The following is a 136,984-nucleotide window of genomic DNA, read 5'->3' on the forward strand; positions in this document are numbered from 1 at the left end:
TTGTCAGATTCAGCACAACCTCACCTTTCCATCGAACCCTTGTTTTGTGTTTCTATGACAATCCACCATGGAGCTAACGTAAAGTAAAGGGATAACATTCATGATATACACAAAAAAAATGTCCACTGTTTTTGGTGTCTAAAGGTCTATACTTCCAAAATGCATCAATATATTTACATTCTGTTTATTTATGTTTGTGTAGGTGAGACATCTGACTACTTGTATACCAGCTTTTAGAAACATCATAAATAATTATATATAATTATAAATCTACATACATTTATGTGCTACAACACCCCAGGCTTTATTCTGTACTTTTTTAGTTTATGGGGTCTGTCACAATATCTGCCAATTTAACCGCTTTTGCAGTAAAATATTTGTATACAACCATCAATTTCATACATGGGAGACCTTAGACAACAGAAAACATGGTTGTGTTTTGTTTGACCTTGGGTACAGGTATCTGAAAAACGAAAGCCCATTTTGAGTCCACTAGCCTATATGGTTACCTAAGTTTGTTCCCCAACACATCAACAACCAGGCTGTAATGGCAACTTTTGACCTTTTGATTGACAGGCTGCGTCATGTGACCTTGTTTCCACTGTGTGTGCCAGCAGACTGGGAATCAATTAATATTTTTCAAATATCACTGGGTTGCTGCAAGCTTTCCTGTAGCTCAGTCGATGAGTCAAGTCAGTCTTTTTTATTATGTTGCACTGACTCATTTGCAAGTCCTTAGGTGGTAAAAAGTGATGCCAGTTTTTCCTGATTTTCAAAGGAAGACAACAATAGTTTATTATTAGCCTGTCACCCACAAACAGCATTAGTGCGATCAGTAACATCTCAGTAACATCTCAGAAAAACATTTTGAATTGGAGTGAGCTCTTCCTAACTCTACAAGTAGAAAAGCAGTTTTGGGTTGTGCAGGGGTGGGCTTCTTCCAGGGTGCAAGATTAAATCCTCAGTATGAATGTTAATGTAACACCAGCTGTAGTTGGAAAGCGTACTGATCGTTGTGATAGATATGGTATGGGAACTGATTTGAATAATATGAAAGTTCAAAGTTTTTCTCTGTTGCGTTAGCTGCGTGTGTGACACGAGTGACACTGCGTGCCTGTATCATGTCTCACTAAACTTTTCAAGAACTCTACTGGGGGTCAGACCTCTAAGCACAGGCACAGCGGACACCTCGGTCAGTTCGGTTGACAGACCTCTTTCTCAGAAACCGTATACTCAAACGTCACAGTCTCCGTAGACTTAATGTGAGTAAAGGACCCTGTGCTATAGTTACTGGGTGACGAGCAGGATTAACACTTGCAGTACAGACGTTGAAAGCTCAAAATAAACCTTATGAGAATGTCATTCCTTCCAGGTATTATTTTTTCCTTTCTTTTGAACTTCACTGTGCTATGTTGAAGGTCCGGCTGTCTGCATTGGCAATGCCCTTAGCTAAGTGCCCAATCCCAAACAAAGCCTGCGGTTTTGTTTATGGTATGTTGAGGGTTTGTTATTAGAAACCAGACTACAGGGAACCTGCAGAGTGGACCCATTGTTTGTACTTTGTGCTGTATATGATGGAGAACAAATGATTCTTGTAGTTATAGTGTGGGGAGCACAGTCTTCTAAAGGGAGTTTTAGGGATATCTATTGATAGGATTTGACCAATTCCGATGCCATTATCAATGTTGTGTGTGTGTGTGGGGGGGGGGAGAGACCGGTTTTCACCAGCAATGTTTCAAATAATAGTCCAGTGACTCTCACAGAAACAATGTATAAATCATACAATAAATTCAGGGAATCCATGTTTTTTTTTATTTTTTTATTTTTTTTTATCAGTTTTTATTTATTCGTAGTCATTCATTTACAACGATCGCCATGACTTGCTACAAGGCTGCGTATGGCGTATCTGGGGTAGGTGATGATGACGATGGGCCAGCTGCACTGGTATCGGGAGGCATGTGCAGCTTTATGCAACACTTCGTCGACAAATGTTTCAACATGTTGCTCGTGTTGCCTCCCTTACATGAAAATGCCCTTTTGCACAAGTGCCATTTTGCTGTTTCACAATCCACCTTTGTGAAATTAATTCACACTTGCGAGAACGCTCTGTTCTCTCAGCCGTGATGATGTAAATAAAAGGCAACAAAGAAGTGGCTGCACCATTTGGGATAGTCCAACTCCACACAGCTGCACAGTTAGGAGTGATGATGACGGCAAATAAAAATACTTACTTTTTATTCTATAGCTTATATAGGTTCATGTTGACTACATTATAGTACTTACAACTCCAACAACTGTAGATAGTAATATGTAATGCTTCAGCAGCTGTAGGAGCGGATATTGAAATGAATGAGACGCTCCAGCATCGGTAGCAGAAAGTGATAGCCTTGGAGCTTATCAGTTCTTCTGATCTGACCAATATAGAACTGGTCCCGAATCAGACCTGGTTCTCGGTACCCATCCCTCAGAATGATGCTTGATCACTCTAAAACCAAGTCTTTTTACACAGGCAGTCTGATTATAACATGGTCGGCCTATTGTTATTGTCATTGTCAGTGCGGTATGGTAAAGTATGAAGACATAGATCAGACAAACTGGCACAAAACTTCCGAGAAAACTTTATTTCTCGGAAGGTTGTAGACTAATTCTGCCCCCAGGCAGCTTCTTGTAACTGTTGCGGATGCCTACTCTCCCCTCCCCTTACTGTACTGTTCAGACGCACATTGAAAGGTCAAAGAGCGATCGACACCAGGCCTGGCTGTGTTATTGCCGCAAACACAATCTTAATCCGCTTGTTTGACTGCTGTTTTTGTCGCATGCTCTGCCGGCATCATTTGGAATGAACCCAAACAAGCTGGGAGACTGGTGTGAGAAACAGACAGTCTCACCAAACCAGTTTAGCAGAGCTGCAGCTGCAGCAGCAGGTGAACATCTTTGGCCTTGGTCTCATCTTGCATTTGATTCCTTTTCATGCATGAATGCCCACCTTTCGCCTACAGTCGACTGTCACACCCTTTTTTATGACTTGCTGATAATGTTCTGCACGTGTTCAGGCACTTTCTTTTCTGTCCTGTCGCCATTTTGCACTGGGTGACTCAACGGTCTCTGTGCCGCTTTTATAGAGTTCTATAACCAGAACTGTTTTTAATTTAATCATAATATATTATTATATCCCATGTTTTAAATTTAATAATAATATATTATTATATCCCATGTTTTTAGGGTGGCAATTCTCCCTATTCTCAGTTTCAGCAGGTCAGCTGCTGTGGTTAACAATAATAGTTAACAACCCATTGGGCCAACAGTGCTCCGTTGATTGTGGGATATGTGTCAGGGGTACAAAACAAATCGAATCCTCCTATCATACGTCTCTTTTACTTGTAAAGAGAATTGACCCTTCCGCTTTAGAGGTTGCCGTCTATTTTTATGTAGGCCTAAGTGAGAGGCTAGGTATGTTTCTTGGATGTTCAATAGCTGAATAACCAGGCCTGTATAAAGTTCAGAGCTCAACGTAACCCAGGATATGTAAGCTCAGATGGAGGAGTGACGAGGTGCTGTGCATGGTAGTGAAGGCTGCACTGACCAGGGCTGTCTCAAATGGTGAGACTGAACCTCTTCCCCTGGCAACAGGTCCTAACACCGCACAAATGATAATGGAGAACATTTACATTCTTCATCTTCCTCTGTGGTTAATTTATTCGTGCACTGTTTCCGTTTATGGAGGATTTACTTAACGTCTGCAGTGAGTTTTCTTTTTGAGATGGAGCAGTATCCATTCTGTAATTTAGAATTGCTGCTCAAGTGCAGCCAAACCACTAGTGAGAACAGGTGTAGTCAGGTTTGTTGTCACAAGACTGTTTCAGTGCACCACTGTTGAAAAATAAAATCAAGATCAATTGTACCTGTCAGATTTGACGCCCCAGTGTGATGCTGAAGTCTGTGTTTCTGTGGTCTGAAAAAGCGCTCCTTGGTACTCATTACCCGAGTGCAGCCTTGCTCATACCCGAGTGCCGTCTCACTCAAACTTCAAAGAGACATCCTTTCACGTTGGCATATTTGTCATGGCACTGTCCCTCAAGGCCTCCTATTTCAGTTTAATAAGAATCCAGTTTGGCCAGTAGCATCAAAGGCATCCACCTACATCTGTTGTTCTCATTTCATGTGAACTTTTGCTTTGCCGCCCTGAAACTGTCCTGACTCCTTATTGTTGCCAGTGGCAACTGTCACTCTCAATTTGATTTTGTGCCCTGCTCACCCGTAAGTGGATGTTCGGGTATTTGTCTTGCAGGTGTTTTTTTGCCTCTCAATCAGCAGACAATGGAATAGGCATAAACTACCCATCACAAAACGAGCCTAGCATGATGGACTCACCACCTGACCCAAAGTCATGTAATAGTCTGATAGCCATACTCAATGTGTGGGTTTATGCTGCTTTGTGTGTGTTTGTACAGTACTGCTTTGTACTGAGCTGTTAGTGTGTGTGTTTTGTGTGTGTATGTGCCATTTCTGACTATTTGTACTCTGTGTGTGTGTGCGCATGCCTCTTTTAGTGAGTGGGCATGTCCAAGGTCACAGCAGGAGTTCAGTATTAAATAACAGCCCTGTGGTTTTTCCATCCGCTGGCTTTCTACCCCAAGGGGGAAGCCCATTGATACTTTCACTGTGGAGCAAAGCAAACCAACTGGAGCTGCGAGATGAGTCCAGAGAAACAGGGAGCAGCTGCATGGGTGAACTTTCCCCACTGCCTCCCTTCACAGAGGATGACAGAGGTCAACTTGCCTGCATGTCCATTTTGTGCTTGTTTTGGTCTCTTTCTGGATGGTTACTGTTCCAGGTAATGTTGACGGGTACTGTAAGGGCATTCATTGGGAACACTTACACATGTGTGGTCTAGTGTATAATTCAAATATGTGATGTTTGTTTGTACCTTCTGGAGAGGAACTGAAGAGATGTGGAGGTGAAGACTTGTTTGTCTTCACCGTGATGTAGGCTAGGCCTAGGTGTGTATCATGGGGCTCATAGAATTCCATTCTGGTGGAATTAGGATGTCATACTTGTACATGCTTATCCTTTTCATTGCCTCTCATTATGCATGGCATTATAAGCTCTGACTAGGCTAACTGCTTTAACCAGTTCTTTTTTTAAAGGTAAGTGGAATTACACTTACGAACCCATTAATTAAAAGTGTGATCATCAAATGAAGGTGTCTTGCTCTAATCCTGTGTTAGAATAGGCCTTTATCTTGGCGCAGAGTAGGCCTAATAGATTTAGTGCACAGAGGATTAGAGCAACACATTGAAAAAGACCATTGAAAACCCTGAACTATCCCTTTATTAAGCTAATTATAAAGAAAATACCTTATGTAAAATTTTTGCTGAATTCCACTCCCTTTTTGTGTTTGTTTTTACATTTATCGACACTGTAGGAATGAGAGAGGGAGACAGACAGAGGGATCATAGCACAAAGGAGTTAGACCTGTGATTAGTCAGCCTCTGCACTTAACCAGTTCTTCTGGAAGAAAACAAATGGAAAGAATAACAGTTCAGTTTTAGACTGGAAATTAGAGATGAGGCCAGTCATCACATTCTTTTGAGGGGATGGGCAATTTTTGGGCACATTATGATGTCACAATTCCACTTGTAAACTCTGGTTCGTTTCATAAAACAAGTGGCGTCTGCTCAGCAAAGTCCAGTGACGTGATTATCCTCTATGAAAAACATATTTTAGTTTGTTTTTGTATCTTTCTTAGCTAAACATTGCATTTCTGCAGGCCAGTTCCATCTCGCATGGCTGCTGCATGCTGCTGAGGCAGAAATCAGCCGAAAGCGGCCCGTCCAACTCGCCACACATCAGCCACTGGTGCACACAATTCACAAGCCACTAAAATGAAAAGAAGTTGCATAATCCCAGTCGTCCCTTCACAAGAATGCTGACTCCAGCACTACCATCCTCGCCCCATCGACGCTGACATATTCCGTTCCTCATCGATTTTGAGCCTGATCAGGGATATTACAATACTACAATGTCCAAAGAAACTGCTTTCATTCGATTCAGCTTTCAGGATACTCTGTCTGCACTGGGTCCTCCAGGGTTTTGCTCCACCCAGGGGAGGCCAGCAATTCTTTCCTAATGACTGAGCTGCTCCTCCTCCATGGAAAGCTGGGTATCTTTAAGCGAAAGCAAATAGTGCAGTAAAAATGTGTCATAAACCTTTCAGCAGCTCCTTGGATAACCATGTACAGTATATTTTGTGACAAACTTAAAATAGCTCTTACGCTGTGTACCCGTCAAGGCCAATGCGATATCTGGTTGCTTAGTGACAACAATCTACAATCGGAGGCCTGTGTCTCTAAATGCCGAGCAGGTTTTCTGCAATGAGTTGCTCTAGTATCAAGGTTTTTCAATAGGTCTGTCAGCAGAAAGGCATCAGTCCCTGTATACAGTGCTGCTTGAAAGTATGTGAACTTGTGCAATTATAGATTTTCTTTTTAGTTTTTACCATGAAATCTTTATTTAATCAGAACCAGTCTTTTTTTTATTTGACATAACAGGTTTATATTTACCAATTCCATATGTTGGTTTAGAGGAAATCATGCGTGTAATAGAAAAACTAAATTATAGAGAAATGAGTGAGGGTGCAAAAATAAGTGAACCCCAAGTTGCATTGGTTAAATCAAGTAGATAAGTAGAATCAGGTGGGTAAATAATTGGGTACCAAATGAACCAGTCAAAGGAGAGATCTTTAGTAAAGAGTTTGGGTGGGACTCTGATAAATAGAGAGAAGAAACCTGGTCAGTTTTTTGTTACCCATACAGGTGAATGCAAAACACACCATGCCGAGAGGGAAAGAGATGTCAGAGGACATCAGGAAGAGGGTAGTGAGAGCACATCAGTCTAGGGAAGGCTATAAAATCATCTCAGCAAGATTTGAGCTCCATCAGTCCACTGTGAGGCAAATAATTTACAAATGGAGGGCATTTAACATGACAGCATCTAGGCCTAGAAGTGGACGCCCTTCCAAAATATCCCCAAGAGCCACAAGAAAAATAATAAATCAGGTAAAAGCCAACCCAAACATAACATCTAGAGATTTGCAGACCTCCCTTGCTGCATCTCAGGTAACTGTGCATGCTTCAATAAGAAGAAGAACACTGAATCGAAATGACATTCATGGGAGGGTTGCTAGGAAGAAGCCTCTGCTGTCAAAAAAAGAACCAAACTGCCCATCTTAACTTAAAGCCTGAAGGTTTCTGGAAGTCCGTTCTCTGGACAGATGAGGTCAAAATTGACTTTTTTGGTCACAATCAAAACCACTATGTTTGGTCAAAACCCAACACTGCCTACCACCAAAAGAACCTTATCCCAACAGTCAAGCATGGTGGTGGGAATGTCAAGATCTGGGGCTGCTTTTCCTCCTCTCAACCTGGACGACTCCATATCATTAAGGGAACCATGAATTCTGAGGTATATCAGGAGATTCTTCAACAGAACGACAAGCCATCAGTCAAGGAGCTAAAGCTGGGCTGAAAATCGGTCTTCCAACAAGACAACGACCCAAAGCATTCAAGGAAATCAACCAAAGAATGGCTCAGGAGAAAAAATATTTGTGTCTTGGAAGTCAAAGTTCTGACCTAAATCCAATCGAGATGCTGTGGCAGGACCTGAAGTGGGCAGTTCATGCCAGACACCCCTCAAACCTCACTTAATTGGCTGAGTTCTGTAAGAGAGAGCAAAAATCCATCAAAACAGATGTCAGATACTGATTAGTGGCTATACAAGACGTTTACTCCAAGTTATCGCTGCTAATGGAGGTGGCACAAGCTATTGACTAGATTTTTGCACACATCATATTTTTTCGTTTGTGTCCTTTATTTGGAATGTCTTTGGGGTTTAGATAAAGATTTTATCAGTTCATTTTTGTTCAATTGTATCCAGATAAAAAAGGGTACATTTCATAAACTGCAATGGGAGAGGTGGTGCTGAGGGCTCAGTTAGCCCAGGTCATGTTGCCATTACTGAGATGCTAAAGAGCTTAAAGCCTGTCATCGCGGGCTCCTCCAGCTCATGTGCAGGGTGTCTCCCTTCACTGAAAACACTGTTTAACAAATGGCAAACATGCACTCTCACATAAGATCCTGAACTCTGACACTAAGGCCTATAGCTTATAGGATGTATCCCCATCTCTTTATGGCCTTTCTCTCCGCTACAGTATCTCTTTCCTTCCCCATCTCTGTCTCTCCCACTCCCCCTTTTTATCTCTCTCACAGCCTTTGTCTCAGATTACAGTGTGTGGTTGTGAAACGACACTCACATGTTAACACTTTGAGTGAGATCGATTTGCCGTCAACGATGCGCAGGTCTGTTACGAAACGAAAGCTTTTTGCATGTTCACCAATCAATTAAGCAGCAGGGGAACTACTGTAATTAGAGTAAGCCTGTTGATCTGCAGTGCCTGTGTTGTCAATATAATTAGTAAAAAGAGCATTTCTCTTCTGAATATACTGCATGCTAACTCTCATATAAAGGATGACGGTAAATGTTATTAGGTTGCGATTGCTCAGTCATTGCTAATCTGATACCAAGATGAGAGTATCATTACACCTTCTGGGGGGCGATTTCACTTTCCCTGCTAGTGATTAAGGTTTTCCTCTGAGGAAAACTCCATGTGGTCCACTGTGTGAGTCTGATAACAGCGCTTTATCTAAATCTCCCAAACTCTGTCTTGTCCTTGCTGTGCTCATCCCAGACCTTGTCGGAGATAGGGTTGGTGAAAATATTTTCTTTCTTCCCAAAGCCCTCCTAGGAATGTGCAACAAAGCAGTGTGTTTTTTCTTTTTTTCCAGAGGGCAAAAATAGCTGTGGATGTTGAGAAGAATCTCCATGTCAGGCTGTATCTCGCAGGCCCAGGCAGCGCTGCTCCCAAAAGGTTTTAGAAGACTCCCGTGAACAGGCAGATTTCTATTTAGAGGCAATCTGGGTCTCCTTCAGACAGCTTACAGAGAATATGTACTGTGCCTGTATTGCGCTGAACACAGTTTAAGAGTGTTTCTTTGCTAGTTTCCAAAAGTGGTATAAGTTGGGTCCCAGACCAGGCTAGTTCTGTTTTACTGTGTCAGACACAGTTGTAGTTACTCCAAATTGTGTTGTCTGGGAACATCTGCATGCTCTTTGTCAAGGTCAGGTATAAAATCAGAGGAAGAGAACATGCCTTAAGATATACAAAGCGATGGGACCTTTTCCGTCCTCTTAAGTGCAGTCAACACATCACCTGAAACACTCTATACTAGAGGTGCCCAGGGGCACCAGTCTGATGGTGAAGAAGTGGCCAGGGAGTGCAGTTACCTTGCCCGGGTCTAAATCAGACGCTGTTTGCAAGGTAAAGAATGAAGCCGGCAGTTACTGCACCCCATTAAGATTGGAATCCAGCACCCCCGCCCCGCCCCAGAAAAGCCTATGACCTGCAGATTTCTTGCTCGCAGAGGAGGGTGTGCATGCAGTACAGGATAAGGGTGCTTGCTACTCAGGAAAAGGGAGGGTAAAAATGTATGCTAACCCCAACACTTTCACTACGCTGCTCTGTGTTTGGAATGTAGGCATTAAGGCAAACAGTACATGAGCTGCACTACAATGTTGAGTCCCAGGGGCAACTCTGCAAGGCACACCACCACTCTCAGGTCAGGTATGTAGTAGGTGTGTCTTTCCTAAGGTGTGTCTGCAAGGCAACAACCAATATTCTATAAGGGATTTGTTGCGTCACACCCTAGTCTTCCACGCCACTGGCACATTTTCATTAGGTGTGAAACTCTGAGGGAATTCCTGTGGAACGCTTGGCGCTGCCTGTGCATTCTCTTCATTTCCCTGCTCTGTTGTAGGCTATGTCTGTTTGGTTGTGTAATTTTAGAAATGTGTCACCTCTCAACGAGAAACTCAATGGTCAAAACCCCACCTCCCATTGTCTGTGCCATCATGGTTAACCTGTCCTCATCCCACCCCCACCCCTCTCTGGCTGATACAGGGTCTGCTGCAGGGTCCGAGTGGGTGTTTGTTTAGGAGAGATGTGTATATGTACTTGAGCATGTGTAAGTTAATGTTTCAGTCACATGCTTGTGTTTAGAACTATGAAGTGTTTTGCCACGTTTGCTGTGTACAGTGTAGCGGGAGAGGAAACAACCACAGTGGTCACTCTGTGGTCATAAGAGGCAGGCGTCAGAGAACAGCTTGTCCTTTGTGATGTACATGCCAATGTATTGAAAGCCGTTACACTAAATGCATGCTGTTAGAGGACCAGAACATGAAGACCAAAAATTGACGTGGGATTATGGAGAATGACTGTTTTCAGACCGTAATGCTTGTACAGTTTGGAAGAAAATAGTGCACTTCTCCATTTTTGTCTTGTCTTAAATTAAATTATATATATTTTTTATTACTTAATGTCTTAATCATTTTGTTCTGTGATTGAAGAGCAAGCTATGTAATAGAAAGCGTCAGGATTAATAATTTCCGCTGTGGACAGGATTAAGGATTTCTTCTGTGTGAGCTGTGTACAGCATCAGAGTAAAAGAAAAAAGGGCTCTGTTGATGAATATTGTGCATCACTGCTGCCAGCATAGTTAATGTTTAATGAGCCGTTTTGTGAAGTGTTGTTGGCAAGGGTTTCACAGGCCCTTATGTACCTTTTAGTTTTCAGGAATTGCACTGAGAAACATGTGAAATGTCTAAATGAAATAAATACAGAGCAACAGACACCCACATTTTCACTTGGTTGAGCTAATCCCTATTATTTTCTCTTCATTCTTGAGTGTACTTTGTTTACTTGTGTGATGGGGAATTATAGGCCATGGCCATGCATTATCTAGTGATAGAATTTCAGGAAATTAATATAGGAAACTATCAAATTATTTATTTTTTTTCCTCGCTTCATTTGATACGGTAACACCTTTCAATATTTAACTTTAAAACTCTGGTATTACATGGTGATATGTTCATGGCTGTCTGAAAGAAAGAAATGGTGACTTGCCTGATGGGTGGGAAAAGGAAAGACCTTCCAGATGAAGCTGCATATTTCGTTATGACAGGCGTATCCTGTTTAACAGTGTGCACAGGCTCTCTCTATTCTTTCTCTCTCTCTCCCTCCCTCTCTCTCTCTGGTCATTGTGCTTCCATCCAACCAGTCATTCATAACTAAGACAGAGTGCTCTGACATTACGGCACGCTATGTGGTTCAGTTAGTCACGACCAGCTTCTTCTGAATGAGTTGAACATGCTCTTCACACGGCACTGTCACTATTCATTGCTGTACTGTAGCTTTGCCTTGGAACCACAGAATGGATTGAGTTGGAAATAGAATATCCGCACACACACTTCTGTGAGGGTCAAAACATGTCCACGAGAGAGCCCTGATTAGACTGTTTTGACAGACCACACTAGAAGGGTACGGTGGGTGCACAATCTGTCAGGTGGTGGGGCAACTCCCATCATTCACACGCTTCCTAAAGCTAATAAACTTGACTGAGCCGACATGGAATTTCCATGGAGGGTCTGCGTTTGCAGAATCTCGAGGTGTTTGGTTTTCGAGTGGCCGTAAATCAGACCGGCAGTGTTTTTTTAAAGGCTGCATCCTTCTTGTATCAGTGGCTAGACATAGGCTAACCCTGCTACTTGGCTAGCCTTGGTGCCAGGCTAGACATGCGCTATACTATACTATACTATACTATGCTGTGCTGTGCTGTGCACTGTCATGACACTTTTGGGTGGCTGCCAAATTCTGTTTATAGCCTGGCCGGGGTCAAGTTTGACAGCTCTAATAACTCTGCACACACTCACTGTCTAATCCATAAATGGCTTTATGATAAAAGCCTAGAGTGACTGGACTCCCTTTGTGTTGCACAGCCAAAGTATATCTGTTATAAACCTGTCTATTGGAACAACTATGACCTCCATGATTTAAATTGTATAATTATGATTTCAGAGGGTTATGGTTAGGGTTAACTCATTGAGGTCTTTTGCCCTTTTTGTTTATTATAAGTAGCCTTGTCTTAATGTTTATTCCTCTCACTTTCAAGGCTTTATTTGGCTGCATAAACGTGGTTATGAGCCAACATTGTATGCAGTGTTTACTCATGCTCACTAAAAGCTTTTATTCAGCTTTTGTGCTCCATCTGAACTGTTAGCTGCTATTGTTGTAATTAGGCCTATATGGTATCATTCCAAACTATAGACTACTCTTCAATACAGGCCAATATGCAGTGTGAACTTGAGAAAGGCCTTAAATGTCTGAACATTTTCTCATTCAGAAATTCCTGTTTATCCAGCACTGAGAATGCTAGGCTAATTTAGACCTCTGTTTGGCTCCATTTCAATCAGCATTGACGCAGCATTACAATAAGCTTTGAGTTTCAGCCTTATTTTATGTTATCATGGTACTTATCTCATGAAGTCTTCAGATGGTCGTCTTTGGGTATAGTTGAGCTTTTGTGGGGATGTAGAGCTATTTTTTTGTTTTTCCGGTAAACATAGTTGGTGTCCATTCACTGAGAGTTTCCTCTTTTATTTTTTTCGCAAGCTACATGACTAAATGTGAAGTTCATTACATTTCCTCTCTGGTTCCAGATGCGCCCTCCACAGAGCAGCAGGAGCTGTTCACCCAGAAGCTCCAGCAGTGCTGCATGCTGTTTGACTTCATGGACTCGGTCACTGACCTGAAGAGCAAGGAGATCAAACGTGCCGTGCTCAACGAGCTGGTGGACTATGTCTCCACCAACAGGGGCGTGCTGGTGGAGTCTGCCTACCCGGAGATCTCCAACATGGTGAGTTAACTCCCCTCACCACATAAACACCCCAGTCCTTCTTGACTGAACCTATTCAGAAGGCTGACATATGACTTTGATGAAGTGAGATTTTCAGTATTTTTTTTTTTTTTTTTTTTATGTTTGAGGATAATATTTTTTGATTATTTCTGATTCTGGAGAGAAGGTCTTAGTTGAGAACATTAGCTTTTATTGTAAAAATGAAAAGGGCCTCATCAGGGAAAGAAAGCCGTTCCAAAGCCTCACACACCTTCAGCTGCAGTCAGACACAAAGCTTACCCAGGCATCTTAATCACACTCATCTCTTTGACCTTGCCGGAACCCTCACTGCTAAGCCAGTGCTGGCGCCAGACCAAACAGAGAAGGACAACCCACACGCCCACAGTCACCAGCACTCTAGCCACAGCCATTGGTTACGATCAGGAAGACACAAGGCCACCATTGGTCCTCGGCACCTTCTTCAAAATACTGGCTAGCATCTGCTTTCTCTCCAGACGCACAACTCATTTCTGTAGTAATTTGTTTGAGTTTGTCCATTGATCTTGATGTATCACTGATGAGCGGTGTAATTGTTTGATGTCGGCGCCAGGTGTTGGGTCTTATTATGGATTTTTTGGTCTGAGATTGCTGTCTATAAAGATTAGCTCTGCATTCCTTGACATTACCCAACTGCACTGTAGCTCCGGGCAGCATACATACAGCATACATAACAGAATTGTCTAGTCTCAGGTTACAGAGAAGAGACTGCACTTACTATGGAAAGGGCAATGAAATGGTTGTGATGCTTGAAAATGATGAGAAATAAACCCAACGAGAGGTGTGGTATGAACCAAACATGGTCAATTAAACAACAAATGTTATAAATGGATGTTTCGACCCAGCGCTGGAACTGTCTTTTTGTTTGGAGGCGAGACACATCTCCACTGCCAGTTAGACTCATCAGCATATGAATTAGAGGGATTTGTGTTGCTCTAACCCGCACGCCAAGTATGGCCAGATTTTTCCTATCCTCTCATTGTTCTCCCCCTCACTTTGGTGTTTACCACCAATTCAAAATGGCTTCTCTCTCTCTCTCTATCTCTAAAAACAAGCCAGGAACTGTCTCTCTTTCAGTTCATTATGGAGTAGACCTGATGGAGCAAGCACATGGAAGCCTCGACATGCTGTGACATGTGTTGTGTGCTGTAAGTGGGCTGAACCCACCTGTTTCCCGGGTGATGTGGCCTTGTAATGGGAAGCAGAGTGCCTGCTGCTACAGGAAGACAGGAGCCCAGCCGCTCCCTCTCTCCTATAGCCCCAGTGACTCACAGCCTTTACAACACTTGTGCCACGGTTACTGTTGCCGTGAATCACTCCAAGGCACTGCCAGAGGAACCGCTGATTACAGACAGGGATAGGTAATCATCCGCACAGTCTTAGATGAGCCAAGGGGACCTCCAGGATACTCATGGGGTATAGGTAGTCATCTAAGCATCCTTAGTGCTTCTTAGGGACCTTTTAGATTTTACATGGCAATTGAAAATCATCTATACTGTACATCCTCAGGCGTGCAGATGGGACTGCTGGTTGATATCCAGGGGTAGGTTGTTGTCTGTCTGCCCTGTGTGATGATCAAAGAGGAACGTGTTGGGAGGACAGGGCCTGTTCCAGAGAGGGGACAGGTGTGCTCAGCCAGGGGTACTGGGCTCAGAGCCTCTGAATGGGGTTGGAGTGGTGAGGGATGGAAGGAAGGACAGATTGGTAATAATGGTTGTCCTCTGGATTCTCCACACTCTGCAGCCCATGATAATGAAGTGGTGCATGTTTAAGTGCAGTCCATTATGCTTGAGCAATGAGGACAGCTTTGATCATTGAGCCAGTGGAGAGTACAAACAGGTAATTCATAAATATAACCATGGCTCTCCTTGAAATAGGGTTTCAGTCTCTCTGGCCCACTCTTAATCGTCTCATTAGCCTTGTATTATGAAAGACAAGCATCACACCTGTCTATGATACTGTATGTTTTTCCCAGCTGAAGAATTTTTTGATTTGAAGAAATGTTCTCTTCATTTGCAGGGATGAGGATGAGATATGCTTATAATAGTTCATGTAATTTTGGAATTATATCTTTGTTTTTATAGGGTTTCTGATTTGCATAGGGATTGTGTGGATTAGGTTGTCATTACAAACTGAGCAAATGGAGAGGAATAAAACTGCTCAGGAATGCGACCATGAGGCCTGGGGAGACTTACAAAAATCTACAAAGTTGAATGGTGGAGAGGAAAAAGCACAGCCGATGGGACAACATCATCTCAGTCACTCTACAAAATTGGTCTATAACTAAGTGGCCTAAAAGAATCCCTTAATGGAAAATAATCTCTCACATATCCATATTGTGTTTGCAACTAACCCTAACCCTACAGCAAAGAACGTGGCTGGAAATGTGTTTATTTGGTTTTACTACAAAGCATTACGTTTGGTGCAAATCCAGGACATGCAATGCAGTTTCTGCATCATCTCTCGTGTGAAGAATAGTGGTAGCTGCATCAAGTTATGGGTATGTTTGTCACCAGCAGGGACTGGGGAGTTTGTCAGGATCAAGAGAAAATTATGAAATTTGCTGAGTTGGTAGTGACATCCTAATCTACACAGTGTAATTGATTCCTATGCAAATCAGAAATCCTATAAAAACAAAGAGAGAGAGAGGGAGGGAGAGAGAATGGTGACAGGTCAAGTGGACTCTGGCAAATGGTATATTTAGATACACCTTGCTAGTACTGGGTTGGACCCCCATTTGTAGCCCATCTGCCCATTGTGTGTGGATTGATGGCAAATTCTTTTAATTTAATCAATTTTAAATTGAGTCTACAACACAACAAAATGTGGAAAAAGTGAAGGGGTCTGAATACTTTCCGAAGGCACTGTATGTTGACATGGATGAGCATACTTCAGATTGTCATTTTATTCCCTGAACTTTTATAGCCTAACAGTAGATTCATCCACCCCTCATATCTGTATCTATCTATCTCTCCTTCCCTTTTACTCAGTTTAATACAATTATTTGTAATTGTATCGGCATGACAAGACATAATACATTGCCATTATCTCTTTCTCTTTCTCTCTCCCCTCTCTCTGACCCCTCTCTGTCTGTCTCTTTCACTCACACACACACACACACACACAGCAGATGAATCATAACCTAAGCCTGGTCCCACACAGATAACACTGAGTCAGGCTTGGCTATGTCACTTGCACACTGTCCCCATGACCCCACACAGAGCTGAAGCCTCCTGGTTGCTATCAGTCTATTGATTTCACTTACATATTTATTTCACCTGCAGCATATCGACCCAAGCCAGTACAGATACACCGCCTTTTTCTATCTGCTTCTCTCTTTCCCTTTCTTTCGATACCGCAGTTTATGGTGTTCCCTTACACTCCTTACTCTCTCTCTCTCTCTCTCTCTCTCTCTCTCTCTCTCTCCCTTTCTCTTTATCTGTCACCACCCTCCCCCTCTCCCACTGTGCGGTGTTGACTGTTGGTGAATTGTCTGGGTGTGTGTGTCCAGTGAATTAGTTACCCAGTGTCTCAGACAGATGGAGCGTATCTCACACACAGTACTGTACATTCAATCATTGTTGCATGTCAGCACTGACGGATACAAGAGCCTTTTTTTAAGAGAGATCAATATTCACTGTACACTGAACATGACGAAAAGCTTTTTGTTTTGCTAGAGGATGTACGACTGCTCTGCAAAGGTACAGTCCACTTTACTAATGTATTGCAGTTGCACAGCTCCTGTAGTACAACACTGCAGTTGTGTATGTCGTGGTGGTTGTTATCAGCCCTGGGCAGTTGTCTTGAGTGTGAGGCATTTGGCGTCGGGGCACTCCAGGGGCAGAATGGGCATCACACTGATGCTTGATGTCCCGCCTGGCAAGCCTCCCTGGGTTTGAGGTCACATGACTCCACCGTGGCCAATAAGCTGCCTCATATCAGGAAAAGCAATATGCTCTGGAGAGGAGTGAGCTCTGGAACAGCACTGTTTTTATTCACTGCCCTTAACAATTTGTTCAGGATTAGCTCTGCATGAGCAGCGGAGAGTGATGAGAAGCAATGATATGGAGTGATGTTAACCACTCATAAATGTCACTGTATCGACCATCGTCAGAAGTCAGGAAAAGAGTTTATTTTTATTTATTTTATTTATGCTCAGTTTCATATTGGTCGTTCTAATGGAGGATGTCAGGTTACGGTCTCTCCTCTCCTGTCCTGTCCATGAACATCTGAGAAGAGAGCATTGTGTTAGAGCATTGTGGCTACAGATAAAAGACTTTGTTGCAGGCAGAAGCCATCGTCAGGCCTTTTATCCCGTATCCATGGCAAGAAGGCCGAGACCTAATGAGACTAGACGAGATTAAACCTTGAGTGAGAAAGGATGAGAGAGAGAGAGAGAAACTGGCTGGGCGAGGCTATATGCTGCACCTGCAGATATCACAGGGTCCCAGAGATGTGAGCAGTGCCTTCAGGGTAGAGAAGGTTACTTGCAGAGAGAGGAGCTGGGAGAGTCCGTTCTGTCTAAAAAAGATGGATCCCTCGTAGGCACTACAGCAGCATGAGCTAGAAATAACTTCAAATTCGGTCAAGCAAACATAACCCACATGCTGCTGTATCAACGGGCCGTTTGTATGTTTTTGAACTGTGAACTAACGTAGCCAGTATTGTGTTTTTATTAAACCTTTGACGTTCTTTAAAACTAACTCGTGAGTCATAAAGATTCAGTTCGAAGTCTTTCTGTGTATGCACCAACTTCCAGATCTGTTTTGACCAAGTGGTTTGTGAGAGGGCTGACCTGAGTGTCAGTAAAATCCCAGTGCCTCTCCCAGTGCCTCTCCCCCATGCTATTGCTCATCACTACCAGTGTGTGAGTGGGAGAGATGTGTGTGTGTGTGGCAGACTTCATACAACAGCAGGGAGTGGAACTGTGATGTCTCTAGCATAAATATCCACCTAGCCTATAGCTCTTCTCTAGGTTTTATCTTTCTCCTCCTCTTGTAGACTAAACTCTCCATTTCCCCTGATACATCCCCTCCTATATGTTCTCTCTTTCCACCTCTCCTTCCACCTCTCTTTCCATCTCTCTTTCCATCTCTCCTTCCATCTCCTCTCTCTCTCTGTGTTTTTTCACACACATCCACCCACCTACTCCACCAAGGCAGCAGTGCAGCACACAATGTGTCCAGCACTCATTCGGCTAGCCAAAACGCTATTCCACTCGGGAGATCTAAAGAAACGCAAACTGTTATTTGTCTATAATAAAATGCGCATCTTTCTAGTGTTCTCTTTGGGAACCTGTCCCAGAAGTGGGCTCTGCCTCTAATGAAGTAGTATTACATTGCACCTTGTGTGTTTAGTAATACTTTTTCTTCATTGGCAATGCTGCCCCCAAATAAGGTTATTTCATTCAGTGTGAGTCTGAGTGTAGGCTACACCATCTAATCACGTCAGTCAAAGGCTGTTTTTGTGAACCGAAGGAAATGGGCTAGTCTCGCAAAGTTGCACTTATATAGCTTTTCATCATGTCAAACGTTAGGTAACTGTCAGCTTCAGAATTTCATTGCCACTTTCCTTGCCAATTAGTATCGTTTGGATTTTCCGACAGACAAGAGGTAATAGGATGTTGTCTGTCTCTCCTCACTCCTCCACACACTCACATACAGTACAGAGCAGTAGCTCTTTTTACAGCTTCTACCGTGTGTCACTCTTTAATTTCCCCCAGCCAAAAATAACAGGCTGTGATTGTCATGGTGTTGATCTGCCTACAAGGCTGTGATTGTCATGATATTGACCAGCCTACAAGGCTGTGATTGTCATGATATTGACCAGCCTACAAGGCTGTGATTGTCATGATGTTGACCAGCCTACAAGTCTGTGATTGTCATGATATTGATCTGCCTACAAGGCTGTGATTGTCGTGATGTTGACCTGCCTACAAGGCTGTGATTGTCGTGGTGTTGACCTGCCTACAAGGCTGTGATAGTCGTGGTGTTGACCTGCCTACAAGGCTGTGATTGTCGTGGTGTTGACCTGCCTACAAGGCTGTGATTGTCGTGGTGTTGACCTGCCTACAAGGCTGTGATTGTTGTGGTGTTGACCTGCCTACAAGGCTGTGATTGTCGTGGTGTTGACCAGCCTACAAGGCTGTGATTGTCGTGGTGTTGACCAGCCTACAAGGCTGTGATTGTCGTGGTGTTGACCTGCCTACAAGTCTTGTCTCCAGCATGGAATTTTAATAGGCAGATGTGACTGATTCAGAATCTGTAATATCTTCATCTCGCCCTTCTATGTTTTGGTTTGTTTATTCTCAATCCATTTTAGGGTTTTAGGGCTTTATTAAAACATGCTTGGCCATAATCAAGTGAAAAAGAAAATATACTCCCCTCTCGGTAAATGAATGCCAATTGTGATTGCAAATATGATTTGCTCTCCGCAAGATGTGCCTTGCATACCTAATAGGTGCCTTGTCAGAATGAACAATGAGTTTTCTACCCAGTAACACATTTCAATATAAACGGCCTACAGCCCACACACACACACACACACACATAACATACACTGTTTACACAGATTGGGCTGCCACTACAGGCGTTGAGCCAATGCACTAATAGGATGTTCTTTAGGTCATGGTATATACTTAGTTTTCATCAGTGATCTTGTAAAGTATCTTCCAGTATTAATTATCTAACAATCAATACAGCATTTATTTTCATTCTCTATTTTATGATAGGAGTAGAAAAGTGGCTCCTGCACACTCTCGGCTTGCAAGTGGAATACGTTTTTTTAACAGGTGCAACGTTTCGGTCAGAGATCTTCGTCAAGCATAACTTTACAATACAAAGTTTGTCAGAGAGAAACTCATCCGACAATCCCAGGTTTTGAGGAGACTTGGTGTATGTTAGATTGAAATAGAAAGTAATCTGTGGTCTTAGGTGACCTGTTGTGAAAGCCGGCAGGCTCAGTGCAGTACCTGAGAGTCCCCACAGGTTGCTGCCTCCCGACAGGTTTCAGCTGCTAAAAATAGATGGAGCTGAAATTGGGCAGAAAGCAGTGAGAAGCGGCACCGTTAACCAACACGAGTGCTTGCGTGTAGAGAGAGAGAGAGTGAGTGAGAGAGACAGACAGACAGACAGACAGAGATGTCCTGTCCTCTACTCCTGCGCCCGTCTGTCTGTGGCAGTGATCGATTTGCCTTATTTATCCGCTCAAGGAAGCAGCATCCTGGCAATTTCCTGTGAAAGGCCAGAGAGCCGTGGCTCATCTTTGGCTTGTTGTCGTGACTGGAGTGCTCTTAGCTGAGCCCAGCCTCGCCTGCCAGTGAAGCTACCACTGGTGTGTCTCATTTAGCTGTAATCACTCGTCATTTTAGTGTCTTCCTTCCTCCATGATTGATTGGAAGAATGTAGGCTAACTATATCAACTGCTGCTGCTGTATTGTTTCCCTCTTCCACACTCTCTTTCTCTTGATCACTTGCTGTTTGTTTGGATAGTGTTGTGTACTCCTGGTGAAATACCCATGTTCTTTTGCCATGCCCGGTCGGGTATAATAATGCTATTTTGACTGAATTTCTTAACGCGTAAAGGTGCAATATGTAATATTCAAGCTGTCTTATGGTTTTAAATCATTTATGCTGATGATGTTTAATCAGTAGCGATCAGGGAATTAGATCCCTTGAAATATATATATATTTCAAAAACGATGTTTTGGTCCCGAAAAGCGCTTTCTTTCGAATGTGACACTTGGTTTGGGGTGTTCTAGGGGAGTGGACTCACTGATTTTTGCCTATCTGTCTCTAGTGGCTGCCTCTTCAAATTGTGCATGCATGCTGAAACACAACAGCTAATGTCCAACACTGCAAGTCTATTTCCATATATTATTATTATTATTATTGGGGAGGATGGTGGTGTTTGGAACTTCAAACTGAATTTTACCAGAGGTGGCAGATTTCCAACAGACTTACGCCCTTAAAAGACTTCCATCATTGGGAATGTCATCTTGTCAGCCAGCGTCAGGGCATTCCCATTCAGATGTTCTGGGAATCACAGAGATTTTAAAGCACCGACTGTTTCTGGGTCACAAGCTCTTGATTCAAATATAATTACCCTGTGGCACCATTACAAATAGAACTTTCTCACTAGAATAAATTGACCCACAATGTGTGAGAAAGCTGCTCTAGCCTACATCTTAATCTCATTGGCTAAAAATAGGATATTTTAAAAAATCTAATTCAGTCAAATTACTAGAAACTACTTTTTAACAAGACTTGGAAAAAGGTGATATTCTCCTTAGAAAATCTTAGCCTTTTCTTCTCTTTTTAAGTTACTACCTTCAGCAGTTCTAGTGTACTCATAAGTTATTATTTTTTTTTTTTTCACAGATCTGCACCAATATCTTCCGGACTCTTCCGCCAAGTGACAACCCCGATTTTGACCCAGAGGAGGATGAACCCACTCTCGAGGCCTCATGGCCACACATACAGGTAAATACATGTTACATAAATGTTGCTTCTCATTTACTCTTTGTTTCTTGTCTTTGTGTATCTATGTCTCATGAGCCTTTTAATGGACTTTTTCCAGCTTGTCTACGAATTTCTCCTGCGATTTTTGGAGAACCCAGACTTTCAGCCCAGCATTGCCAAGCGCTACATCGATCAGAAGTTTGTGCTACAGGTAAGTGTGTCTGCTATGGTGGCCTTCCCCCCGTCACTCAAATGGCCACATAACAGCACATTGAACATGTTTGACTGTATAGTTCAGAGCTATTGTTGTTATGATCCCATTCTGTCAAAATGACTTTCCTCATAGTATTTTTTGCATTGATTCATAAAACAGTTAATTTACTATTATTAACTGATGTTAACTTTCGCTTCTTTTTGGAAAATAAAGAGTCCAAACTAATTTAAGCTAGATGGATTTGGCAGCCTTTAACAAGCTTCAGTTTGATGACAAAATATCTCTTCATTAAAAGCAGTTAGTACAATACATCAAACACAAACCACGTTTGAATAAGCAGCTATTTGATTTTGCTTTGAACCAAGCCGCTCAAATTCGTTTTTCTTTTTAGCTTGAAAGCCTCAGGGTCAGGCTCTGACCAAATAGACAATGAACATGTTTGATTGATCTTTCCTCACCATTCCTTTTAACTACACATCCTCCAAACTTCACATGAGGACAGGCAGAGCACATACTGTCACTTTGGACCATGTCATTTCAACAGGTGGTACTTTCCTATAAGAAGTAATATCAGTGCTGATATCCGTAGAGCCTTGTATCAGTGCAGCCTAGGTTCTCATGGGCATGACTGCTCTAATTCCAGAGTCTGTCTCTCAGCTTGGTATTGCACGGCAGCCCACCCAGGGGAAAGAGTGAGTCTAACCCTGGCAGAGGCGCTTCAGTTCAGTTGTCCTGTCCCTACGTCAACCACTGGGCCTGTCTGTGCGTATCGAGCAGTTCTCCCCAGAGCGAGGTAACGAATGGGGGACATTCTGGCCTGCAATGTTGGTGGAGCTGCATCCGAGGTGCTCGGGCTGAGTTTCCATGATGTGAGCGTGTCGTGGGGGAGCTTTAAATAGCTCCCTGTTTACTTTTCAGGAAGGGAAAAGGGGACTGTGGTCAGAGCTAGGGGAAGAGGCAGGGGGTGGGTGGGGGGGGGGGGAGGGATTGAGGGAGGGAGGGAGGAGGGGAGACAGGGCAGGGAGGGCCGGACGGGATAGCCATAGTTTATAGTGTCAGTGCTCTTGACATGGGAGAAGACCTGTATGAGGGACTCACAGCGGAGCTGCGGCCTAGAAGTCTCATTCCATCTTGGCAAGCAGTCAGGGTGCATTAGGCATCCTTACTAGGGGAAAAGTATCCTTTGTGAGTGTCTGGTGAAATGCTGTTGATCGTCTTCGATAGAGGATGGATGGATGTGTAGGCCTATGTGTATGCATGCAGAAGGGAAGGAAGTTAGGCCTGTTATCACCAGTATTATTGAGGTGCTGTGACCACAGAATAGTTTCCTCTTGCTATGCTGACGCTAGACAAAATTAATCATTAAATTGCATCAGCTGAAAGCCTGTCATAATGTCATATTTCATTTGGGGAAAAAATCCTTGTTGAAATTAGGTGTTTTCTGGAATTGTTTTATATCATTTATTTATTTTCAGGCAAGGTTGGTGAGGCTTCTAGTTACTGTTTGCCTTGTGGGGACGATTTATTATTCTTACTTATTTATTCATGATTTTATTGTGTAACTGCTTAGAAACCTAGTGACTTGAGCTTGGCATGTGACATTGCAGTCATCAATAGTCCTGGGGTATGTTCTGGTTTCAGTCAGGCGGTGTTGTGATGACATCCCTGTCATTGATTGTCGTCATGCAGAGCTGGTTCTGTGTGTGACTGTGCTAATGGTTGCTGCTGCGGTATGAGCAGAAGCCCCATGCTGCCTGTCAGCTCTCTGCTTGTCAGGGCAGGGTGACGAGGATGTGTCCTGCCGGGACACTGGCATGGCGGGGGAATCACTCTGCACATTCTGTTCTGCATTGTGTGTGGCTGGCTGGCTGGCTGGCTGGCTGGCTGATGATGGCAGGGAGGATTTATCACCAGCCACGCCTGCATCCTACAACTGAACAAGCCCTTTGTTGCCGAGCAACTCTACCTATTGTCGCTCAAGATGCATGCTGACCTACTGTGCCATGTCATGCAAAGTATCATTTTCTCCCTTTTTCCCTTGTTTCCCTTTGTTGTTGTGTTATTGTTGTGTTGCTAGATGTTAACAAGTGATTGTATTTGCGTGGTTAACTTTGGCAAGGATCAGGGTACTGTTAGAGGTCATTTGTCTCTGCATTTATATCTTAAAGATGCGAGTCATGTTCATTTACATGCAGTGAACCCATTTTCCCATTCTCCTAAAAAGCATAACAAACACCTGCAGTAGCTGTCTCTGGGCCTTTTTACATGTTCTGTCTGTGTTGTCTCTCCAAATGGGCAGTTAGGTTAGCCAGGCAGAACTCTGCACAGGGATTGGTCTGTCTGTCTCTCTCTCTCTCTCTCTGATTGAACTGTTCCCATGCAGGGGGGTTATTATTAAACGGCGCCATCACGTCATTGGCTTGTGGTGAAAGGAAAAAGAGCAACAGGGGCTGTTTGCACCTTGGAGGACAGAGCGCACTGTCGAGAGGAAGTGCCAGAGGTCACGACCTCCCTGTGGATACACTCCACTTGTTGATGTAGCTGCACTAGACAGACTTCCTCCCTTGGCCTTCTCAATCAGCGCACAGGGCTGGGTATTGGGAAGGCCCTCACCAATACATGAGTCACAATACATTGTGATACCTTACATATATTTAGTGATAATGTAACCTACTGCGTTGTGTGAACCACCTTGGTAGTCTACAGTATGTATGTTGATACAAGTGAGGGAACAAATCGCCTGAAAGCTGTATAGATTTTATTGCACAGCCCTATAACAGTCGCACACACTCTCTCACATTCATTAACGCGTGTGCGCGCGCACACACACACACACACACATTGGATTTCTAAGCATTTTTGTCACCGTGTTAAAAGTGTCTGATGTCTGAAATGCATTGACATTGAGATTCACTCAAAGAGGGTTATGGTGCTGCACATAAACAGAAGATTATCCCCTTCGTGTATGCACCATTGTGCACCGTCTCAGTGGGAGACTGGGCTTTAAGAACAGAAACCTGTTGTTTGCCTTCATGTTTATCTCGAGCTGCAGGTAAAACAGCCTGAGAGATAGTAACATATTCGCTTCTTCAGTTCACTGATCTTTATTTATGACGAGGCCGGGGGGCTACATGGAGGGAATAGGATCTCTAAAATACGAAAATGTACGACCCTCCCTCAAGCAAAATGCCTGAAAGAAATATGTTGACCCTCCCCCTACAAACAATAATGATTCAAACATTAAGTAGATGGCAGAGCACCTAGGAGGAGGCGACCTATTATAGTTGCACGTCTAGTCTCCTGCGAATCAACAATACGCACCCAGAGACAGATCAGCACCAACCCAACTCCAGCGGCATTAAAGAGGCTATCTAGCCATCGATCTATTCAAAAAGCAAAATGTTTTTGGCACCAATTTAAGTCTTCACTTAGGTCAAGATTAGCTCTAATCTTCCTTCTGGAAATCAGACTTTTTAAAACTCGACTAGGGAAAGTCTTAAACCATGTTTGAGAAATGCAATTTGTTAGTCCGGTTTAAAAGTGCATTTTAGTCTAGGATTAAACTGTGTCTGAGAAACCCCATTTAATAAATTGCAAATGGCATGACCTTCCCCATGACTGTTTAAAAAAAAACACATAACCCTCTCCCCGACTGAAATTGAAAACGCATGACCCTCCCTCAAATCCCTCCATGTACCCTCCATCATCAATCTTGATCAGTCCTTTGGTATGTTATCGCAGAACACATTTGGCGTAGGCCATTTAACAAAGTGTGTGTGTGTGTGTGTGTGTGTGTGAGAGGGCAGATGTTATTTGCATTCATTAACTCATTTCAAAGCAGCCGTACTGTTATCAAACACATGTTTAAAAGGCAACCAAGAGCAACATCTGTACCACTCGTAGTTTGTACATTATAAACAACAGAGGACATGGAAGACAGCCTTTTAGATATATGTGCAGAGTAGCCTAGTTCTGATTTATGTTGGCTCTCATTGACAGGGAAGATGGCACCTACTTGTTAGACTGTGTTTACTTAGTATTTTAGCACCTATGCTGTAACAGTCCTCTACTCTCAAGATGTTTTCATATGGTGAAATTATATTGATCGACTGATTGTTGATAATAACATATCCTCCTGGGCATTTTGTCTCAGATGAGTCCTGAATGATTGTGTGTCAATGTCTGCTCTGTAATACAACAGACAGGTCAATTTCAGGACACAATGCATTGGCATTGGCTCAAACCCCACTGGTTGGTTCTTGATCACTATGGTGATTGAGTATTGACCCAGGCTCCAGGCCCCCAGCCCCCCTGCATGGCTAACTGATACGTCCCAATACTGTCAAGTGGCCTCCTTTCCTAGGTCCTAGTTTCCTTTTTCTCACTGATTTGAAAGGCCCCAAAGGATGAAAGCAGCATGGCAGAAGTAAAGCAGAAGCATGCTTCTATGCCAGCCAGCAGTCCTGTCAGATCAGTGAGGACGCAGGTTTAAAGCATATTCCCACTGGCATAACAACAAGGAACACTTTGGTTCCCTGTCACACGTCAGCAGGTGGAATTGGGCAAAATGCATCCTGTGTCAGAGTAAAGGGGAGGCAGTAGAATCTTCAAATAGGCCATTATAGTATGTCGGAAAGGAGTCAGTTGAGGGTATTGGAACATAGCATCTGTGTGTCTGCAGTTGCAGGGATGGCTCGGGTGGTATAGGGCTGGAGAAGGAGGGTGGGACTATAGGGGCCAGCTGGAATGGCAACCCTGTCATTGTGGTGCTGGCAACCCAGAGGAAGATGAGGTCCACATTTTAGAACTGCCCAAGATGTGAGCTCAGTGGCGTGTTCCTAAAACGTTCCACTGCTTCAAACAAGTACAGAACTAATGACTCATCATACACTGCTGAAAATAGATTTTTTAAATTATTTTTTTATGCTAGGGGTTTATATCTATATACAATACAGAGCCTTCAGGGTTACATGTGTATGTTATATAAGATGCCGGTAGCTGGAATAAGATATGATTTGATTATGTCCACTGTTTGCCCAGATAACTTTGAGGTTAGACGAGGCTTATTCAGAAACAAAAGTATTGGTTTGTTTAATTCTGTTGAAATGGTCATGTGACTGTTTTTCCTTCTTTGTCCTTGCAGCTCCTGGAGCTCTTTGACAGCGAGGACCCGAGAGAGAGGGACTTCCTGAAGACGGTCCTGCATCGGATCTACGGGAAGTTCCTGGGGTTGCGGGCTTTCATCAGGAAGCAGATCAACAACATTTTCTTACGGTGAGTGAAGCACACATTTGGGAACAAACAGCGGGGTCTCCTCCAAATACACACTGCCTTTGAACCCGTTGGTAGTTCAGTCATACGAAATCACATGTGTTTTTCTCATTTGCTTCTTTTACAATGCCAGCCCTAAACTAACCCCCCACCCACCCACCCCGATCACCCTTGTGCCCCGGAGATTCCACACCTGTCTGCATCCCCTCTTTTTCCTGTCAGTGTAAAGCTAAAAGAGGAACTGTGCTAGCCTGTGAGCGTTTCCTAGGCAGGCGTCTCCAGGCAGCAGCTTGCCGCTAACTGGTAGATAGACATGATCAGGCACACAGCTGGCCCCTCTGTACATCTGACGTCAGTGCAGTTGAAATGTCTTAAGGTCAGGGGGTCAAGAGTCACACAGGGGCAATTCTCATAGTCTCCGGTGCAGACGTTGTAGAGCGCACGCACACACACACACACACAGATAATAATCACAATGGATTGCACAATATCTCTAAGCACATTGTATGCATTGTATGCAGTTATGTAATCCTCTACACTAGATCATAAGCACTTTGTCAGTAAGTAATTTACCTCATCCACCACCATTGTTCAATGTTCATCTATCAATATGTCCTTGTGATTGTTTGTGTCCTTGAGATTGCCGTGCTTTGCGTAGTCAATGCATCTCTCATCATGGCCACTACCACTACACGACAGAACCCTACACTATCTCAGTCCTACTGGCACAGGACTTGTATGAGCACAGTACAACAATGAGCACAGCAGCACAGTACCCAGGAAGTGTGGGTTACTGTATCGCGGTTGCTGGGAAAAAAACGGTGGGCTCTGGCGATTGAGGCTGGGGGGGCACTCAACATCATCACCGACGGGCAACGTAGAGTTGACGACAATGGATGTGCCGACTTTCACCATCTGCTGCTGGGGTTAAAAATAGCGTCTGAGTGTCCAACTGTTCCTACAGAACCGTGCCACAGTCGTCTGGCTGGGCAGCGCCATCGGTACCCAGTTAGTCCAAAATAGGTCACCACAAAAAAAGCTTTGTTTGGGTGCGAGTGCTGTTTGAACTGTTCGCTCTGCAGTCCGGAAGCGGTGGGGAGTTAGGAGCACTACAGTGGCTTACCACATTTCTCAGGTTGTACACATTTATTATTCAACTCAATGAGCGTCCCGTGTCACAGAGGAGGGTTATTTCTGCCGTCCTAATGCACTTCATGCTCCATTGTGTTCAGGGCCTCACGCTCTGCTTTTTTTGAGTGTATCCATATGTGTTGAGTGATTGTGTGTGTGTTTTGTTTTTTGTTTGTGTCGTCTGCGTCCTGCAGGTTCATCTACGAGACTGATCACTTCAATGGAGTGGCTGAGCTCCTCGAGATCCTGGGAAGGTGAGTGGTGACAGTCTGTCATCATGAATTCAAGCTTGCAGCGACATGACGATGTTCAGTCGAACAGAAAGACGCCACGTTATCGAGGCCCTTTGGCTCTTAACTGCATGTCGCACAGAAATGCTGTGTCACGGCGAGCAAGAGCAGCGTTCAGAGTATCTGAGCTACAGCCGTACCTCCAGTCACTGCACTACGGCTTCCCATCAGCGTCTCTACAGGCTGCTGTAGCGCAGGATCAGGGGAAGCCCAATCACACCGCTGACCTCGGAACTCTCTCCAACGGTCGCCTTCCTGTCCGTCCCCCTTTTTCTGAAAGCCTCATGCTTTCTCTCCGGTTAAAGTGATGAATACTCATCGCTGCCTCTCAGACGTCCTACCCTGCTCTTTATTTCCACTGCTGTTCTGGACAGTGTGTGTGTGTGTGGGGGGGGGGGGGGAACGACACGTCTGTGCAGTATATACTCAGGTGTTTGGTGTGGTTCACCCCAGACCTCTGTTTCATGCCGCAGCTGTGTATGGAGGATCTGGGGAAGGCTGAAGTGTAGTCTTCTGTGTGGTCTACCTTCTTACCGTTGGCTCAGGAGTGTTTATTTGTCTCTTTCTGCAGCATTATCAATGGGTTTGCGCTGCCGTTGAAGGCGGAACACAAGCAATTCCTGATGAAGGTGCTCATCCCCATGCACACAGCTAAAGGACTGGCCCTGTTCCATGCACAGGTACTGTAAAAAACACCTTGTAGGACCTCCAGTTACTATATAATTCGTCTTCTCTCTGAAGAGCGTGATGTTAGTCTCATATAAGACTGAGGTCATTTGTTTAAGAAGATGCTTAAACAAAATCTCTTTTGACCATCATGCTACATTTTCGCACTTGAATCTTGAAAGATTAGACTGTAGCTCTTGGAAAGACACAAGTCTCATTCAGTACAATGTAAGAATATAGTACTGTAGCTTCACATAGGCAAGTCTGTTGTTATGGAAAGCAGGTGTTGAGCCCTGAGAAAACAAACTCATCAGCACTTTTGAGCAGAAATGACCAGGTTCTTGAAGGAAGCCTTGGATGACACTACCATCTAGTGGCTATAGTATGAACTTGACATCTCAGATTAGTATTTTATAGCACATTTATAGCACATGCTGTAGACTTGTTTTTTGATCGTGACACATATTAGCTCACTTGTCTGTTGTGTGTCCTGCAGCTGGCCTACTGTGTTGTCCAGTTCTTGGAGAAGGACCCCACCCTCACTGAGCCGGTAAACTAACATACATTCTTCACATTCTATGAGGACATAAGCTGGCTGTAGTAATGTTGTCATGTTATACAGATGTCTAATATACTTCTACAGAGGAGGAAACGCCACTAGCTTTCTCAAACACAGACCTGAAGTCATTGAAAACCATAAATGGCTCATATTGCAGACAAGCATGTAAATACAGTTGTATCATATGTAATACTGCAATACTAGTATTTCATAAAAAGGGTCTGCATATGAGCTGTTTATACTGTTACATTTTTTACTAAATGGCTCTCTGTTGCATCCCAAGGTTATTCGAGGGCTGTTGAAGTTTTGGCCCAAAACCTGTAGCCAGAAGGAGGTATGTCTCTTTGTGATGCCCCCTAAGACCAGTTTTTCTGCTGCTGCTGCTGCTGACTGTCTCAAATATCTGAATCCTAAAATGTGCCTGGTTGTGTCTTGTGTTTCCATCTGCCAAGGTGATGTACCTGGGTGAAATTGAGGAGATTCTGGATGTTATTGAGCCCACACAGTTCAAGAAGATCCAGGAACCCCTGTTCAAGCAGATCTCCAAGTGTGTGGCCAACCCACACTTTCAGGTACACACACACGGCACAGATCCCTCATTTTTCAAATGACTATTTAGCCCACATCCTTTGTTAGACTGCAGCCCAACTCATTTCCTGTGTCTGTCCTTGCAGGTAGCAGAGCGAGCGCTGTACTTCTGGAACAACGAGTACATTCTCAGCCTGATTGAAGAGAACATTGACAAGGTTCTGCCTATCATGTTCGGTAGTCTGTACAGAATCTCCAAAGAACACTGGAACCCGTACGTATTTCACTCTCAACCTGCACCCATTGTCCTCTGGGTAAAGCAGTCATACTTACCATAGATTTCAGGCATGGAGGTGAAGATGTAGTCAGTAGTGACCTTACTAATTGCATGATACGATAACAAGGGGCCATGTCACTTTATCAACTTGGTACAAAATAAGATTTGAATAAAAGTCTGTGCCTTGCACCCTGGAAGAACTGTTAATATTATCTAGTCTTTGTGTGTTTCTAATGCCAGTGTTGCTCCTATTGTTCCAGGACGATTGTAGCGCTGGTCTACAATGTTCTGAAGACCCTGATGGAGATGAACAGCACGCTATTTGATGAGCTGACAGCTTCATACAAATCAGACAGGCAGAGGTGAGTTGGCTCCTCAACAGTGACGCTATATGGTTCTCTAACCTGTGTTACATGGGAAGCAAAGCTGTCTGCTTGTTACCTGTGTCTAACATTTTAAACTTTATATTACAGTATTCTAAAATAACAGATTTTTACAGAAAAATGACCTGAAGCCCAATATCATTGACAGTCAGTAAGTAGTACTGTACCCCTGCTCAAACAGCCACTTGTGAACAATATGTGTGCACGCGTGCATTCCTGTTGTCCTGTGTGTGTATCCTTCCTTACGTGTGTGTGTGTGCGCGTGCGTGTGTGCGATCTGTCTCCGCAGGGAAAAGAAGAAGGAGCAGGAGAGGGAGGAGCTGTGGAAGAAGCTGGATGAGCTGAAGCTCAGTGAGAGCGCTCTGGTACAGAACAACAGCCACAGGCTCCAGAACGCCCAGAACAACAACAACAGTAACAACAACAATCACCACGACAACCAGGACAAGAGCACCACTGTCGCCACTGCTGCGGACCCTGACGTCACCATGGCTACCGCAGAGAGCGCCACATGTGCCAAATGACACAGGACTCTGTTTTCTACTCCGTAACGGTTTGAGACCGTCTGAGAACTGTCAGGGAGGGGCTGGAGGGTGATGGGGAGGGGTCTGAGAAAATAGATAAAACTGAAAAAAAAAAAGATAAACCTCATCAGTATGTTCAATCTATATAAAACTACTTCAAATGCCAGCAGCTCTCCTTTGGCAGAAAACGTATATTTCAACTTAAAACTATTTTTGGATGTTACAGTGTGGCCACAGTATATTGGTAAACTTTTTTGTCTGATCAAAGATTTATCCTTTCACATTTAGTTTCTTAACTGAGAAATGATTTTTTTTTTTTTTTTTGGTGATATTCATTGTATGAAAGAAATTGGAGGGGGGAGAAAATAATGACTTGAAAATAACGTTTCTGATTGTGCTGCACTTAGAGAAGCTAAATGGCTATTTTAAGATTTTGTCTATTTTATATGTGCTTTCCTCACTGCTGCCAACAACAAGGGTGCAAACTTTAGGGGTGGGTGGGCAAGCTTTTGGGGCGGGGTAGTGGGGGTCAGGGGGGACTATGGAGGCAGGGGTGGACTCATAGTCTCTATAGGAGACCTGAGTGAATGTCACTATCATGAGGTCTTGTGTTTCGGGTGTTTGATATTTTTATCTGAATACATGAAGCTTAATGTTATAGCTGTTATAACACATCCAAGACCTGCAGCCATAAAACTATTTACAGTGAGTATTGAAATAAGCTTAGAGTTTAGCGAAACGAACGATGAAATGGGCACAGATTTAAGTACGTATAACATATTTTTCCAGTCTAAATAGAGAATTGATTAATGAAAACAGATGTAGAAAAAAATGAAATGAGCCATATATTTTTTTTCCAGAGTATTGTTAAGGTAAAGATGTTGATTTTGAAACCAGATGGTGACAGACCGTCTGGCTTTGCATATAAAACATGGCTGGATGCAGTGTGTGTATGGGGGTTGGGGAGTCTGCTTAAATGTGAGTGTTTGTTCTCTATTGTAGGTCCAGTCTTTCTGATGCCTTTCTGTCAGAGTGTACCATTCCAATCTCTGTGACATACAACTGTGTGGGGAACCTGTTTTGTAATGACAGACCTTATATAGGTTTTGAACACCATCAAATAAAGTCTACCTTATGTTTCTACTCAACTCTGGTCATTGTTCTCTTTTCTTTTGTATGTAGTCACAGTACATTGTGTCATTCACCAGATGGCACAAGAGGCTGAAATCTATTTTTGAACGGGCCACTGCATGCTTGTTGATATGGAACCCTATCCACACCTAAACATAAATGGCGGTTTCCTGGACAGAGTTTGATTTAAATAGAGTAAAAAAATATATATTTCTCATACAGCGCTTAACTTCTGATTACTTAATTATTGACTATTTTTGAGTCCCTGGCTAAAGTAAGTAGGGCTTAATCAGATGCTATGGGACGCGATTTTGGCAGCCGAACCTAATTTGGTATGACACCACCAATGTTTTTTTTTAATGCCTAGTTTAGTTCTAATGTTTTCATTCGACAATGTGGTAATATAGATAATGTGCAAAGAAATACTGACAGCACACTATTGCGAAATGCACGCATGTGCAGTAGCCTGCCTCGAACTCTCAGTGGTGGAGCAAAATCATGCGTAATTCACCTGATGATTTTAGGGCTGTCAAGTAGTCTGCTAATTCATGAGACCCTAACTCTGATTCGATGACGCGTTTACTACTGGAAGCTATTAAGGCGGTGTGTCAGAACTGTTCACCTTACAGTCCTAACAGGTGATGTAGGCTACTGCACCCAACTTTTTTCTCCTTGATGTTTTCCTATGTTTTATCCAACATGCCCGTGAACTCTTCGGCAGAGGGAGACTTGGATGGGAACCGGACCTTCTCCATCTACACCTCCAAACTCGCGCCTGGTGCTGATATATGTGTCGGGTTCACTATCTTGTCGGTCGGTGAGTGACTTTGGTATTGTCACTTAGTTTTCTACCAAAATCTACCATTAAATGATTGGCTATAGCAGTAGGCTAATAGACTTAAGCGAGTGTCATAATTAACAGCATATTGATATATCGAGAAACAGCCTAGGCTGCAATTGCTATTCGTCAGATGGGCTAGAATTTAGGTTCTAACTTCTAGGAATAGCTCGTGCAACATACACATGAAATAAAATGCACATTTTATAAACAATAATCAAAGCTTTTTTTTTGGTTTATTCACATGGTTCGGTTTTTTAAAGATCGCAGTCTCATTCATATGGCGAAAGGTGCATTTCAAGTTGCAGCATCCCTGACCTGAAGTTTATTGTGCTCCTTGGTAAAGTCAACACAGTATCGATGCATTCAGTTTCATGCGTCTTCCCAGAGCAGTTTATATAGCCATTTATTTCTGAAATTATAGTTTTTTGGGGGGTGGGACTATTTATGGGGCTAGTTAGCTAGTTAACAGACTGATGTAAACATTAGTTTATTTATAGAAAATAACAGTAAGTATTTAATATTTGTGCTCCCTCTATTTTGGTTGCCTAAGGAGTCTTCAAACAGAAAATACATAACTTGTCTCTTCTTTGAGGGCACAGTCATCTTCATTTGGAATCAGTTTTAGTGATGCTATTCCAGTTCATGAGTCTGTACGACCTCACCTGCCTCTGAGAGTGTCACAAAGAGTCAGACAAGGTTATTATTTTGAGGAAATGAGGAATTAATTCGCCTGACTGCACAGCGTGGTTCTATTTCAGGAAGCCCATCACTGTTGAGCTCTGGCTCAAGGAGCTCCTTGGTGGGGGTTTTTCTCTCCCCCGTAGAGGTATTTTGTAAAAGCTAATGTGTGTTTGCATATTGACTTGACACTGCAGGGGGCAGCTGTGAGTACAAGCAAACACCCATTAACATCAGGTCACCTTATGTTTTTCTCACACAGGTCAGGTATTATGTAATGTTTGATTATGATATGTAATCCCCTCACACAAAGGACATTGTATTTGCAGAGATATGAATTATTGCTGAGAGAAAATGTGGATCAAAGGAAATGTGGATCAAAGAACTACCAAGACAATTATTTCCGGAATGGTTGTCTCTACAGGGAGGAAAAGACAGAGGATCTTGCTATTTTCTTGCATCCCTTTGATACTCTCTTCTTTCTCCCACTGTGCAGTGCTGCTGTCTGTTCTGGGTAATGGCCTGGTGCTAGTGATCTCCTACCGGAGGAGGAAGAGGATAGCGGGCTCCGAGCTGCTCTGTGTCAATCTGGCCATGGTGGATTTCCTGTGCTGCATTTTCTTCTACCCCCTGTCCATCATGTCCTCTTTTAACCACGCCTGGCTGGGCCACAAGGTCACCTGCATCTACTATGGCTTGGGCTGCTTCATCTTCGGCCTGTGTGGCATGTTCACCATCGCTGCCATCAGTGTCATCCGCTACCTGAAGACCTGCTACAGCCTGATCTATGGTGAGGGGGGTTGGTAGCTGGTGGGGGCCAGGTGTGTTGTGCTGATTAGGATGTTTGATGTGCGGTTCTGTGTGAAGGGTGATGTTAATGGAGTAGGGGTCTAGAACTGGAGGGCTAGGGATGTCATTGGGAGGTGATGAAGTGGATAGGTGGGTGTAGAGATAAAGAGAGAGTGGAGGAATAAATTGCACGAGGGGGCAGTTGGAGGAGTTGGGGGCTTGTCATAGAAACACAAGATCCTTTACCACATACTGTACCTGACACATTTTCCTGTCCCCCTAGACTAGAGATGTTTAAGATAAAAAAAAACAATAAGAATCCATTGCACAAATCACTCACAGGAGCTCAGGCACAGTGCATATAAACAAATACACTCTTTACTTGTATTTACTCTATATAAATACTATGTATTTACTCTGTACAAATGGAGGCTGGTGGAGGTAGAAATTGGAGAAAGAACTCATTGTAATGCATTGAATGAAATGAGGATGATTTCTACCTCCACCAGCCACCCCTGCTCTTTACGTTGTAAATAACTACTAGTCTGCAGAAAGCGTTACATTTACAACACAACCATAAATCTTTAACCTAAAGCACCAATTTATATATTTTTCAGAGACACTATCATATAGGAGTATTTCCCCAGGCTAAATAATCTCCCCATGCTCCAGGCCGATGGCTCATATGACAGTTACATGCTAAACCATGAAGTCATGAAAGAAAGATCAAACTGTGGGTTCTCTGTACGATACGTGCTGTATGTTCATCATCCTGCTTGTTTCTGATGTCGGTTGGGGTCTGACTTGTCAGGTCTCCAAGGGATCAACTGCAGCATCGACCATGACATCAAAGAAATAGGAGGATGACCTGATTTCACAAGCTCCTAATGGATATGAATAGAATCATGTTTAGATTCCTGTCATTCACACTCAAATGCCTTTGATTGCAATTAGTGCGTCAACCAGTGTGTCACTGCCACGCATCGCACACTCAAATTAATGGACACATGCAGCACCGTTCGTCAGTTGGTGCTTGAGGCAAGAAGCTTTCAGCAGGGGTAGGTGCTATGGTGTTTGAAGCTTTTTGCAGCGGATGCTGTTCAGCTTCTCACATACGAAAGAGTCAGGGCAAGGTGACTATGCAAGAATAGCCTTGATGATGCCTTTCATCATAGCTTTAGTGAACCTATTCTCAAAGGTTGCTATGCACGCTTTAATCTGTGCGGATATTCATCTCTGAGAAAGGTGATCAAAGGTGGGGATTGGGATAGAGAAGTACAGAGTAGTAAATGAGTCCTGACAGAACACTGTGGGCGTTGCAGAAAGTCGCTACAAAGAGGTGGAAACCCATTTGAAATGAGGCCTCGCAACACGTCAAACCAATCATCCCTTGCTTGGGAATTCAGTTTTTCCTTCAGGTGTACAGTACTTTCATTGTCTTCAATTTTGCAAGCTAGCATAGGCAACAACTATAGTCCTAGTCCTACCCAGTAGGAAAAAATGACGCACATAACAGCAACGGGCTTGTGGGGGGAGGGTTCTTGGAATGTAACATACAATGAAATTGCGAGCACATTCTCCCTTCGCTCCATCCAGTTCAATCCAAGCCAGAGTAGCTATTCTAAAATTCTCTACACCTCTAAAGGAGGCGTAAGAACAACATGATTTGGAGGTATGGCTACGCGAGACTACAGTATCTATAACACAATTTTACATCTGACGTAGCCTAATATCGACTTTTCTGTCATAAGCAAATAAGTTACTGAATCTACAGTACTGTAGCAGTTGTTTCCCACAAATTGTTTCCTTTGCCCAGGGACAAGTTCAGTTATATGCATTCAGTCAAGATTGGTGATGTCCAACTGCAAACTCCTCTGTATTTTGGACAGGGACAAAGAAAAACAATACAACTTGTAGATATGTCTGTAAGAATAAAAAATAATAGATGTTTCTTTCCTTACAGAAGTGTGGCTTGAGGGTAATAACATCTGGCTGGTGTGCTGTTCTACGTGGGTCATTGCAACGGTGTGGTCCTGCTTCCCTCTGTTTGGCTGGGGTGAGTACGTTCCTGAGCCCTATGGCCTATCTTGCACCATTGCGTGGAGGGGCTACCACACCTCTTTCAAGGACGCCTTCTACGTCATCTGCACCTTTGCCTGCTTCACCCTGGTCCCCGTCCTGCTCATCATGGTGTCCCAGTGCCAGATCCTCTACAAGGTGTACCGCTTCTCCTACTCCCTGTCTGCACAGGGCATCCACAACAACCTGCGCCACGCTGAGAAACGCATCACCATGGTGAGGGACAGTTCTGGGTTACATTTTAGGGTCTGTGGCTTTTGGTCTGTGGATAACGTACCTAAGATGAAGGGGATACATTTGTGTATGTATCCCCTCTATTTGGTTTTCCATTTTATTCCAACTCTATTTGGAATGCTAAGGATGAAGTCTACAGTAGTTGCTCCATATGCACGCATTTTAAGTCTAGAATCATTACTTAAGGGATAGTGATGCATCAGAACCTTTTGATGCGCAGGATAAGCATAATTGATTTACAGTATTTAGGCCAGATTAAGCTGTTTGATGTGAAAGGGAAAGAGTTGATTTTATGGTCGGTTACATAGTCAGTGTTTCACTGCACACTTTTAGTCAGGCCATTGAGCACTATAATGGTCATACTTCTTGCATACATTTATACATGGATGTCCTTTTTGGACTTGATTGGTTCATAGACACTTATGCACCTTATATCAAAAGGCCAAAAACCTGGTCACCAACCAGAGGGGTGTTTTAAAAACCAGGGCGTTCAGGGTATTTCATTCATAAGAAGTGCTTGAATGGAAAAGAACACTTTGTTAAAAATATTAGTGGTCTTTCCTCCAACGTGGTGTTATTAGCCAAATTGTTCATGATTTTTGATGATCCCCTGTTTTTTCTCTGCCTAGATGTTTTTTTGCATCAGCCTGGGCTTTGTCGTCGCCTGGGCCCCCTACACGGTGGTCTCCTTCCTCTTCATCTTCCAGAAGGACAACAAGAACATGGCGCCTGAGGGCTTTGTGTTCCCTGCACTCTTCGCCAAGAGCTCCCACATCTACAACCCCTTAATTTACTTCTACTTCAACAAAGCCTTCAGGCAGGAGCTGCGCTGCCTACTGCACTCCCTCTGCCCTGGGATAATAGGGAACCGTGTAGAGGTCCGCCCCACCGCAGAGCACCAGGCCCCCCACCCCATCCAGATCCAGCTCCAGGAGCAGATACGCGGGAGCCAAAGGGGCAGCTTCGACCACGCCCAGAGCAAGGTCAAGAGCAGCAGCAAGCACACAGGGAGCAACTCCCTCCACAGCAGGGTGGTTAACCCCTGTTGGGTGTCCACAATGAGGGTCACTCCCTCTGCTGTGGAACATAAACCAGTAAAAGAGTTCCTGCCTATCTCCACATAGGCACTGATAGCATATTGAAGGGGATGATGAGTTATCTCTCTGTCACAGTTGTTAGATGCTTTTCAAAGTGAATCAGGTGGCAGGTAGCTACCATACAAGGATACCTCACTCAAAATGAAAACAAAAATTTATTAGTAGCCGTTCTCTTCACATATCCTGAGATTATACTTGTATAATGAAAAGCGTTTATATTACAAGAAAATATTTACATAGCGTAAATATTACAAGAAAATCATATACTGTTTTTTTTCACGTTGATACCTGACATGCCATAACTTTGCCAACTTTTACCAGTGTACAATAAGTGCCTTTGTTTACAGTTTCCTTTCCTGTCTGCCTCATACAGTATACGTTATACTATACGTTATATATAAGTTACACAGACAGCAAAAAACTAATGGAGATATTTATGATCCTGTGCTAAGCTTTCATTACAGACAATATCTCAATAGCTGTGTATTACAGTAAGTGTCTTGGCTTCATCTTCATACACCCATTGATGTTTGACAGGAGGACTCTTTGAAGGCAGTGTTAAATGAAAAAGAAACAGTTAGGATGGCTTTAGTGAGTTTGTAGAGAGCAGTTTCTCAGCGCATTCTCCTATTAACTGAATTGCCCCAGTACTGAGAAAAGGCACAATGTTTTTTATAATGTTTTTTTTTTTAATTTATTTATTTTATTTTATTAAAATCCAAGGCACTCTCAAAGAAAAATCTTGCATAAAAATGTTGCATATTATAGCAATGGATAAAAACGCACCAACTTCATTTGGTCGCTATAAGAATACCCCGTTGTCTGATGAGCCCCTCTCTCTATGTTCAGACTTGATGCCAAAGCAGCGCTCCCTCTCCGCTCACACACAGGACATGGTACGACAACGAATACAGATTACAGAATACAACAACGTGCAGAAAACAAGAGGCTGACATTCTAGGGCGTCATAATGCCAAAATGCTGCTGGGGGAAGTTAGGGGCCCAGTGAGAAGTTTATTATGGCAGATGCTTGCCTGTGAATGGCACCTTCTTCTTATGGACTGCTTGGTGCCTCTACTGCATTTGCAGTCAGGCTGTGCTGAAATGTGGCCATTCTTTTACTATGTGCAATGTTACGTAACCCACTGACAATAGGCTGCATTGATAGACTTCAATTGAAAGCAAAGCAGCATTTTCCCCACCATCAATTTCAGCCCCTTCTTTGACAGCTAGTCTGTGTTGTTCTTTGTAGGATTTTTTTTCTCCATGTAAGCCTGTACAGTAGGCTAGGCAGACACTTTCTGTGTTCTTAGGTAGGCTTGGAGACATGTGTGGACAGAGTTTGGGGTGAGATTGAGGTATTACCTGACGCTCATTAACCCCTTTGATGTGCGCTCTTGATTTATTTAGGCAAGATTATGCTGTTTGATGTGAAAGGGACACACACACACACACACACACGCACACACACACACACACACACACACACACACACACGCACACACACACGCACACACACGCACACACACACACACACACACACACACACACACACACACACATGCACATACACTCACACACACTTACACTCACACTCACACACACTTACACTCATTACCGTCACTGCTGCTATTTATTACTGTATTGTATTGCTCAAGTTATCTTACACTTATTGCCTTATTTACACTTATTTCCTATTGTGTTATTATTATATTTGTATTGTATTTGTATTATTACGTCCTGATATTTGCACTGTTGAAAATAACTTGCAAAGTGAGCATTTAATTGTAAAATTTACAACCTGTAACCTGTAATATGTGTATATGTCCAATAAACTTTGACTTGACAACACTGTATCTAATGTACATGACCTCACAGAGGGGACATTCAGAGCATAAGATGTCCCTAAGTGTTTTCTACTCTAACTATGTTAGATCCCTGACAGATGTCTTCTTGTTCATTCTCATGTCTGCCTGTAGAGAGGGTTTCCACTTAGAAAAGGTAGTTGAGGTAGAATTGAGGCGTTTTTGCTAACATCCTCCATGTGTTCATGTTGGAGTAGCTAGTTCTCCTGTCATGTACCTGTCATGTACCTGTCATGTACCTGTCATGTACCTGTCATGTGCCTCACACCCTGACACCCTGAAGAAGGCTAATGAGATGAAATCTTGGTGGTGAATAAATGTCACAGCAATGAGAGAACAGTGTGGGACTTTCATTCTCATTTAGTTATGTGCTAGTTAAGAACATGCCTGATATGGTCAATTATCCATGTGGAATCTAATAGTCATTAACAATCCGTCCAGTAACTGTACAGTATGTCCTGCCTTCATGGATCTTTAGACAATGTTTAGACGCACAAGAGCCCAGGACGTTCTGGACAAGAGATGCTTATAAACAATGGAGGCACTCGCGTGATTGGATAACAACTAAGACCCTACAACCCCATAGTCTTTTGAATGACTACTGTGACTAAATAATATATCACTCATCTTCTGGTTAAATAGGGTCTGTATGTTCCTCTATCTGAGCCAATGAGTGGATGCAGTTGTTGGGCATTGTAACAATTTGGAAGAGTACCAATTGCATCATTAAGTTACATAACTAATGAAGCCTATCACCGACACTCTCCCAAGGCAGACATGCTGTGCTTTTGTGCAGCCTAGGGGATGCATTGACATCATAGTTTGGCACCGGTGGCCATTCGCTCATTGGCCAAAGTAGGGCCGAGTCTGTTGTTGACACATACCATACACAATAACTTTTACAGTCCATGGTTTTAATTCTGAGTCTGGTTTATGTCTTGAATCTGTAATAAGTGCATTGTACACTACCTTCATTTAACTTTTTCATGCATGTCTTCAGTAGCAAATTAATCCAATAAAAGTAAAGTGTGACATTTCATGGGGCTCTCCAAAATGGCTGCCAGGATTCCTGCCCCCTCACACTACATTCCCCAGAATCCTCCCTTCCCAGAGCCACGGCTGAGGATGATTCCGTAATCAAGGGCTGAAAAGGTGCTCCATGTTAGGAGATGGCAGGGCTGCTAAAAATGAAAAAGATAATTCTGTGCCAGAGATGCCACACTGGAGAGGACACACATATTACAATTGTGAATGCTGTTAGTTTTGCTCCCTAAGTTAATGTTTTGATTTATTTCAATTTCAATGATTTGATTTATTTTGTTTCTTGAAAAGCAAATTTTCTTTTGTTGAGAAAAGTGAACAGAGGGCCACCAGAGTTCCTGCCTCCCATGTGTCTGCTTGTTAAGATTCAGTCCTGCTTCCCTGCTGACAGTGTTGATGGAATTCTGTGTCAAATTCACATGGGGTTACTTTTCTCTGAAACCTTGATTGCTTTGCTACGATATGATTGGTGATGAATTGGGGGAGGTAGATATCAGCTTGGTTGAATATCATGTCCTTATTATGTGGATTTAAATCTTCAGCACGTCCATTCTTATACATGCATTAAGGATATGAGTTTAAAGGGGTCCTCTGTGGTGATTAGGTGTTAGACCCCGGTCCATCGTCTGAATACATCTGCATGATGCTGCATCCGAATATACTTCGTTGTGTGTGTTAATATGCTGCGTGCTGCTGGGCAATCTGATGGATCTTATCAGGAGTATATTAGCATGAGTCATGGCACCATTATGGGAGGATAATCCATGTAAATATGTAATTCAAAGCCAATCTTAAAGGTTCCGTATCAAAATGTTAGCTTTAAAATAGTGCTAAATGGCCATGATAAATTGGTAGCCATCGAGGTATAAGATCACACGATGATGAACGTTCAGTGAAGAGTGCCGTATTAGTCCAAACAAAGCCTTTTCTAAAATCTGGTGTTGTGGTACGACAGTGGCCTTTACGTGCCTATTTGTTTGGTTTGTTCACAAGGATATGTGCATGTTTGCCTCTATTAGAAAGCATATGCACGTTTCAACTTTTCATTGTGGCCAGTGGGGGCAGCAGCATGCAAACCTACATACTGGACCTTTAAAAATGATATCTGTGAAATTGACGTACCAATACTGTAGGCCTGAATAATTAAATTTCACAACCAAAGAATAATTTCTGTGAAATCAGCGTCATCTGTGTGAAAAATACTTTTCTAACCCCTTGCCATACATCCAATTAGACATGCATATCATTTGCTGAAGAGGGAACTTCAATGCTCTGCCACAAGCCTGGTAGAGCATCACCAGAGAATTTACCTAGTGTCGCAGACTTCAGGTAGTTAACGCAAGGATTGTCGACCAAATACTAAACATGAGCGCTTTATTTGGACATTATATGATTTTTAAAAAATATTCCTTTCCAAATGGTGAAACCAATCTGAAAGGAACAAAACACTGAATTAAAGCTGAGAATCACTTTGACCCCACAGTAATTGTTTGATTTCAATACCAAACTGTTATATAGTATAGAGCTAAAAGAAGACAAAATGCTTCCTCTTTCCAATACTTATGGAGGGCACTGTAGACACTCCAACAACATTCTAACCACTACACAGTGTGGGACATGATACAAGGCTTGGGGATGGGGTTAGACTGCAGGATGGAGTATATCATGCTCACTTTTCTCTGAGTCACACTCCTCAAAGTACATCCAGTCCCAGTGTGTATGACTGGGCCTGCAGGGAGCCTGAGAGGAGAGAGTTTGGTGAGCCCCGTTATACCAGAGGTATAGTTTGCCAGCCTGGTCGTCACGGCCGCTAGCCTGGAAACGGGGACGAGCACTTGGTGGGATGCCTGGCGATCTCATTATAACAGGAAGCTGTCCAAGCAGAGTTGGGGCAGGGGTAGGATGGAGGGAGGGAGGGAGGGAGGGGAGGGCTGTCGGAGCTCAGAGCGGAGCGGGATTGTGAGGCCAGCGGGCCCAGGTCAAGCAGAACCCCCTTTCCTCTTTTGTCCCTCCAGGCCTCTATTGTTCTAAACCCTCATTAGCGCCAGCTGAAGAAGCCGGTCAGGAGCGCTGGGCACCTCATTCTGCCGCTGCTCTCTGATCGTGTGGTGCAGAGCCTCGGTGGTACTCAGACCACTGCTCTGCTCCTCTGTGCTCCTCAGCACGCACAGCCAGCTACAAGGACATAGACAGGCAGGGATACAGAGACACAGGGACACAGAACACACCAGGAACACGGACAAGCATGGAACATGGAATGGCAGCAATGAGGAGGGGAAGCTATGACGACGGTGCTGCTCTACGCCCTGTGAGTACTGATGGAACTTGATTGAACTTGAACTTGATTAAGGCTTATCCATAGTTCCCTTTTCAGGTGAGAATGTGCTACTCTGGGCTCTTGTACATAAAGTAGATTGTTAAAGGTTGAATGAAAAACTAATGTGGACCTTTGCAGCTTTCGAGGTTTCATTTTTAGTGTGTGAGTACAGACTGATTGTGTTGCCATGGAAATGGTTAGTCCGAGTGGACCTCATAACTTTGATGATGTGGCTCCCCTATGTTGGCCACTTCGGGGATTCACTCCTGATTCATGATTGCCTCACTGTGAACCTAAAGACCTCTAATCGCACAAAATATACTCTAATTGATTGATTGTATAGAACCGTCATGACTTTTGATCTACAAGATCAAGATAAGCAGCACTGTACCTGTATAGCTGTTACACTAATTGGCCATTTTGGTAAAACTGTAACACAAACAGGTTTTATCAAGAGTAAAAAAAAAGAGAAAAACAGTACCTTGGTACAATAACTGACAGCAAACTGAACTTAGAGCCAACAGGCATGTGCTGTCTAAATACCAGTCCAGGCTATTTTTCCTTCAGAAACTCAGAAGGCTAAAGGTGAATCAAACAGATCTTCAGTCCTTCTACAGAAGCTTCATCATGTAAACTGTATCTGTATTTGTAATGTAAAGGCTTTAGTTTAGGGCTGTAAAGTTGAAAAGATTAATCAAACAGATTAATCAACTAATGCTTTAGTTCGGATTAATCAGATTTCTATATATCAGACCAAAGACCAGAAGTTAAAGCAAGAGTGAGTGATGAGTGATGAGGCTTGGTTTCAGCAATTAGCATCCATAGTGAATTAGCATCCGTAATGAATTAGCATCCGTAACTACTCCCACATTCATTGTTTAGGCAACACTTCAGGCTTCTCGCGAGCCCCATTTGTGACTAGTGTAACCAAGTTGAGATGGTAGACTCACTCCTCAAGTTCAAATACCCCCACTAGCTTTTGGATGAGACACGTGTCACGTGTGTTGGCCAGTCAGATGTTGCAAGATCGAGACTTCTTAAAGCAACTCGAATTGCGGGGCTAACCCTAACCCTAACCCTAACCCTAACCCTAACCCTAACCCTGTTTGCAACAACTTGACATCTGTTTCATTGTTGCCGTGACCTGCACACACACACACACACACACACACACACACACACACACACACACACACACACACACATACACACACACACACACACACACACACACTCGCTGTACCACGGCTCAGTCAGGATGAAGTGAGTGCACCTCAGCTGAGCCTCAGGCAGGGACAGCTAGAATCAACCACAACCAGAACTATAAAGACAATCAAGAGACGATAAAAAAATCATAATTTAGAATATTTAGAACTTCAAGGTACGGTTCAAAGGAGTCTGAGAAGAACATATTTGTTGAGAGCTTCCTCCCTACTCTCATTAACTTTAATGAAGTTCAACCTTACAGCACTGTATGTGTCCCATTGCAATTACTGTAACAAGACCAGGGTTTTTACAAATGACTGCTGGGAATCAAAGTTAGCGTGCTCGCCGGTATGGTCAGAAGAGAACATGAGATATTGATCAAAAAGTCATTAAGAAACAGAAAACACATTGTTAGAGGATTTGAGGATTTGAACCAATCAAGAAATGACTTACTAGCCAGGTGGTCCAAGGCCCTCTCACAGTTTTACTGAGAATTTTAAAAAAGGCTTTGAAGACCTACATCACATGACATGGCCCCATTGAGGGTGCAGCGAGCCACATTACAGAGGAAGGAGTCACATAACAAGCCACATCACACAGACTAAAGTCTAACAATGTAGGGTGTAGTCAGCCATGTCAGAGATCCTCAGGGCCCTTCACAAGGTAATACAGTGATGTCATATAGATGAAGAAAGTACATATCAGTTTGCCACTTAATGGAGTCTAGTCTGCAGCAGAGACCATAATGATGGCCCTGTGACTGACTTACACCTCATCAATAGACAGAGGATCCAGTGAATCACACACAAGTGCGTTTTAGGTTTGCATGTGGCCCTGGTGGCTGAGGAAAGTGGATCACACGAGAACCATTGTGGGCCTATGCTGACCTGCCAGCAGGCACATGTGCCAGCCAGTCTACTGCTCTGACATGGCCCTGCTGGAAGGGTCACCGCTCTAGAGAGAGAGAGAGGGCAAGGTGCCAGTGGAAAGAGGAGAGAGGGGTGCTTTGTTAACTCTCCTTCTCTTTGGGGGGGCTGAAGTTTACTTCCAGCCCGTGGCACTTGCTCATCATGGAAAGTGCCATAGAGGCAATTTCGTTGTCCTGAGCACGTAACCCAGTTTCTGTGAGGCCTGTCTCGGAGCGTAGCAATCAGAGCACGGCAGAAGGTCAACAACAACACGGATGCCAAAGATGAAACATCCTTTTATTAATCAGTGAAAAAGATTTTGTTCCTGTGTGATTGCACGTGTGTCCTTCGTGGGTCAACAATAATGTTTGTTTTGTTGTATCCCCACTGATTGTCACAAACCTTTGTGTTCATGTTTTACTCACCGTTCAATGTTTAGTAATGCATTTGAGCTATTGTTGATAGTGGCAACACATCCATGATGGTTAGGGGAGGCAACTGTCCGTTGTTGCAGGGTTGGCCTTTTGGATGAAAATAAAGACAGCCCCAGGTAGCAAGGTCATAGTGACCAATCCTTTGAGGGGATGAGATCTTTTTTTTTTTTTTTTTTTTTTTTTTTTCGTTCTTCAACAACTGGGGTGAGGAGGGAAGAGAGGAATTTAAAAATAATGATTACATAAAATGAAATGGCACACAAACCTGTTGTGAAATCATTTCACATTGTAAATATAACACTCATTAGCCCCATAGAGAGGGGAGATTAGGGCTGTGAATTATGGGGGCTGGCTTTTTGTTTTTGCTTTCCCATGCCTGAACAAGCCATCATTGTTTTGGCCAGAGTACATTTGCTCCAGAATGCTCTGAGCCTGTTGACGGGCTGCAGCATGGGTTCCTCAATGATGGATTTTCAAATTCACGCAGCATCAAGCACATGTTTAGCATACTCTGAAAATGGCTCATTGAAAAGACACTGTGTGTGTGTGTGTGTGTGTGTGTGTGTGTGTGTGTGTGTGTGTGTGTGTGTGTGCGCGTGTATGCGTGCGTGTGTGCGTGCGTGCGTGCATGCATGAGTTATAATCCATCATCCATAATCCATTTTAATCCATATTGCATGCTACAATTCATATATATGCTAAAGTCAGGCTCTGACCCTCTGTTTCCCCACAGCACCTCCGCAGCTTGGCTCAGAGACGCCGTTCGGCCCCATCTCTGGCCTTAGGGAAGGCATTGGGCATGCCTTGGTCTGCCATAAGGTGGGTCTGCTCTTCTCTGCTCATACTGCAGTATCTCCACCAGCCCAGGGGTGGCAGTACAGATCCCCTCAGCTATCACACTGAGCTATTAGTTTGAGCAGTGTTTCAATTGTTTCAGTGGACAACAAAAAAGAAATTGAACCTTTGATCAAACAAATCAAATAATGTTATAATATACACCCCTAATGCTCCTGCTGCATATTCTATGACCTGGTAAATTGTTCCGCTTCAAAAATTCAACAACAACAAATTGTCTTTGTCTTGACAAACTCCTAAGTCAAAACAGACAAGCAGAAAGTATTCAAAGGGTTGTACTATTGCAGTTTCTATAAGTGCACTTGATTTTGTTGTTATCAATATACAGTCACCGAACACTTTATTAGGAACGCTATACTAATACTGGAGAGGGCCTCCCTTTGCTCTCAAAACAGCCTCAATTCTCCGTGGCATTGATTCCACAAGATGTTGGAAACATTCCTTTGAGATTCTGTTCCATGATGACATGATTGCATCATGCAATTCCTGCAGATTTTTAAAAAACATTCCTCACACCATTACACCACCTCCACCATCAGAAGGTGTACAGGTGTTACTAATAAAGTGTTCAGTGTACACAACAGGTCATTTGCGGTTCAGATATTCAGTTCATCGCTCCCTCCCCCTGTCTACAGAATAACCACATGTTGATGTTCACTGATGTCATTCTGAGTCAGACGCTACCTCCAATAGCTATAGGGGGGCTGCATTGCCCACTCTATGGTAGCTGAGGACACAGGTGTCATCACAGGGGATTTTCCTCCATCTCTGACTACAGCTGTCTGAACCCACTCAAATCCCCCTCATCACTCCCCTGCTCAACCGAACAGGCTGAATCTGAGGACTCGTGGGTTAGGGAGAGTGTGTATAATACACTTAATATTTACTTTGATATTGATCATCTGTCTTTCAATCAATTGCAGAAAAGCTGACTAAATACTTCATAAATATCAGACGGAGAACACAGGGTAAAAATCCAATAGAAAAAACTATGACTAACTGTCCATCAGTTCAATGTATATTCATGCTCAGTCCTCTGCCTTAATTGTGTTTCAAGAGCCCTGGACTTTAATCCAGACATCTACTTAGTGAGAGGCAATTTGCAATACTCATACTGTGGAGCGGGTCTGAGTTTCCAGAGGTTCCTCTGTCTCTACTGGTCTGAGACATCCATATGGTTTATTCTGATGTGACATGTATGAATACTTTATTCATCATTCCATTGTCATCAATATGTTGTTATTTATACTGAAAGATATTGTTTATTGTGATATATTTCCAATGAAGGTTTTCAATGCTTTTAGCATGTTGACACATTTTTATTTCTTTTTGAGTGAATGATGTGTTTTTTTTTTTTAAGGTTATTTTTTTTAGTGGGCCCACTTTTATATTTAGCATTTTATTGAATAGAGATAGTGAAGAAAGACAGGAAAGTAAGGAGGAGAGGGTATGTCAGCAGGCCATGGGCCGGATTCGAACCCCTGCCGACATGGGCATATGTGTGCACCCCAGGTTGCCATTAACCATTCCAGTAATTGATGTTGCCCCCAGGTCACCAGACAGAGTAGTGGGAGAGACCAACTAGACCACCTCACTACCGTCAGAGATGAACATGACACTCTTACTCTCACCTACTCAACACACAACCTTCAATGAGGGGGAAGGAATGTGCTAGTTTCACTGCAGTGGGCGGGACAATTGTTAACGTATGCTAGCTCGCTGAAGGTCATATGATCTTTAAACCCATACAACACTGACGATGGTGATGAGTGTGATGTACTGTGCAGACTTTGTAATATCTGTGCAGTACTTTGGATCTCTTCAGTGGTGAGGCCAAGCAGATTAGAGAGGGTAGCTCGGGAAAGTCCCTCTACGGTATCAATTTGAATACATATTCAGTAACTTAGAAGGGAGAGATATACCGGTAGTCAAAAGAAGACATCATTTTCATACAGTATACTAAGAATACAGTACACAACAAACTTTCATATGCATTTTCACATTGATTCATACATTCCGGTGTATAGAGCTGACAACCATAGCATTCCAAGCTTAGACTCAGACAGACTGAGGGATGGTCTAAGCAAGTCAAAGCAAGGAAATACGACACTAAGACATTGAGTTTAGATATCAGTTTAGATATACACATCATGTAATGGCTAAGAAAATGTTTTGGTTATGTGAAAAACACAATAAATATATGTTTAAAAAAAAAAAAAAATTAGCAAAAAATTGCTATTTATGACAGTACAGGGGAGGAAGAACAGCGCCCTTAAAAGGTCAGAGTGTCAGTGAGAAGAGTGAGGGCGTTAGCTTGTGAGGGGTGGGTTCTGTAGAATGAGAGGAAAACAAACAGAAGAACAATACGATGGCATTTTCACACAATCCATCAAATGTACTGAACAATCTACATCTGTTTTAAAAACTCACAGCTATTGGATGCCAATTTTAATTTTGATTCTGAAAGCTGAAAGTATTATTTGTTCTACTCATTTGGGCTCACATAATTGCTCTGTAGATTAATATATTGATATATTCAAATATTTATGTTTTAATATTTCATTTGTTGCCTCCCCCCACAATACAGTAAATCACTGATGTGTGTACAGGTAAGCACCAAAACATGGCCCTCGTCTAAAGACTCTCAGAGCTTATCTTATTCTGGCTAGTATTGATGTGGTGGTGGAAGGGTAGATAAGGTTCCGGCTGGCACACATGACATTTTCATTTGAAATGAACGCCAATCCCAATAAACTATGACATTTGACGAAAAGATTATGTAGAACCTATGATTAGAGCCAAATGATTAGTTATGTTTGTATGGCAAAAACAAATGCTGGTCCTGAGTTTGGTCATGGTCTTATGTGAAAAGATAATCTTGATAATCTTGAGTAAACTGTTGTGTGTGTATGAAGTTTGTGCAGTAGGTAGGCCTATTAGTAGGCCTATATTAATTGAGTGGCTGACTCCCCATGGCTCTGTCACCCACTCTCTGTATCCTGTCTGCCCCAGGGAGGAAGCTCCATGCTGGGTAGCAGAGCAGTGTCCCTTTGTCCTGGGCCTCAGCAGTGAGAATGCAGAACTTATCCTAGACGAGTGTGTCCAGATCACAGAGGGGATGAAGACCACAGAGAGACACCTCTTCCTCTTCAGCGACGTCATCGTCATGGCCAAGCTAAAGTAAGAGGTGTAACATACCACACACACACACACACACACACACACACACACACACAAACATACACACACAAACATACATATATTGTATACACCAATATACACCACTCTCATACAGTATGAACACATCCACCCCACATACTTTTAACCGTATCTCTCTATTTTAATGAGACTGGTCCAAGAACAAGACTATGAAACTGATTCCCATTACAGTGGGTACAGTAGATCCCCACAAGTACACAAAGGCAGACCAGTGTACAGAATCTATATTAGGAAGTCGTAAGTTCTCACACAACACTGCATCACAAACACAAAACACGTCCGGCAGTAGAGTGCAATCTCACTGATGCAGCATTTCACATGACCCAAAACACTCTTCCCTATTTGTTTTGATTCAATTCAGGCATGGGGGTATGAACACGGAAGTGAACACCACAGGAGTATACAGTAGGACTGCAGTCAGGGGAATTCTCCTTCCACACAGCTTCTCTTTTTTAGAGTAAGGTCACAGTCACCTCAAATACACAGCAGCAGAATGCTGGGTCGTTCCCTCTCAGGAAGGTATTGGCCAAAGCAGGAAATGGACACAGAGATAGCTTTCGGTTTCTCTTCGTTCCTTTCTCAATATGGTGAAAATAACATTTCAAAATCTTGTCGGCCCACAATATAAATGTTTGAAATGGACAGGGCATGTTCATGTCAAGGGAGTACGTGTGTATGTAAGTTATCTTTCGATTTGAGATGTTTATTTGAGATGCATTTAAAAGTTCACAGCTACTGTATACAGTATAAAACAAAACGCCATGTGATGTTCACAAAGATAACAGGTCTCCAAATCAATCAAATAATCTCTCTGACTCAAAGAAGAGTGGAGGCATTGTTCAGGTGTTGAGTGGGAGTTCAGTCACACTCGTCTCTTGAATGCAGGCAGGTTTTTTTCCTCTCACACTACTGTACTTTCTCCATGGCGACCCACTGTTCCAGCAGAGGCACAGTGAGGGGGCTAAACCACTGGTTTCAAAAGAGCTTCAGGGGCGCTTGTGTTCTAGCCAAGACTAGCCTCTCCACTGTCTCCATGTCTCATATATGATTAGTCTGTAAGTGTCTTGTGGTGTCTTGACAGCGTAGGATTCTCTTTTATTTTAACTGAATGTAGTATTGTCTTTGTGTTATTTGCGTCTATAACATGTCCATGACGGTTCTTTTCTGTACAGTACTAGTGTTTTATGTCAAGTCTTGCATTAGCAACAGTGAATGGGGATCCTAATACGCGAAACTGTGTACTCAGGTAAATTAGAAGTTTTAAGTAATCCATAGCTTCTTGGTTAAATTTCCTGATTCACCCAATGTCGTTTTTTTTTTGGACTAACAACCGTTGCCTGGCAACACGCTCCAGTGGTATAATGTAAAGGTAATATTTGACAGTAGAAAATGTACTCCTTCACTGCAGCCACGTCCTTATAGAACACTCGGAATATAATTGGTCTTTGTTTTCCTCCTCTTCCGTTCCCTCACTCACAGGCATAAAATACAACTCACTCAATCCATCTTTTTCCACCCTCCCTCCCCCGCTCCCCAGCTCCCCCATCCCTCATTAAGTCTTCCACACTACTTTCATTTTTTACTTTTTTATTTAACTTTATTTCAGACACACAGGTCCATATCAGCAAAGAAAAAATAAAGAAAATAAAAATAATGAAATACAACACGAGGACAACAGTACAGAAACATGTAGGAGATCATGGCATTTCACAAATTCACAGTGATCAAAACACATACTGACATTTGTTCCAATGTTTCCAAAGACTAGAGGAATAATAATAATAATAATGCATTTTATTTGGAGGCGCCTTTCAGGTCACCCAAGGTCACCTTACAGAGAAGAAGTAAAAGCTAAATTGACATCAATCATTAAAAACAAAACAGACAACACATCATGATAAAAAACAAGTGAAGTGCAGAGTGTCCAATTTAGAGATAGTATGCCAGTTTGAAATGGTGGGTTTTGAGTTGGGACTTGAATGTTGTGATGGAGTCTGACTGTCTTATGTGTGGGGGGAGAGAATTCCAGAGCTTGGGTGCTGAGCAGCTGAAGGCTCGGGCACCCATGGTGCTGAGGCGTGACGAAAATACCTTGTGTCACTTTGTGTAGGCTCAGTTAGAGCCATTATGATTTTTTTTATTTTTATTATAATAACAATTAGCCGACACATACATTTAGGCATGTAATTCCTCAACACAGCATGAAAGGTGGGAACATTACTAGTCACAAACATATGATTTGCACTTGTCCATCTTGGGAGCTTCAGCAAGAGTCTGAATGCATCATTGAATGCTAGCTGAAGCTTTTTCATTTTCGCTTTATCATAACGGCACCCCACTGGGCTGTATAGAGTGGAGTACAGTAGGCTGTATAGAGTGGAGTACAGTAGGCTGTATAGAGTGGAGTACAGTAGGCTGTACAGGGTGGAGTACGGTAGGCTGTATAGAGTGGAGTACAGTAGGCTTTAAATAGAGCTGTTTTAACATCATCCGCACACATAGGAAATTTGCTATAAGGAGACAGGACGACTCATCAGCGTACATCATATGGTTAATAAGACTATTCCCCACTATACATCCAGTCTTACACTCTTTTAACTTTTTAGAAAGATCATCCATATACAAATTGAAGAGAACAGGTGACAGTATTCCACCTTGTTGGACCCCATTGGTCACTAGGAAGGATGCGCCCTTAGGATATGCCCTTACCCCATCTAACTTAAAAATACAAGATCCTTGTCAAATATGGGGGGACCCCTCGCTCTTGTGGGTTTAACAAACAATTTACCATGATTAATTTGGTCAAATGCTTTGGATGCATCAACACATACATATTGTAGTCACATTGTAGTCACATTGTAGTCACATTGTAGTCACATTGTAGTCACACACCAACACATACATATTATGTCTTCTATACTTATTAACAACTTCCTTCAGTGCATAGATACACAAATCAGAATTCATAGACATTATTCTGCTGAAGCTTTTTGGCCATGGAGTTTGCCCTTATGGCCTACTCATTTATTTTAATAAAGCACACCGCATATTTCAATCTAGCATTTGCATGTTTCTTATGTTCACACTCATTATATCTGTGTTGCCTCATTGGACTCTGCTAACACTTCTGCTGCTAACAGATTCGTGTCACTGGGGTCATGCAGTAGGGAATAATTCCAGGAAGCAGGGGGTGGTAAAGGTAAATGGTAAAGGGCCTGTGTCCTCTACAAAGAGAGAGGTATTGGAGCCTTGGGAGGAGAGCATAATCAAACAAAACAAAGCCATAAAGGAGAAAATACAGTGAGTTACCTTGCTGAGCTCAATCGGATTGAAAGCATTCCTGCCACAAAGATGGACAAGCACCCCTAGGTCATCACCATAAGTCTCCATGGCAATACTGTACAAGAGGAAAACAAAGAGACAATTCCATAGAAAGAAAAATGAATAACTTTGTCTGTGACATATTTCCATCACACTCCTGGCTCAAGATGGATTCTCAATGCAGTTACTGTATGTACTGTATCTTTGCTCATAAAAAAACATGTCCACAAGGCCGTGTGCGTGGGTCGTTGAAAACACACGTGAGGAGGTGAAAGTTTCAAAATCGTATGAAATGAAAAATGGTGAATCTAGGCCACAAGAGAGTGCCTTCCTCTTCATCAACGGGCAGACAGACAGGAAACCAGTCATGGAACAGTGCCTCTCGTCAGAAGATAGAAATCAGAGCACTTCCTCTTTGTGTGTGATGAGAGTAATCAATCTATTAAAACAGCATTAGATTACTATTTCTATAAAATGAGGGTAATGTCACTTTTTGTTCTCTTTGCTCTACGGAGAGAGAAGTGGATCACACAGCAATTAATTGTATGGACAGAATACAGTCCTAATACAGACCCAATGGTGTTATAATTTCACTCTTCCTGTTTGGATAAAATAATTACACCTCCTGAGTCCTCTTTATTTCTCTCTCTCTTTCTCTCTCTCTCTCTCTCTCTTTAGGTCAAATGCAGGCCACCGTCTGAAGCACAGGGTGAGCCTGGAGGACCTGTGGCTTTATGGCTTCGAGGACGAGCCAGAGGAGGAAGAAGGAGGGGGAGACATTGACCTTAGGACCTCCCTTGTCTTGGCCTGGCCCCTTGCTTTCTGTATGGTGTCCTTCCGGTAAGCATTCATGTGTCATTCATCAGCCATCCATGTGTACACACGCCCACACCCCCCCCCCCCCACACACACACACACACACAGACACACAGACACACAGACACACACACACACACACACACACACACACACACACACTCACACACACACACACACACACACACACAGATTAATACTCTCAAAGAGAAACATTCTCTCTCAGTTTAACAATAACAAGTCAAGTTTATTTTGTTTTTCAGTGACATTATGGAACAATGACTTATTCTCAGAAAACCCAAAGGTCAAAGGTTACAAAACTACATGGTTCAGCTTACTGGCATTTCACAGCTACAGTATAGTGTGAGAATTACTGAGTAAATTGTTGTTTGTAACAATTGTTGGAAGACTCAAGTAAAGATTTGTGTTTCCTATGGAGGTGACTGTGTACAAATACAGTAGTGTCATTGGAGTGCTCTGAAAACATAGCTAGTTGCCTTAGTGACGATGTGAGAGCTTGAATGAAATAGAGAAGTGAGAATAAAGTCCCCACCATCACAAGATAATAGCTGCTGAAATAGGAAATGTGTAGTTGACCATCAGACCTGTCACATGCTCTCCTCTCAGGGGATTTACAGCAATGGATTTTAGCACAATTTTCTAATAAAGAGCGGAGTGCAAACATTGCACATGTCATGCTCACACATTTATAAAAAAAAGAGTCATATATTGGAAATGATGAAAGTTGTTTCATATAAAGAAACACAAAAATGACTATTTGGATCAGGAATGATAGTCCTCATCGGTTCAAATCTGGGTCATTTAGACATGTGTCTGAATCGTGTACTGTACTCCTACGGTTTCTCGTTTTTTAGAGTGTTCAAATGTTGTTGACTTGTGTCATTCCTAGAGTCTGGGGTTCACCAGCTCACCAGCTCAGAGTTTACCAGTAAGCACCAATATAATCTGGTCTGGAATGAAAGTGACTATAAAAGCCTCTTTTACTGTAATCCAAATATATTTGCCCTGGTGACACACACACACACACACACAAACACACACACACACACACACACACACACACACACACACACACACACACACACACATACATTCAACTCTCACACACTCCTACTCCTAAAGACCACACTCCTAGGCCCACATAGTAAGACCCCCCCCCCCCACCCCCACCCCCCGGTGTAGAGCCACAGTAAGCACAGGTGTGTGATGGTGAGTGTGCATTAGAACCTCCCTTATTGCTTTCTTTCCACTGATCAACAACCCACAGCAGAGCAACAACCAAGAGGAAGTGGAAGGAGTCTGATCGAGGGCCTCCATGACGCAGCTTCCTGTCCCTATGACAGAGTCGGAGTTTCTAGCGTAGCTGATATAAGAACCTGAGGGTGTGCTGAGCCTCTTCAGTCTGTCCGTCCGTCGCGTTGTTGGTTCCTCTCACTGTGGATTAGTAACTTAAACCATGCTGTTATTTTCACTGCAGCTCGCCTGAGGTGAAAGAACGCTGGCTAGATACTCTTCACAGGTAAGCACTACTGATGTTTGTTTACAGTTTTAAACATGCCACTTAATACTGTCATAATATAGTTATAATTGTACCTACTTACATGTGTTGAAAATAGATTTATTATACAACTTGCGGTATGACGTGGGCTGTACTGTCAATGTCATTCAATTTAATGCATATAGCTATGTGGTACTTTATGATTATGCAAACATATGTCTATATTAGAGTATTCATGTCAAAAACAATATATTACTGAATACTATATTACAATTAACTTCACCATGTCAGAGCTATTTGTGTCATTTTTGACATAAAATCATTCATAGTATTAATTAGTTTCTCCCATGATCAAAATCTGATAAATTATTTTGTGCAATAAAATGACACACACATTTGAATCTTGTATCTGTCATCATAATGACACAAAATGTAATAGTCCAATAGTTTATTACATTCATCATTGATATTCATCATTCCCAGTGATGATAATCAAAGGCCCAGATGATAATCATTCTCACCAGGTTGTTTGTTTGTGTATCGATCTTCTGTTAAAACTTAGAACAACACACCCCCATACCTACCTACAGCACCCACAAGAATATGCCCTATTGACATACAGAGGAGGCTGTATAAGACCATAATAATGGCTAGTGACACGGCACGTACAACATAACTGAGGACAGAATAAAAAATGAACTAACAGATTTTTTCCTCATTATAGAAAGATAAACGAAGCTAAAGAGAGAGCCGGTTCTACTTCTCCACCCCCAAGCATACTCATGAAGGTGTTGAGTGGCAGTATCGCAGTAAGTTTCTCACTTAACCTACCATGTGCTACGGTACAGTTACTAAAGTACATGAAACGGGGAGTAGGACTGTGCAGTCATAGCCAAAGCACATTCTCTATAGACGTACCCCCTAATTCATATTTATCTTTTCTCTCTCTCTCTTTCTCTCTCTCTCTCTCTCTCTCTCTCTCTCTCTCATTTCAGACTAAAACTCTAACAGGAGGTGGCATGGAACCTTCCATCGAGATTCCGCTTGATGTGAGTATAGCTGCGATTCTTCTAGCTTCCTCATTGACATGTACACTATTCATCAAGCTTGTGTTTTGGAAAAGCACCTGCGACTCCCCAGGCTTAATAAGGGGAAGATATGAGGCTTATTTTCAGAGTTGGAGGTGTGTGGTGGGGGAATTTCAACAGTTTCAGTCTGTTTCAGTCAAGGCCAATAAGACTTGATTGGTGCAGTTAATAGGAGGGCTTGTGTTGTTTTGTTCAGATGGAGGCAATGTGTTATTCTTGTGGGGGTTTTGGGTTGGAACATGTTGATGTTTTTGAGGAGTAACTTGTTTGTGTGTTGTTTGTTACACGCTTGTCTTCCGCACATGGAGGTAGGCATGTAGACTAAGGGTGTGTGGTTTGGGGGCGTATTTGCGCCTCCCCACCCCTCTCCCCCCTGCCAGCCACACGTTCCTCTCACATGTCCATGACCACATCTCCTTTTCATGTTGTGTTTCCAGGGCAACGCAAAGATCCCCGCCCTGTCAAGGCAGTTATGTAACACAGAGGACCGAGCGGCACACCTCATTGGTGAGTTTGAACGTCGCTGAGAACATAAACACCTATCTATCAACCACGAGTTTGGTTAAGGGCCCCTCGGCGTGCATGCCAACACAGAGGATTTAGATGAAAGTAATAGACAACCATGGGAAGAAGACAGAAAAAGCAGAAACCAGTGATGCAGTGTGAATGTCATGCTGAAACAAGAGAATCCTCAACATGATTTGCCTCTCTCTCTATTACTGTTGTGACATGGATGATATCATATGCATTCTGTGTGAGCCATTACTTCTTATATGCACACAAGTTGATAAGCACTGATTTTCTCTCATACCAGAAAATGGCAGCAACAGCAAATGGAGCATCTTGAGGAGGCTGAAGAGGAGCCCCACCCTCCCCAGCATGCCCTCCCGCCCCGACACAGATTCTAAGACCCAGCTGTTTGGACAGCAACTCTCCAAGATATGCCCAGTGGAAGGGGCACTTCCCAAACCTATCACAGTACGTCTCTGTCCCCAAACTGCCCTTACAGTAGCTAACTGTGTAGTTTTAAGGGTTTGTGAATCAGGGAAATGCAATCATTTCAACAAGCACAGAAGTTAAATACCAATGCACTTGCAAAGTTAAATACCAATGCACTTGCTAAGTTTCAGTGTTCACTGCCAGCATATATTATGCACAATGAACACACGCACACACACACACACACACACACACACACACACACACACACACACACACACACACACACACACTGTGTGAGAAAATAACTTTTCCAGCCTGCTCTAAATCTCATCCCCTGTTCCTCTCCTGTCTCTCCCCAGGAGATGCTGGTGTTGTTGTGGAAGAAAGGCCCATCCACAGAGGGCGTGTTCAGGAAGGCAGGGAACAATAAGACCCTGAAGGCCATCAGAGAGCAGCTCAACAGTGGGATGGAGGTGAAGATGGACGACCTACCCGTGGTTCTCCTGGTGGGACTACTTAAGGTAAGAAGTCATCCTATTCACTCTCTTCATAACTCTGTATCTTACCTTCTCTCCATCCATCCTGTTTACATCATTCTATGTGGATGGCTACAGCTCTAATCAATCTAATCAGCTTCAATCAATGTTGTGTAAAATGTGCATGCAGTGCACCCCAAGGCTGCAATCCAATTAGAGGCATATTTCTGAGCGGTTAGTATGGCATGCATGTATAGTCCTGTATACTGTCTGTGTCTGACTGCAACCTCCTCTCACCTTAATTGCAGAGTTTTCTTAAGGAGCTCCCAGGCAGCCTGCTAGTGTCTAAGATGTATGAAACCTGGATGGTGGCCTTGGAGACGGAGGACGCCCACCAGAAACTCTCAAAACTTAGGAGGTAAACTAGCTACCAACCGCTAATGAGCTGATATACTGTATGGTGACAGCAATGTCAGCGACTGACGTACCTGTCTAGTCTGACCTCATTTAGTGACAGGTTCTGTATTCAGTAGCTATCTCCTGACTGGGAGCTGTAGTCAGACTGATGTTGGCGTTTGGTCCAAAACTTTTTAATAAAATCCCTGAACATTTCCATTAATGTTGGTGTGGTAAAAAATAGGTACAGGGGACTTTTGAATGTAGTCCACAGAGACTGAAAAGAGGAAGTAGTGCAACTGCCCTAAATGTCTACACTGCAGACAAGACACTTCTGTTTTCGGTGCCCACTCTGATAAAAGGAAGCTTTGAAAACAAACAAAATGAGCGCCAAACAAACTGATCTAAACCATCTTCCTGTTCTATCTTGTTCTCCTTTCCCTTCCCCTTCCCCCTCTCTCGTGCTCCCCCCAGTGTGGTAGACATGCTCCCAGGGCTCAACATCCTCCTGCTGAAGCACCTTCTGTGCGTGCTTAACCACATCACTGAGCATGTAGATGCAAACAAGATGGATGCCAAGAATCTAGCCTTGTGCATCGCACCCACTCTGCTGCAGCTGGACAGCACCCCCTTAGATGTGCAGACTGTGGAAAAGGTGAGAATCTTATTCTGACTGGACTATCATACTCTGGCTCTTTGAAGCTTCCAATGTGGTTTGGTGCTCTGAAAACCACAATGTGTACCTACAGTTTCACAAGAACTACACTACTCTAGTCTGTATTGAAACAAGCATGAGTTTTTTAAGTGCAGGGAAATGCAAAATCGTAACACTATAGTACAATGTTACTTTCATTCCCTCAAATGTCTCTATGAAATGAATCTTCTATTTTCAGTGATGTTTACACACTCTTTGCCATGCATTCTATAGGTGACAGAGCTGACACAGTTTCTCATCAAGCATTGCTGTGAGATTTTTGGAGAACAGATCCTGAGCCTTCTGGGAGATCCTGATGAGGACAACTTAGGTATGGGAATTGCCACTGTTGGCCCCTCTCTCAGCAATACTACGCTGTCATAAATGAGAATGACAATCATATAGTTCACAGTGACCAATCTAACGTACGTTCTCCCTCTCTTCAGATTCCATGTCCTCCCAGCAACATGACTCTGCGTACGACAGCACCGACCCGGACGCGGATGGAGACCCAGGTGACAGCAACAGCATGGGGATGTTGCAGGGAGAGGAGGGCGGGTCGTCTCCCTCTCTCCTCTCCATGTGTAGTTCAGAGAGTACAGCCGTCCCCTCCTGTTCCTCTACAACCATCTTCCACACCTTCACCAAGCCCCCTTTTAGCCGCCGCTGCTCCGAGCCCATCATCTTCCCCTCAGCTGAGATGAGGAACCTGCGTGGACTGGCCCGCAGCAATGACGACTTCTCTATGGGGAGGACAGACTTCGAGGAGCAGCCACTCAAGAAGCAGATCTCTGATGACTCCTTTCTGCTCCCTGGGAGGGGCGTGGCCAGACCTGTGCTGTCCCTCCCGAAACTCAGTGGCAGCCTGAACATGGAACAAGTGGCCTTTACCGCTGGTAACCCATCAAAGGACTGCACGTGCTCCTCGTCCTGCTCCCTGGAGAGTGCTGCCTCCAACCAATCTGAGGGCTCAGTCTTCACCAGCTCCCCGCTGGCCTCCCCATCTTGTCCCCGGAGGGCCCTGTCCACACACCACACCACCCTCAGCACCAAGCCCAGGGCGGAGCTCCTTAAGGTGGACCCGGAGGTCAAACGGCGCTCCCAGTCCATGAGGGCTGACAGTAAAGTCCAACTGAGGACCAAGAACCTGGGAGCCTTCGCCTTTAACAGAAGCAGCCTTAAGAAAGGGGATGCCCAGAAAGAGAGTCCTTTTCCCTGCGGGACACTCCAGGAGGACTCCCAGAGTGAGCTGGAGAGCCCCACGGAGTCCCTTCCCAGACAGCGCCCCCTGTCTGCCATCCAGATGGACAACAGGATCTTCTGCAGGCCTCCACCCTATGAGCAGGCAGTCCAGAGTGCAGCTCAGCCTGCCCCACCGAATTACCGATCCATGACTGTACAGGACGCCAGAAAGCTGAGCAGGAGGTCACGCCCTGCCTCTATGAACGAGAATTTCCTGTCCACCTCTCCTGTTAACCAGTACACAGAGTGCTTCACTCAAGGGGCACAGGGAGATGCCAAAGGAGCTGAACAGTGTCTCCAGTTCCGTCAAAGGGCTATGTCCGAGTCTGTGTCCAGAGCCAACCACGAGACTGTGTCACGGAGGTGCAGCCAGCCTGTGTTTGAGGAGTATTCTTATGCCAAGGAGTCCTATGTTTAAGTGCCTGGCATGGCAGCCTTTTGTGTCACTTTTTCACTTTGAATGTACACAAATTATGTGCAACTGTTAGGGTTGGACTGTCTGAGTAGTACTGTTTAGAGTACAGAATTAAAATGTTTCACATGAAAAGCTATTATGTACATAGAAATATCCTCTAGTCCCTCTATAGAAAAGCTATGTAAATAAACACAATATGCAGGTAGAGGACAACAATATGCTATTCCTATTGTTGACTTGTTTTTTATTGTCCTTCTGTTGTTGATAGAGTAATACGAGTCTCTGAATTAGTGAACATTGTGTTATGCTTTTGTATGTTCTTTTGTATGTCTTAACTCTACAACATCTTTACTTCCACTACAATAAAGCACATTTATAATAAATCACAACTTGGTTCTTCCTTTCATATGGTGTGGACTATGAACAGACTCAGAAAGAACATTACGGTGAGCTTCAAAGCCCTGAAACTTTTTGGTAGGGCAGTACTGAAGATGGGGTATCTCATTTGTTGAGACAAGGAAGGCATCTGAAAGCACAAAGTGCCATCCAAAGCAACAGAAACCATGAGCCCATACAAACACATATAGATGAGCGCTCATCTAACAGAGGCTCTCTTCCAGCTCTCTCTGTTCACTACATGGAGCAACCAACAGCCATGTCAATGGGCCGAATCCATAACATTAGTGAGAGGGAGGAACTGAGTAGGGTCGTCTTGCAGGGTCGAGTGGTTGGGCAGACGAGTGTTAGTTAGGCTCTGCTTCTCCTTTCTAGGCCTGTTACATAACAGTACCAAACAGCCCTCTCATAGTGAGAACAGCATGTTCTGGCCAGTGTGCAAAGGAGGAAACCAGACGAGTCACGTGGACGGATTTGGTTTTTCTCTGAATTGCTCGCTGTGTCTATCTGCTTGATGAGCCGATGCCACTGCTTCCCCTCGCTCTCGACTTTTTTACATTTGGGTTTCCTTCCTCAAAGCCACCCTCTAATTCATTAATTTGGTTCAGTTCTAGCTAGTTTGAAAGAATTGTGCAGTGCAGACACAAAGAATGTAGTGCAGACACCTATGATCTACAATAGGCTACGTTTCCGAACCTATTCCTTCATCCAACTCTGTTTGGCAAGGCCTTAGTTATCGATGGCTGCTCTAACAAGGAGCACTTTTTACCCAACCTCTGACACATATCTCTGAATAATATCAGAAACTGCCCATTTGAACACAGTGCATAGCATTTTTGATAAGGCAACATTAAGAGAGTTGGAGGAATTCACAAAGCTACCCTCGAGAGACAAAAGAAAACATAAAGCAACGAGGGTAATATGCATCTGTCCTGTAAAGACCTGGAGCACCCACGGATTCACACAGTATGCCCCTCTCATGACCTATGAAAGTTTATGGTAGAGAACATGACAGTTCCATACAGCACAGTGATGACCAACCCCTTCATTACAAGCCAAACAGAAGAAAGTGGAGACAATGGGATCAAGCACAGAGGCCTTATTTAGTGGTCCGAGAGTCGGATCAGCCTAGGAGAATAAGAATATTGTTTTCTAAGAGAGGACTCCATCATGTACAGATCCATTCCATTCATCATCATTTTTAAGGGCAACAGCATGACAACAACATAACAGAGGTGCTGTTTACAATCAGAACCATCGCCAAGACAACACAATGGAGGTGCCTTTCGGCCCACACTACAATCAGAACCATTGTATTGTGTCCAGCCATAATTATCGATCCTGGCTTGACTCTGAATTATCAGTCTTTTGGGCGTGCAAATGGACCTTTTTCAATATACTGAAGGTATCCACCGGATGCCCTTTAGTTGATTTGAAAATTGAATATGCAAAAGACCTTGAGCTCCGGCTCATCACAGACACCACACACTGTAGTGGCTTTAGAGAGCTTTATGAGGAAAGCAGGACAGTTATGGATGGACAGTTATGCAATCATGGCTGAATTGAGGGATAATATGAATGGATGGACGGATGCCCTGCTTATTACATAAGATGATGGCTTACAGTGATTAACAGAGGCAGGCTGTTAACAACTTGTAATGATGAATGACAGACAAGGGGTGAACAATGTACATCCAAATTGGTGAGTGTTGGTCTCTGTTACATAATGTTTTTACAATCAGCATATAGATAACAATTACATCTCAATGTAATAATCTTCAATGGGCTGTACAGTGTAAAAATATAACAATATTGATGGGATGGATTGAGAGTGTAAACATTGCAGAACAAACCTGCATATTTGCTTTCAACTACTGGTGTGTGGCAAAGGAATAGAATGCAAAGCAGCAATATGCAGTGTTTACTTTTACCACAGAGGTTTCACCTTTGTCACTACATAGTCTTTGTGTCACTTCCCGTGGCCTATTTCTTGTACCCACTTTTTAAAGCATTTAGTTTGTAGAACAGATAATGTTGTTTGTAGTTTATGTAGCTCATACAGTTTCATATTTTCTGTTGCTAAATTAAATTAAATTATTTTAAATTAAATTATTTTTAAATTAAATTATTTTTTCTTTCTTTCTTTCTTTCTTTCTTTCTTTATATGAACATATTATTAGAAAGTTAGGAAGAACCAATAACATTGACAAACATAAAAGTGCACAGAAGAGAGGGCTTAGTGACAGGCTGGCTCCCATGTAATGAGCACTTGTACAGGCCGATGTATCGGCCGAGACAATTTGGAGCAAGCCAGAGGTTTTTAGCGCCCTCATCTGATCAGTGATGGTAGGAAACAAAAAATATAAACACTGGATCACATTAAGATGTTTTCAGTGATCAAATACAGTAAAAGTCCCCTCAGTAAAATGCTTTTAAAAGGGAATTATAGTCTCAATTGGCAAAAACATATGGTGATGCAGCACTTTGTGCAGTCAAAACTCTGCCATGTCTAGTTGACTGTATGATTGAGTAGGCCATCTACACTATGTGTATATTGTATGTTCTGATCTGAATCTCACAATGTTTTGTTCTTTTCTCTCAATAATATGTTTATTTTCAATTGGTTAGAACAGGTGCTATGGAAAATAAGAAAAGGGACATACACACATCCATCTTTTCAGTTCAAAATGTAAAAGTCTAACAAAAATAAAAAGAGTACTCTGCACACTGCAATGCATGGTCCCAAGTGCCGTTATTATACAATCAACCCAATCCATGGAGACCTGATGAAGGTCTGCACTGCTGTATGAGGAGTCCTCCCCTCATTTTGATCTTGATGATTAATATAGCTTTGCCTACATGGGTAATGTGCTTTACAACTTAAAGTTTTCTTAAACTTCATAGTTTTGGTTTTATGTTGAAATAACAAAACTGTACATTTGGATTTTACATTTACTTGCTTGAGCCATTGACATAAGCGTGCGTTTCAGAGAACTACACAGAAGGGTTATGGAACTACAGATTGTAATTAAGGAAGTGATGTAATCTAACATCAAGGTTCCTGGATACTGTTGCTATGACACTATCAACGTTACACCTTAATCAGTTTCATGTTGTCGTCACGTAGCCAATTTGTTTTCATTACTGGATTAGTTGGATAATTGTAAGTTAAAAATGACATCCGTTTTACAGCCTCAAAAGGAGGCTCCAAACGGCACTTATACATTCGCCAGTCGTCCAAGACCTGTTCAAAACCGCAGCAAATACAGAGAGTCCGGAGCAGAGCAGTAAGTTTGAGTAGCTAGCCAAGCATTATTTAGCTACTTTGATGTACGCTAGCTACATTTTAAGACAGAAGTTCTTAAAGTTCTTACACATCTTTTCGCTATCAAAGCCATGTGGCTAACAGGACACAATAATAATAATAATAATAATAATAATGTATGACATGTATATAGCTGTCTGAGTCCTTCTTTCCTTGCAATGCAGAAATGAAGGACAGTCAAATTTTGGAAACATCATGTATGACCGACGGGTTGTCAGAGGGAACACGTACGCCCAGCATATCATACCAGTGGTAAATATTCTACCAATTAAAACGAATCCCTGCTGAAACTAAAGCAGAAAGTGATGGACCCCATGTTGGAGAAGTGTATAGGCCTGGCATATAGCCCCCACATCTTTATTTTGACTATCCAATTTATCTTTATAATTATGTCTTGGACAGGCAGCTCAGCCTGACCCTATTGAGGTGCAGAGACAGCAGGAGACCAGGAGGAGAGCCATCGCTCTGAAACGGGCTAAGGAGCAGTTCAGGCCCAGGACTCCAGAAGCTCTGGAGGGGAGGAAGCACATAGATGTACAGACAGGTAAAACAGCACAGGCATCATTTAACAACGTGACTAGCGATTTTAGAGGTTGCTCTTTTTATGTAGCCTATACACACTTCTGCTGTGCTCGTCTGCGTCCAAGTTATTTTTGTTTTGGAATCAGGCTAAGCAATAGCTATTATTTTCAGAGCTGTATCTTGAGGAACTGAGTGATCACATCGAGGACACAAATGTTGAGTGCCAGACCGATGCATTCCTGGACAAACCGGCGACCCCCCTCTTTATCCCTGCCAAATCAGGCAAAGATGTGGCCACACAGATAGAGGAGGGAGAGGTACACACGTGGAGAGAGCACTTCCTTTACTACTGTTACCCCCACCCCCAAAAAATAAATAAACACAATTGTAAATGTGTGTGGTTATTTGAAACCCCCATTGATCCCATTAATCCCATTGTCCCCTGCAGCTGTTTGACTTTGACATGGAGGTGCGCCCAGTGCTGGAGGTGCTGGTGGGGAAGACGGTGGAGCAGTCCCTGCTGGAGGTGATGGAGGAAGAGGAGTTGGCCAGCCTGCGGGCGCAGCAGCGTGCCTTTGAGGAGCTTCGCAATGCTGAGCTGGTGGAGGTGCAGCGGCTGGAGGAGCAGGAGAGACGCCACCGTGAGGAGAAGGTATAGACCAGACCAGACCAGACCAGACCAGACCAGGCAGGCGTAGCTTCTGCTGGGAGACATGATCCATCCTCAGGCCAATAGAGGCATAGTGACTTGGTGATGAAGGGGATGGATGAGTTGAATGGTGAAGGAAGGGATGGGTGAATAATTCAAACTAGAAAAATAAGTTCCAGAAGAAACTTTGTGCAAAGTGTTATTTTGGTAGTGGAAAAGGTTTAAAGAGAGAGAGAGATGCAGTAGATTTGTAGTTGAAAGAAAGTGAGACTGTCTTGGTATGATGATAGCAGATAACGTTAGAGATGGTTGGGTTGGTTGATTGGTTGATTGGATAGGTTATTAGATAGATAAATGGATAGAAAGGATGTGCCAGGGGTACTTCAGTGGAGTGGGTAGAGAGTATCAGTACTACAGTGCCCTCCATAAGTATTGGAAAGAGGAAGCATTTTGTCTTCTTTTAGCTCTGTACTCCAACAGTTTGGATTTGAAATGAAACAATTACTATGAGGTTAAAGTAGAGATTCTCAGCTTTAATTTGATAAAACTAAGATTCCTAGCCTTTTACACTTAGGGTGCAAAGTGGAGCTAGGAGTGTAGTCTAATACAGTAGGCATGAATGTGGGGGTAATATTTTGAGATCAACACAAAGCTGTAAGAAACTGACCCTTAAGGGTTAGACTGATAAACGGATCAAATTAGCACTATGCGCAAAAGGCCCCTTAGGCTATAGGCCTACTGCATTAGGGGCCATGTCCATCAAACTCGCATTTGCCAACAAAAAAGCAAGGCATGTTGCTTCTGTACCTATTATGACATTTTTAATGATGAATTGGCATCACCTCAAAACTCCTAAACAGTCTCTATGTCAAGACACATCTTTCATCATAGTTTTGTCTAAATTGGGCCAATCAGTGTAATTTTATAAATGGCACATCTGTATGGCAAGAACCATCATTCAGTCACTTCGATGCTAACATCAGATGACCAGTATGTGGTCAACTTTGAAAACTCACAACTGATTGAAAAACTTGTAGCATAACCTGTCTTGCTTGTTCCAATTACCTGTTCAGTTCCAACAGGCCCTTTCCTTTGGCCCACACATAAGCAAGAATTCCTCAGACATGGTGACATGAAGTTGACAGCACTTATCATGTACGTACAGTACTGTACTGGTGTACCATTGTGTGTAAAAGGCATTCCTGATTCATGATTCAGTCATGCACAAAAGCAGAAGTGGGATGCCATCATCAAACTGACCTTAAAATGATTATTCGTGATGGATTGGAATGAAACCCTGAAGGTAATTGGTTAAGTGGTGGGTTGGGGCCACATGCATGGAAATCAAACAATTACTGTGAAGTAGAGATTCTCAGCTTTAATTTAAAGGTTAGATAGATAGTATGTTAGAAGGTCATAGATGGGATGGGCCTGGGGTAGTTCAGTGGAGTGGGTAGACGGTTGAGTGGTTGAGAGTGGTTGAGTGATTTGAGTGGGGTAGGACCGGTAGCAAATAGAGTGCATTGTTGTGTAATTATTCTAAGAATGTGTTCTGCAGGTTTTTATTTAAAAGTCCTGAAAGGTCCATGGCAGTTGTAGTAACAAAGAAGCTCACAGAATGTGAGTCATAGCAACGCGAGTTAGACCTCTCTGAACGTTTTAAAGTTGGATTGAGGTGAATAGCTTAAAAGTTGTAGGAGGAGTAGCAGGTGGACAACAAATGTAAAGCCAGCCAAGCTAGTGGTCGAATAGTGGTGTCAGCCAACAGGAAAACAATGAGTTGTCACTGAGGCGAGAGGGTGACTGGAGATAACCATCACGGCAGGCTCCCATAGCCACAGTGCCATGAGACAGATGATTTTTGAATTGTAAGCAAGGATGGATTGTGTGAATTGTCTAGAGTGACCAAGCAGATAAATTGTAGAGGACGAGGCCAACAGCGTGTTTCTTCTCTGAACGCAGGAGCGTAGGATCACCCAGCAGAGGGAGGTGTTGGAGAAGGAAAGGGAGACGGCAGAAAAGATAGCAGCCCGGGCGTTTGCCCAGCACTACCTGTCCGACCTCCTCCCCTCAGTCTACACAACACTGAGGGACCACGGCTATTTCTACGACCCTGTGGAGAGAGGTCAGTCCCCTCCTTCAGAGTGTTGCTTTCTCTCCCTCTGACTCAAGTGTCCACATACACAAGACCTATTGATGCATGAAAGGATTACTGCACTCTGTATAGAGGCTGCACAGTTTGACCATATCAGTGTATTGGTGACCAGGATCGGAGATTGTGCTTCATTGACGACAGTGTCATATCCATTGCCTGTTTTTAGTGTTTGTGTCAATGTGTTTATTTATTTTTTTATTTTTTCATCCAGATATTGAGACTGGCTTCCTCCCTTGGCTGATGGCTCAAGTCAGTAACACTCTGGAGAAGCGATACGTGGCAAGAGCAGTGCTTGACAGTAAGAGGAATGCGATTAATAGCTGACATGTTCAAAATCTTAGAGGTTATCCTTGATACCACAAAGGTGTATTTGCTATATGGCCTTCTGAGACATAGTTTTGATGCCATCTAGTGGCTGTTTAACATCACAGATTATTGAAATCACATCACAATCAATTGGCCACACATCAGAGAAACAAGAGTCCTAGGGTTATGAAATATCATATACAGACAATGATGACATTAACTGTGGAAGACATGCTGTATTCTCACAAGGGTACTAGTGTAGCAGTGGTATGATATTACAGCATGTCAACCCTCTCCATCTGTGTTTAGTGCTCATCAGAGATGTCACCCAGAAGAGGCTGGAAGTCTTCCAGCAGATGGAGCCCCAGCCACCCTCCTCTTAATGAGGGCCTGCACCATTCTAGGGGTAAATATAGGAGACATTAGGGGTAGGTAATATCCACACATCCAAAAGAACCAGCACTTTTTAAGGGCATAGACAACAGCTTTGATATGGGAATAAACCCACTGACATTGTTTATCCATTTGGATTTGTTGTTGGGACACCGCAGTAAGGACTGTGTATGTTTGTGTTTCTTAAAAAATGTATTTCTCCATTGTGTCAGAGTAAATGTTTCTCATGCTGCCTACACCACTCACTCAGCAGTACTGTACCTTCATCATGGATTCATGAATCAAACGTGATGATAGCAGGGCAACTTCCTGCTTGGGGCAAATATTTACTAGGCGTCAGCTCCAGCAGATTGAAATGAATGTTTTATCCACGAAAGTGTCAAAGGAAACGGGCTAGAATAGTATTTTCAGTTCACGAGAGACAACGCATTCTGTTCTATTCAAATAGTCCTGCTGGTTTTGTATGTATTTGCATTTGTTTGTTTATCTAACGACTAGCGTTCTGGTTCAATGCATCTGCTATTCAATGGCTTTTGTAAAATCCAATCACATAATTGGTTGATAATCTGGTGGACACTCTGCCTTTTATGTATTTAGATATTGTATCTAATCCAGGCAGCACCTTAAATCATATGTGTGTAATGTAACCCATTATTCCAATATTAATATCAATTGTACTGTATCTCCACTACCATGTGCTGAACATTAACATGAACCATATTGTGTTTTTCTCTGGTTGTCCTTCCAGGGGAGGCATTTTTGAAAAGAAGTGAGCTAACTGGCAAAAGGAACATCTCAACATATCTGTTCACAAAGTACATTAAATGGTTATTGAAAAAATATCTCCAACGTTTACATTTATGGTTTAAAGATGGGAAATCACAAACAACTGGTTTCAATGAATATGTTTCTGGACTATAAACGTAACTTTTTAACTTCTCCGGCAAGTCCCTGTTTTCCATATGATTAATCACCATTTATGATTCTCCTCCTTCCTTTGACATCTTAATTTGTCGCCTATCATATGAATAATATTTGAAAATATATAGTTCAAGTAATTTTGCAATTGGCAAAGTAATTTGCTTTATCTTGTAGTGATTACTTGATGTCATGATTAAAATATAAGCACATAGGAAACAATTAATTCTCCTTTTGTTGTTTCAATACAAATAAACATTAAGGCTTGCAAATCTTGTTCATACATTTTTTTTTTTTAAATAAACAAAGTACTTCTGATCAGTTTCAAGATAAATGTATCCTTTGTGTTGCTGTTGTACTGTAAATGGCTCACTCCTTATATGGTCCCACACTAGACCGTTTAGGTCCAGCGAACAACAAGTGTTCCCAGACCTGTGGAGCGCAGGTTACTATTGCGCTTTAGGGGTTACCTCCGATATATACGGCTCTATTTTAATCCTGTTCAACTATTGGTCAGCTCACAGTTATGAAACCTCCCAACCCAGTTTGCAGCGCTTCCTCGGTTGAGTTTATAGGGCGTGTGCCTCTGACGCGCACTATTCCTCAACTACACAAATAGAAACGATAATGCAAATACACGTGCATCTAAGCCATTACCTTTGTTTAGTTGTCAAGCCGGCGTAGTTCTTTTGTTCTGAAGTAGAAGTTTGCACTTCCAATGTGTATAACGATGCGTAAAAACACAGGCGACAAACACATCGTGGGGGTAGTCATTTTAAAAATACTTTTATATTGTGAAATTAATTCATTTGCCTAAATTGTTTTGAAGTTGGACCATAAATGAATTATAGAAAACCCCACAACTCAATGACTCGTGTATACGCTCATGCGTAATGCCCTAATGCTCTTATAAATTATAGCTTTGGTTATCTCAAGGTCTTATATTCCTTTTGTTGATATTTACCCTATCTAGTCTGTCATCCTCAAGGTTATGGTGTCAGTCCTTGTAGCCTAGCTTATAGTGAAATATGATAGGCTAAACAAATGTAGCCTAATATATTGGAGTTAATTGATAACTTAATATTTTGGGATTTACAGTATGCCATCAAACACACTTAAAATAGATATTCACCAAAGAGATACAAAGGCCTAGTGGGAATGCTGAAGCGCAGTGCCCGTATTGCGATTTGTTAGCATGTCCTGCATGAATAGGACAAATGATTAACCATAATCTATAGGTGAATGGGGCTCTTGCATTAGTCTCAATTCCTTAAATCTCACTGTCTATGCCCATAGGCTAACACGATCGTCAAATTCGTATTTAAAATCAGTGGGCCTTCAGTAAAGATGTTTGCAATGAGTCGAACCCTTTGAAAATAGTGCTTCCCTTTCGAACCGCCGTTTTATCTCTTGGTCTAAAGTAGGCAAGAGTCCAGTTTTGCCTACATTTTATGAGATGCACTTTATTGCAATTAATGGGCCTTAGCTTCCATGCATGCCTTGTAGGCCTAATTGATGGGAGTTGCTGTCGTAGTGTGCGAATCACGGTCCCTCTTGCCTGGCTGGCACCGGTGACGAACAGGAACTTATGCAACCAAGGCGGCAATTGTCGGATCGAGTGCTGCTGTGAACGGAGGGTCAGCCATATTGCCGCGCTGCGAGTTCAGCAGAGGGAGGGGAGTATCCGCGGCTGCAGCCCTGCGGTTGAATTGTCTCATCTCAAATCACACCTGCTCTGGTAAGACGTCTACAAAGTAACATCGAACAGTGTATCGAACATGTATGTGAGTGTGAGGCGGTGAAGCAAACTGAAGATGCTGTCTACTTTGTTTACGCACTTGTTTCTGCACTTATGCCGCCTCTCTCCACAAAGGAGAACAATCTCACAACAGGTGTCTGTGGGATTATTGGAGTGGGATGTGGCTTGGTGGAAGGCTAGCGTTTAAAGGTTTTGTAGCTACAAATTACAAATGTAAAATGTAGCGTAATTTCAGCATCTAAAGATGCTTGAGTTTTACAGCAGCCTAAACGAATGCCTAATTATGAGTAACCTATTTTTACTTAGTTTGACAGGCTATGCCAACTCCACTGTAAATCTGGATTTTGGTTGTGTCGTTGGACATGTTTTGGACCAGGCTACAAGAAAACAATAGGGCTATCCAAAATGCATTTTTTACGCACGTAAAGAATCCTAGGCTTATATGTTTCCATTAGAACTGAAGTGTTAGGCAACTTTTGAGTTAATAGTCTAACCTCCAATGGCTGGTTTCCATATTTAATAAAGTGAAGCTCTTATTCACTGTGAAAGAACTCCAACACGAAACTGAGCTCACTCCGTGATGATGGCCGAAACAAAGTTGTTACATTGTCAACCCCAACAGTCGATCCTATGGAACTAACAACCGTCGGCGAGATCCTGCAGGGCATACTTGTGTATCGGCGTCACTTATCCAGTCGATTCTATATTGATCACAGTGTCTCACTTTCCACACTACTCTATATCCTATCCGACCAAGGTTCGCACCTATACAGTGTTGGCTTGTGGTGCTGAGGTGAGATGTTTACAGAGAAGGGCGGAGACTCATAACTAACACATAGCCCAAATTCCCTTTGTGACCCTTTTGGGTGAGGCTCGTTTTAATCTGGAGTTCCATATTTAATAATGATTCATATGGCTATACATAGATTGCGTCAATCAGTCTCTGTTTTGCATACGTGTTCAAAGGAAGGGTAGTCTCGTCTGACTCTGTACTGAGTCAGTATCACCGGCGTGGCTCAAACTCGTTTCTCCTCTTTCGCTCTACAGGAAGGCACTGTGGAAACGTCATCTATCCGAAGTATTTAGACACCAATTCTACAGCTCCTCGCTCCGAGCCAGGAAAAGGGACACAAAATGCCGAAAGCAGTAAGTACTGTTCTGGTTTTTGACTATTTCTATGTTGTATTGAACATATTATCAGCATTGGACAATGCCAGCTCACTAACATGATACGCGTTGGCAGCATTTTGTCCTGAATCGAGATGTGAGGAGCCAAGGCAAGAGATGCCACGATGTCTGATGAGAGAGCGACATGTACTATATTAGGAGGCTACTGTAACGACTTGATTACACAATCCGGTCCATTTAGAATATGGTTTGCATTGCCTATTCAGTTGTTAAAATGAAAAAAAAGGATTACTTTTTATTGATATCTTTAGGTCTGTTTGATGTCTTAACTTGCCACACTCAGACCTTAGTAATAAGTTGACACTTAGTAATAACTTGGCAGTAGTTTACATGGGTTCAGAACTGATCAACTTTTTGATGGCAATTTGTATGGCACTTCCCAGAAAATCGTGTAGATATTGCAAAACAATGGACTTTCAATATTCTGACAAAAGAGGAACTCCAGGCAGGACTAAAGAGTTATGACTTGCAATTAGATGTATTAACAGTTTATTGTTGAACATTTCATCAGCCTCTGAAATCACGAGACAGTCTGTAAGTAGACGAAATGCTACTTTGCCTTTCCTGGAGTGCTACTTTTCATGGCATATGATCTAAAGACGTCGACAGTTGAACAGTGTACTGTATTGTATCCAGTGTTATTAGGTCACTTCTCTTTGATCCAAGGCATCCCCCAGTAGGGGTCATAAAGCATGTTGTTGGTTTACTTAGAATGGCCCCAGAGTTGTTATGAGCGTCACTGTGGAAATGACATCATCAGTGTGGTGCTGGCCGCATGATAGTACTCTGCCACTCCTCGGTCAGACACAAAACTTGGCCTTTTTGGGATATAATGGGAGACTGTTTTCTTTTCCATGATATCAATGAAGCATAAGCATTGATTTTTTTTTTTTTTACTGGGACTGACTCACTTATCCATATACCGTGACCTAATAACTGCCAACTGAAAGGGGCATGAAATATTACTAAGACTTTAAGTCTATTTTAATGAATTGGCTCTTTTGCTTTGATTTTTTTTCTTTAAGTGAACAGTTTTTCTACTCTCAAATTAATCCCCAAAATGCTGAGTTCTATTTTCAGCATTGGTTGGCAAATAGGGGTTTATGTTTTGGCTGTGGCAGCTAGTCTTTCAGTGGAAGAGCTTTCTAGAACACTGTGAAATGAGGTTACGGACGGGTAGAATTCCACTTGATATGATCAACTCTTATTGAAATTCAGTGTACATTAAACTATAAATGGTGTCACCCGTAGCTACAGTATAAGCCACATCTTAAGATGTACAGTATCAAACATTGTGGCTTTATTGTGTGTTTGGAAATGTGAAATTTGACTTCATTTGGTCTAAGGAGAAAAGAAAAGGAGAGCAAGTCAGTCGGATGAGATTTGAGCAGTAGAGAGGGATCCTGGTTTTGTCTCTCTGGCTCATGTTACACTTGTCAGAATGACACATTGTCATTAAGTGAATGACGGTGCTCCTTGGCTCTCCCTGAATCCTGCTTCCGTGCAGTCAACCAAGTGACGGACACCACGCAAGGCGGGGCCACCATCAACATGTAATGGGTGTTTCCTTTTCATGTCCAAACCCATTGTTAGCATTTGTTCCTTTGAATTATTGATAACTCATTGATGGCTGTTACACCCTCAGGCTATGTCACTCCAAAAAATTATGTGTTTACACTTAATGCATTATTACCGTGTCTTGCGTGTTTTAAATGCTATGTTTTAGCAACAAGTTGGTCAAGCAGAGGTGCCAAGCCCCAGTCTACATCTGGTAATCCACTTATTAGAGTTGTCACTTCTAAAGACCTTAATGAAGAAGGGGGAACAGCAGGGATTACGCTTTTACGGTCTCCACAGCACCAAGGGCACTCAGCAGGGGAGGCTGGTGGAGGTTGAAATCGGAGGACGAGCTCATTGTAATGCATGGAACGGAATTAGGAATGGTATCAAAACACATGATGCCATTCCTCATTTCATTCCACACATTACAATCCATTCCCTATTCCGATATATGCATCACAATGAGCCCGTCCTATGATTTCTACCTCCACCAGCCTCCCCTGGAGCTAAGGTAGTAGCTGACACCAGGTAGAACTGTGCTTTATGGCTATATTGCTCTGTGAGCATTCCAGTGCAGTTCCCATGACTACACACATTGCAAAAGGCTCTTGTAAAGCCATGCAAACCATGTGCATGGTTAAAGATTGAATGGGCCAAACAGTGGAATGCAGCACACCCATTCAGTTTAACCACGGTGGTGATGATCACCTCAACCCCCCCCCCCCCCCCCCCCTGACCTTACCAATAGAGGGGTTAAGATATAGGCCTAGATGGTGTCCAAGGATACACAGGCTGTTTTACTGTGCCACTACAATAGAGGGTATTTGTTACCGTAGGGCCACAAATGCAAACTGTTTCTCGTTTGTTTGTCACAGACGGACGTTTGACATCTGACTTCTAGAACTGACATTCTAGAACTCCCAGTGAACTGCTTTCACCCTGTGTTTTATGGTAGAGGATGACTGGAGTGTTTCTCTGAAGTGATCGCTGTGCATAATTAATGAATAAGTCCCATTCAGAGTTAGTCTAGTTTCTTGTCATACTGTATGAGCAAGCCTGTATACGTTTCTTGTGGTTTCAGAATGATTCTTGCTCACCGGAGGTGCATACAGTGGAAATTTGGGCCTTTCCCTGGTGTATTTTTAGTATTTCTGTGCCATGTTTTGAATGACCTCAGTTTATTGTGAGTTACCGTTAGAGGACTAACACTGAGATCAGATATCACTCACCCACTGATTTCAGTCTGCCTGCCCAGTGCCCACTCACTTGTTCCACTCTCTGTTCTGCCCAGGGCGTGTGTTCTTAGGTACAGCAGCTTTACAGTTGGTGAAGATATACAAACATTATGTTGAGGAAAAAACATTGAGGCCTCGCACTTTCCCTCCCCTCTCCACACTCACTCAGCAGAGTGGCCCTGACTCTAGACCAGCTATCACAGTGACCAAGCCTGTCTCGCTCCCCCACATAGCTGTTCTGAAGTCTATTTCTCTGTGTGTTTTCTGGGAGTCAGGGTCCATTAGAATGCACAGTGGTGCAGGAGAGGGACCACTGGGGAGGCACAGCTGAAAGGGGAGCTTTGTTTTGCTGTGTAAATGGAGGGTTTCACTCTTGGATGCTGTTTTCCCACAGGCGGTTCAGGAGCCCCTCACCCCCAGGTTTTGTGGTGTTCATGTCAGGCGTGGACTTCCCCCTCCTAACGCTGGTCTCAGGCCCTGACTGCCATCTTCACACAGACCCCCTGTCACAGCTGCAGAATGGGACTGCCCCCAACAAGCTATTCAATATGGAGATGAGGCTTTTTCAACGCATGAAAACCGCATATCTTAAAAGAGCAGAATTTGTATTTTCTGTGGAGTAATTGTTGAATTGACCATAGGGTACCTACAGTACCATTGTAGTCCTGCCAGTTAGTCTGTGTAGGTTCAGCACGAGGCAGCCGGGCTGTGAGTCAACAGCTCAGTCAGAGCTGAGGCCCAGACATCCCGTGGCCGTTTCCAGTGGGCGTCATTGAGTTTGCTCACTTTCAGAGCCTCAATGTCATTCACAATAGTCAGGAGATGAAAGATCCCACCAAAAGCCTCTGTGAGCAGACTCCCTCTCCTCATCCCTGAGTCCACATACTTCTTTATATGGTTTTCACTGCGCTCCAATAACTTGAGTAAATACTGCAGATCTCTCCTTTTTTTTTTGGAACTGGCAAAAACAGTTGGCCTCCTATTTAGGAAAGAGGGATGTAAGCGTGTGTTGGTGAGCTCACAGTGCTGGCATTGTAATGAATGCAGACTATCAGTGAAATGTAAATGTCATGTGATGATAACTATCCCACATGGATTCTGACTCTCTCTATTGTGACACACAGCTGACGTCATGTCTTATTCATAAGACATTGGAGGAGGAGGAGGCATTCCCATTGCAACATATGGCTTTGTTTGTAGTTTTGTTTGAAACTCTTTATTACCGTGGTGGACCTCAGTAAAGCCAGCATTCAGACTCACCTCATAAAGCATGGTCAACGCTAGATAGACTACCTTGTTTGTGCACATAGGTTAGCCTTATCAATCATTAACCAAAGAATGGAAAGGCATGCCTTTTCTCTGTGAATGGGAGTGAATGGACATTGTCTATAGAGGCCGACCTCCTCACTGCCCCTGCCATCCTGACAGGCTGGGCTGTGTCCAGGCCTTATGACAGTATGTCCCTCCACCTACGCAGATCTTCTCTGAAGGGGTCCCCTGTCGGTCAACTCCATCGGTGCCTTTATTGAACTGTAGCTGCTGCCATGGCAGCTGATGTGTAGTATATTACGCAGTAGAAGTGTTTTTCACAACCACGCACAATTCCATTTCAATAGACTTCGTGAAACCCTGAAATGAGAGGCCGCAATTAAATATTTAAAGTAAAACAATTTTCGCGCTGAATTCCCTTCGATCAGTCTTCCTGTCGTCTGTCAGAAAGCGCTGATAAAAGCACTACCATGGTGTGTTTACTCTGTAAATAACGTCCTCTCTTTGAAGCACGACTCTGGTGTTTGACATGCATTACTCTCTCCCTTCTTATTGTTCGTGCCTAGCTTTTGAGCCCTTTTTTAACAGTTTTCTGTCATGTCTCCCTGCAGGTCAATGTTCGCGTCACTACCATGGACGCTGAGCTGGAGTTTGCCGTCCAACCCAGCACCACCGGCAAACAGCTCTTTGACCAGGTCTGTATGCACAGTTATGGCTGTTCTATTTCTAGCTCCAGTTGTTGTTATTACCAGTAACAAACCCCTCCCATTATTTTAAACATTTGAGTGTGTTGGTTTTTGTGCGTCATAGAATGGACTTCTGCTCAGTTCTATTTGGGGAGGCTATGTAGGTTTCTATTTTGATAATCAGTTCTGCTTTAGTGAAGCCGGCTCCCCAACCACCATCTCCCTACTACCTCCAGGCCTCTGTTTACTCATACACCATTGATTTGTTATCTTCCAAGAGATTTAGATGGACCTGTTCTTATCACACCCTCCCTTACCGCCTAGAGATGTGTTGACCATTTCCAGGGGGGGTGAGGTACTTAGAGCCAAGATCAGTAAGCTCTAAGCAGGAAGTTTTTGCTCAGCTGAGAGGACAGTATACAGAACTGACCATTGTCCTTGAAGGGACATAGATATCTATCTAAGTGTCTCTGATGTCAAAGTTGAGAAACAATACATTCTGCACAGGATGTTTTGAATGCAATGTTTGTTCCCTAAGTTCAAAAAGTGAATAATGTGTTGTTCTCAGATAACTGAATGCCTATCTTCATGACATCACTGTAGTTCCAGTGAGGATTCCAAAGACATTGTGGGTGATAGGCCTCTATTCCAACACCGGGAGAGGAAAGACATTGTCTAGGTGCAGCCACTTCCTGAATAACTAGTTTGTCAGTGATTTGAAAGTGTAAAGGGATTTCACTGTCGGTCTCCCTGCTGTTTAGATATGAGCTATTTAGTATTATTGAGAAGAGGAGATCAGGAAACGATAGTTCCAGATTGGTGTTCCACCTTGTGTCACAAGGATACAAAAATGTTTTCACATGTACACAAAATCCTCCACTTACATGTTAGAATGCCACGCAGCGGGGTGTGTCACACACATTGGTAGTCACTGAAATAATCAGTGTCAGAGACGGTTCATTACATTACGTACGCTAGGCCCAAGTGAGCTTTAATGTCTGATGTCCAGTAGCCATGTTCAGAGGCCACAGCCGCCCAGATGGAAACCTGTGGTCAGCATGGTGTCCCAGAAGCCTGCTGTGATCTAATTTAATTATGAACTTGACCCCGTCGCGATGGCAGAAATCTCCTCAAGAGAAGGCCACTGTCTGCGGGTACACACACACACAAACACACACACAGCAGTGAGCTCATCGCTGGGGTGTTCCTGGTAAAGAGACCTGGCGTGGCTTCTGTGGTCGGCCCTGGTCACAGCCTCAGGCCTGCTCATATGACCATCGACGTGCAGTCCTTATGAGAGGAACGCCTTCAAGTTCTCTTGAATTTTGCTCAAAGTCTTAAATCGATGAATAGTCAACTACCGTGGAAGTGTATCAGACATCTACAAAACTCCTCAAGATCCAGATTAAACTGAAATGTTTTGAAGCCCTCAGTAGTGTTATAAACACAGAAGATTATCGGTTAATTCTCTCACCACTCGCAATGCATGTGTGGTCCAATGGTAGAAGCACAGTGTAATACACCATTTTCCCTGTGGATGCTTGTGCCCCCCCCCCCCCCCCCCTCCTCTCTGGTTTCTCTGGAACTTCACATTAGTCAGCGGATGGAGTGAGTAATACCGTCTCAGAGCGGTGGTGGCATTCCTCTCCCTCACCACAGGGCTTGGGCCCTATCATAAACCAGGCAGAGAAACCTTCACTTCAGTCTGACTGGAGCAAGACGCGCCCCTGGTCCTCCATTAAGCCTGCACGTGCCTTACATTTATAGCGAGATCAGCCCAAAAGCTCAGCTTTCTATTGGTGTGGACCTACTTGAGATAATGCTGGGGGTCTCTATGACGCTGGGCATTGCAGGACTTGAAGGGATCCATGGGGTCATGCATGGCTCACTCATGTCGGTCTCTGCAACTTTAGCTTCATTGACTTGACTGCAAATGTTTGACTCAGTTTGTCTTTGTTTAATGATGGGAGGAATGAAGTGGAGTGGCACACCCAGTTTGGTCAAAAGAGGTGCTCTTAATTGGCTGCAGCCTCTGCTGTGAGTTAATTTAAAAATTGAAAACATTTTCATAGAATATCAATTCACCCATCTGCTCATGGCACAGTTTACTCTTCAATGTCCCCTTCAACCAACAATTTAAAACATTTGTAGTGTTTTATTAAAGCCGTTTGACCCATTTCTGGAAGGAAATTGTTACTTATGCTGACAGACACAGACCTCTCGTTGTACCAAATCCCTGTAGCTTATCCCCTGGGAAAAGCAATCCTTCATTAAGATGCCTCTTCAATACCCCCTCCTCTCCCTCTACCTCTTTCTGTGTGTGTGGATCCCAGAGCAAAAACACTATGAAAGAGGCGATTGTGTCCCGAACTCGTTTCATTACAGGTGAGATGCAGCCAGAAGTGCTCTCTCGTTTCAGCCCTGCTAGTGCTTGTTGTTGTGCTAAATAAAATCCCGCAAAAAACTCCCTGAATCAAAACCATTCATCTCCGCACCCACAGGTTACCCTGTCCTGTATTGGATGTCAGTTGGTAAGAGGGGGGTGTTTGATTTAATTTTAACCTTGGCCACTGCTTATCAGATGGAATGGGCTTGGCCAGAGTGCCTGTGTGTTGACTCAAACTTCACCCAGGCAGCTTAGCACCCCACCTGATGACTGGGTGGGGAATTTGGCAGAGGCACAGACAAAGGGGCCTGGCGAGAGATTCTCCACCTAAAAGGCCCTGGCTAGAGAGATTCTCCACCTAAAAGGCCCTGGCTAGAGAGATTCTCCACCTAAAAGGCCCTGGCTAGAGAGATTCTCCACCTAAAAGGCCCTGGCTAGAGAGATTCTCCACCTAAAAGGCCCTGGCTAGAGAGGGAGCGAATGTGTCTATAGTCGCAGTCATATTGAAAAATCATTTAACATTCCTGGAGTCTGTAAAGACTTTCTTGTCGGGGTGGTTTAACTCAGAAGTCAGTGGAAAAGAGAAGCTCTTATTTCAGCACAAGTGATTTACCAGATACCAAACTGTAATATTCCCCACCTCTGTACACTCATCTCCATGTGTCCCAACTTCAAGATGCTAGTCATACAGCACACACTGGTCATGCAATATATCACTCCCCCTCACAAGTCAAACAATAGCGCCTCATTGTTTAAGACAAACCCTACTAATTGTCCCCCTTTGTGTTGTGTTGTGTTTGTCGACACAAAGAGAGCTCAGCGGAGACATGCAAACTGACTTGCCCAGAAAAAAGAGGAATAGAGTAGTCCCCTACTGGTATCCTCCGAGATGATAAATTGATGATGTATTGCTAAAAACGCATTGCGCTACACACTGCACATAACTGCACATAACACAATCTGTCAAACCACACTTACACACAAAGCACATACACCACCCAAATCTGTTAAACATATCAATTCCACACACTTTTTTTTTCTTATCAGAAATTACCAATGGTACTTTTTTAATGGATTTATTGAAGCTATAGATATGTTTTACTGGTGCAGGTTTGATCTGTACGGACTTATGACCCTGTGGGTTGCAATGTTGGATTTCCTGCTTTGAATAAGGCCGGCACCGGGCCAGTCTCATGCTTGGGCCTGGGAAAGGTGTAATCCTATGAGTGTTGCCTAGATTACCTGGTACCTGAGTATGTCATCTTAAGGACAGACACTGCAGGCCTTGCCAACATGGGCCACAGCCTATGGCCCAAGGCCTGTTTATACAAGCCTCTATGCTCTGCTGGCAATTGGTTGCATAGGTGACACGACTTTAGTTTATTACACAGATTACTTCATTGGTTTTGACAGTGTGAATGTGTGCAGTTTCGGTTGACTACTGTTCTACAGCGTTACCTCATCTCTGTAAAAACAACATGGTTCTGTTAAAAGGCGTCTAGGCCTAAACTTCAGTCCACGCAGAGCCATGGCTTTATAGGGGTTGATTTTTTACTTGTATCTCTTTACATACATATTGTTACAGGTCAGTTCAGTTTTTTAGTGGTGTTTTGCGCTTCTTATCTTCCTTTCCCCCGCACAGGTGGTGAAGACCATTGGCTTACGTGAAGTCTGGTACTTTGGGCTTCAGTATACAGACGGTAAAGGATACCCCACCTGGCTGAAACTGGAAAAAAAGGTAAGGAACAGGCCTTCTAAACAAGAGAAACACAACATGTCTAACCTAACCTCTCGCGAATCCTAACTGTCCTAATTGAACACAGCTTCCTGTTTGGTGCCTTGTGTGGGTACCATGGGCAGTATATCTTTTGTACAGTATCTCCTCTTTTAACCTGTGTCCAAAGTATCATTAAACCTTTTTACCTCTGCCCAGTTTTGGCCATACCGTTCCAAATGGAACCCAGAGAGGCGATACAGAAAGCGAGCACTGTACATTCTTTCGAAGGGAGGGTCAAAATCTGTGCTCAGTGTTTGTCTATCTCTCAGTCAATCAGTAGCTACTGCATTATGTATTCACGTGAAGTGTTGTGGTCACCGTCTACCACTTCCTGTGTGGTGGCTAATAGTTAAGCCCTCTTTCATTTCCATCTCCAGTCCATTCCAGTCCTCTTTTACGTTTCCCATAATCAGCCAGGGCAATATTTGGCAAACAGCTGAACTCTTAGTGAACCACCAGAAATGGCCTCTGCTTTCCTTCTGCTGTTGTCCCTCAGCAAACGCAAACACTTTCTCAGTCTTCATTAACTATTAGCCCCTGGCACCGTGTTCTCTACCCAATGCAATATCTGGATTGTAGAAGCACAATCAACTTCTGGAATGGAGTTATGCCAGTGAATGTGCCGAAATTTCAAATGCTGAAGATGGTTATCGCATCATGAATGCTACAGGATACAGTATGAACCCACCCAACCCCCTACAGTATTTTGATTGGTTCACATTGCATGGATAGGTAATGGTTTCCTCTCTTGTGAGTACACCTGTACCTTCCCCGCTCAGTGTAAGCATGAATAGCTGTAGACTGTGATCATGTGCGTCGGTGTCGTTACGTGGATAGAGGAGTGTTGGTATGTGTACGGTATGGGGAAGTGTCAGGACGGTCGTGAGTTTTACAGTAGGATGACCAGGGCGGTCTAAGTACAGTAGGTCTCAGGGCATTGAGGGGGATGAGCAGAATGTTATGATGTTTATCTACACAGTACATCCATAAACAAGAGGGAGAAAGAGAAAGAGAAAGAGGGAGAGTAGTTGGCCTTGCTTCCCTTTATGTTGGCTGGCCAGTTTGACTGCAGTAAGCTGTGTGCTGACACTGCGCTGTACAGTAGCTGACCAGCACAATGCCTCGCTCAAACGGGAATATTCCAGTTGTTTCACTGCCCCGTTCGCCTCGTCAAGACCTTTTGGTTCCTGTTTTTAACACACACAGAGGAACACTCGGTAAACACATTGCAGAGGATTGTTCAAGTTTATTATTTCACCTACTGTACTGTATGCATTACAGATCCTATTTTACAGTGTCATATAATTGCACTGTACAGATGAAACTAGCAGGCATTTTATAACCCTGCTGGTTGAGACCAATGATAAAACTCATGATACATCACCATCTACAGTAACATTGATTCAGTGTATATCCCCTTTAACCCTTGGACTGAATATCAGAAAAATAACATTTCACCCCATAACATCTCTTCTCTTCCTTCACGCCTTCCCCCCCCTCCCCTCTTCCCCATCTATTTTTTTTCTCCATCCCCCCCCTGTCTCTCTCCTCCAGGTCTCGTCCCAGGACGTGAAGAAGGAGAACCCCCTGCAGTTCAAGTTCCGGGCCAAGTTCTTCCCAGAGGATGTGTCCGAGGAGCTTATCCAGGACATCACCCAGAAGCTGTTCTTCCTGCAGGTGAAGGATGGCATCCTGAGTGATGAGGTCTACTGCCCCCCGGAGACGGCCGTGCTGCTGGCCTCCTACTCGGTCCAGGCCAAGTTTGGAGACTTCTCCAAGGAGCTCCACCTGCCCGGATACCTCACCTCCGACCGCCTGCTGCCCCAGCGGTGAGCACAGTCACCCTAGCAGCAGGAGGAGGAGGAGGAGGAGATAGATAACCCGCTATGCTCCTTTTCAGGGACAATAACGTGACTTTTAGTTGATTTCATCCTCTCCTTGTCTCCTCTTCAGAGTTATGGAGCAGCACAAGTTGTCCAGGCAGCAGTGGGAAGAGAGGATCCAGGTGTGGCATGAGGAGCACCGCGGCATGCTCAAGTGAGTGTGTGTCTGTGTGTCTGTGTGTCTATGCCAATGTCATAGGGAATCAATAATTTGCATTCAAACATACTCTACCGTCCCTTAGCTAGTAGAAATCATTTCTCCTTCTAATGCCTCCATGTCCTTTCCTGCAGGGAGGACGCTATGCTGGAGTACCTGAAGATCGCACAGGACCTGGAGATGTACGGGGTCAACTACTTTGACATCAAGAATAAGAAGGGGACAGAACTGTGGCTGGGAGTGGATGCACTGGGCCTCAACATCTACGAGAAAGAGGACAAGTAAGCCCTTAAGTCCAACAGACAGAACTGAGCCTGAGAGTCTTGCCAAGAAGTCCATGGTCATTCTAGCTCTGCTTCACAACAACAATGATGCGTTCGTTTTCCGGCCCAAGCTACAGTCCATACAGTACACGGTAGTGAGTTGGGTGCAGCCAGGTTTATCAATACCTCAGTTAATCAATACCTGTGGAGATCATTGTCACCAGACAATAAGACAGGAATAAGTAACTGTCTCTCTCCCTCAGTGACTTTTTACTGTCTCGTTGTACCCAAGGTCGCTCTGTAATCCACCTAGCATGTTGCTAAGCTCAAAAGAAACACATTATACAGTACCAGACCTCCCACGAGACACAAGTGGTAACTATGTGTGCTGTTTACTGCTCCCTGTTGGGTTGGGTCTCTGGGGTTACTGGGTTAGACTAGACTGGGCAGCATGAGGACTCTTACTGTACTCCGAAAAAGTAGTTCCTTCTCAGTCACTGACCCTCTGGCAGGCTGGCAGCACCACTGGCTGGCCTGCACGCTGCTGCAGCCGCTGGCTGGGCTGTGTTGTTGACAACGGCCGTTGCTCCCTACTCCCTGAGCTGGGTGCAATGTTTGAACTCTCCATGCCAAAGTCTGTTGAAAGCAGTGTGTTCCTCTGCAGCTCACTCCGTGAGCAATGAATACAGCTCCTTCGTGTGTTAATGAGAAAGTGTGTCGACTTAGTACCCCCTGAGGACACTGACCACAGATGACAGTGCTGTAACTTGAAGGGATCTTTTGGGACCCTCATTGTCCCTCAACCATCATGATGGGTTGTGCCCAGTTGTTCAGACGTTTTTTTATGTTTTTCTTTTAAATCCACATTAAACACCAATTGGTTGACACAATGTGTTTAATTAAACTCAATGTTTATTGACTGTACAGCTGTTATTGCTCTGTACACTCCCAGAGTTAATCTAACCCCCGTATTTTAACTTGACTGTAGTCTGATACCTGTAAATCTGGCACACCAGAAGTAGAGAAATGGGGCAAGAAAGACAGACTGGGCTCTGTGTGTGTGTGTGTGTGTGTGTGTGTGTGTGTGTGTGTGTGTGTGTGTGTGTGTGTGTGTGTGTGTGTGTGTGTGTGTGTGTGTGTGTGTGTGTGTGTGTGTGTGTGTGTGTGTGTGTGTGTGTGTGTGTGTGTGTGTGTGTGTGTGTGTGTGTGTGTGTGTGTCTAAGACTGTGTGTGTGTGAGACTGTGTGTGTGTCTGTGCACTCTGGGCTCGGCAAAGAAATGCCTCTCTCCCACAGTGCCCTCTGCTGTAACCATGACGACGCCGACTGGTTTTTCAAGCTGCGTGGCACTTAAGAATGTCAGGCTAACCTACAGCACAGGCCCTCCAATGAGGAAGGGAGGATTCAAACAATACAGCTCTACTGCCACGGCCTCACAGTGCACACTCAGTGTATTAACTCCTCAGGCACTGCTGTAACAAGTGTGTGTAACACACACACACACACACACACACACACACGTATACACTTAAAACCTCAGTCAGGCTAGAGATCTAGGCACAATTCCATATTGACCCTAAACAGGAGATTTGAGTCTTTTTGTCCTACAGTGAATTGTTGTAAAATCTCTCTTTTTTTTTACTTTATTTTTTATGAAATGCTACATAACAGAGAATACACCAGTCATTAGGTGGTGTTAGCTTAAATGAAGCCTAATTGATCAGTTAGACAGATGACTCATTAGGTCCACTTCCACTGGCTTCATACAGCTTGGTTCCCATAGCCAAGACAGAAGCTGCTTAAGTACCTCAAGAGTTAACACCCAAACAAGGCTAATCTCCCTCACAGACACAGACAAGCAGACACTAAAATAGTACAGCTCAAGCTAAAGCCAGCAGTGGCATCTTCCGGCCATGAGACACGGACTGACAATGTGATCTGTTACCCTCACATTTACACCAGTGATCACTATCGCAGATGCTAAAATAAAACGCAGGTCATATTAGCACCCAATACCGCTGTTTAAAAAAACAAAACAAAACAAAACAAAAAACAGGTCATGTTCCAATGTTTTAATGCGTCATGTATGTGTCAGGCTTCATTTATTGAAATTCTTGTTTAGGTCGCGGGGTTTCGCAGTGTGTCATCGCAAATGTCAAACGCATTACCGCGTTTCTCCATTGAAACATCACTTAAACAACATCACTGATGCATGTATCCAACGAAGACTTGCATTTAGTCAAGTAATCCCTGGGACAATGGAACAGCCCTACCCTGGATTCCTCACACCTTCACTCCTGATACGTACACACCTTCACACATGTTTGATACCATTCCACATTCCATTCCATGCATTACAGTGAGGCCGTGACACTCAGGTTGAATGACAGGCTGCCTTGAAATGTCCACTGTTGATGAGTAGAATGGGCGAGCACATGACTCATAATATATGGTATTTATTGTTTAGGCTTTATCCAAAGCCACTTACAGTGCAGTGAGGGCATCACATTTTTTTGGGATACATTCCAGTGGGAATCAAACCCACAATCTTGGTGTTGCTAGCGCCATGCTCTACCCACTGAGTCACACAGGCAACATGTTAACCATGTCCTTTGCATCCTTTCCTCGCCAGACTGACCCCGAAGATTGGCTTCCCCTGGAGCGAGATCAGGAACATATCCTTCAACGATAAGAAGTTCATCATCAAGCCCATTGACAAGAAGGCCCCGGTGAGTAAGACAGCCACTATAGAGGAATGAGGATCGGCAAAAACATTGCCCTTTGGATAATAGCAGCTATTCGCGCGAAGCACACTACTAAGTTTTTATTTACTGCGTGCGTGCGTGCGTGCGTGCGTTCCCCAACAACACTCTGTATATCCCCAATTGTGCATCTTCCCATCCTCCCATTCTCCTCTCCTCCATTTCTCCTGGCCTGTCTCTGAGAGCCGGCCCATTAGGCGTATCCTCAGTCAGATCTGCCACTGTCAATAGAAGCATGGCTCCAGCCCAGGCCCTGCTCTCTTACTGATAGGGAGCCTGAGTGATCCTCTTATGTCCATCATACCTCTACGCTCTACAGACCTTATCTCCTCTGCCCAAGCGTGTGTGTGTGTGTGTGTGTGTGTGTGTGTGCGTGCGCGGCCTAACCGCAGACAGGCAGTGCCTCTGTGTCAAATTAAAAAATTAGTCATCATCCCTGATGCTCCTTTCAGCTGCCATTTTAACTTTTCATCAACAGTAGAATAGTCGCTGCTTAGCGATGCTCAGTGTACGGTCCTGCCTGCACCTGCTTGGTGCTCTTACTGCTAGTAGGCCCTTTTGTCATTTACATCAGGGGAACACAAAGGGCAGGCAACAAAACGGTTTTGTCTGACCCGAGCTTTGTTCCTTTCTCTCTCTCTCTCTCCCTCTCTTTCTCTCTCTCAGGACTTTGTGTTCTACGCCCCACGCCTGCGCATCAACAAGCGCATCCTGCAGCTGTGCATGGGCAACCATGAGCTGTACATGCGGCGCCGTAAGCCCGACACCATTGAGGTGCAGCAAATGAAGGCCCAGGCCCGGGAGGAGAAGCACCAGAAACAGATGGAGAGGTGTGTGTGTGTGTGTGTGTGTGTGTGTGTGTGTGTGTGTGTGTGTGTGTGACACAGCACAACAACAAACAAGTTATACTCTGCATAAAGAGCACACAAAAGACCATATGCTCTCACACAACTTAAACCATCGACGGAATATCTTGGTACAGATCTGGTACAGATCAAATCCCGTTTCGTATGCCGAGGAGTCCAGCATAGCATTTATTTTCACTTGCATTATTCCCGAAGGTTAGCTTAGTATGTACTTAAACACACCGGAGCACGCATGATGTACTCAAACATCCTTGGACACAGGCGCAGGAGGTCCAGCACTAATACACGCAGATTACTGAGTAAGCACAGCATACTGTAAGAGTGATTTAAAAAGAGTGACCTGGTTCTCTGATGAGCGTGAGGTGACTCTGCCATGAGGTGGTGGGAGAGCTGCTCCTCCCCCCCAGCCTGGGCTATCAGGACAGTATCAGCTCGGCACAGCTGCTCAAACACACATGATGTCACACACACACACACACACACACACACAACGCTGCTGTGCATGGCCCATGTCTGTCACACAACAAACACCTGCAGGAGTTCCCCTACACCCCCCCCCCCCCCCCACCCCGCAACCACTTTAGGGTGTCAGTGTGGATGACTTAGACCAGTGGTTCCCAAACTTTTAACAGTCATGTACCCCCTGAGACACTCTACATCCTACTGAGTACCCCCAGCATGCGAGAGCATAAACCCGGTTGTGATTGGTCAAGAGGTGTCTGCTCTCGTGCACTCATAGGCACAGGAAGATATTCGCGCTAAATTTAAGAATATAAAAAATAGAATATTTATTAATATTCTTAAATTTGGCTACAGCAGTTAAAGTCCATACATTTATTTTTGTTTTCTTATTTAACATAATTAATGGATTGTGTAGGCGGGATTATGTTCAGGCAATGTTCGAGAAATGCGTTCCAGCTAAATTTAACGACCCTGCGCGATTCACACTGTCGGTTATTTTGTAGCCTAATTGATATATTCTATGAACATTATCCCTTACATATTAGACATTGTGATAATATTATTCTGTTGGATAGGTTGCATGCATTTATTTTTGGTACTGAGACTGCAGTCGGCTATTCAACAGGACTGTTTGGGAAGGTAAATCACAGATTTATTTCACGTACCCCCTAGAACGATCCACGTACCCCCAGGGGTACGCGTACCCCACTTTGACAATAGTGGACTTCGACTATACTATGTACACTACGGAATCAAAGTTCATATGGGTGTGGGTGTACACACAAATCGACTCTGTTTATATTAGAATTAGGGTTAACCTGCTCATTTGAAGTTGCTACACAAAGGATAGGAGTAGAAGTAGTAGTAGTATGTGCCTGCTACAGTGTGTGTGTGCGTGTGTGCGCGCGTGTGTGTGGAGGGGGAGGATGGTGGTGGTGTGTAACACTTGATGTTGTGTAAAAATCAGTGTGTGTGTGTGTGTCTCTGCCCCTACAGTGTTAGAAAGGCCGTGGCAGTGTGTGTTCATTAGTTTATTAGCCGGCGCACGTCAGCCCTCTTTTGTGTGTCTCACACTGGTGGTCTCTTATCTGCAGGGCCCAGCTGGAGAACGAGAAGAAGAAAAGGGAGGCCATCGAGAAAGAGAAGGAGCAGATGGAGAGAGAGAAGCAGGAGCTGATGATGAGGCTCTACCAGTTTGAGGAGAAGACTAAGAAGGCAGAGAAAGGTAGGAGGGAGCTCCGCTTTGCAGCCTGCACTGGGGAGGACGGGGTCACCGAGGGCACCGAGGGCACGTTTTATCACCTAACCTGAAGGTGTGTGTGTGTGTGTGTGGGTGAATGTGTGCGCGTGAGGGATGGTGTTGAGTGTGCAGTGTCGACCTACTGCAGTTTTGAAAGAGATATTTGTGGGGAAAATAAGCTTGATTATTCATGACATGACAAATGGTGCCATTTGATTAATGGTGCCATGTGCGACAGGATCTGCCAATGCGTGAGTTGACGTCACTCTGGACCTTAGATGGCCGTCCTTCAAAGCATTAGATAGGCTATCAGATCTGATAAGACATTTAATGACCGTCAGGCCTACTGATCGACCTTTGTGTGTGAAGTCCTATCCGTGGTTGATCTCGTTGTTCGGAGGATATGTGACCGGCTGTCCTTCGTGACCGTCTCTTGCCACGTTTTGGCCGTTTTGTGGTGTTTAGGAGAGCGTTATGGAAGTGATTGAGAACTACAGTAAGTGTCGTGAGTCATCTCTGTTTCACTGTTGTCGTTTTTGGTGCTTAGTTATATAGGATTGGGTACATTTTGTTGAACTGCCACAAAGGCCGGTTCGTTATTTCTTTCCTTTTTTACGGGTCTATCAGTACAGTGCAAAGAGCATCGTCGGTCCTTCTCCATGTGCAGGTTTTGACAGTTGTCACGAGTGCTAATGTTTGCTATGTGGTTCTGGAGAACATCTTGTAATGTCGTTGAATGTGTTTCTCAGTGTCAACCACGGTTTCTACCTGTGTGTGTGTGTGTGTTGCATATTCTGTGCGTCAGAGGAACCGGTGTGTAGCTGTGCTCTGTCTCGTGCAGTGTCATTGTGTGCGTTTTCTTTTTGTGTCGGTATATATTTTTTTGTAATCAGCGTGTCTATATAACATATAGATTGTGTGTCTTATCTCTGTATACCTGTCACTCATACTGTGTTTCTGTCTGGGTCACAACGGCACTGTGTGCGTTTTATGATGTGTCATCGCTCTCGTGCTCTCTGAGCCTGTGTCAGATAAGCAGAAGGTGGGTGTGTGTGTGTGTGTGTGTGTGTGTGTGTGTGTGTACATGTGCATATGTTCAGTTATCACATATGGTCTAATATCTATATTTGTCTGTGTGTGTGTGTGTGTGCATCAGACCTGCATGAGCAGATGCAGAGGGCCATGACGCTGGAAGTGGAGCGGAGGCGGGCGGAGGACGAAGCGGCCCGCCTGGAGGCGGAGCGTCAGGCGGCCCTGCTGGCCAAGGAGGAGTTAGCCCGCCAGGCCGAGGACCAGATGAAGGGCCAGGAGCAGCTGGTGAGAACCCCCTCCACACCCCACCACCACCACCACCACCACCACCACACTCACTGCAACCATACAGTACTGCACTGTACTAGTGTCATGCTTCAAATAACATCCATCTCTAAACAACACCAAATCACACATGTTGTAGTCCAACGTTGTGTACTCCTTCTCACAACACTGAGCAGCACCAAACCACTACCAGACTGCACTGCAGCTCAGCAGACTAAACCACACTGCTGTTGGACCACACCCACGTTAGGCCCGACTCCCAACCAACCCCACCCTTCTCTCCACCAGACCACCTACAGGAGTACCCCCCCCCCCACACACACACACCCCTTCATTTAACAGCCCTGCCAGACAGTAAACCTATACAACTGGGAGAAGTGTGCTCTCACTTCACACAGCTATTGACAGTGAAACACTGAAGCTGTTTTTATGGGGATAGCAGACACTCTGCACAACCCCCATAGCAGTGCCCTTTGTGTTTTAGTAGCAGATAAAGACTCCAGACATAGTTGAGAGCCATAAAATGGTTTTCCAGTATAAAACAAACCTTCAGTGTCAGTCTCCGGAGAGAAATGCAGGGGGAATGCCTTTGAGCTAAGGCGGAGACGAGAGGTGTATATACTGTGATGAACGCTGCTTTTATCAAATGTTCTCCCTAAAACATCTGTAGCATTGACTACACTACTGTGTGTTGCTCTTTATGGACAATTTGTGCTCCAATAACCTAAGATCAAAGGATCAAAGCCTATATAGCATTTTGAATAGAAGCTGTTGTTTATTAAGCCACCGACCAATTTTCCAGCTGAGCACATTTCACCGAGGTGTTTTATGGTCAAACATCTCCTGTTTGTGAGGTTTGTGTGTATGTGTGTCTGTCTGTCTGTGTGTGTGTGTGTGTGTGTGTGTGTCTGTCTGTGTGTGTGTGTGGATGGATGGTATTTACGGCCTAGGCATTGCACACACACTGTAAACAACAAAAGCACAGGTTTATTTAGTACATCTGGTTGGTTCTCTCTGGTAAAGACAGGCCATTCACATTGTTGCGGTACACCTCACCTCCTTGGAGGCTTTCCCCCCCCCCCCCGAGACCTCCCTGCTCTCATAATGAGATGAGTCATCCCCTCTTTTGAGGGAAGAGAAGAGAATGAATTTATGTTGTAGCTTACAAGACCAAATACAATAAACGTCTCTTCTCCTTTTCTTCTCTTCTCTTCTCTTCTTCTCTATCCTATCCTGTCGCAGGCCGCTGAGCTGGCTGAGCACACAGCTAAGATCGCCCTGCTGGAGGAGGCCAAGAGGCGCAAGGAGGAGGAGGCAGACTCATGGCAGCACAGGGTGAGTCCCAGAGAATTACAATTTATATTTCTATGGTCCTCCATAGAACACACACACTTACTTAATGATATGGAGGCACCTAATGTTGTTTTCCCGGCAGAGTAAATGTTGAATGTGTTCCCCAGGTTGTGTTGTTTTAGACATCCTGTAGTGTTTTTTACTTGTGTCCCGTGAACACTCACTCACTCTCTCCTTCTCTCCTTCTCTCTCTCTCTCTTCACCCCCCCCCCCCCCCCAGGCCCAGGAAGCTCAGGACGACCTGATGAGGACCAAGGAGGAGCTGCATATGGTGATGACGGCCCCCCCGCCGCCTCCCCCTCCACCCATGTACGGGGACGTGGACGACAACGAGGAGGACGAGGAGAACAACAGCGAGGAGAACAACAGCACGCACAGCGCCGACCTGCAGATGGAGGGCATCAACGACCACCGCCTGGAGGAGGACCGCCTCACCGAGGCCGAGAAGAACGAGCGTGTGCAGAAACAGCTCATGGTGAGAGCCTCCCGCCACCAAGACCCACACTCCTTTACCATCATTCATTCATTTATTTATCCATCCATCCATTCATCCATGCATTCACTCATTCATTTCTTCAGTCTCCTATGTAAAAAGAAGCTGAAAGAAACTGGTGTTGCTGCTGCTGCCATGAAGTCATTGTAATTCCCCTTCCTCAGTAGATGGGTTCTTAGTGATTGTCCTACAGTTTCTCATTGACCCATCTTCTCCTTCCTCTCCGCCGTAGGCCCTGAGCTCTGAGTTGGCCCAGGCACGTGACGACACTAAGAAGACCGCCAACGACCTGCTCCACACAGAGAACGTGCGCGCCGGCCGGGACAAGTACAAGACCCTGCGGCAGATCAGATCGGGCAACACCAAGCAGAGGATCGACGAGTTTGAGGCCTTATAAAAGGCCCACCTCCCCCCGCCCCCTGCCCCAGCCACCGTACCCTTTCTGAATGGTCACTGAATGGAACTAACCCCCTCCACTGCCCCACACACACACACACGCACACACAAAAGCAGTATAAAGCAAGAGAGTGATACTCACAGATCACCAGTTTGACCAGTTACCCCTTACAGAGAGCTACCTTCTCCTGTAAAACCACCGTCAGGCAGCGCGGAGGGCTATTAAAAGTCTTGTAAGAAAACATACTAGTGCCAAAAACCTTTTTTCTTCATTTTTAGCGTAATGAATATTATTTCTGTTTTGATTGTATGTAATTTGACCAGATCAGACCAAATCATCATTGTTTTTAACCAGAGGTGTGATGAGTAGTGGGTATAGCCAAATTTTAGTATGCCATGATGTGCGCATAGAAATGAAGTACAGTATAGCCAATCAAAGCCTCGCTTTTTGATGTTTATTATTTGTTGTGTGAACGTTGAAAAAGGGCAATATCTGTTATTTTTCACAGGGACCACTCAGAAAGGGGAAACACAGTATAAAACCTTATTCTTACTCGCAGAAAAGTGTATGTTCTTTTTTATTTTGTTTTCCATTATATTGAACACTTCCATTTATGTTTAATATTGCTATACAGTAGCTAAGAATCATGAATAGTTTAATATTTATACTGTATATGGGTCATTAAAAAGGGTATTTCATCTCGGTTTGTATATTTTTATTCTACTAATGATAATGAGAACATTTAAAATGTATCAAAGGTTCTATATTGACCAAAATAATGATAGTTTTGTGTTCCATATGGTTTCTTTAGATCACTAAATTAAAGAGATTTATTTGTAAATTATTATTACTTTTTTTACTTTCGACAAATATTCAACTGCACGTCATCAAATTGGGAGAATCCCAGGTACTTTTGATTTTGTCATGCAGTTCACGGTAGCAGCATTTTCTGAGGCATACATCTTAAACTCCACGACTCCAGAGCTCCGTGCTTACATGAACACTAGTTTCTCCCTCTCTTTTGTTCTGGTTCATCTGGACCGTTTTAAGGGTTCAAGCCTCAGTCCAACCCGTTTTCTATTCAGACTCTCCTCCTTCTGGATGTGGACTAGAGTAGGTTCTACTGACACTGTAATGAAAACACACAGCTCTGCTGGCTGGCCTGCTCTCCTTTTTATTTAAACTGGATTTTATAATGAGGTGTTCAGCATATTGGCAATAAAGATCTCCTATGATTTCAGTGTTGTACTTTGTTTTCACTTTCCTCTTCTGCTGTTTGACTGTCTCATTTAAGGGGAATATTGTCTGTTTTTTTGAATGGCAGCAGATGCTTTTTATTACAGTATATCTGAAAGACAAGACATTTTCAATATTTCAACATCTTCTTTTACTTTGAATACATACATAGATTCTTCACTCATACATGTATTCAATTTCTATGAAGTGTCATCAGGTGAGCATGCTCAGTTAAACAGTTAAACAAGACAGAAATAAGAAGGACTTTTTAGAAGGGCCTGTCAGTCATTGCAGATGGAGTGAGGTAAAGTGCTGAGTCTGTTCTGAGAAAGGGGAGAGAGAGAGAGAGAGAGACCGTGTCCAGGGCTGGGTCTGTTGACTGACATCATCATGTTCTCCTGGTGTTGACGTTGGCCTGGACGGGCAAACTGAAGTCATGCCACATGTTGGGCATCTGCAGCACTAGTCGCCAGGGCAACCCTTTAACAGAGAGTGCCAGGTCAGTGACATCACTCCTTCCTTTCACAGTTTTTGTTTTTTCATAACAGCAGTGAAACCAGAGATGCCTTTCACACGCCTCAGAGAGACAGACAGAGGCTTTATTGAGAGGAAGGAAATGCTGACGAGCATGCCCACATCTTAAAATAAGTGAAACCACTTGGTCTAATGTGATATCGCTATATTTAATTTGTGGGAAATCTGACAAAATACATCTCCTGATAATCAAATTCTTTTCATGGATTTTTGGCTGTCTGACATTTCAGTGACCTGATTTTGGTCATATTCATAGATGATGAATCTGAAAGATAAAAAAACAAGGACCCTCTACCTCTAAAATCGAATTGATATTTTAAAAGGTGAACCTTTCACATACAGACAGAGGATCTCAAAAGTATCTTACCAGCTTCCATTCTGACCCTACCCAGGCAGTGGTCTGAGAGGCTGAAGGGGGTGTGGTCCCAGAGGTCCAGATCTAGAGTGCAGTCCTGTAGGTCGCATGGGGTGACCCTGCCAAACACTAGCTGATGAGACCACTCTGGGCTGGACTTCTTTTTCAGAACGGGGGTCCTCTGGACCAGCTCCTTGGACCCAGGGAGAGTCAGGCACCTACAACACACAAATATGTAGCCATTTAAACACACACACACACACACACACACACACACACACACACACACACACACACACACACACACACACAAGCATACATTAACAGATGAATAAACACACACACGAGCACACATAACACCCTTAGAAGGCTATAAAGACACAAGCCCTATATTTACCCTTTCACATAGGTGTTCCGACTCATGTTTGCTTTTGAGGGGAGGTTTTTGGCACCAGTAAGAAGAACAGTCAGTTGACCAACGTCATGTGGTCCAATATGAACTTCTATGAGGAGCAAGAGAAAATAAGGTAGTTATCCATTGAACCCAGGGCTGGTGCTTAGAAATCACAATAAACAATGCTAAGCGAAGGAGAGGGAAAGGGTGCTGTCTTACCATCTGTGTGGCATATCCAGGAAGGCTGGGACAAGGAGGTGAACTTTATTCTAAGCAGCAGTTCTGCTGGGTCCTGCTCTACTGCACCCCCTTCTGGACTCTCAGGCTATTGAGCGAGATAGAGAGAGAGAGAGAGAGAGAGAGAGAGAGAGAGAGAGAGAAATTAAGAGAAAGAGAGACAGAGTGAAAGTAAATATACCAAGTCAAACAATAATTTCCCTCTAACACTGCACAGCACACTCTTGTGTATGAGATGCATTCATATTTTACAGGTTGTGTTTTGAGAACGCCTGTACCCCAGTTGCAGTTTTACCTTAGGACACAGAGGGTACCAGATGGAACACTGAGTGGTGATGTCTTCAAATCTCCACCCTTCCAGAGGGATGAGGACCTCTCCCAGAAACACCTTTCTTAGAGTACCAGAGTGCCATACAGATGCCTGTAAAGTTCTCCCAGACAGCAGGGGGCGGTCTATCTGGAACTGTTTATGACCACATAGGAAAACACAATAATACATGGATGAATCTACAACACCATATTTTCAGTCTGTAGCGTATTGCTGTTCTTGCTAGGTCAGTTTCTCCCCTCACCTGTAAAACCTCATTATAATTTGGATCTGTTGTGTTCCTCTTGATCGTTGTCTTCAGTTTACTGCTTTGAGTCTTTTCTGGTAGAAGGTAGATCTTGACATACCTGTACAATAAGGTAAGACACACATAATTTGAAAACTGATACAGTGTCACAACAGAATATTTAGCTGGTGTCTTGTTTAATACTCACGGGTGACACTTCTTCCTCTTCAAATCTCCATAGGTCAGGTTTCTACAGGCACTGACTGTGATCTCCAGATAGGAAGTGTTCTTGTTGAAGGTGATGGCCAGCTCCAACTCTCCTGTCACACTAGTGTTGTTCTCATACAGGCCCCACTCTGTGCTTGTACTACTGCTACTGCCCTGTGGGAAAATAGATATCACAATTCATTTGACAATCCTTGATCCATGTTTATTGTGTTTTTGATGTGTTGTCTAGGTTCTCCACAAGCTATGACATCAACGCAATCATCTGGTGTTGAGATCAGTCATAGGACGCTGCTGTTGCACAAACGTTTAAACTTTTTTTTTTTTTCCTTCCTTCCTTTGTTCTTTGTTCCCACTCACCCTCTTTCCCCCTGAGTACTCTGACCCTAAGGACACGTCCTCCTCTGGTCCGGTCGAGGACCCCTCCTGGTCACTATCCTTGCTCTTCTTGAACAGGTTGGGAAGACTGGGGACTTTGTTTAGCTATGGAGAGAGAAGTTGTCTCCATTAAAGTCAGTCAGCTACAATAAGGTAAACATTGTGACATGCAGTACTTTCCCTTCTCTCTTGTGGTTTTGAACATGTACATGCAGCGCTTCTATCTCAGGGGTTTTGCTGAAACCTTTACATGTGGTGACTTCTTTGACACGTTTTGACACAGCTGATGTTGTGATGTGTGGAGTGTTTCACTTGTCTCTCTTACTTTGATGGTTTTGTTGATGTGTGTGTCGGACAGGCTTTTTTTACGATCCTTACAGGTGCTCTGTCGCTTGTTGTTGTCGACCGTCAGCAGGGCCTGGTCGCCTCGAACATCATTCTGAGACTTAGAGATCTCTGCAATCAGAAAGGTGTGATGCACACTCATCAGCTACTGCTCAGATACTGACTCTCTTTCCATGTCTAATGTTTCTGCTTGCAAATGAGCCACACTAAGATATCATATCTTATCATGCTGCTTAGGTGCGGTTTCTTCAGCTCTGATGAATGAGCACAAGGGGTGTCTTATCAACAAATTATGATAAGGCTTATGATAACAGAGGAAATGTGCAACTGTTGACATATCCTGTTTTGGATGATCATCTACAAATTACTTGTGTGTGTGTGTGTGTGTGTGTGTGTTAAAACGTAATGAGAGCTCTCACACCACTTAACAGAGAAACGTAATAAGTGCTCTCCCACCACTTAATAGAGGAGCCTGACTACATTAAGAACCCTGGTTTGGCCAGAGGCCTATGATCCTTCAATACTCAAAATAGTTGCTTACTTTTGATGTGGCTAGTGAATGAAACCATTAGGTCCTCCATGGACTTTGTGAAAGGTTTGGAGTTTTTCAGTCCCTAGAAATCAAATAATCGCCTTAATTAGTTGCTAATACTGTACATACAGTCGTATGTATGATAGAGACAAAATTATACTATATTATAGGTAATGTGGTTTAACAAACACAAGAAAGGGTGAACATGTCTATTTTACTTTACCCCTGATTGGCTGAAATATTGACCATGGTAATAGGGTGGAGGGGTTGGTGGCACAACGGCTATATAACTGGAAGACAAGACACACACACAGAGTGCAATTTGAAGTTTATGGGACTCAACATTTCATAGCTTTTATCAGACCCCCGTCACTGTTTTTTAACAAACATTCTCTTATGATACTGTATGAAATATGCTGCACACGTGTAGGGCTACCCGCTGCATTTGAGTGTAGAGCCGAAAGAAGAACAAATGCTTCACTGTCCCATTACTTACGCAGGGCACTGTATGTATTTGTATCCATATCAGATTATATTCCACAAATGATATTCCACAGAGATATCCCTGCATTAAATGAAAACTGGCATTAGCTCACCTCAATCTCTGGTAGGACTTCAAGAGTTTCTCCCCAATAGTCTCATGCATCTCTGTAAAGTTAAATAATATTGTTATAGCCCCAACTGCCAACACTAGAAACATTATCAAATATTACTGCTCTGGACTCTCTGCCAGTCTCAAGGGTAATGTCTTGGCCGACAGCAATAATGTATTATTCAGTCAAAGTAGTGCTCAAAGCCATTCATATGGCAGCTGACATGGCTACTGTAGGCTTTGCACAGCAAAAAAATGCAAATACATATCAATCATGTATACTCTGAAAAGTACTCTGTATTTTCAGGATTTATAGGGCATACATTATGAATAATGGGTTAATGAACAGAGAATATACACAATGTCAATAGCAGGAGTATTTGACACAAACCTGTATCAGCTGGAAATTTCTTTGCCTTCTCCTCCAAGAACCATTCTCCTGACCTAATTTTAACCTCCCTGAGAAGAGCAAAGAACTGCATTGAACTTCAATCTACATATTTCTATTATAATGGTATTAACCCATCACTGATGATGGTGTGTGTGATTTTTTTAGATACACGAACCTATAACAGTAGCAATCAGTTACAGCACTGATTTAAAGTGTGTTTTATAACAATGGCATACTAGTGATGTCATAGGTATGACACTCATGTCAAAAGTGCGGACACGCCTCTGATAGCCCACCTGTAGGCGTGGCAGACTGTACACTTCCAGCTCAGAGCGGACACGCCCACGCGGCACTTGTTACAGATGCGATGGCTACAGCCGCAACACACCGCGCCAGAGTTCCAGAACTTTCCCAGCGGTCTCTGACAGCGGGCACACGTCCTCTCGCTGTACTGCCTGGAGAAACTCTTGGCGCCCTTCCTCCTGATGTCCTGCAGCTCCGACTTCAACCTCCTGTGATGTTAGTGGGATGGAGATCATCATGGAGATGCCGCAACAACTGTACTACACTTACAGACCTATTTTCATCACATTTTCATCAAAGTCCTTGGTTTCGGGCATTCATTCAAATTGACTACCTCACACTAGTATAATGGATAGATCAATTACTGTACTGTTCGGAACACATATTTTGAGGAGCAGCAGTCGTTCATGTTTTCATGTCACTGTATCTGTCTGTAGTCTCCACAGACACTCTCATGTGAAATATTCATACAGTAAAAAGTGAAAAGCTTTGCATGAGGGTGTTATAATATAATAAAGTGACATTGTTTACCTGATCCTCTCCTCCTCCATAGTGCGCAGCATCTTGTCCCTCTGGAGAACCTCCAGAACCTTCTCTCTGTCCAGAGCTTGGAGCAGACTCAGATCCATCTTGAAGAAATGTCTCTGTCTCGCTCCCACTCTGTAATCTTCTTCTCTCGTCCGCACTCTCCTTCTCTGTCTCTTTTTCGCTCTCCTCCCTTTCTATCAATCTATTTCTCTATTGGATACCAGATGCTTTTACCAGCCTGGGGTCTTCACTCGTTCATGGAATGAGAGTAGGCTGAAGGTCAGTATCAGCTATCCCAACTCCCCGTCACGATTTTTTTTTTTTTACAGAAGCTCCAGCTACGTCAGAGCCCTCGATTTGGATTGATCTCAACGTTTCAGCTCTGATGTCCAGCCACACGGGGAGAGTGAACTCTGACCTGGTTGCAAGGTTCCTCTTCTCAGGGGCAGGTGAAGACCTTGAAGACCTCTTAGGCAGTGACCACTAAGACAAAACAGAGCAGGCATTCAGCAAAGAAACTCTCACAGTCAGTATCCTTCCCCCAGGCCACAGAGGCAGAAAAGTAGAAAACCTACAGAATAAACATATCATATACATAGTGCTATCAGGCCCATCTTTTGGACATAACACTTGTCCTGCCTCCCAGCTCCTGGTTATACGCACATAAACCCCCTGGCATTCGCTGCGACGTCAATGTCACAGTGCTTTGCTCAGAATAGTAAATCACATTCGGTCCGACCACATCCCTCATCCATTGCTTCTGCCACAGCTACAGTAGCTGCCTCTACCTTCTGACGTACCCACCACTACTGCTGCTACTGCAGCCTGTGATGCTCCTGTGAAGGCAGGGCCACCAAACACACCCAAATGCCAACCCCTGCATTATTGATGGCTGATTCTGTTCTCCTTTTTTTTTCCCTCCACCGAGTGAGTGTATTTATGCTTGAGGGAGAGGACAAAGTATGGAGAGAAACGGGGAAGGAGGCTTATCGGTAGCTGAATGCCACCCTGTTGTTGGTAGATAATGGCCTGTCTTTGGTACTATCCAGAGCAGCAGGAGGCCACTGTAAACAATCAGTGTCAGATGTGATTAGGCTGGCCGGCCTGTAGAAGCAGCAGTTATATTGTACAGTATGTCTGTCCTCTGTATTTTGTCCTACTGTGGCTAAACAGGCTTGTCGGTACAAATGGTTTGTTATATGAAATTGAATACATTTATTTCATTCAATCACTTGGTAAAGGCTTTTTCCAAAGGTTTTAAGATGGTTTGGAGTGAGAAAACCCACTGTAGATGTATGATAGCATGACAAGGCTACTTTAAAACAAACATCTCCTCCACAATGCTTCTCTGCTGTGTGGGGAATTCAATTAGTGCTTGTAAAATTTTCAAGAGCTGTTTTTCAACTGCAGCATTGGTTTGCCAAGTCTGACTTTGATAACATTTGCATAGCAACCTTTGAGAGGCAATGCAATGCAAAATACAAAAGTCTGTTTTTTTTGCTGTGAAGAATGTCTTGTCAAACTAAAAGTTAAGTAATTGCATCGTTACCGGTACAAGCAGACCACTGTGATTCATGTCGGGCGTGGTTAGTGATCATGATGATGATGACATTATTTCTGAGAATGAATGGTGAGCTGAAAGCAGCCCACCACAGCAATGACAGGAAGATGACACCTGACTTCATCTGTTGGACCACATACGCTGGCTACCAGGCGTGAGAACACACACGTACTCTTACAAAGCCCCCTGACACATCTTCCTGCAAGATAGTCATTTCCTGGATGACCTTACTTAGCACAAAACTGACACATGTCTTACTCAACTCTGGCAGAGAGAAGCGGAGAGCATCAGGGATTCCCACGTTCCAGCCCCACAGCCCACAGCCCACAGCAGCTACCAAATAAAACCCCCCTGGCCTCTAATAGATAGCATGTGGTTGAGGTCTGCCTGACTCTTTGGAACCATTGATCTGTTCCTCTATTGAAAAACGCCATTGATTTGAGGTCTGACCCTATTGTCTGGACAAATGGTCCAAACACACAGCTGTGTCACCCCTCTGGTTCTGCTATGTTTGGTCAGCTGAGAGGTAGTCTACTCCACGTCAGACTCTTTGTGCAACCCGACCTGTCTCACTGATAACCCCGTGCTCGCACATATCTTTAAAAACGATAACATTTAAAAAACGATAACATTACACACTGAGGGGAGCATCTACAGTACGTCTATTGAACTCTCTGAACACGACGCACGACACAGCGGACGTGTGTAAAATGTGATAATAACCTAGAATTAGGATAAGGGTCTGGGTTTATCGCAAGGACAACATCAGCACTTGCAGAACTTAGTCATATCATTCCTCTTTGAAGTCACTGCCTTGCATGATAAGGGCATGATCCGTAACAGGACTGTCACAGGTATGGCTTTGACAAAGTACCACCTCATTTTCTAGTCACCCCAGATTAGCTACATACTCCAGATAAAACAGCCAAGATAAAACGACTACTGAATAGTAACCTAATGCTTATGCAGTTGATTCAGAATGAGAGCAATTAAAACATGCAATTAAGACAATTCCTCCCTTTACATTTGACATGCTCTTGGTCATTTGTCAAGGAGTGATTTTATCACAAATGTAAACATGACTTACTAACCTACTCACAAGCTAAACAACATTGGTAAGACAGCTGGGCTTACTGAAACTGCAGTAGCTATAACCAAAGAGACAGGACCAGCAGACAATATGCTGAGCATAACTTCTGAGAATGAAAGTGACTACTAGTCATAGTCCAGCAATACCAGGGTTATCAAGAGACCAAGAGAGGTGTTGAGGGGATAGCCCTTGTTGGCCATCTTGTCAGTCCTTAAATTGTCCTGTCAATTATTACTTAGACAAATACAACATATAATTCCTCTTGCTGACAAACAGTTACTGTACATGCTGCATTCTCAGGCATGGCATCTTGTCACATCCTCTAAGAAACCCCCAGAAACCCAAACTAATATGACGGAGATTCAGATGAACGCAGGGTCTTACCTCTGAGGCCGCAGTGCTCTATGAGTGGGTGCTCTGTGAATGAGGCAGGTTTTTATGTACAGAGAGCAACAGGGGTGGAAACCTAATTTTCTGCTTCCTTCCTTCCTTCCTTCCTTCCTTCCTTCCTACATAACAAAAAACTGCCTGCCTGACAGAGCAACGGTGTGATTGTTAATCTGGACTGCAATTTCTTCAGCCTGGAAGACTTTGTTTTCCTTTGTTGAAGTCAACAGTACCCTCTTTCTGTACAACTGGGCAGTGTTGATTGAATCCCATGAGGGAGATGTGTTATAAAAAGGATGATGATGTCATTCCAGACCATTCCTTATGTGAAATTGTGAACACACACTGTAGCTGCCATTACTGACTGTCATGAAAGGAAATCATGTTTGCCACTCTAGGGGGAAATTCTTGGGGCCATCAATGTCAAATCCATGTTACAGTGACCTTGACCTAGTACATGAACAAACACACAGCTGAAGAACTGGGGAGTACTCTTTCAACTGTGGACAAACGAGAGGAGAAAAGCAAAGCTCTTCGCTGTGTTGCTTCCCAATGGAAGTTCAGCTAACTACATTTGTATCCACCTTATCTGTCATCTGAATGCTGCTCTTGATTTTACATTAAACAGAAGCATGACCCAAGGTACACACACACACACACACACACACACACACACACACACACACACACACACACACACACCACACACCCACACACACACACTGTACAGTCAAATAGTCCTGTCGAGCATTTAATCAACTTGTTGTCCATAACAACTTACAGCAAAATCCTGACAATTACAGTAAGAGATCAATAAAAATACACAATATGTAAAAACACACAATATATAAAAACATTGATATAAACAAATTACAAAATAATATAATCAAACTAAATTACAAGAGCATTTGGCAAGTGGGACCTTGAGAATGATGGATGTGGAATATGTGGTTTCCCAGTCTTCCTTTGACTAAATTCTCATTTTAGGCTTCCACACTCCATATTGCAGCCAACTCTCTGAATCTCTGACATCTGACTCGGAATTGGCAGGAGTCTCATAGCTAATGACTGAAACAAACAATTCCAGAATGTCTGAGGTTTCCTGAAATGTTCCATCTATTAAAATCACTTGTGTGCGGTAGTATAAATAGAATTCCAATGGTGAAAAATGTGGTTTTCTTCTTTTGTTCTCCCTCTCTTTCTAAGATGAAAGATAGTTGTTGAGTTAAGCAGAGCCATACATAGATGTAATGACTTCTTTGGTGCAGGGTTCTGGTAAACCCCTCGGTAGGTCCAAAGTCCAAAATGGACAGAAGGTCTATCATTCAGACCCATACAATTATTTTTGACAAGATGCCTTTCGTTGTGTCTAATGTTTTGGATATTAAAAAGTCTGTAAAAATGTCTTGAGCTGTAGTGTTTCAGCCACTGATATCCTGTCGTGGTAGAAGCTGAGCCCTGTCAAGAGTTCTATGTCTCGGACCCGTGCAGCGTGGAACTGGGCCCACTCCTGGACCCACTGGAAGTCCGATCCATTCTGAGGAGACAGGAGAAGAACATAGAGGGGGTATCAACAGTGACACCTACTGTGCCGTATGGTTGGTTTCTGTTAATTACTATGTAGTAACAACCCAAGAGGTCCTTTCACAAACAGTCAATTGGGGCATCTTTGCAAAAACAGCTAGACGAGACAAGATCTCATCCTTTCTTAGTCATATTTTGTTCCACAGTGGTGTTTCAGGTGAACAGCAGACCTCTATAGGAAGGAGTGGGAGAACAGACAGACAGAGTGGGTTACTCACAGCGCAGCTCTCTGTGTGGTCAGGTCTGTGGGGGAGGATAAAGGACTGGGCCTCCAGAGGACCCTGACAGTCGTCAGGAGTGAAGGTCTTGTTCCCACAGCTGGTCAGGATCACAAAGAAATGTGTGGGGAGTGGAGCCTCATTCCTGCAGGACACACAGGCAAAACAAATGACACAGGGGAAGGTCAATACTAAGATACAACAAAGACACAACAACTGTAATCATTTGTTTCTTATTGCCAGTAGATAAAACATGTAGGTGAGACAAACCGCTCTTTGTCCTTGGCTGTGTGTGAAAGATAGACTTACGCTGTGGTTGCTGTGGGAGCATCAAACTTCCCGTCGTAGTCTTTGTCAAATATCGGTCCACTCATAATGTTGACTCCATTCAGCTGCTGGGAGTATTTCAGTATGAGGATATTGTGGAAGTAGGTCCAAATATCTGCAAGTATAGGGTACTATCAGTAAGCACATATGATGAAATAAATATAAGACTATATGTGTGTATGCCTCAACTGTGCCACCAGAGGGCAGTGTCTGTCAGGGTATTCACAGAGGATTTGCTGGGTGAACCTCATAAAACACACTTGGTGATGAACAGATACTGTATTCATCTATCTTTGTCCACACCCAACAACAAAAATAAAAACACAACCATTTTCTTATCTCACCTTAACCACAGGGGAACACAATATTGTATCATCCAAACCACGTTGGTGTGACTATGTACTGGGGTATTCACTATTTCACATCAGAGTGCAACTACAGGCTCGACACCAAGGAGCCTAAAACTCATATCGCTGCAGCCCACAGTTCACCCACAGTTGTGAAAGTCAAGAACACCCTTTTTCTGTATTAAGCAACACATGATATGGTATATTTCATTTGAATAACCACAAATTGTTAAATGGATTCCAATCTACTTAGGCCAAGCACCGAGTGCAAAAGGGAGTGAGATTGTGGCTTTTATCATTTAAAAAAATAAAAGTCCTAATTACTTTACTACAGTTCCCCCATACTTACTTTTTTCTTACTTGCTTTTGTTCCAACTATTCAACATGTCTAGAATGGCAATTAAACAATCAAACAATGACAGAGCCTATTAGGACCAGGACCAACTCGCAGGGTTTTACAGTGATTTCTACCTGTTTATAAGGTTGGCCCAAACCTCCCTTATCCAGGACTTCACAACTGTCCCCCAGACACAATGATGGCCTGTCTGCTGAACCAATGCCTCCCTGTTACTACTTTGGCTAGATTCAAATATGAATTCAGATTTGTAGCTGTCAGATGGAGACCATTTGAAATAACTCAGGTTGGCTGGACAATAAGTATGTTCCTAAATCTACAGCTTTGGTCAATGTCCACAGGGGAGTCAGCAGATTCCTTCAACAAAACCGTTGCTTGTGTTTCAACAAAAACGGCTTAGTTAGATAAACGGCCTATGTTATCTCAGCAGCTAGACCTCCATGCTGAGGTTATTAAATGTTTCAGTGGGAACAATTCATATGTAATTGTGGCAAATTCTGGGAACTGAGCTTGATGACAGCACAAAATATATATGACTCATTTGAGAAACCATTGTAGAACCATTAGTCCTCCTATGAGAAAAACATGTGTCAGTGAACGTTAAACAAGACATGACATGACATGATGATGTCTGCTCCTAAGCTCGACTGAGAAATCCTACTTCCAGAAGACTGATTGGGTCGCTAAGACATCATGCAGATGTTGTACAATGTTGTAGCAACTGTGAAGTATTCAAGACCATCAGCCCCCATTGCCAGGGAATATCTGCCAACTGGCTGAATCTGCTCACCTTTGAAGGCAGGAAACATTGGCGCCATGTTGCTGGTGATTAGTGAATCAACCTCAGGCCCATTGACACTCAGATCTGCAGATAGAAACAATGGAGGAGGGTTATTTCATGATAATTTTTTTTTTTTACAAATATTAAAATATATTACACTTACACACACACACACACACACACACACACACACACACACACACACAGCTGGTAGGGGCGTGCATATGTGACAGATGGGACATCTGTAAGCATGTACAGTAATGTGGGGGTAGGTAGGTGGGGTCGCGGATGGGGGTGTAGCCACACCCACACACTCACTAGGGGGATGCAGCAGGCCATAGGACAGGGCAGGGTCGTCTCTATATCTGAGGCACATCTGGCTTGCGGGCGACGGGACACGTACGTCTGCACGCACACACGCCTCTGTTTCTGGACTCAGTGGCTGGACATCGATCTGAGGGAGAGAGGGAGAGAGGGAGAGAGGGAGAGAGGGATACATAGAGAGAGGCTAGGTCAGAGGGCCTGGGCCATCGGCCAGTGCAACAATTCTAGTATATGATATGTTAGCTGTTCTGTTGGCTTAATTCCATTCTCACTGTGTAATTAGGCCGACATAGTGACAGTGCTTTTCTGCTTGGGGTGTACCTTCGAGATCCCAAAAAGTTTATCATCTAGTTTCCTTCTTTTTCTTCGAATGGGTTTTAGACAAGAGAGTAATGGAATAGAGAGGGACATAGAGCTAGAGATAAAGACAGGGAGATACAAAGTAAAGATGTACCAGGAAAACGTTTTCTCTTTGACCAATAAGTTGTGATTTACGTTGAGGTTCCACCACATAATGACTAACACAAGAGCTGTGAAAGCCAGCACGAGCGGAGAAGATCTACTGCCAGGCCCGACCCTGCTCTACACAGCCTAGCTTACACAGCACATATTTTACAACCTCCATTAATGTCCCAGCCAAGAGCTAACCACGCATATGGTTGCTTCTCATACGAAAAGAAACGTCTATCTTTAGACATAAAAGAAAAAGCCAGAGCATGGACTCACTCACCAGTGGCGTAATTGTATAGGCGACCCATAACGGCATGAGAAGGGCCTTGCTGTAGCCGTTGATGTAGTCAGCCTGGTGGAGGAGACAGTAGTTAGCGTTCTCCTGGAGGACTCGAGGGGTTCCGTATGGGAGGTGGAGATGACGAAGCTCGGCTCTGGAACCTGAGGGGGCGAATGATTAAAAACAATGAAAAAGAGAAATAGATCAATTACGCCCACTGGGTTGTTATGTGACGCTTATTGAAAAAGCCACTGCAATTACATGCCACATTCACATGTACTCACTAGAATTAGTCTTGATGAGCTGTTTGTTCATAGTCTTCTCCTGAAACAGATAATTCAGTATATTATGCAAACATGTCTCATCTGTTGCTGTGTTCAATTGCTCCTCAGAAACATGTCAATTCCCACCACGATTTTGCACAGAATTACTAGGATGATACCCCAGTCAGTCGGACTTCCCAGTTTCAATGAGAATGGACACTTAACTCAACCCCTTCCCCACGCCTGCTCCCTCAGTGGGTTTGAGCCCCAGCCCCCCCCCCCCCAACATAGGTGACAGGTTCGTACCCCTGCCTTGGTGCGGGAGCTGCATGTGCAGCCCAGGTCGTTTGAGGGAGCGGGTCCCTTGGCCTCGCAGGGCGTGTCGTGGGAGAGCTCTGCAGGGTACACCGGGAGGTGGGGAGGGCTCTTCAGGAGGTGGTTCAGACTGCCATGGGTCCCGTTGTTACGAGCAGGGGGGATGTCCAGTAAATCTGACAAGATATCAGATAACAATGACAAAATTGTTTTATTTAGTTGTTCCTTAGTTAGTTGTGTCAGCAGCACTGTGGTGTGGGTGTGTGCCATGCAGACGGGAGGTGCAGTATTGGCCCTACAGTTTTTTTTCTTCAGCAGGGGATCTATGTATAACCTTGGGTTGCACCTAGGACATTATAAAATCCCCTTTTAATCGTATTACAATATGACGGAAATTAGGAGGTATTCTCACTTTCCTAGGCAAACAGGCCAGAGGGGTTAATGGTAGAGTGAATGTCCTGGTGTTCATGACCTTTACCTCCACAAACATCCTCCATGAAATGAGTTTGTAATGATTCATATGTAACAATCATTAAGAAAAAACAGCAAGCCCAATTTGAGACTTATCCCGTAGGCAATGATTAGAGGCATGCATGTGTAGCATGTTATAGAGCATGTCTGACTTACAGAAAAGCCATCTTGGTCCCCCTGTCGAATGACAAAGTACAGTGGCTTACCACACAGGAGGTTGTAAACTTCAATGTTTTCAAAAGGTGGAACAACGGTCTTGTATTTCAATCCTGGTCCATAACCAATGAAAATGGTCTGAAAAAAGCAAATATCAAAACAAATCGACATTATACAGATGAGACATGCTATTCATAACAGTAGAATAGACATTGTTAAAACTGTATTGCACCTTAGACAAACTAAGGGTGACCTAGAGAGCTACGTACTAGTGAACAATACTTTCCCTCCACCTCCATAGACGTCAATCCCATAAACAGGCCTTGTGCAAACATTTGAATACGAATACAGTAGCTAAAAGTAAACAGCTTGGGAGTTGAATTACCCCCCAAAAGGTTAAAGCAACTAAAGTAACCATAAGATGAACCCTGAATGTGGACGGCTACTAACTAAATAGATGACGTTGTCTGCTTTGTGAAACACTTTGTTTCCCTTCCTCTGTCCAGACGCCGTCAAGATATTTTCAGCACAGACTGTTATTTAGCTCATTCACCTGTTTTTTTAGAGAAGTGTGTAACTTTGTTAGCTAATTATACCAAGGTAAAATTCCGGGGCCGACCACGGACGAAAACATGCACAGACCTATCATAAACGGCTAACACGGAGATGCCAGGGAGACATCTAGTAAATACAGCCCCATAGGGAAACAAAACAAACCCACAGGGTAGACAGTGTAGGTGCTGGAATTTCAGCTGGATTATTTTGGGAGCGAACAGTAAAGGCTCAGCCTGAGAGGAGCCAGCCTGATCTCTCTTCATAAAGCTCACATGTTCTCTCCGGGTTCAGCACCAGCTCCATCTGGCTGAAACAATGTTAGGAGCTATTCTGGCTCCACTATAGAGCTTCATAGAGCCTCATCACCAGATCTGAATCAAACACTGTTAGTGGATTGTGTATTCTCTATGTACTCCCTTCAATGTACAGTATACAGTAGTACAGTAACCATCCAGGCTATTGGTGAAGCTGATATTTAGTTACAGTATTTTATGATGGGTTTCTTTGCGTCTGTTGTTGGCAAAGCGGGCATGTTGTAGTGGCATACAGGGTATCAGTTGACACACAGACAGCCCTCTCCCCCTGACCTGCATGTTCTTGAAGACGTTATCCGAGCCATGGAATCCGCCGCTGCAGTACTTGATTTCCTTAGACTGGCTGTGGAAGAAGAGAGATAAAAAAGTGACAGTCCATTAGTATCTCCAGACGTGCACACTGGAGCACACACACACAGACACACGCACACACACGCACACACACGCGCGCACAAGCACTTGCACATGCACGTACACACATACACACGTACGTACGTACGTACACACACACACACACACACACACACACACACACACACACACACACACACACAGACACACACACACTCACTGAGAATTATAAATCGCCAGTCTGACAGCTGTATATAACACCAAACAAAATGGCCTTTCTCTCTCACCATCTAAACCTCTTAACTGTGGCAACCATATACACAGGGAACAGCCTTCATTACCAATCTCCCACATCAATCAAGACAGCCCAGAACATTAGGAAGGCACAAATAAAAGCTGCCCAGGCAACTAAATTAGCCTAATCTAATCGCAGCCCATTCTGTTAATTCACAGCCTTTCTGTTCAATCTATAAACTAGCGCTGTTCATACTGTTTGTGACCGCTGTTAAGAATTCTAGGGCCATATTAGGGTCTAGAAACATCATTTGAATGTCCTCTTGCCAAAATAATATCAAGGACAGTAAACTGTATCAAAAGTCTATTCAAGTGGATTATCCTTTGCCCAGTACCACCAACTGGTTTAAAAGTGCATGTAAGGACAATATGGGTCTTACCACAGTTTAGCTCAATGACAAAACAAATAGAGTGAATGAAAAACTGCATGTAGTTATAGAACTTTAAAACTACAACAATTGCTTTGGTATTAAGTCACTGCCATAGAAATTGTGCAGTTCTGTTGACCTACAGTGCTGCCTGCCAGCCAGGCTTCATGTACAGATGGGCCCTCTCGATGCGCAGGTTGTTGGCGAAGTGCATCCGTTTGGGGAGTTGCTCTTTAAGGTAGGGCCTCATCGGCTGGTCAGGGCTCCTGCACTTCAAAACACACAGACAGAGAGGGGGGAGGATCAATGCAGGGCAGAGGGGGGGTGCTTGTTTAACATGAGCTAAAGCTAGCAGATCCTTTTCTCATTCATCTTATGTACACAGAAGTCACCAGGGCATTCAAATACTTCACATACCGACAGGTTCTTCACCAGGCCTTCATAGTCGACTGGAGAGGTGAAAAGAGGGGAAGCATCAGACACAACCCAAGGGTGAAGGCACTGAAACTTAATGGCAGGAAGAAGGACGATGGCAGTTGGGAAGTGACCCGTTATCACGTGGAACTCACAGGAGTAGAAGTCCTCAGGGAGGCGTTTGGGTCGTATGCGTGCGGCAGGTCCTTGGATGACGGTGAAGTCATCAATGTTGTCCTGGTAGGAGGCGACGTACGCAGCCTTCTTGCAAGAGGCCTCCTCCATCCCTACACAAACAACAGTTAAAAACAGTCACCATTATTGTTGTTTCTGTCAACTCTGCAGAGTGATATGAGAACCAAGAAGAGCGCAGAGGAGAGACTAGATTGTAGTAGAGGACAGTACAGTATGTGACTCCAAACAGCACAATATTTACCCTCTATTATCTGTACCAGATTTCAGAGAGCAGAAGGAAAAGCTTCCGCCACACAAAGAGAGATTTATACTGTATCTGAACATAATGTTTCCTTCAAATAAGAAGCATTGGCTATTGTTATTAGGATTCTATCCATGATTTCAAAATCACTTCATTTTCAACCGCAGACGTTTATCTCACCGACAATCAAATACAGCCTTTTCATGACAAGGAGCATACAGTATGCATACAGTATGCATACATTCAACATACAGTATGCATGGCATAACTTGAATCATTCCTATTTGGGGTTAGGGTTAGTTCTACTGTAAATGCCACCGGCCATTAACAACCAGTCATTTGTTAAGATTTAAAACCTGACTTCCAAATTACAGCGCGTATGATGGGGAGCTTATTACAAGGACACTTGAGCAGCGGCATGAGCCACATTCATTTAATTTCCCTTATCCTTTGCATGTCTAATTACAAGACGAGACGCACGCCCTCTGCAGATTTTCCGAGCATCTCTTCCTCACGCTGCCCTGCCTCTCTGCCAGTTGGAAGGAAGATCTCTTCCACACTTGTGAATCCCGACTGTTCACACTCCACCTTGTTCTTCAGCAGCTTTCGCTCCTGCGTGTTAGTCTCCTCCAGCAACAGGTGCTGTGACTCGGCCAAGCAAACATTGTAGCTGACAGTTGGCCTCCGAACGCCCCCATAATGGAGAGCCTGAGCAGAGGCCACTGAACAATGCTGCAGCGCTACAGTTAGGAGACATACAGTTACTGTATTTGTGTCTCACAAGAGCCAAGAGATGTTTACAATTGTTTTGCTGGCAGATATGCTCCCTGTGAAAAGTAAAGCATTGTTTTTACAATGCCGTGTTTTTACAATGCACTACTGTCTTGGAAAGCAGAATGGACAAACACAGACGGGAAGTAATTCTGCTGTTTTCCAAGAGCAGCTCCATACTTATACAGACCAGCTCGTTCAGATTAGTGGTGGATCCACATGATTTACAGCACTGTCATGAAAGAGAGTAGGCTACAGAGTGTGTGTGTGTGTCTGTGTGTGTGTGTGTGTGTGTGTGTGTGTGTGTGTGTGTGTGTGTGTGTGTGTGTGAGTGAGTGTGTGTGTGTGTGTGTATGTGTGTGTGTGTGTGTGTGTGTGTGTGTGAGTGTGTGTCATTTGTGGCAACATTGAGCTTACCGTGGTCAGACAGGACAACCAGATTGACACAGCGGTGCAGGCTCCTCTGTTTGAGACCCTCCATCAGCATTCCCATCAGCCTGTCCACATTCAGCAGGGCCTCAATCACCTGCAAACACACAGGCATTAATGCATTATAGTAACAGTTAGGGCCTGGAGCTTTTCCTGACCAAGTGACCAAACTAGGAAAGAATGTTAAAAAAAGGAAGAAAAAAAAATTGAATTTTCTCCTGATAAGAAAAGAAATTAATGGCCCTACAGTATATCTTTTCACGAGACCACACACAATATTTCACCAATATGCCCTGTTATCAAACACATCCCTGACACTGGATTAAACTGTTTAAAAATGTAGTGCATTAACTGTTTTTATAGGATACAAAGTTATCTATTAATCATGCTGTTGCTATTTTTTAAGATATATTGTTAGTTATTTATTACTCCATTGTTTAATTTAAAAGCTCATAGATAATATATAACACAGCTGTTTCTTTATGTGTGACTGCTTTGTTGCTTCTACCGAGTCTTGGCTGTGTCTGATTTGTTATTTATAAACTACTGCTCACTGGATTGGTCAGTTTAATCGGTAGACAGGGCTAACCTGACTGCTCATTGGTCCATAGCGATGGCCTGCAGCATCTGGTTCCTCCAAGTACAAAGTGTAGAAATCGGGCCTAAAGACGACATTAGGACACAAAGGGTAGGTGCAAGAGTACCGTCCAAATGCAAGAGACACACTGTAAGTGGGTGGCCTTTCTTACAAAGTTATGATCGGAAAAATGATGATACAAAATGGTAGAAAAGTATACTGTATACTGCATACCTTTCACCTTGGGGGTAACTTAGCCATTCAAATATGGTTGAGATTCTTTTCTCAAACGAGATGGTCCTGGGAGAAAGTATCACAATGGATATCTTAAGTTATTCCTAAATGATATTCAACAGAAACATTTAATCAAATCTATGTGGTGGCAAACTACTCACCACCTGTCCACAAAGGACCACAAACATAACACAGGAATTATTTAATTAACGTATTATGTAACAGTCTCTTACCTATTATACTTTTTGTAGAAGTTTGGGAATACACCTTTGATTGCTACATCTGAGCCAGGCCAGAAGAAGGTGCCTGACTTCAGGTTGTTGTTTGTGGCAGTCAGCCAGATCTAGAGAGAAAGCAAATGTGCATTAAGAGCAAAAAAACAGACACTAAATGCTTATCTATCTTCATATATCAGAGCAGCATTGCTTTATCCATTACAGATAAAGCCCCCCCCCCAACAAAACAAACAAATCTAATCTAATCACAGTGAATGTGTTCATCAATAATACTACTTAAGGTTATTTACTGAGAGGACTATATGAGCACATATGATGCGGAGAGCGTGATCCATTTTGGTTTATCGATTAAACAACATGAAGACAAAGTGTGCACTAATGGCGCGGTTTTGATTCTGGGAAGCTGCCTCTTTTTTCCTGGAGAGAGACATACGTTCAGTACAGTACCTACGATCTCAACAGGACCGTCTGTCACAAACTAGAAGAATGGCCTTTAGGGGGCCTCCCATTTCACTCCAAGCCACAGAGCGTCTTAACAAGCCCTGTCCACAACTCTCGCAAGCTGTCATTTTGCGGAGGCAGAATCCATAATTATTTCAAGAGGCATATTATGGGGAGCGATTCAGATAGAGATAAAGATAAAGCTGAGGGCTGTCAGCAAAACAAGTGCCTTGCACAATTCATGGAAAGCTAATTACAACATATACAGAACATCATGATCAAAGCACCACAAGTACTGTTCCCAACCAATCATTAATATATCTTGCATTTAAGTATGCTATCGCTTTATATTACTGTATACAGCCTGTCAATATCCCTTGTTTAGATTTAGAGCTCGGATGAGTTAAGTAAGAGAACAAAGCAGAATGTTAAAGGCTCAGTTCTAAGTCATTTCATGTTTTTTTTCAGTGACACGACATGGTGCTGGGAAATGTCCTTAAACAAACACTAAATGTTATTCATTCATGATTTTTCCAGTTTATTGTTAGGGGAAGAAAATGTTGGCTGAAGAAGCACTGTCTCAGGCTTTCTCAAGCTACAAGAATTCACCCAATGTGATCCAAAGCTGCACTCTGTAGGTCACAAGTCCAATTTCTCCAAACACTAGGAGCTGTACCAATAAACTAACTAGGAGCAGAGATTCACATATGTATAATCCAATGTATCCACTCACGGGTTCTCCTTGATACCATTTTGAGTTGAACTTCTCAGACACTTTTAGACTGAAGGTGGCATTTCGGGTCACGTCGTACATCTTGTTATCCACAATTCCATGGGACTCAGGATAGAGACCCTGCAGGGATTGACACACACACACACACACACACACACACACACACACACACTTTGTGGTTGAGTTTACATACTAACAGGACTAACAGGTATAATCCTATCTGCCTTCACTGTGTCACAGGCCTCTTCAAACAGACAGAGCCACAGGTTAACCCTCCCTGTGTTGAAAGAGAAGTGTGGCTGCTAATTAAAACGGGTGTTAATCCAGCAGAGCTGTAATCACAGCCGGGAGCTGCTCATCCCACCAGTGGTTTCTCCTCCTCCTCAGGAGTGTGTGTCAAGGAAGACAGCACACCACCACAGGAGCGCCTTTCTTCTTCATTACACAGCTGTACTGTAACTAAGCTAAGTGATAGCATCTGATCAACAGGATTCACAAATAAGACATACAATAAAACATAAAAGACATATGTTTTGATGAAGTGGACCCAATAAAGTATAGCATGTGGCAATGGAAGCTAGAGGGGAAATAAACTATTGGGGTATACAGCTCTTGACCAGACTATTGGGGTATACAGCTCTTGACCAGACTATTGGGGTATACAGCTCTGATTTCCGAGGACCACCACACTTACAGTCACTAAGGTGTAGTGATTGGGGAAGGTCTTGGTGGGATAGGCTGGTCTCATATACGGGGTGGAGGTGCCACAGTTGCCTGAAATACAAAGAGGTGAAATCAAACTTAGGTTATAACTAAGAAAAAAAAAACAGTGGATGTCATCAGCAAACAATGAGGTGTTTAGTTACTCACGTAATTTGCTGATGACTGGAAGGAGACTGGCATAGGCCTTTAAATACCCCGCCCGGAACCCATCCATAGACACCAGGATCAGAGGGGGTTTGGAAAAACTGGGGGTGGAAAAACAAAGAAGAAGAGAGAGAATGAGTGTATTGAGGTACATTTAGAAACCCTTGTGGAAATGGAATAATGCATCACTGGGAAACATGAGTCTAACTCTGGTACAGTGGAGATGTTACAGTAGCAGGGCCGTACAGTAGGTCTGTGTGGGGAAACACAAAGCTGCTCTTTGACTGGAGGGACGTGAACAGACTGAGTGAGAAGGAGAAGCAGGATTCAGCCCACACAGACACGTGTGGCAGGACAGGAAGAGGACTTGTGGCGACATCCCAAGATGAATCAAAGGCTTCAGTGGGTAAAAACAGAGTTTCCCCTTTCTCCGAACTTTCCCCTTCCCTCATCAACAGAAAAACAACTCAACAATAAAGCCAGATTTTACTCAACTGTTGGCCTTGTCTCTCTCTTTTCCCTTCTATCGCTAACAAAGCCAAATGGAGGATAGGTACAGTATAGGGTATATTAGGGTTATTTTAGGTTCTCTGTGGTTTAGTAATAGGCATATTAAACTTCTACAATATCAATATACATTAAGACAGAGAGGGTAGTTTCAGAAGATATTCCTGTGTTTCCCTGTGAAGACTAACCACTCATAAAGGAAACCCTAAACTGAAGTTACAGCCAATAGAACCCCCCCCCCCCCCCAAAAAAAAAAAAACAACAAAAGAAAAACATGAGAATGAGTAACGAAAAAAAAAAAAAAAAAAAAAAAGTAAACAACATTCATTATTGGAAAGACTAAAAATGGCTTCAAGAGAAACCCGTAGTTTACTTTTCCATAGTGTCATGAGTCTAGGGTCACACCCTTACTACTACAACTACAACTACAACTACAACCACACACACACACACACACACACACACACACACACACACACACACACACACACACACACACACACACACACACACACACACACACACACACACACACACACACACACTTCCATACATGTGTATCCAATATAAAGCCTCATTATTCCAGTTTCCATATAGACAGTACACTTTTCCACTGTGGCCTGAACATCTGCACTCAAACAGCTCTATCATAAAAGACAGGAGTAATGGGTTTGGGTTAATCCTGTTTTCCTCTCACAATTTAAAGTAGCAAACATTTACAAACATAGCAAATGACCTAAACTTGAATGCAGTACATTGTTTTTGTCTGGACTCACAGACTACACTGTTATTTGCAGTAGTCTACAGTTAGAGCACTCAACAACAGTTTATGTATAAAGTCCTTTCAATCAAGGTGGTCCTTAACCTAACTGCTGGGCCTCCAAGTTCAACATTCAACTAGATATTATCATCAGACTGTGTGTTTAAAAAGGGTACAAAGTGTGTTTGCTCTTACAGAGTAACGACAGTACAGTGGTTATGGGAAAAAAAAACGATATTACCCAGCAGGACATTGTGGTGTTTGGATGTCCTCACACTCCTCCTCTAACCAGGTCTTCCCTCCCACTGGAAAAGACCGACATCGTCAGTGATGACATCATCACAGCTTAGATAAGTTCCTTAGGAACACACACTAAAGCTGATGGAACTCTAACTACTGAACAGAGCACGTCAAGTCTACATACAGTCTAACAACTATGAAAATAGGGTACAAACAATCTACTGTGTCACAAAGAATGAGGCCAGCATTTGCGTTAGGACTGCTTAGGCTAAAGCAAGCCAAAGAAAGGCGAACGCAAGCGGATACGACCGTGTGTTACTGTGTGGCACGGTGTTATTAAGGCGTTAGAGCAGGTATGATGTCAACTGAATGGCGTTATATGGGCCTTGAAATGTGGATGGGAGACTCTAAGCATTCATGAGGTGACCAAGGACAGTGTACGACTGAGGGATTCTTATGCTGGGGTTGGGGGAAATTCCACCACACTGGGGAGCTAGAAAAGAGAAAGACCAAAATCAACACATGCTGTACACACATCAGATAACAGACATGCAGGTTTATCTGGGTGAGTCTGATCTCAAAGTGCAGAGGAAACACACAACAACACGCAATCATATCTTAGCCAATTTCAGGAGGAGGGAGAATCAGTTGTAGTATACACACACAGAGTTCAAATGCAAATGTGATAGGAATGTGATATCTTTTCTATGGAAACAAACCTCCTGACCTTTGGTAGGCCTTATTTTCCTCGCACAAACATCAATCATTATCAAACCACGATGCCGTAAGGACCAAGCACTTGGTGAACAGGCTATGTAGACTTTGTACAACCGAGGTTGTCCTGGGGTTGGTTTAATCTGTGCGTTTTTACCCTTGCAGACACTGTTGTAGTTAGCACAGCAGTCTCCCGCCTTCACACAGTCCTCAGAGCAGAAGCACAGGCTATTGGCCAACCTCTCCTCACCGCAGCGGAATTTAGAACAGGTCCAGTGCTGATCTGGTGGGGAGACGGAGAGAGAGAGGGAGTAGTGTTTACGAGGGAGAAAAAAGAGAGAGAGGTGTGTGTGTGTGTGTGTGTGTGTGTGCGTGCGTGTGCAAGAACACGGTATGTAGGAAAGTCATATGAGGATAAACTCCACAGTTACACCACTCCTGCTTCTAGAAACCAACCACACCGTCTTTGAGGTAAAACTGTTTTTTTAATCCTCTCAGACTACTACACAAATGCAAGTGACTCAATGGAATACATCCAGACCTACACTGTTGGTATGTGGCCTCCCAACCACATGCCAACCGGAAAACACAAACCAGCCTACTCTAAATGTCACTACTAGCTGCAAGTCTGAGTCTACAGAGCACCTCTTCACAGACCATGTGGTACTGTCTCGGCTGGAGACAACCGGGATTCTTTAGCGTGTCTATGAGAGAGCAGTCTCCCTCCTTCCCCTTTCGACCATTAGTGTAGTTTGGACCGTGGTCAACTGGACGTTCTTACAGCGGGATGCTCTGTCTGACAGGCTAGGAGACGGGCTGTTGTGTACACTAGTCATCCATGGGAAAAAACACTCCCACTCCCACACCCCTGGAAGGGGCCTCTCTGGGCTCTCTTGGAGGAAATGTGGAAACACATGTGGCACCACAGTCAGTGCACCGGGAAACTACACAGCAGAGAATGTCAGCACCACTCCCAGGCAAGGGACGGCTGACCACAGCGACCAACACGGGCTGTGTCTCCTAAAATGGCAAAGGGGTATTTTGGACACTGTGGTTTCCATCGGTGATGACACTCACACGCTTCTGCCCACAGCTTACCAGTTGGACTCTGTTTATCCCACTTAGTCTCTTGCTAGAGTCAACATGCCACCCAGTTGACATTCCAGTCAAATGAACAATTGTGTTTATGATGTCTTATAGAGAACAGAGAACATCTTTATCTTGTGCACACCTCATTCATACACACACGCGCGCGCGCGCACGCACGCACGCACACACACACACACACACACACACACACACACACACACACACACACACACACACACACACACACACACACACACACACACACACACACACACACACACACACACACACACACACACACACACACACACACACACACACACACACACACACACACACACACACACACACACACACACACACCAGGCTAATGATATCGTAGTAGTGGGTCAGCAACTTGACCTCTGCTCTTCTGCTCTAAATACCTCTGGTGTAAAGTTTCTAAGGCGCATGAAGTACTGTAGCTAGCACTTACTGGGCTCTAAACACACCTCCTCGTAGTCCAGACAGCAGGTTCCCGCGTCCTCACAGGACGGGTCACAGTGGCACGACGCAGACTTGTCCTTGCTCCCAGTCACACACCTGTTCTTACAACTGGTCACTACAGGGGGAGGGGCATATGGTAAAAAGGTGAACGATTACTTAGAATAACTAGGGTCATTTGACAGATTAAAACAACTAGGTAAGATTAACCACAGTTAAGTACATCTGAGTCAAAATGGTTGAAAAAACATTGGAGCCTATTGAAATTAACTTGGAGGGAAATGCGAAAAATCAAAAGACTAGATCTCAGAAGTTGTTTTCTATTGATGATTGATGTTGATTTCTATTCTTGCCTGAAAGAGGTCCATTGTCTGGGAGAGCTCACAATGATAATGGTGGTTTGTTTGGTCTTACAGTAATTGGTCAGTTTTGCAAAGCAGCCAAACACTAAGAGCCAGAAATGAGCCACAAAGACAGTTGTTTGAACTTGAAACTGTACCTTTCACATCACAGCGCTGCTTAAAAGCAAACACCACAGCAAGGATGACAATCAGCAAGCACAGCAACAGCACCTAATGGCAAAAAGGGACAAGTCAGAAAATTACTCATGTGTACAGTACAGTATTAATGCGAACATAATGTGAACACATTAACATAACATAATAAAGTCAGCAGTTTGCTCAGAGGGAGGCCATTCCAAACTATAACTTTCTGATGAGCCATCTTTTAAAAGTGTTGTAGACTTTTGGATTCCTTTTATTATCAAATCAACTCTCCGAGTGTGCTCTACTCACTTGATCATGTCTGATTTATTATTTATGTTTAACTCTTGCCAAGAATTCAATCTTCTGGAGCTTATTGTGTGGCTTTTTTATATTGTGTACATGGATTTTAATGACTTTCACATGCACTGTTAGTGAGGCTAGTAAAGTGGAATTGCCAAGTGACTTCACTTACAGCACCACAGAAAAGTATTGTGTGTGATAAAGAGACATTTGACACCACTCTTTGACGGCATGTGCCTTGTGCAGCGTTGATTCGCTACAGTATGCCGTCGGCATTCAGCTTATTAGGAAAAACCATCCAGCTGGGTTTTGTGTTGAGCGAAACAAAAAAACAGACTACGGTTTGTCTTTTCTCTGTACACGAGTTGTATGGTGTTTTAAAGGGGCACTTCACCGTGCGTTAACCTGAGGTGAAGTGCCCCTTTAATCAGTTCCATTCAAATGGAAAACTCCTCAGTGTAGAAATAAAACTGGCATTCTCCACATCTGAGTACTGTATATTGGCCTCTGTAATTAAGGAGTCCAACCGGATCATAATGTAGCTCTTCTCCGCCACTGGCTGATGGGTCTCCTTGCCCAGGGAAGGATGCAAGGCAGGGGCATGGGGTATGTAATTAGACGGGCGGTTCAAAGGCTGGAACAGAGGTTTAAACGAAGACAGCTCATATCCAGCGGTCTTATCGCCTCAGCTTTAGAGTCCTAATAGGTTCTAACAGGGCATATTGAGATTACGGGTAGTATCTTATTGGCACAGAACTCTTTCATTGTGGGTTAAAACCCCATAATCAAGAGCTTGACATATAAAGAGGGTTCACGGGTTGGATTTCTCTCTTGGAATCTCTGTGTGATCTGACTGGTAGAGATTATTCCTCCTCATTCATATAATGAAAATATAAAGTGTGCTCAAGTGTATATATTTTCATTTCTCTCAGCTTTCACTCAGGTGTGTGTGTGTGTGTGTGTGTGTGTGTGTGTGTGTGTGTGTGTGTGTGTGTGTGTGTGTGTGTGTGTGTGTTCTTGGGTAGCCATGGCTCCCTCACTGAGGACCAAGAAAGCAAACACACAGTCTGGTGAAAACCTACTGGTCAGAAGCCAGTATGTTGGAAACCCAAACATGTTTCTCTAAACTGTGCAGGTAAAGCAAAGGCTTTCAAAGGCTTTTTTAAGCCAATTGTAAGCCTTTTAAAACTGTATTTTATCAGCATAGGCCTACGTGTTGACTCTCCAATGAGCAGCTGCTTGATACAACATGTTGCAGGAACCCACTAATTGGGTGAGTTTATGGTACAGTAACGTACTCTAACATTACCATGTGTAGTCATATTTCACAACTCCAAGCCGTTGCTTGCTGAATGAAAGTTGATTCATGCCTAATCTCGTTCACTGGGACAAAGTTAAGTCATTGACAGAACGATGTTGTCCACATGCAAGCCTCAAGTGTTGCGACATTGCGCGGTTGTCGTAACCGTAACATTCTTGAACGTCCGAGGATAATTGCAGATCACTGTAACCTCAAACTCAACGGCTTAACTGTCTGGCAGGCATACAGGTGCTTGGGGTTCAGGTTCAGGTTCAACCATAAAATCTTGATTCAAATGCAATGACCAGTCTGTGTGGCTGCGCAGCATTATGCCGGATTCAGAGTTAATTTACCTTTTATATAAAAATGTGGTATGTTGATAATGGACTACGGCTATACGCCTGCTTGCTTTCCACAGGCTATTCCACTTGTAGTTTGAAGAAATCAGAAAAGGCCTAAAGTGCTATTAATAATTTAACAAAAATATGGCATGCCTTCAAATCCGTTGAAAGAGCTTTGAAGCTGCAACATTATATCTGGAAATAAATGTGACAGCGATGAATTGCGATGCCCTTAACAACTTCACTTCATCCGCCAGTAAAAGGAGAAGCGTTGATAAACTTGATATTTTCCTTACTGAAATCGACAAGTTAACAAAGACCACTCACCCCGATGATGATTCTGCAGTTGTTAGAAGTCTTCTTCCTACCCTGCTCACTGTATCTCATCTGATTGTCCAGACCTGGCGACCCTAGTAAAGTGGCAGCATGCTCGGTCGAACGGTCATCGCCTTTGGATATTTCCATTCTGTAGAAGACTAGGCAAGATCTCGTTCTTGAGAATAAGTCTTACCCTCTTTGCCTGTGGACTTTGTAGGTCTCAATGAAGAACCGCCTTCTTTTTCATCTCTTGACTTCTCTCGAAGTTTGCCAAGTTCGCAATGCCTATTATAATGTAGTGAAAAGTACCTATGGCGCGGAAGCCACGGTCAGTCCGCCTCTCACCCACCACCACTCCCGCGTCCTGCCAGTCAACTTTTTCAGGCTCGGTATTTTATTCCCTTTGGAAATGTTGTGTTGGTCCCCGGACCATTTGAAATGACATCCGTTGTATGTACAGTAGACCAATGCTGTCTGCTGTCTAGATCCATTCAATCACTTGCAAGTCACTTTGTCACTTTATTTTGTTGTTGTTGTTGTTGTTGTTTGTGATGTGAGCTGCTGTAACGCCTTAATTTCTACTTCTTAATATCTCTCTCTCTCTGTCTCTCTGTCTCTTTTTCTCTCTCTCTCTCTCTCTCTCTCTCTCTCTCTCTCTCTCTCTCTCTATCTATCTATCTATCTAGGTGTCGTGCTGCCGCCACCTTTTGGTGATTATGAATATGAAGCTTGCAAGCCTACAGCTGCGTTTAGAACGACTCATACTAATGCCTAATCGCATCCTAATCAATGTATAGGCATTGTAATTAAAGTTCCTATAAGTGAGAACTCACTGTAGGCCTACCACCTCCTAGGTACTTCGCTGTCTTTACAGGTAGGTTTTGGGCCCACCCCACCTACCTCCAACCCCCATCACCTGCATCACTTTTTTTTGTTGGCCAATGTTTTAAACTGACCTATAAAACCTTTGCTCACTCAACTGGAGTCACTTCATTTTGATAAGTCACAGAGGACTGTAAAATTAAGAGCCTTTTCAATGATTCTCTGGCTGTGTGTCCGTATGTGGCAATTATAGCTAATTGAGTCATCGTTAGCCTTCAGTATATCTACCAGCACTGTGGCATTGTTTTTCCTCTAGTGGGAGCCACTGAGTTATGTTTGGCATGTTCAGCTCAATGGTTTGGCTATTGTTGTCACTAATGTACAGCTTACACTGTATCTCCGACCACAAGGTGGCAGTGTTGTAATTGTCAATACTACTACAATTATGGATGAAGCTGTGCAGTACTGTATTTATTCAATACTGTGTTGAATGACAGGAAGGAACTTTTATTTGTATTCTTCAACCTTTCTTCACATAACATTTTCCAATGTATAAGTACAATGATTTTAGGTTGAAGACCAAGAGTATTTGGGGTCCAGATAACATTAATCATGTGACTGATGCTGTGGCAGAAACACGTGAACTATGACCCCTCCTTTTTCCCGCCTGGGGTTCGCTGTTCCCAGTGCATATTTCTCTTGATCTATGGAGAGAGATTAATGTCAATATTAATGCCAATATTGCTGTAAAGAAATTGTACAATTAAAATCAAATGAAAAACAAATCAACTTAATTTGGAAAGATGTTTGTCACTGCTTTCTTTTTTATCGTGACATTTGTTTGCGCATGTAAGAGCATTTATTCACACATCTTTAACCATATTTGCGACTCATTTTGCATTTATTAAAATAATGGTTTCCAACTACAAATCAAGAGGTGTTTGTGGGTAGTACATATATATTGTGCTCTTTGTTTTTTGTTCATAGATCATGGAACACATCTCTGTTGGTCTATTTATTTACAATAATATTGGCATTCATATTTCTCCATATGTATCCCCCTCTGTGTGTGTGTGTGTGTGTGTGTGTGTGTGTGTGTGTGTGTGAGAGAGTGTGTGTGTGTGTACTTGTGTGATTGCATGTGCGTGTATGTTTGTCTGTGTGTGTGTGTGCGTGCGTGTGTGCGTGCGTGAGTGTGTGTGTGTGTGTGTGTGAGTGTACTTGTGTGATTGCATGTGCGTGTATGTTTGTGTGTGCGTGTGTGTGTGTGTGTGTACTTGTGTGATTGCATGTGCGTGTATGTTTGTGTGTGTGTGTGTGTGTGCGTGCGTGCGTGCGTGCGTGCGTGTGTGTGTGTGTGTGTGTGAGAGGGAGAGATCTGTGTGTCATATGCTCAGTGAACTGGTTGTCCCTCAGCAGCGTGTCTCAGCAGAGAGCCTACAGCTGTCCCCAACCCAGCTGGTCATTAGAATACAACCTTTTCTCTGACCCCAAGCATTCAGCACTTACTGTCTCAGGGACATGTTCTCCTTAATTCTTAGAATCTTTCCTCAGATTTTGTTCTTGAAAAGGCCTTCAATTTCAAATGGATGGGTAAAGGTCCATAAGTGCATTCATGTGGTATCAGGGCTTCAGTGACTAAGGGACATTTGACCAACCCCATACACATACCAGTCAAATTCATCAGCCAAAGTTGTCATTTAGGCCCTCAGAAGCAGAAATGGATTTGCACTGAACAAGTGACAGCATGACCCTTCCTGGTCACTGCTGTTGATACCAAAACCATTCATTGTAATGATGTAATATGCTCAGGTTGCGCCTGGTGTCTAGTCTGTGGGTTTAAATCAACCAAAGGGGATATATTTTATTATCTTGGTGGCGACACCCTGTTTGAACAATTGCGGCCCCTTTGTTGAACTTGAAGGGAAGTCGAGTGGCTTTAGCCCAGGAGAACAATGGCACGTGAATAATGTATTCCAGAGAGTGGGAGCGTGGGGGGACTTTAAGAATTTATCAGCAGCCAGTTATATTCCTCAGAGATGTAGGCACTTGTAAAAAATGAGGTAAAAATGTCATGCTTGAGTGAATTATTTATTTGACGTGACACGCTCTTCAACGCACTCAACATCATCATCCTTCTTTCCAGCAAACGCCGTCTCGGGCTGTATGTCAGCAGTGATGTCTATCAGAGGTTTAGTTGATTGATATGTGTACCTGTTTGTTTATTTGTGGCGTGTACACTGCTGGGGGAGGACAGCCTGGAATAATGAATACATAAAAGGCTCATCTGCGACCCTGTATGGGTGTTTTAAAGACAACTGCTGTTAGTTTTATTCTAGTTAACACTGTTGTTAACATGCAGAGTTGGCCCTCATGGCTGTCGCTATACAACACAACAATGCTAGAGGGAGGCTTTCGAAGCGGCTCCTCTGTGACTGTACAGACTTTTGAAGTAGACGCAGGCGGGGCTGGAAAGCCTGTTCGCTTCTCTCTGTCCCGAGTTTGATTTTATCATGCAGCTCGTCACCCCCCCACTCTCACTTTGAGTAATGTGTCACCCTCTCTTACCTCTGCTTCTTCAGAATCCCTGCTTTTCTCTCTCTCTCTCTCTCTCTCTCTCTCTCTCTCTCTCTCTCTCTCTCTCTCTCCCCCTCCCTCCCTCCATGATTCTCCCAATCATGGATTAAGGTCTGCATGATTGCCACAGATCACTCTATTCCAATCACTCTTATTTCTTCAAGGGCCATAAGACAAATTGAACAATGGAAAACATGCACTACGCCTCATTTAAACATCATGGGTGTTCACTCAAGGGTGATTCATGCAGAGCCATGCTATTATACAACATGTTTGTTTATCCATCTACTGTATGGCTCTTGACCCACCTATATTGTACATACACAGTGGGAATGTGGCTGTGCTGTACAAAATGATGTTCTACTGCATTGATCCATCAAATGTATTGAATTTGACTTGTTATACAGAAATGTAGAAGATGTAAATCCAGTCAGACAGGCAATCATCTGTGTGCTGAGATGCTAAAGATGTGATGAAGACTGCTTCATTAACGTGTGTCAAACACAGGGGAGGCTGGTGGAGGTAGAAATCAGAGGACGGGCTCATTGTAACGCATGGAATGGAATGAGGAATGGTATCAAACACGTTATGACTTTCACTGACTGCATCCAGACACACACACGTGTTTGATACCATTCCTCATTCCATTCCATGCATTACAATGAGCCCGTCCTCTGATTTCTGCCTCCACCAGCCTCCCCTCGTCAGACATATCACGCTGTGATATCTAAAGCTGGCGCGTGTGCCCTGAGCTTACCCTGTCAGTCATTAATAACCATCAACAGAGACATGGAGACTGGAGCCTGGCAGGTTGAGCCGCCTCAGAAATAGTCTGAATAGATCATTCTAGATTGACAGCTACTCAGCAGTGTATTCAAATACCTGCTATCTGCTCTCTTCCATTCCAAGTTGGTACAATGACGGCCATGATGATTCTGCATTGTGTTCTCAGCATTGATAAGTACTTTCACTGTGTTTCCCATGGTATTTGCTCTTGGATCATGACATTTCCACTCGTATCAGAGTCTTATCACATTGTAGCAGACCTGTCCTTACATAGGTGACAATCTCACTACTAGAATAGTTGTTCACAAATAATATTTATAATATAAGATTTAATATTTTTCATTTTGTTTGACTATGTCAATAAGTTCATGTCTAACATGCAAATGAAACAAACTTAGTAAGCAAAAGATGCTGATTGCTTAAAATGCAGTACAAAACTAACCAGCAATGGTCTCCTTTTGGCAGCTATTTTTATTCAGATGGGGGTATATTTAATGATGAGCCATGTCTATTTTTGTACCCAGTCTTCCATTATTCATACATTTTTCTTCACATGCCTGTAAATTGTATGCATCTTAGATAAATCAATTTCGCAAACAACACTCTGCTGGACTAAAGCCACAGGACCAATAGCTAACCTTTCCAACAAACAGACTAATTAGGTTCACGCTGTCCAGGCTTATTGGAATTCTATGGCATGTATAAGTACCAGATAAATCAGGAATGGTAAGGGGACCCAATGCAAATATATGCAGCTGATGACCATTGCATAATATTGTATTTGACATACGGTAAGACATGTGACAGTGTGTATTAGTGTGTGAAGTTGACAGAAGGTCCCTGGTCAAACTGGAGAACATTTCAAACTGAATGGCGATGGCTTTAATAGTGTGGGGTGTTTTAGGACACACTCATTATAATGTCTGTAACAGTGACATGCTCAACAACACAAATATGCTTGTTAAAAAAATATATACTGTATATCCAATTGGTGTGATCTCTATCATCCAATCCTAAATGTGAAAGTCATCATTAATGATAAATCGCTATTCTTTCATTAGTTCACAAGTTTAATAAGTCAATAAAGTGGTTAATTACACATCAAATTCTTGCTAGCCCCATAAAATGAGGTAATCAATTCAGTAATCAACCAATTTCATGGGGGATGATTTAGCTTTGACCCAGGTCCATCAGCACCATTCTACCATGGCAAATGTCAAAAAAGCAAGAAAGGTATTTGGCTCAGGGATGAGTCCACGTGACATGGAGACATAATCAATTAGGTTGCTAATGTTACTGCTGTCCCGCAGGTGAACTACTTTTCACCTGAAATCCTTCCCCACGTGTAAATCCACATGGTGAGACTGACTATATAGGACACTGTACTTCCCTACTGCTCTGATGACAGACAGGGGCAGGTGTGCCTTAACCCACATGGTGCCATGGCTAATAAATGGATTCAACTCTGATTGGAGGGACGTACAGAATAATTATCCAACAACAGTGGGCGCAGTGGGAGAGCCATGGAGGCAGAGTGAACAACGGACAAATGAAAGGCTTTAATTGAATGTCAGTGGGAGGCTTGAGGCCAGGATGAACTTCATGTAATGAGACGGAGCCAGCTGATGGGCACTCCTCTCAGGCTGCTGGGCTGGTGGAGGGAGAGGGGAGGGTGATGGGGAGGGGGGGGGGGCGTTGGGATGGCTCCATTTTTTCCTGGCATCGCCTTAATGATGTCCTCATGCCATTGCATTATGTAATGTGCTCTCCATTAACGTTAAATCATCCTCGCACCCCGAGCCCTATCAACTAGGAGGACGCACAGCGTGCTCTGTCTGTGTGTGTGTGTGTGTGTGTGTGTGTGTGTGTGTGTGTGTGTGTGTGTGTGTGTGTGTGTGTGCGTGTGTGTGCATGTATGTGTGTGTATTAGTGGCAGAGATGGAGGCGTTTCACCTGGACAGGCACAAAATCAAAGTGCATTATCAGGAGAAGATATGGATTTTTTATTTGGATTGTTTCCTGTGTCCCAAGACCCTTTAAAGACTAAACGGTTGTGTGAATGGTACTAGAGTGTTAACATATTATATTAAATTGCCACTGATATTTAGATTAGACGCGTAGACACAAACAAGATGTACACTGATAATATGATGCGGTATTTTCACTGACAGCATCCAGACGCACACTTGAGTGCTATTTTATGTTCTACATTTGAGGACAATAACACTTGAGTGCTATTTTATGTTCTACATTTGGGGACAATAAGAGACAATATTCTGAGATGTGAAATATTCATATAAATGTTTGGATGGTGTGTTGGCACTGACAGTTTGATATTTACAGCACACAGGTTTAGTACAAGAGCTCTAACCCTAACCCTAACCCTAACCCTACTAACCCTAACCCTAACCCTAACCCTAACCCTAACCCAAGGTGTTTACTACAGCCCTCTGACCTGCTGCTCCCTGCTTGTATCAAAGGGATTGATCGTGGGTTGCGAGCATGTCACAGTAGCACTCAAAAATAGGACAAAAAAATACTAGATTGTGTGGTTTAACTACACATAAGAGACACTAATGATGGTAAGATAAGACAGGTTTGGATCACAAATTGTACAGGCTTTAGGCCGTTGTTATAGCGATGACAAGATAAAGGGAACCTCGTTCAGTAAGGTCACGACTCTCACAAAACCAAAGTGTGGGTCTCCAGTGGTGCCCAGTGACTTGTCCATAACTATTGTTTCTCCTCCTAACTTTCTGCTGGTGGGAGAAATGCCTCCAAGGACATGTTTCAAAGAGTGTGCCATCAAACTGAAAGGCTGCTCATGTGAAAGGAAAAACCCCAGCCTTAGCAAAGCAGCCACGGCTTAAGAGGGTGGATGAAGTAGAGACTGTTTGCTTTATTTATTTATTTATTTTTTACTAGTGTATCGATGTGGCTCTGTGGTTTCATACTGTAGGCTGTAGATTTGCCTTTCCATGTAGCATGAATTCCCTGCACACTGCTATTCAGGAAGTTTTTTCCGATTTTAGTCCCACAATTCAATGGAGCAGGTTAGGGGGCAGTAGCGAAATTGAACCAATTACCATGAACAACATGATTGAGCTACAGATGGCGTTTTCTCAGTATGAATGAGGTGTGGATCAGTATGTTGAAATATGTCGCTTACTGAATACATTTGACTGAACAGTAGGCACTAAATAGTATGTAGTATGGTTAGTATGTAGTGGATACTTTTAGTAAACAGTAGGCAATATGAGCTTTCGGACACGGCCATGTTGTCCTGTTGCTGGTAGCTTGTGCTTGGGCTGATTGTTTGTAAAAGATGGATAACACCTGCATTTGGGCTGCATTGCTTCCTGTGTCCTTATATCCTTGGTTTGTTTGGTATATGTTTTGTGTGGATTTTAAGTAGCATGGTTTTTTAACAAAAACAGATTATATATAAGGAAAGTTAAATGAAGTGCTGATATGAAAGGAAAGCTTGAATATGATGGAAACTTGCATTGAATAGAAACTGATCATAAAAATATGAATTAAAAAAACTGCAGTTTTTGTTTGCCTCTGCTTTACAATAGCTGCTCAAATGAGATATGATTATGGGGAAATTGCATTAATGAAAACAATTCAACAAAGCCTTCAATTAGCTGTGGTGTCTTTCCTCGCATAGTCATTGATATTCATGCGTGACAGTTTAAAGGGCTCCCTTGAGTTCAGAGTGGAGTGTCTGGGATCAGAGACCAATCTCCCAAATTACAAAGTTGTTGTCCCTTAATTGTCCCAATACACACAAGTGTGGCTCTAATTACAGAGTTTGCATGAGCATCATCACATCCTCCATAGTGCGTCCCGAAAGGATCTGGTTCTCCTTGCCTCACTGCCTCGCGTTCATGTCCCCTGCCCAAATTGCAGTAATGAAGGTCCCCATCCCCTCTCTCCCCAACCAGAGGTCAACCCCACCACGGGGCACTGATCCGTACAGCCATGGACCAGGAAGTGTCACGACTTACTGCTGTGTGCAGCTGACTCTGCAGGAGGACAGTACACGGTTCCCCATGGCCTCGCCTCCACAGCCTGGGGCCCGGGGGCCAGGGCCTGGAGCCTGGAGCCTTCACACTGCTTCTCACAGGGCCTTGTCCCTTTGCTACAGTATACTTTATCTTAGCCAAAAGATTGGGATGCAAATACAGGCTCTCACATTTCCCTGTCATGCAATTGTCTCCACTGTGTGTTAGGTGGAGATAATTGACTGCTTTTTGCACATTTGCCTGGGTTTGATTTATTGCACTCATCAGGGCTATGCATGGGGAGACGTTTCGCAGAGGCGTCTTTTTGACTGAAATGTCATTGATCCATTGATGTATCGATCCATTCAGAGCCTGTGGTCCACAATGGTAGGATTTAGGCTGAGCTCAGTCTCGGTTCAATTGGTTGACCTGGATATTGAGGATATTTTTAACATGCCCCTCAGTGTGCAACAAAATACAGCACAGCAACTGACACAATCCGAAGGAGACTGCGAGGCCTGATAAAGAGTCGTTGGATTTCATCAGCCCAATCCTCCTTCTTTAAATTCAAATAACAATATTTCAACATGTTGTGCTTCATGAGTTATTTATGCCATGAGACATTATTTTAGCCAATGACAGAGTGGAAAAAGGGACGAGGATGCTGTTACTCACTCCAAAGACTTCGCTTATCGGGACCTATCGGAATCCCAAATGTCACACGTGATAAATAAATAGTGTGACACAGTGAAACGTAAGGGCATGGAGTGCTGCTCTCTGAGCATGTCCTTATCACTGGGGGACAGCAGCGGTACGACAACATGAGGACGAACAGGAAGTAATAACATCTGAAAAGATCGATAAAGATCGTCTTTAGTTCCTCTCGGGGCCCTCAGTCCTCCCATGGCAACCAGTTGAACCCTGTCCTCATCCACCCTAACTCCATCTCCCATTGAAGCATGACAGAAGACCAGGGCCCGTGAAAGCTGTGACACTGAGGGACATACACTATTTGGCCCTTAAGAGGTACAACTTAAGCAATCTATACAGTGCAAGCCCAGAGGTTTGGGGGGAAGATGTGCAAGATGTTGCAATAAAACAGGCAGTATATTTTCAGGATATGTATCAAGGCCTGATTGGGGTTATTAGAATCTTGCTTTTAGTTTGTTCACTCAAATTTAGGAAATTATGTTTTGAACATTGACATTGACATTTGACAGAGTAAGTGGTCAGGCAACAGGGCGTTTGTCAGAAGTCATAGTAAAGTCACTGTCTCATTTTTGGCTGAAGCCCAACCCTCAAACATGACTGATGATGTTAATAACTTGGAGCAGTTTGCTGTTGTTAAATCTTCATAAATTATAAGTAATACAGGATGACTGTAACTGCAACCGTGATCCATGAGCACTGCGGGCTATCACAAAAATGATGCAATCAACGATGAGGTTACTCAAGTCTCACCTGAGGCACGTAGAACGCCTGAGTCTGACATTGCAGTGAGCTTCATCAAAAAAAAAAGCTTGTTGCAATGGTTTTCACTGTGTGAGTGGATAGTTGAGATCGGAGAGGGTTCTCCAAAAGCTCACAATAGAAAAGAAAGAAAGCAAATAGTGACATTTATTCCGATGAAGCAAATGTGGCACAACTACAGTACAATCAAAAAGGCAATATTATTATAGACTTACAATCTTATTTCCATCTCCTGTTGCACACACACACACAGACCACAAAAACACAGATCACGCACTGGCTGGGAGGGGGGAGGGGGGTTGACGGTTGGAGGGGGTGGTGCTGAACGAACAGCTCCGAGAGTAAACGTGCGCTTCGGCAAATAAAGTCATCACAGAGCTCCGACAGCGACACTGTCCCTCTCGATAGAGCCAGTCCAGCCATGAACCAGCCGAGCTCCCCATCCTCAAGATCCGCGTTCAAACTTTTGGAGCCCGTCTCACCCTGACCATGAAGAGGCAAAACGTGAGGACCCTTGCCCTTATCATCTGCACGTTGACCTACCTGTTAGTTGGCGCGGCTGTCTTCGATGCCTTGGAATCTCAGAAAGAGACGACCCAGAAGACGAAATTGGACGATAGAAAACTCGAAATTAGGAACAAATACAATCTGACTGAAATCAACTTCGATGAACTCGAAGAGGTGGTGTTGCAACTAAAGCCCCACAAAGCCGGGGTACAGTGGAGATTAGCTGGATCTTTTTACTTCGCAATCACTGTGATTACGACCATAGGTAAGATCCTAAACTTGACGTCATTCATTTGATCAGGATTATTGTTGCCAGCACTCATGCAAAGCACATGACTGCAGGTGATAGTCAACACGAAAGTCGCCATAAACCATATTCTTTCAGAACCAATAATGATGGTTTGCTGGTACCTGGATGTCCATTATAGTCTATAAAAATAAATTATTTGTTTTTGCAAATAGTTACTTATTTTATGAGCTTGTACCAGGTTGGGAGTCGTGAAGACAGACTTTAATAGACAAGATAGAAGTTAACGATGTTTATTTGGGACCCTGACGCATTTTGGATGGACTTCTATAAACAGTATATGGAGCTGAAGTTTGTATACATATTATCGTGAACATGTTATTATAATGTTCTCTAAATAAGCGTTGGTTTTACGGCTTTCCTACTGCATCAGGTAGCCTATGCTCAGCCTAACCTCGGGCAAGTCTTTCCTATCTTATAACAAAATATATCGTATAGCAGCACCTTGAATCAAGGTCTCTCCCAGTATATTCTGTAGATATGAACATAAGACATGAGAAGTTATGAAATGTGCTTTGAAGAAAATCATCATTAATCACAGTGGACGTGCACTGAATTCTCAGGCTAAGCCGTTTTTAAATCTGCACCTAGAATAAAGACAGTAAAAGCATGTTAAAAAGGTAAAGAAGGTACCTGCTTTCCTTTTTTGGTGCAAAATAATTTTAAACAAAAAGTATATGGAGCATGTATTTGGGAAATGACAGGTTAGGTCCATTCGGGGTCCAGAAGTGATAATCCTATTTGTTTTACACAAAAGTTTTCCTATTCAGTCTATGGACATACTGTAGGCAGTGGAAAAAATGCAATCACCCTCATCCCTAAACCCCCATCACATTTCCCACACACTCATCCGTTATCCCTGACCTGCATACTGTCCTCATCCATAGCACCTCATGCCATCCTCACCTCAACTGCTCCACCTTCATTTTCATTCCCCCTCACCTCCTCCTCACTAACCACCTGCTCCCCACTCTTACACCCACATCCACATTATCATCCCTACCCTCAGCCCCATCCCATCCCTACCCTCAGCCCCATCCCTACCCTCAGCCCCATCCCTACCCTCAGCCCCATCCCTACTCTCACCCCCATCCCTACCCTCCCTCCCTACCCCTATCCCTACCCTCACCCCATCCCTACTCTCACCCCCATCCCTACCCTCACCCCCATCCCTACCCTCAGCCCCATCCCTACTCTCACCCCCATCCCTACCCTCAGCCCCATCCCTACCCTCAGCCCCATCCCTACACTCACCCCATCCCTACCCTCACCCCCATCCCTACCCCCACCCCCATCCCTACCCTCAGCCCCATCCCTACCCTCACCCCCATCCCTACCCTCAGCCCCATCCCTACCCTCAGCCCCATCCCTACACTCACCCCATCCCTACCCTCACCCCCATCCCTACCCTCACCCCCATCCCATCCCTATCCCCACCCCCATCCCTACCCCCACCCCCATCCCTACTCTCACTCCCATCCCTACCCTCACCCATCCCTACCCTCAGCCCCATCCCTACCCTCACCCCCATCCCTACCCTCACCCCCATCCCTACTCTCACCCCATCCCTACCCTCACCCCCATCCCTACCCTCACTCCCATCCCTACTCTCACCCCCATCCCTACCCTCACCCCCATCCCTACTCTAAACCCCCATCCCTACCCTCACCCCCATCCCTACTCTAAACCCCCATCCCTACCCTCACCCCCATCCCTACCCTCACCCCCATCCCTACCCTCACCCCCATCCCCAGCCTCACCCCATCCCTGTCCCCACCTGCCACCCCCGCCTCCCCTCTGTATTTGGTGACTGGGCCAGTTGTCAGTAGTGACCTGGGGTGTAACCCTATCACGTGTGGACTGCTAATTGAACGCTAACCTGATCCTGGTGGCTGTAACCACATGCTGTAATTGTGAGCCCACAGGCTGGCAGTGACACAGTGTTTGGCTTTTCACTCTGCCGTTAAATATTGATGACAACACCAGACACCGTTCCATTGGTCTCCCAGCACACACCTAGCACTCAGTATACTGTCCCTATACAATAACACATAGTCACGACCCCGTGTACACACCCACAATAACACAGCTACAGCTCTGCAGACACTCACTAGCAGGCCACAAAGACACCTTAGTGCAAAAATAGATGGCTTTTCAGGCAAATTACAAGGTCGGCACATTTTGCCTTTGCCTGTCCAGATCCCTTGACCCTTGACCCTTGACCCTTGTCCCTGCGTCCTTAACATTGTGTTCAGTTAAATAATCAACAGCTTGGAAAAATAGCAACATGTGAACCTTTGAAAAATGAGAATGGACGGTCATGGAGAGATGGATTCTGAAATAAACTGAAATAACCTGTGGGACATCTGTGAACAAATTAACAAAACAGGGGAACCTTAAGCTCTTGAGTAAAAATGAAACATCTTATTCCCTGAAAAACATATTTTGTGGAAAAAAGACATCTCAAATCATTCTGACAAAGTGGTTATGCTTCACGATTCACAGTATTTCACCAGTGGAAACAGTTTGCAACAGCCTCCTATGAGGACTGGCTCCAGCATGTTCCTATAATTCAGCCTTTAAACGCATGTCTAAAGCAAAGGAGAAGGGAGGAAGGCCGCAATCAGGAATCAGTCTTCGCTCTCCAGATACAGATAGAGGGGGAGGTGCTGTATGTCCAGTTCATTTACTTACCATCTCCTGGGAAAGATTGTTTCGATGGAAGGTATGCCGCAGGGGGAGAATAAATAAGCGTGGAGTTGGAAAGCACTCTCAGAGTCACAGGAGAGCTGGGGCTTTTGGCATGGGGACAGTTTAGATAAACTCTAGGGGAACTTTCACATCAGAGCCCCCCTGGTAATAGGGCCATACCAGTCTGCAATTCCCACGTCACTGAACACTGCAACACTCACTGAACACTGACTGGACTGGGGCCTTTTTGGGGCTAGGGACAAGCTTACCAGCAGATACTACACTGAACACAGGAGGATTTAGAAAAGAGGAGGAATAGTTATCAAAAGGAGAGCTCATGTTATTGCCCGCTGTGTGTTGTGTTAGATGACAGGTCTCACCTGTGACTGTGTCTGTAATAGCATCATTTTCAAAGTACAGGATGATTCCCGGGCATATTATCCATTTTAGCCCTGGTATACTCTCTAGGCAGCTGGCTTTGCTTATCTGTTGGATATAGCAGCAATTGTCTGCTCGCTGTAATGTTGAGGTCATGTGTATTTGTTTAAGAGAACATTTGCAATTTTGGGTAAAGCTTTTTTGTGGCACGGAATATGCTCTAATATTATATGAAATGAGAGAAGATTATAGTCACAGGAAATGCAGGAGATGGAAAAGTCTGTTGATTTTAAAATCCTACAGTAAGAATAAAGTGAAGGATCAAACCCTAATCCCCATCTCTGGCCTTTTGTTTTGTCCTCATTGCAATTACCACACAGAACACACTCATTAGACATGTACATACACTCCACATTTCTTTTCACGAACAAATGTCATGTTCATTTATCTTCATAGAACAAAATAGCCCATGTTCATGCTATGAGCTGAATTTCAATTCCTTTTTTATATATACTAAAGTTGTACAGTAATTCTGTTGTAATACAACTAGTACTACAGTAGTACCGCAATAATACAACTTCTGTTAGCATCCTGCAACCTTTTCTATACAAAGTCAGGTTCCACATGACAAGACCCTGTAACACTCTGTATGTGTTCTGTACTGTACAATTTGTGTTATGTATCATAATATGTATTAATGCTGAATAATATAACATACTGTAGGCCTAGCTTTCGCTAGATTGCTTGTGTGCAGTACATAAATCATTTCGGCCCTTCAAATCAACACTTGTTGATTTTGGCATCATAAGGCAACTCAATATGTTGATAAGCACTCAAGTCACATTCGTAGTTCATCATACGAACCAGGTCATTTTTCATATAAATTGAGTGTTCTGCTAATGACTACGGATGATAGAATACTATAACTAACCACTGTGAAACAAGCTTATCTGTGTCTATAATTGACTTCTGTTTTACAAAGTATTTACTTAGTAGACACAGAAAAAGAGTACCGGGAGTATTCTGTTCCCATTATTATATTAAGGGGAATGTGGTTGATATGTGCATGCTACTTTATCTAACTTGTATATGGATAATGGTAAAGACTTATTAATGCACTTATTATTATTCAATTCAGCATAAGAGGTTGTAGTGCAGTTGAGTGCATTAAGATTTTAATTCTAAAGCACTTCTGAGTATTCTATTAAGTACCACCTTAGGAGGGTGTCATAAGTCGTACCCTCATCTATCTCTCTGAGTCACAATGCTGCTTCCAAAAGAGGATAGACACTTCTCCTAATATACTGTATGGAAATAGCATGCTAACTGTGAAGGCTTGTAGGGGCCAGTGGTGAGTGAGTATTCTCTTCTGATGTTCAATTATATTACGTGTCCTCCCCTGGCTCTTACATAAAGAAGGAAAAATCAAAACAAATAACCTTGCATAACCGAATGGCTGCAATACACTGAGGCGCTGCCCTCTTTGCTCATGATCAAGACACACTTAGATGAATAGTGACAACGTCTCAGGATCCCTGAGTGTCAGTGGCACTAGAGAACAAACATCCAGCCGCCACTATACCAGCAGCTAGGCTGCCACGGCAGATAAAGCCATCATTACAGGCGGGAAAAACACACACGCACACACACACACACACACACACACACACACACACACACACACACACGTTCACTCTTCCACACCTCACACGTAACATGTTGAAAGCTTGAAGCAAAATTAATTCATGTGATCTCTGAGAATGATTTGTCAAATGTCTTAATGGATTTTTTTCAGTGTAACCTTTTTACGACTGCTGTTGTATACAGAGAGACAGAAAAAATAAATCAACTGGGACTATTCCTGACCATTAAAGCTAGTTCATGTATCGTACAAAAGCTAAGAGAG

General features: G+C 43.6%; 8 protein-coding genes across 9 annotated transcripts in view; 6 read left to right on the forward strand and 2 right to left on the reverse strand.

The window, feature by feature from the left end:
* The window catches only part of ppp2r5a (protein phosphatase 2, regulatory subunit B', alpha isoform), a 39,203-nt gene extending 6,911 nt beyond the window's left edge, over positions 1 to 32,292 (forward strand). The window contains exons 2-13 of the mRNA XM_083688842.1: positions 12,610 to 12,806; positions 21,221 to 21,322; positions 21,420 to 21,512; positions 26,659 to 26,789; positions 28,112 to 28,171; positions 28,779 to 28,887; positions 29,370 to 29,423; positions 29,716 to 29,766; positions 29,885 to 30,004; positions 30,107 to 30,234; positions 30,498 to 30,599; positions 30,910 to 32,292. Coding sequence (XP_083544968.1) covers positions 12,610 to 12,806; positions 21,221 to 21,322; positions 21,420 to 21,512; positions 26,659 to 26,789; positions 28,112 to 28,171; positions 28,779 to 28,887; positions 29,370 to 29,423; positions 29,716 to 29,766; positions 29,885 to 30,004; positions 30,107 to 30,234; positions 30,498 to 30,599; positions 30,910 to 31,144 — 1,382 coding nt within the window. The 3' untranslated portion in view covers positions 31,145 to 32,292. The remainder of the gene's footprint in view (positions 1 to 12,609; positions 12,807 to 21,220; positions 21,323 to 21,419; positions 21,513 to 26,658; positions 26,790 to 28,111; positions 28,172 to 28,778; positions 28,888 to 29,369; positions 29,424 to 29,715; positions 29,767 to 29,884; positions 30,005 to 30,106; positions 30,235 to 30,497; positions 30,600 to 30,909) is intronic.
* A 682-nt stretch (positions 32,293 to 32,974) lies between these two features.
* opn8c (opsin 8, group member c) lies at positions 32,975 to 38,020 on the forward strand (the record flags this gene model as incomplete). Its single annotated transcript, XM_083688810.1, has 4 exons — positions 32,975 to 33,092; positions 34,291 to 34,584; positions 36,547 to 36,878; positions 37,526 to 38,020. The coding sequence occupies 4 exons, from the start codon at positions 32,975 to 32,977 to the stop codon at positions 38,018 to 38,020; spliced, it is 1,239 nt and encodes a 412-aa protein (XP_083544936.1).
* Positions 38,021 to 43,165: 5,145 nt separating this feature from the next.
* Positions 43,166 to 61,136, forward strand: tagapb (T cell activation RhoGTPase activating protein b; the record flags this gene model as incomplete). Its single annotated transcript, XM_083688837.1, has 14 exons — positions 43,166 to 43,207; positions 46,498 to 46,583; positions 49,632 to 49,799; positions 53,838 to 53,999; positions 55,474 to 55,515; positions 56,219 to 56,303; positions 56,490 to 56,543; positions 57,020 to 57,089; positions 57,397 to 57,560; positions 57,884 to 58,045; positions 58,309 to 58,418; positions 58,871 to 59,051; positions 59,325 to 59,421; positions 59,537 to 61,136. The coding sequence occupies 14 exons, from the start codon at positions 43,166 to 43,168 to the stop codon at positions 60,748 to 60,750; spliced, it is 2,637 nt and encodes an 878-aa protein (XP_083544963.1). The 3' UTR covers positions 60,751 to 61,136.
* Positions 61,137 to 64,262: 3,126 nt separating this feature from the next.
* rsph3 (radial spoke head 3) lies at positions 64,263 to 69,722 on the forward strand. Of its 2 annotated transcripts, none has more exons than XM_083688848.1 (9): positions 64,263 to 64,430; positions 64,633 to 64,720; positions 64,871 to 65,012; positions 65,162 to 65,307; positions 65,439 to 65,642; positions 67,602 to 67,764; positions 68,006 to 68,092; positions 68,410 to 68,528; positions 69,242 to 69,722. In XM_083688848.1, exons 1-8 carry the CDS (start codon positions 64,318 to 64,320, stop codon positions 68,481 to 68,483), a joined length of 1,017 nt encoding a protein of 338 aa, XP_083544974.1. In that variant the 5' UTR covers positions 64,263 to 64,317; the 3' UTR covers positions 68,484 to 68,528; positions 69,242 to 69,722. The 2 variants fall into 2 exon arrangements, with proteins under 2 accessions (XP_083544974.1, XP_083544975.1); XM_083688849.1 differs by having other exon boundaries at positions 68,410 to 68,506.
* A 1,287-nt stretch (positions 69,723 to 71,009) lies between these two features.
* ezrb (ezrin b) lies at positions 71,010 to 93,698 on the forward strand. Its single transcript, XM_083688840.1, has 14 exons — positions 71,010 to 71,149; positions 72,218 to 72,316; positions 77,034 to 77,117; positions 81,137 to 81,232; positions 82,826 to 83,100; positions 83,225 to 83,308; positions 83,446 to 83,592; positions 86,206 to 86,302; positions 87,002 to 87,165; positions 88,758 to 88,888; positions 90,060 to 90,220; positions 91,463 to 91,555; positions 91,794 to 92,048; positions 92,299 to 93,698. Exons 2-14 carry the CDS (start codon positions 72,305 to 72,307, stop codon positions 92,461 to 92,463), a joined length of 1,764 nt encoding a protein of 587 aa, XP_083544966.1. The 5' UTR covers positions 71,010 to 71,149; positions 72,218 to 72,304; the 3' UTR covers positions 92,464 to 93,698.
* On the reverse strand, positions 93,308 to 99,168 carry sytl3 (synaptotagmin-like 3; the record flags this gene model as incomplete). The annotated part of the gene is made up of 15 exons (XM_083688841.1): positions 93,308 to 94,179; positions 94,601 to 94,806; positions 94,986 to 95,091; positions 95,202 to 95,307; positions 95,515 to 95,682; positions 95,792 to 95,894; positions 95,982 to 96,154; positions 96,359 to 96,481; positions 96,702 to 96,832; positions 97,263 to 97,335; positions 97,477 to 97,543; positions 97,850 to 97,901; positions 98,237 to 98,304; positions 98,533 to 98,748; positions 99,071 to 99,168. The coding sequence occupies 15 exons, from the start codon at positions 99,166 to 99,168 to the stop codon at positions 94,088 to 94,090; spliced, it is 1,782 nt and encodes a 593-aa protein (XP_083544967.1). The 3' UTR covers positions 93,308 to 94,087.
* A 3,672-nt stretch (positions 99,169 to 102,840) lies between these two features.
* On the reverse strand, positions 102,841 to 121,680 carry enpp1 (ectonucleotide pyrophosphatase/phosphodiesterase 1; the record flags this gene model as incomplete). The annotated part of the gene is made up of 25 exons (XM_083688838.1): positions 102,841 to 103,642; positions 103,908 to 104,052; positions 104,217 to 104,349; positions 105,727 to 105,801; positions 106,036 to 106,171; positions 106,772 to 106,932; positions 107,056 to 107,095; positions 107,341 to 107,525; positions 108,027 to 108,114; positions 109,119 to 109,188; positions 110,002 to 110,129; positions 110,276 to 110,307; positions 110,428 to 110,559; positions 111,897 to 112,005; positions 112,498 to 112,570; positions 112,720 to 112,785; positions 112,953 to 113,062; positions 114,130 to 114,249; positions 114,824 to 114,903; positions 115,000 to 115,097; positions 116,505 to 116,568; positions 117,375 to 117,500; positions 118,782 to 118,907; positions 119,289 to 119,361; positions 121,543 to 121,680. 25 exons carry the CDS (start codon positions 121,678 to 121,680, stop codon positions 103,490 to 103,492), a joined length of 2,661 nt encoding a protein of 886 aa, XP_083544964.1. The 3' UTR covers positions 102,841 to 103,489.
* Positions 121,681 to 131,675: 9,995 nt separating this feature from the next.
* kcnk3a (potassium channel, subfamily K, member 3a) overlaps positions 131,676 to 136,984 on the forward strand; it is a gene marked incomplete at its 3' end in the record, with an annotated part of 22,902 nt that continues 17,593 nt past the window's right edge. The window contains exon 1 of the mRNA XM_083688851.1: positions 131,676 to 131,967. Within this exon, the coding sequence (XP_083544977.1) occupies positions 131,685 to 131,967 (283 nt within the window). The 5' untranslated portion in view covers positions 131,676 to 131,684. The remainder of the gene's footprint in view (positions 131,968 to 136,984) is intronic.

The sequence above is a fragment of the Argentina silus genome (genome assembly GCF_951799395.1).
Source record: "Argentina silus genome assembly, chromosome: 17".
NCBI classification, from domain to species: Eukaryota; Metazoa; Chordata; class Actinopteri; order Argentiniformes; family Argentinidae; genus Argentina; species Argentina silus.

Bases quoted from the DNA above. Each gene is read 5' to 3' on its own strand.
- rsph3 (XM_083688848.1), top strand. From the start codon at position 64,318: ATGACATCCGTTTTACAGCCTCAAAAGGAGGCTCCAAACGGCACTTAT. The intron at 65,643-67,601 runs GTATAGACCAGA...CTCTGAACGCAG, and splicing joins GACGCCACCGTGAGGAGAAG to GAGCGTAGGATCACCCAGCA. The intron at 68,093-68,409 runs GTAAGAGGAATG...ATCTGTGTTTAG, and splicing joins GGCAAGAGCAGTGCTTGACA to TGCTCATCAGAGATGTCACC.
- ezrb (XM_083688840.1), top strand. The intron at 77,118-81,136 runs GTCTGTATGCAC...TCCCCCGCACAG, and splicing joins GCAAACAGCTCTTTGACCAG to GTGGTGAAGACCATTGGCTT. The intron at 86,303-87,001 runs GTGAGTAAGACA...TCTCTCTCTCAG, and splicing joins CCATTGACAAGAAGGCCCCG to GACTTTGTGTTCTACGCCCC.